This window comes from Megalops cyprinoides, chromosome 5, assembly GCF_013368585.1.
Source record: "Megalops cyprinoides isolate fMegCyp1 chromosome 5, fMegCyp1.pri, whole genome shotgun sequence".
NCBI lineage: Eukaryota > Metazoa > Chordata > Actinopteri > Elopiformes > Megalopidae > Megalops > Megalops cyprinoides.
The window spans coordinates 16013174-16127177 of record NC_050587.1 but is presented as its reverse complement, the minus strand read 5'-3'; the positions used below and the strand labels follow the sequence as shown (position 1 = coordinate 16127177).

The 114004-nt window shown below is 41.0% G+C and overlaps 6 protein-coding genes across 8 annotated transcripts; 4 read left to right on the top strand and 2 right to left on the bottom strand.

Annotated features, from left to right (window-relative positions):
* Window positions 1–30620: 30620 nt before the first annotated feature.
* dhx29 (DEAH (Asp-Glu-Ala-His) box polypeptide 29) lies at window positions 30621–45039 on the top strand. The gene is made up of 27 exons (XM_036529834.1): window positions 30621–31137; window positions 31533–31612; window positions 32174–32287; window positions 32495–32624; window positions 32785–32924; window positions 33617–33757; window positions 34005–34131; window positions 34546–34701; window positions 34832–35000; window positions 35292–35412; window positions 35783–36394; window positions 36521–36664; window positions 37149–37325; window positions 37928–38068; window positions 38180–38324; window positions 38863–38983; window positions 39186–39270; window positions 39408–39496; window positions 39604–39732; window positions 40018–40093; window positions 40599–40823; window positions 41461–41597; window positions 41739–41829; window positions 42403–42705; window positions 43022–43153; window positions 44421–44517; window positions 44826–45039. The coding sequence occupies exons 1-27, from the start codon at window positions 30966–30968 to the stop codon at window positions 44879–44881; spliced, it is 4110 nt and encodes a 1369-aa protein (XP_036385727.1). The 5' UTR covers window positions 30621–30965; the 3' UTR covers window positions 44882–45039.
* A 7525-nt stretch (window positions 45040–52564) lies between these two features.
* pstpip2 (proline-serine-threonine phosphatase interacting protein 2) lies at window positions 52565–64766 on the bottom strand. Its single transcript, XM_036528189.1, has 15 exons — window positions 64661–64766; window positions 63080–63180; window positions 60933–61007; window positions 59974–60008; window positions 59587–59693; window positions 59333–59395; window positions 58144–58242; window positions 57921–57966; window positions 57703–57782; window positions 57005–57103; window positions 54860–54956; window positions 54249–54327; window positions 54093–54127; window positions 53557–53619; window positions 52565–53265 (listed from the first exon to the last, which is right to left on the bottom strand). The coding sequence occupies exons 1-14, from the start codon at window positions 64691–64693 to the stop codon at window positions 53564–53566; spliced, it is 1005 nt and encodes a 334-aa protein (XP_036384082.1). The 5' UTR covers window positions 64694–64766; the 3' UTR covers window positions 52565–53265; window positions 53557–53563.
* A 3492-nt stretch (window positions 64767–68258) lies between these two features.
* LOC118777726 (ATP synthase subunit alpha, mitochondrial) lies at window positions 68259–73026 on the bottom strand. Its single transcript, XM_036528846.1, has 11 exons — window positions 72897–73026; window positions 71825–71900; window positions 71403–71572; window positions 70908–71081; window positions 70547–70713; window positions 70111–70411; window positions 69754–69978; window positions 69539–69646; window positions 69305–69449; window positions 69062–69212; window positions 68259–68480 (listed from the first exon to the last, which is right to left on the bottom strand). The coding sequence occupies exons 1-11, from the start codon at window positions 72954–72956 to the stop codon at window positions 68399–68401; spliced, it is 1659 nt and encodes a 552-aa protein (XP_036384739.1). The 5' UTR covers window positions 72957–73026; the 3' UTR covers window positions 68259–68398.
* Window positions 73027–80698: 7672 nt separating this feature from the next.
* On the top strand, window positions 80699–84157 carry tpk2 (thiamin pyrophosphokinase 2). Its single transcript, XM_036529659.1, has 8 exons — window positions 80699–80892; window positions 81133–81374; window positions 81465–81528; window positions 81702–81832; window positions 82993–83111; window positions 83324–83456; window positions 83544–83640; window positions 83810–84157. Exons 1-8 carry the CDS (start codon window positions 80817–80819, stop codon window positions 83854–83856), a joined length of 909 nt encoding a protein of 302 aa, XP_036385552.1. The 5' UTR covers window positions 80699–80816; the 3' UTR covers window positions 83857–84157.
* Window positions 84158–84706: 549 nt separating this feature from the next.
* Window positions 84707–88159, top strand: haus1 (HAUS augmin-like complex, subunit 1). Its single transcript, XM_036530032.1, has 9 exons — window positions 84707–84985; window positions 85187–85361; window positions 85538–85673; window positions 85861–85995; window positions 86601–86724; window positions 87185–87250; window positions 87400–87471; window positions 87911–87958; window positions 88064–88159. The coding sequence occupies exons 1-9, from the start codon at window positions 84794–84796 to the stop codon at window positions 88145–88147; spliced, it is 1032 nt and encodes a 343-aa protein (XP_036385925.1). The 5' UTR covers window positions 84707–84793; the 3' UTR covers window positions 88148–88159.
* A 654-nt stretch (window positions 88160–88813) lies between these two features.
* c5h18orf25 (chromosome 5 C18orf25 homolog) lies at window positions 88814–111710 on the top strand. 3 transcript variants are annotated; one of them, XM_036530037.1, is made up of 5 exons: window positions 88814–88983; window positions 95663–96537; window positions 108339–108515; window positions 110521–110647; window positions 111480–111710. In XM_036530037.1, exons 2-5 carry the CDS (start codon window positions 95754–95756, stop codon window positions 111667–111669), a joined length of 1278 nt encoding a protein of 425 aa, XP_036385930.1. In that variant the 5' UTR covers window positions 88814–88983; window positions 95663–95753; the 3' UTR covers window positions 111670–111710. The 3 variants fall into 3 exon arrangements, with proteins under 3 accessions (XP_036385930.1, XP_036385932.1, XP_036385931.1); XM_036530039.1 differs by lacking the exon at window positions 108339–108515; XM_036530038.1 differs by lacking the exons at window positions 108339–108515; window positions 110521–110647; window positions 111480–111710 and adding an exon at window positions 99506–100386.
* Window positions 111711–114004: the final 2294 nt, after the last annotated feature.

Sequence of the window (114004 nt, the reverse complement as noted above, 5' to 3'; positions counted from 1 at the left end):
CTGTCCAAGGCATTTTTAAACAAATTAAATTTAAGACAAATTAAATTGTCTAACAGGATGAAATAAAACTAATGTTTGCCAGTAATGAGAAGTGACCTTTTTAATTGCCATTATGTACCATTTGCATCTGTATATACTGTAGCACTACGAGAGCTGTACAAGGACAATATTAGGAAGGCTGATCTCTCCACCCACAGAAGTAGGACGGTCGGTCTGCTTTTATGTCTGAAAATCAATTTCGTTGATAGACACAGCAGGGCCTAATTGAATCTGCTCGGTGACATCATGGGGCCTATTCCTGGAAGTTGGTTCAGCGGTCTGTAATGCGATAGCTTCAATGTATCTGCCTCTTCCATGCCAGCTTCTCATTGAAAACACTTCTACCTTTTAGCAGCAGGAATCGGGTGACACCCCCCCCCCACAGGGCAGCCATTAATTAGATGCCCTTTCTGTGCGGTAGTTTGCTGTTTACCAGTTATAGTTTTCAGAGCACTTTTCCATATAGTGCAGGGACATTTTTAGTTTAGTTAAGTTCACAGTATTGGCTAATGCTCGGACAAAGCTGTTGGATAATTTACTGCCCTGTTTATTGGAAGGGTGCAAGGGCCCCCGGTTTTCTTCGATTTCATTCATGTTTCTTGGAAACCAGAGTGGTGAGAATAAATGCACATTGGTTCACATTTTCTGAGATTAACAGTCTGATTTTTCCCCCTGTGCGTTTAAATTTAGACACATGGTTCAGTGCACAGTATACTCATCATCATGGGAATACAGGCATCAAGGGATCAGCTGAACTTTGCATGCGCGATCTTAAAAACACAACACTCAGTGGTATTTTACAAAAGCGGAGCCAGCGCCATTAGTAATGAGCTCATCAATCTTTATGATGTGCCTGCAAGGAACACACAGGCCCCCCTGATTAGATTAAAGTTCAAGTCACCTGCCAGCAGAGAATTACTAACTCGGGCCCCTGATAGAGGCCTTGAAGCCCTGCCAGGGATTACATGAGTGGTGCTGTTGGAAATCTCAGACCGGAGAGGTCTGTGGAGTGATATTTCAGTGTGGTCCCAAGCCAGCGGGAATGAACTGAGAAAGTGCAAAATGACAAGAAAACAAGGATTACAACACCAACGAAGTAGACATATTAATAGCCAGCAGCCATGCCACCTTGTGGTCTTCTCTTGGCTGTTAGCTAATTGGGCTTAGGCAGTCCTTGGACAGAAGACTTTCTGGAAAAATCAAGTTGCCTCTGAATGTGATGTGGGTGGCCAGTGGGGAGCAGTTGTCTGTCTGGACCAATTGGTCTCAATTTGGCCACCTAGTCATCGCCCCTATAGTCGACTATCTATCCAATGCTATGCATCACCTAGCTTCATTTCCCTAGGTCATCACTGTAAAACAGTGTTCTCACTTGTCCTTTCTGCTTAAATAAAGGTTAATAAAAAAGTATAACTTAATGTCAGGTTTGAACAGGCCAGGGCATGAATGATTTATTTCTTTGAGAACGTGCTGTCATGAGTAACCAGTTTCTTATGGTATAATAATCTCAATGTCTGCAGGAAACAGTTGTTCATCAAAAAATAAGATTGCTTTGTTTCTGTTGCTGAAAGCTTTATGAGGGGAAATGAGACAGGAAGTAAATCAGGAGCCCCACTTCCATTCAGCATTTAAGCTACATAATTGTTGAGGGAAATAATATCTCAAACCACCAACTACCAACTGGAAAACTGCTCTACTTGCCTGTCAAAAATGCTGTGTGGCATGTTATTCAGCTAGTCCTTCCAAAGAACACAACATATTTGGAAATTAAAAGGTTAGTTTTGATACACATACTGTATTTACTGAGCAAAGTCACTAAAATGTAACAGGTATTATAAAATTCAAGCAGAGAACATACACTTCTTGCTCAACATTTTGAAAAAACTTCAAATTACATAATATATTCGAATGTGTGCAGTGTGTCCCAGGCAGTCTGGCTTTGAACAAGTTTGACTAAATAAACTAGGAATAAAAGCCTATTCTGATACTGTAATATCTGGATAAGCAGCAAACAAACTGAAGTCAAATGGAACAAAACACATTTTGTGCCTTGGAATTTTCAGGATTAAAATCAATGTTTTCATTGCATTCTTAAAATCTTTCACTTCAATAAATTTCCAACCCAAGACATTTTTCTATTTAAGGTAATTATTCAATATCCAATTCCATATTTTTCATTGTCTGACTCAATATTCCAAAGGGACGTCTCTCCCTGCCGAAATGCACAATAGATAGACTCAGTTTACATGCTCGAGACGTCCTGGTCACATTTATAAACGTAGGTCAATTTGCACATGTAAGGAGCATGAACTCAGTAGGAGAAGCTTGGATCACTTGGGGGCACTGAGAAGGGGGCCTTCAAATTAAATGAGGTAAGTCTTCTCCTCCACCTCCAACTTGGCCTCCACTGACACCTTGGCAATTCATCCCATGCATTCTTGAAACCAGGCGCCTCACCAAATATTAATTGGAAAAACACTTCCAAATTCCAGAAAACATGACTGGAAGCATGAAAAATGCTGCATGAAAAGATGTTATGCCAGTTGACCATCTATACACACAATTGTATTTAAAAAGGCAGCCAATTTCAACACTTAATGAGCAGAGCGCTAAGATATACTTAAACATGAGGGTGTGACCTACGGTGCATGGAGTACAAAATTAACTTAGTGATGGGAAGTGCCATTTGCCTGTATACACAGGCTGAGAATAGCATTGCACAGCAGATCACTGCTAAACACAGACATCTCCCTGACAAGTTGAGATTATCTGCATCTGCCACAGTGGTCCACCCAGCTGTTGTATCAGCTTGGCATCTCATTGGACTGAGTGAGAGCACAGTAAATCACATTACTGCTCTTTAAGTGTATGCCTGGAGCCAAGTACTATAAAAAACTAACTAGACTTAAAAGCCAGACATAACTCTGCTCCCAAAACAGGATTGCATGGAATATATACATTTAAACTGTGCCCAAAAAGGCCTCTCAAACATGGCTTTGCAGGACCAGTTATTAGGCAAACCCAGCTTGTGGCAAAACAAAAAATAAATCAAAGGATTTGGTTAATATGGTGAAATTGTTATGTTTTGTTACAACATTAGCATGGACAACCAATTCAAACTGTTTTTGTCTCAAACAAATACACAGCTAGCTGGTTGATTTCTTATGGGGTAAAGGCAGCATTGTTTGCGGGTGGAGGGCCGCAAATATATGGGATGAACTGGTATCTTAATGGAATCCAATGTCAAGTGGCTCTTATCGAGGAACAAGCTGGACGAGGACACAAAAAGCCATTGAGGAGCAGGGAGAGAAAATACAGCTGTTTCAACGCATGTCATGCAGCAGGAGAGACGAGGAGACAAAACAGCTCAGTGCCAAAGGCGAGGGAGGGACTGACTCGGGCAGAGCACTGGGCCTTTGTTTGCCTGCAGCTGTTGTTCCTCTTCAACAGCCCGACTGCCAACCGTCACCATCACGCTAATCCCCCGCTCAGCTCTCCCAGAGACCCGGCCGTTTGTGTGAAGTCAATATTTGAGCCTCCTCCCCAAGTGCTTTGGCAGGGAGGCATGGGGAAGAAGCTGACTATGCACAGGGTGTCTTCTCTGAGACTCCGCTCATCCATCATCTGCAGCCATTCCCTGGCCCTGGCCAGCATAAACAGCATTTCCTGCCATTAGCATCACGGCAATCAGCCGACACCGCTCGCGGCCGGTAAACATTCCCGCGTTGTGTTCCTGTCAGTCTCTGTGACCGGGGTCTTCTGCTTTACATGGCAGGTACATTCTGGCATGCAGAGAAATTTGGATTGTGAAGCTCTGGGAGACAGAGTAATGGTGGGGCCCTTTTTAAGAGGCTCAAAAGGTGAGTTAAAGATATGTTTGGCAGATTTCCCAAAAAGTTGATCAAGATAGTTTGAACTTCCAGACACACATCTTACATATTCCTTTTGATTGATACTAAATTATACTCTGCTTTGTTAGCCGTTGTGAAAAAATGACAGATTTCCAAATATTGCAGCCTATATTTCCTGAGACATTACCCTTGTGTCTTCAATTGAAAAGCCATATAAATGCTGTTATGGGTATTCAGGAGCATCAGACTCACTCGGCAGCAGGGACACAGTTCCCCCCTCTGGTCAGCATCCACTGAGCTGGTTCCGACAGCAGCTCAAGGTGGCCCTTGGTTCTACCACGGAGGCACACCCATCAGCTATGCCTTAATGAGCTGTGATTTAATCTGACCCATGCTCGGCTTCCAGGGCCGGGCTCCAACGGAAGCAGGTGTGCCAGCTCCACGCTGACAGCTGAGCGATGAAACAGCTGCACGTGCTAAAGCCGCAGCGCCCTTCGCAAGGACGGGCCACTGACGAGCTGCAGCATATGTCGACAGCGTATCTCAAAGTCCACCACAGTTCCCCATTGGGTGTTTCCCCTAGGAAACGGTCTTGTAGAAGCAGAATTTTATTCATTTTTAGAGAAGGGAGAGTCAGATTGCAGCCCTTCAGAACTAGGGCTAAGTATTCCTGCCCCACACAGAACTTGTGCAGTAACTTAGCTTGTACCTTGTCTGGCCAGCTATTGAAACTTGGTCATGTAGCACTTCTAATATTGTTGACTCCTTATATGGCTTTTTCCTTGCGTTGTACTCTGCCTCACTTGTAAGTCTCTTTCCATAAAAGAGTGAATAAATGTAAAGGTAAACGCCTGAACACACACTAAAGAACTGCATATGGTACCACCCACCTACACTAAAGCCTGACTAAAGTATAACTCTATATCACTGCACACTGCTGTTGCCCATGACCAGCTCTGGCTGATCTGTACCCATCCAGCTGCGCAAACATGCTCTCTGCAGGGATTCACATTGCTAGGGCTCATGTAGTGTCAGCTAGCTCCTCTCTGATTTCTGGTCAGCCAGGGCAAGCCACTTTCCCAATGTGCCAACTGTTCCCGAGTCATCAGGGAAACACTCCACCACACCTCTCCTGTCACAATCTGCCTGAACTTGCCATGTTTATCTTGGGCTGGGAAAGTCCAGGGTCTCAAAGAATCCGACGGGGGGTTTGCCACTTCTATTTTGAAATAGTAAAGGGAGTATATTGTCTTGACACTGCCATACAAGAATAAAATGCATTACATAACATGACCTGTATTATTAGGAAATTATTCAATATACCAGGACTGTGTGCCTTTGCATGAAAATATGCCTGAATTTGTAACTTCATATTGACAAAAAACTGGACCTCTTCACGTGTCCAGAACATTATAAAGCAAACAGCAATTGGAAACCCAAAATTTAAGAATATAACCTAACCTGAGCTCTGTCTGGGCCTAACTCTAACTCCACAAGTATAATTACAGTGAAAAGGAATGTACAAAGCACTGTCTTTAAGGGGAACAACCAAAGTTGAAACATTCAGAAGTAATTAGCAGAAGTGTGAGATGTTAGAATTAAGCAAAACAAGTTTCAGAAAGAAATATTCTTCAGGATCGAAGGTGGAATCACAGGGAAAAGAAGTATGATGACTTCATAGACAGTGAGGGCATAATTCCTACCTTGCCGTGTTTTAGTTGGTATGCAAAATCGTGTGAAGTGTGAATGAATAAAAATATATTGAATAAAAATATTCCCAGCTCCTTTCAACTCCACCCTTCCCATGGGGACAGCACTGTCCTGATGAGAGAGAAACACAACTGCACAAACACTGAAAGCAGAATCTGTTTACGGGTTTGTGCAGTAAAGATTGTGGAAGATTGTACAGGGGACAATCTGTACAGCTAAAAATAAAACAGAGGAAGATGCACAGTGTACTAAAATGCCCACAAACTAGATAGCTACTCTAGTGAATCAGTCAAAACATCCAGAGGATAAAACTGGAATAAACAAATCCCTGAATCATATGTTTGACCTATTTTTGTCTCATTACGTGTTTGTGTGGCTGGTGTGCAGAAACAAGAAAACAAGGAAAAAAACAAGGAAAAGATGTACTTTTTCCTGGAACACGAAGCTGCATTACAGAGCTGTCCCTAATTCAGGAGTCGGGTCATTGAAAAGACCACTCAATGCTACAACTGTTTACAGCAGTGCTTCCCCACTCAAAATAACAGTCAACCATGCAGGTAATGTCTCTTCAGACCTAGAGGGAATAAAACATCTATGTGAATGAAAAGGTAACCAGAATGTTACTGTACTTAATGCGTCACTTGGTTGAAACAAACTTTAGTTTACTTCAAGTTAAATACCACACATCTGAAAAAAATGGAATAAGCAGCAATCAATGACTGTACGATAAACATGAATCTCCAGTATAGTGCTGATGCATACTGAAAATATCTCACTGTTTTTCATTAAGTCATGTATTTCTTCAAGGTTATCACTGGATAGAAATTGCAAATATTCATTTTATGTGAAATGATATAAGCTATGACATAAACTATTTCACTTTAAAAGGAATGTCCAAACAATTAGTTACATTTAAAATTGACATTTAATAAGCTAGCTACATATTCATTCACAAGGAAATCATCAATCACATGAAAGATTCACAGACAGTTACAAAACTATTCGACAAGATTTAGCTGGTACATGTTAATTTATTACATGTTGAGAATTTATTACAAGATATTCTCTTTGATCAGTCTGTGCTCCCTTTGATCTTTACTGCCTGCAGAGAGTTTGTTCTCTTTAATACTAAACTACTTGTAAGTGCTCCAATTTTCTAACCAATGAATGTTTCAGCTGCTGCCCTGCACTACAGGCCAAAGAAGCTGCCTGTTAGCATGCTGGAGAACTGAACGCAAGCTGGAACAACCAGAGATTTGTGAGAATTTCATTTCACCAATAAAAACATTTTAGAACACAAAATGCACAACCACAGATCGCTGTTCCTTATTGTTGTTCCTTAACACAAGAAAAGCCAGCCTTTCACTTCCAGCTGTAATAGCTATGGTTGTAGATTTGGCATGATGCATGAAGAGAAAGATAAGAAACTATCCAATACAAATCAAATGGTTATTATCAGGGAAAATCAGACATCAGTGCAGATGTTTTTTTTTTTTTTGTTTTTGTTTTTATGAACCACATCTTAGAATCTTCAGCATAACAGTTCTGCTATGAATAAGGATATCAACATATACCAACCACAGACTGAACAAATTAAGCAATTAGTAATCAGAATAATTTAGTGACACAACACAACTACTACTTTGAAATATCTTATCAGAACTATTTCTAAAATATAGATGATACATAATTTTTATTATTATTATTAATTGCCAGGAGTTTTTGTCAATCCACTTTCTTCACTAATTCAGATGAATGTTATTGGAAAAATAGTTATTAGATTCCTAGTCAGACTTTCAGGGAGTCTCCATATTTCTTCTGCCTGATATACTGTGAGATGAGAAAGACAGAGACTTGCCTGGATGTTCTAGTGCTGCAAGGTATTTTGATTTACCAAAAAAATGCAGTGCCTTCATACTTGTAAGTAAACTACAAATTTGCATCAGTGTCTGTTTCAGTTTTTTTTAATTTATTGTATTTATTAGACTTTATTGCTTTGTGTAATTAAAACTTATTTCATTCAAAAGACTGAAATATTTAGTTTTTGATTTATAGAGATCCTCTTCGAAAAACCTCATGCTCAAACCCTGTGACTCAGAACAGCCAAAAGCGTGCAGGACAGGATGTAATCAACTGCAGAACTGTCAAAAAACATGCAAATTAACTCGTCAAGTACACAAGGGAAAGTGCGTGACTGCAGTATCATTTGTGTGGGTTTGAACTTTTGCATGGGAGGAACGCACTCTCTGTGTGGCTTGGTTCCTGTCCCTCTCTGCCTCTATCACTGTGTATCTCCGTGATGTCAGAGGAAGTGGCTAAATGGTACGCCATGACACCCATCTCCCACTTACAGAGCAGTCCAACCCTCTCAGCTCTCACTTTGACATCCCCCATCATGTGAGACTGACATTCACATCTGGAAAAACCTGCCACTAACAACACAAACCTGACCTTTGCAGAGTCCATTAAGTGACATTTACCAAATGAGTCTGTGAACATAAAAAGTGTATTGAACGTGACTGAATTCATTCATCATACTTGAGCTGCATTGGGTTTCTTCACACAACATGTACTCATGCACCACTGGGCAGATTGCTGATGACTCAAACTTTATCCAACAGAAAAATATATAGTGCTTAGTGGAGAAATGAAATATCTGTGTAAGGATCTGGTTACTACATGTACTTAGACATTAGTGGCGTCATAAAATTTACCAGTTACGTGTATTGTCAATTTCTAGTAAGTAACACACGTGTACTAATGTAATTTAGCCAGTCATCTTAGGTAGTGTACTTTTCTAGCTAACTCACCTAGCCTAGGATACATGTTAGCCATTGTAATATGTGAATGTTCTTTACTCCTGTGTATTAATGAATCAAGACTGTTTACTTTGTTTTAGCTAAAAAGTTACCTAAATTGGGGGGGACCTGTTCACTCAGGGTCCACGGGGTGACCATGGAGCTGGCCCTTGTTGCATTGCCTGGGTACAAGGGAGAATAACTAAGAAATTGTGATGAAATGGCAGATATATTCAATGTTAAATTTCACCAGTTTGTATTGAAAGCTGGTTCAAAAGGTAATACACCAACAGTCTTAGTTGTAGCACTTGGTTGTTTTTAGTCCCAATGTTTAAAGAATAAGAAGGTTTTTGTTTAATATGCCACCCAAGGAAATGGTCACTTATGCATCCAGATTACAATTAAATGAAAATCAAAGAAAAATCAAATATTCAGCAAATGGCTGGTGGAAAATTAAAATCATGCTATATCACCCACACTGTGGTAATGAACTATACAACAGGTAACCAGCAATTATTTTCCACAGACTACTGTACATTGAGATCACAAATGCACCCACAAGGTAACAGCAGAGATGAAAGGGTATCTTAAAGATTAAAACATGGGAACTGACATGCATGTTTAAAAAAAATCACTGTAACCACAATGTTTCTTTTTCTTAGTGAGTAAGTATCACCTTTTTCCATAAGTGCAAAGCATTATGTGTTTGGCATTGTGTGCTGCAGACATTAAAAATGAATGAATGAATTTATGAATTGTGTGTGAGAACAAGAAAAATCTGTGTAATTCAAAGTTAAGCGCAATATACTCTGCAGTTAGATTAGGCCAAACAGTAATATTTATTCATATCAGAGGAAGTGAGTAATTTTGTCAAACCTAAAGCCTGCTTGGGCATAGTCATGCCATTTATAGATGCTGATTTATTATGTTGTGATTTTAACTGGCAAAATTCATGTTACAAATTGGTGATACTGAATGACTCAGATTTAGCTGGTTTGCTAATTTAGCACAGCAAGGCATAGATTAAGGCATAGTGACTCTAATCCACAATGAGCTTTCCAGTTTGGTCAACTTTTAATCAAATTTCAATTCCTCATTTTCCTTGTCAGCTACCACTATTTGACTGCATGTGTCTGTGTGAGTCATGGCTCCCTTTGGATTTTTTTCAATGCCATGAAAATTATTTTTGGAAAAACAATTGTTTAACACAAAACAGAGGTTCTAAACACACAAACCCTTTCCCTTGCTGGAGCTCAGTTATGTACCTTGAAATTTAAAATCTCTCCTACAAAATACATTCTCTGCATTTTTACATGGGAATAAAAAAACTCGGGAAACTTTTAATGTATATATTTTTTTCCATGATTGCTTCAATTTTTTCCAGAGTTTAATTGAAATCCATGACATTTCCAGGCCCAGGAAAATATTATTTTCCATACATAGACCTTCCTGCGGAATCATTGGTTAAAAATTCCAGAGGGATCTTACAGGCCTCCACTGTGCTTTCCTCTCACACAGCTAACAGAGAGACTCCACGCTGTGGTCGGGACAAGATGCCATCTGACCTTATTCAGCCCCTGCTCTCTGATGTCCTTGTCCTCAGCATGGACCAGGACTGATTTGCACCCTTGTGCAGACTGACTCTGGATTTACCTGTATTTACCCAGAATGTTTAAAAGAGCACTTGGGACATAGCTAACAGCAGGAGCTGCAGTCCTGCAAAATTATTTTAACTTATAAGCAGCTTGCCAAAATTCCCTGAAAATCTGGGGCATGTAAGCATAACCATTCCTACTACAAAATGAAACATAAAAAAGTAAAGTATGTTCACCATGTACCGTATGCATTATCTGTAGTAAGATTATCACAGGGGTCTCTTAGCTGCTCAGAGATGTCAGGTTATGGCTGTCAGGTTATGAATTACAGGAGCAGTTCTGATCATGCAAAATGTCAATAGTTCACAATAACTCACTAGCTAAACCATAGGCAAAAACACGGTTGCTGTGGGAAGTTACACATTGATCTGCCCCACCAGTTCAAAAACACACAAGTGTTGTGCTAGAAAAGAACAATAGCACACTGCCTCATTGTGATCATTCAAGAACATCAAAAGCGGTATCTATGTTTGGCTGAAAGAGCAGAGCAGTCTTGTAAAGGAGGGTTGATGCGTAATTAATTGTGCCCAAACAAACACATTTCTAAACGCTCGCCTCTACACACATCAAGGATCCACTAGACACAAGCTGAAAGGTTACTAAACATAGAAGATTCGTATTGATCTTATGGAATAAGCGCTGGTGTCCTTCAACTCGTCTACAGACTTCTTGTTGCCATGTTTACTAATCACAGGAGGCAGTGGGCTCCACTGAACTTTCTGCTGCTTTGGAGTAGGGACACTGGGAATTGATTGAAGGATTGCTTTCAGAGCTGCTTACCCCCCGCAGCCCGCCGCAGGCCGAGGGAGGCAACCGCCTGCCAAATGGCAAAAAACCTACTGACTTGGAAGATGTCATCTGCTCTGGGGCTGGAAGAGGGATTCATACAAATGTTTTTACCAGGAAGAAACCCACTGAGATTAGAGCTCTAGTTTTCAAAAGAGTCCCGGGGAGGTATTGAGAAAGCTCTCGCAGTTTCTCGCATTTCAGTTTTCTGAGGAGAGCGCTGAGGAAGAAGGAGGCAGGGGGTGAATTCAGTAAACAGCTCTGTGTGTATCTGAGAGCGAGAGCTGTGAGGTAGGACAAATTCTCACAGCATTTGCACACCGGCTGCTTTTATGGCTGGTTCTCAGTTCAGCACAGAAGATGTGCAGAAAAATGAGGCTCTGGATTGTAAAACATATTTTACAATTCTGGCTGCATTATGGGATACAAATTATAAGTTAGTCCTTATACCTAATTCATATAAGTGTGTAGCAATGATTTTTAATCCAGATATATGTGAAAAATAACTGATGTTCTGCATCATATGTCTGACATCAGTGTCACAATATCTAAACTTTGCCAAATTAAGGAAATTTGAGTTTATGAAAGCTGCTTTAAACGATGAAGGAATGTTGCCTTCTAATGAGAATGTTAAATGGCAGCACTTAAATAAAACACAGTCCTAGTCATACCAAACATCTTTGCTTTATTGCCTTGCCTAAGGCCTTTATTGGAAACCTGCAGAATCTGAGGCCTATAGCACTACCAGGGTGGACAGTGTGGGTGGGATGGTCTGTTTCCATGCGACTCAGCTCGATTGCAGATATTTAACATTTATTAGGACTTTTTTAGCCCTTGTGAAATGAGAGAGGACTCGAGACATTGCGTAAGTAGTCTTTACTGCTCACTCCGACATGCTCGGTTGTCAGCCGTAAATCTCAATGTAATTGTGCGGTAGTCTCAAAATGTTCTGTGAACAAAAATTGAATACAGAAATATGCTAACAAGAAAAGGATTGATTGATTGTAATGATTAAGGTCCTTGGAACAAAACAAAGGCATATAAAAATGCTCAGCGTACAAGAATCAATTGCTCATCTGAGTCCAATCACCCTGTATAAATGTGGGAGTTGCATGGGAAGTACACTGCAGTAAACTTTTAAAAACCTTGACGTTTGATTTAATTTAAACAGGTTTGTGCAGTGTCTGACATGGAGCCGTTGCATACACGTTAGTGGTTAAAAGGGGGAAGAAAGGAGAATTGTATTTTGCTTCTGATGGTAATATGACAAGATGGCTGTTCAAAGGCAGGCCAGTCACCGGCCTTTTCCCACGGCTTAAGTAGCCAGGACGAGCTGCACAGAAAGAAGCTCAATGTTGTTAAAAGTCTCCATAAGCCAGTGTAAATAGTATGATGTTCTCCCAAGGGCAGCGCAGTTGAACATCACAGGAATAGTCTGTGTTTGTACTGGATGGCATAGAGAGGAAGTAAGACCATCCTGCTTCCAGTCATTATGATACAGTATTGATATTCTTTTATAAGAACTTTAAATTACACAATGATATCGTTTAATCTTGAATACAAAAATCCAGTTTGTTGGGCTTTCGTAAAACTTTTGTTTCATTTTATTTCTTGTGTTATATGCAGCCTCCACAATTCACAGTGACTTGGCTGGGGATAGACGACCGTAGACAAAGCCGTGCCTTGATGCTGACATTTATCCAAATGCCAAGGAAAAGCATTCCGTGGCCGGCGAGTAAGTGACAGCAATCGGTAAACAAGTTTTCTCAAAAGGCATACAAGGGTTGAGAGGTTAACTGGATTTCCTCTTCCAATTTCCCCTCGTTTGAGTTAACGAGACCTGAGCTTTTATCTTAATGAGACTTAGCTTTTATCATACTTGTTGCTTGGAGCCAGGAGTGAAATTAAAACAGTAAATACAGACCTGATTTTCCCTGTAGGCTCAGCCAGCCTGGTGCTTCAGTAGCAATGGATTACACAGATCCTTTACTATGGCAGCAAAAAACGTCCTCTGCATACAGTACAGTGGGCCCAGTTCTCCGAGTTCACCCGCAAGAGAGACTGAATGCTGAATACATAATATACACATGCTACAAAGTAGAAAAGCTATGTGACATTTGACACAAATCTTATCAAGAAAATTGTATTTCCAAAAAAAACATTGAGTGTTCAGGTTTTATCTGCCAAGAGCTGGTTTGTTCCATTTCACGCTTTTGCATTTATAAATGCGTAAAAGGTAATGGCTCGTTAGACTGTCCTGACGTAATTGTATGTGTGTGCGGGTATTTCGCTTCATCAGCGCTCAAACCCGCTGTCCTAAAAAGACCCACAATTAGTACGCCATAATTTCCAGGAAAACTGGCCAGCCGAAATGTGGAAACACTTGCTGGATAAGAAAATAACACTAGAAGTACTGATTGATTTGTTCTACATATTATGCTGACCCGAGAGGAGATCCCTGGAGGCAAACAGGCCATCATTGCATCAGCAAACCAAGAAAATCCGTCTAAACCATTACTTTTAAATTTGAGCTCATGGCAAAGTGAGCAACCAAAAGTGTCCTCTTCATTCTACAGCTATCAAAATTATCAGTTGTACTGTTAGTTACCAGTCTACAAATGTTATGTCAATGAGGAAGCTGATAATACCTCCCCTTTGAAACAAATCAGATGAAAAGAATCAATGAGAATAAGTCATGCAATTAATGATTTTCACATGAGAGATTTGTTATGAGAGATTTGTGTTCGATTCAGTTAAATACATACAAAAATATGGAGCTGCACATGCAAAATGTAAAATATGATTTATTCCAAAACCCACATATTTTGAAAACTCCAGAGGTTTTTGTCATGTAGGCATACACTCTAGACTAGAGACAAAACAACCTGCACCAGAGATAACAAGACTTATGTGAAACTTAAGGAGTATGATTCATTGAAAATAACAACCTACAAAATGCACCCATATGTTTAAAATGTTTGAAACTTAACCCCTCATAATGTCAAAGCCAGCAAATACGAGAAAAGCAAATAAATGTCCTCATAACCTGTAATATGTACATAAATATAATATAAAAATCACGTTTCTGCATCCGTTAATCTACACAGTTAAAGGTATAAAATAGTATTCTCCCCACTAATGCACATAATTATGGCTGGGTGATGTGGTTTGCCAAGGGGGTGAATGAGATGTGTCTCAAAGAAGAGGGAATTATGGGTACGTGCAGTATTAAGTGGGGGTATGTTGTGTGAATGTCTCCTGCTAATCACATTATCAGGGAATTATACAGGAGATCAAGATGGATGTGGATTTCAAATGCTGCTTTCAAGTCTTGCCTGGTCTTTGAAGTTTTTCTGAGTAGACTGATTATTTCAAGCACTGATGAAATTAGAAGTGGAGAGGAATAAAAACACCAGAACCACTTTTTGGAGCCAGATGCCTGCAGATACCAGCAGCCTAAAAATAATACTCAATATTACTCCTTCACTGAGCAGGAGGAACCTTCCCATGTGAGCCTGATTTAATGTAGGAAACGGAACTGCATTAATATTCATAACTGTCACAAACATGTGCTGAAAATAAATCAGTCTTTACATCTTCCCTCTTTGAAAACATTTCGCAGAGTATAACCTTCATTTATTTTATAAATGTACTCATTTCAAAAAATAGAGAATAACTGAGGCGACATTTTAATGGCTGAGCATTGAAAGCCTCACGTCTCCTCTCCAAGTCTGGAAAGTTGTTGTTACATTTTGTGGCAGGTCACTGTGCCTTTGCAGGGATTTCTATGGTGCCATGCTTCCTGTTCTTTCATGCAATACTATTGAACAATAAAATCCAGTAATCCCCTGAATGTCTTACTGCCTAGGACTGGAGGTCAGGTTTACACACAAAAAAATAATAATTGAAAACGCATACTTTAGCCTCTCAAAGATAGGGTGTAACACAGCTCCTAGCCTATGGCAACATTAGACAAAAGTTTTTTACAGGACAAGACAAACAGAAGTCTTTCAAGTAGTGATAAATATCACAGTTAAGAGTGTGACACTTTTGTGGTTTTGACAGCTGCCTGGCACAGAGGCTGAGGAATTAGGCTCTCAAACTAAATGTTGCAGGTTCAAATCCACAGAGCGGCCCTGCATTACCCTTTAGCAAGCTGCCTGACCTGGATTACTTCAGTCCAGCTGTATAAATCATAATATGTAAATTGTAAGCTCAGTGAATTATTATAATGAATACCAAGTGATCTCAGAGTTTACTCCTTGAAATTGTATTTAAGTGTTTTTTAAGTGATTGACATTGTATTGTTTGCACATGTTGCAACATGTAAGTGTTGTAACTGTTTTGTATGAAATGTGTCCATAATCATTTCTGTGTCTGATTGACTGCTTAATAAATAAACTGAGGCATGTATGAACTTATTCTCTGTGACTGCAGGAATGGCCCTGTTCACAGTGAATGATAGGACTTCTACAGCATGTGCACTTGGTGAATCCTTCATACATGTGCTGCCAAGTGGCTTGGTCCATTAAGGTGCTTGTTTCTTAAACAAACCTGGCCCAACAGCCCAGACCCAGGTTCCAGTCTGAACTGTATCATTTGCCAACAATGCTAGTCAGTAGTGGGAGAAAACAATTGGCTTTGCTGTGCTGGTTTAGGATGGGTTTCAACAGCCAATGTATTGCCATTGTGTCCCTACCTCACCCCCTACCAGCATGTGAGACACCTGCAAATCACATGGGTGATGTTGGTGGAGACATGCCCTGTGAGAAGTAGCCATGGACTGTGCAAAAGTATCAGAGGTGCTTCTTCATGTTGTTGCACAGGTATAGATAGTGTTGCTGAAAGCTAAGTGGAGTGTAGTACAATTTGCAAATAAAGGTGAAAAGTGAAAAGGGAGACAGGATAAGCATTTAAAAATGAGCCTCAAAGCAGCAGGCTCAGAACCATACAGAGGGGCAGCTGGACAGTGAGGTTCAGGGGGTCAGCACCAGAAATAAAGAAAGCATGCAGATGAACTTCATATTTGGAAGGGCTTCTTTTCAGCCTAACAATTTGCTCAGAAGCACTTTTTATCATTCACAGAAACACACTTCTGGACATCTTGACATGGTTTATTTTCAAATGAAATAAGAAGTATTGTTCAGTTTCTACATGCAAAGATGTGGAAAGGAATTATTAATGCATACTATACAAGAGCAAAAATAAACAAATGATAAATGTCAACATGACAACTCAGATTCTGTATTTTTTTATATAAACTTTCTAATGACTGGCTGATGAAACACGACTACAGTACAGCTTACATAGCTTTAGTTTCGCTCCATGGAGCCATTTAGGAAATGCATAACCTGGCAGTAAAGCTAAACGAACTGTTCTTCTTGATGCAAAAACACAGACAGATGGTGCCAGTGGGACTTGATCAGGAACAGATGAGCCAGCTACTAGTACCAAGCTGTCTAAGTCCATCAGCCGTAAGTCCTCACGTCTAAGCGTTCAAACTCAACACGTTATTGCTATTTGGAGTCCCAAACTCCCGACAGCTGAGGCAGCCACGGCTAGTTTAAACAGGCTATCTGTGCCCAAAGAACATGAGGTAATGAGGAACGCAATACAGAGGAATGATTTGCTCAACAAAGAGCATAATTCAAATCCTACTCCACAGCAGTGTTCCTGATGAAGCTGTGAAACCCACAGATGCTTGGCAATCAAGGTATTACAAGGTAGAAGCTCCCAGTTTTAGCAGCTCACATTCACACAATCAATCAATTACACAATGTTTTGGTCCACAATGGCAATAAATGAACTCTGATAAAATGTGTATGAATGGTGAAAATGTAAAATATTTTCAGTTCATTGCAGGAACACAGGACATCTGCAAATTTTAAAGCAATTGGTGCAGTAATTTACACCGCAGTGATTCATTTCAAAAGCAGCATTTGACATGTGAAGGGCACTGTTATCTTACCTCTAAAACCTGGGAATGCACTACAAAAATAAGTTTTTAATTTGCTGTATATGCATGAATCTGAAAAACATGTAGGTTCTCAGATATCAGTACAATTTCTCTCTGGATACAAAATGGAACAAATAAAGTATTGAATCATCTATACCAATTGCATTTCAAGAGTTATTCTGTAATGAGAACAATTCCTGTGTCTTGATAGCAGCCATAACTTCAAAAGGATTCATTTTAATGGGGCATTGAGAAAAATGAAATGCCACAGACAGGTAATTAGTTTCAATGATGAATTTGTACGGTTATACTATTAATCTTAATGGTATTGAGCCAAGATTAACTTGATTCTTGTCCTTTCCAATAAACTGTATATTGTGTAAGACTTTATGAATCCAAACTGGAGTGCACTGACTCGGAAGGGCTGGATGAGGTCTCTAACCCCCAAATACCTTCTGAAGTTTGGAGTATTGACTTTTGGCACCAGCACTGCAGTTGTGTAGCAATAGACCACTTGTCTCTCCCCCTAGTAGGCCTGCAGGAACATTCCGGAACCATGACATCTAAAGAGGGAGGACTTTAAGCTGTTTTAAAGCACTTAAGGAGCCATTGGCATCGATCAGTTTTTTCGAGAATCCTCAGACAGTAGACAATAGACAGATATCAGGGTGATTTTGCAGCATTTTTTAGGAGTACATCACTTGGAAAAAGTTCTCAAGGGTGGAAGGTTACAAGTAGACAATGTTAATTAAATACAGCACTATGTAAACTTCTACTGCAGCTTTTCTGTGAAGGCCTAAAAGAGTGCAGTCATGGTAAACCAAATCATTCCCAAAACAAAGCGAAAAATGTTTTGCAATAAAACATATAATTAACATAATAAAACACCAACACCACAACTACAACAGCAAATAATACAAACAATGTAAATACTGCAATTACTACTAGTACCACTAGTAGCGCCGCCAATAATAATAGCAATGAGAATGACAATGATAACAATGGCTGAAGGGAAATGCCATTGATGTTATCTGTTAGGCCGCCTTTTGTAGTCCTGTTGTATCACTTCAATTCAGTCCTCTCCCTATTCAAAGTAGTGGATCTCCTGCTCAGGATACGAATTTAGGATACTGAATGTGTTATGTCATGCAGGAAAAAAGGTACAGAACAGACAAAACATGACAGAGATATAAAAGAGAGAGATGACATGACACATGTGTAACATAAAATATTTGATTCTTGAGTGTAAAGAAAAAAATGACCAAAAATCTATAAAATCCAAACTTAACAACAAAACGTTTAATCAAAGCTGCAATTAATAAAATTGAGCTATTAAAACCCTCTGATGAATTCAACATTTTTTCCTGTGTTCTGTTCGGCTAAAGTTGACATTCTCTAAACATGATTGAATAGATACTTTCACACCAGGAAACACAACACTTCCCCACATCTCCCCTCAGCTGAGCCTTTGACATGGAGTGGATCCAAACCTATCAGCGCCTGTCCAGGAACATAGCTTTGTCCCTGTCGAGTCAAGGGGTTCATGTTGTTTTAATGGCTCAAGATACAGAGATGCCTGCACATCATCAAACCATTTTAATCAGCCTGGTTGCTGAGAGGCAACGACGCTCAAATGAAACCCTCCTACTTTCCCTTTCCTCCCCTACTGGAAAACAAAACAGAGGCCCATAAACCAAGGCTAAGGTTATATTTCAAATAGGTAACCAGAGCAGATGGGTGACCCTTTTGGATTAATCCTGCAGCAGAGAATATTATAAGATATCATTACTGCATTGACACTACTGTAAAAAAAAAAAAAGTTAAATTTGTTTATTAGGAGGGCCTTTATCTCCAATGACCATCCTTTTCCACAGCTGTCATTGTTTCACAAAACCAAACCAGCACTCCCGTCTTTCATTTTATCTGCTGTCAAAATTGCGGTTTGAAAAGTTTTACAATTTGCACAATTCTGTATTCTGACTGGTCCTGATAAATGTTAGAACATCATGGGTTGCTTCTCCCTTCTCCAGACAAGTGAGGACACTTCAGATTTGGGGAGGGAAACTATTGTGTTTTTCCTGGTTTGGCTTTCATTTAGTTTTAACTTTTTTCGTTCTAGCTTTTCACTCCATTTGTAAACAATGGAGCGATGAATCATATAAATCACACATTTATGAAGCCTTAAAGTCATTGTTATACATCACTTTTGGTGTCGGAGGTGTGTGTAGGAAAAGCTTTTTCTACTGGGTGTTGTATTTCTCAGACACTAATGAAAGAACCTGGCTAGTACTAAGGGCCTGGTACAAACATTTAAATGCCTGATAAGTACTATACAACGTACCAAATTTGTATTTTTAAGTAGACTTCAACTTTAAGATAACTGCTCAGGCAATATTTATTTAAGCTTGTCTTATCATTTAAAATGAAAAGCTAACATGGTGGTTTGGTCTGTTCTCTTTGAAAGCAGGTACCACAGACTGCCAGAAATGTGTAGACTCAACAGTGTAAGTTGCCAGACTAAGATATGACAGTTTTGGGAAAGCCTTAATATGCTTGGCTATCGAAGAATAACCATACGCCGCCTGTGGGGGTTCAATCTGCAACATTAGTGTTTAATAAAGCTTGAATTGAATGGAGAGATGTGTTGCGCAGCTGTTCACTATCACCTGCGTTTCCTTTTTAAATGCAGGTAGGTGAAGAACTGTGGGATGTGCAGAGCAGAAAGGAAATTCTATCCACACTTCGTTTGCGCATAACTGCTGGTGCCAAAACTGACAGATAAAAAAATAAGCTCATTGACACAAATTTAATAAATCGAAAGCATTGTAGGAACTGCAGGGTGCAGCAGGACTAAAAAGGTGGTCACATTGTCATTTAAAAGCATCTTTTGAAGTTGCCCTTACACTGCTGGGTGCATTTCATCCACTCCATCTACCAGTCCACTCAGACATACTGACCATATTGATCTGAGATGAAAATGTACGGAGACTCAAAACACAAAATACTGAAAAAGATCCTGATGATCAAACTCTTCATCAGGCACAAATGCATATACTTGCACCACTGTATGCAACAACAACATTCTGCTCTATGTATGAGTCATGGCAAGGTAAACACAATATCCAGTTTAACAAAGTATTACCTAACACACTGTTGTTTCAGTTTTAGATTTAGGTACCACGAAGGCACTGGATCCTCCAGAACTCGTGACTGTTTCAGCTACCCAAGAGGAACAGTCCCACATTGGAACAAAGCCCACACTTTTATTCCTTTGTTACAAACTCTAAGTCCTTCAATGCATGTTCTTTTGGCACATTTATGATCAGCAGATGTTGAAAACAGCTACTTTGGACACCAGTTTCCTTTTCCCAAACTTCAGCGAATGCCAGAAGAAAAAGGTTCAAAATAAGCCTTTATTCATAACAGCTTGACTTACGGCTCGTCTCTCACGTAAACAATACGTGGCTGTTTGTTTAATGTACGATCCTGATTTTGAGAAATGACGCACGCTATGCGGGGTACATGAAGTGTCTGATTTTACGGACGTCACTGTGGTGTTATGAAATGAAATGCAAAAATGATGTCCATCATTACATTACTTGTTTTCTCAGCACATGTCCTCACCTAGGACATCTTACATTTCACCAGTCCACATATTTATATGAATAGTTACTGAGGCAATACAGGTACCTTGTATGACACTTGAGGGTGCAACAGCAACACATCAAACAATATTGAAGCCTACAACTTTCTGCTCTGGACCCCCATAAACCATTTGTTATCAGTGGTGAATAATAATAAGGCCAACATTGTACACACTAAATATACAGATTTTTTATAATGGAATTAAACACAAAGCCAGAGCTTAGATGCTTCTTATTGATGTGGGTTATTTTCACTTACAAGGCAATCTGAGATCATTGGGCAAGGGGAGCTACATGTATGCAAGTCATCATTCTTATAATTACAGTGTACCTAGTTCATAAGAATCAATCAAATATAGCAATCAAAAACACTGGCAAAGAATCATTCCTATAATTATGCTGTTAAATACTCCACCTGTAATAATCAAGCAACCTGCTTATTAGAAACATTTTTGCCTCACGTATAACATGTGGTGCTATATCCAATGGAGTGCCATGGTCCACAGTAATTGAAAAGGCTGTTTAGAATGTGAGTACCGTGATTTCACTATTTAAGCACAATAAAGCACATAGGATATTGTCTAAAATATTTAGATGGAAGAGCTGTGCGGTTTAACTAAATGCCTGGATAGCAATCAACATGGCATTTTTCTGAAAGTCTTAAGACCAACCAAAGAGATGCAGCTGACAAACTGGATATTCCATAGTCTATGCTGTCTTAGACTTTAAAAGGCTGAAAATGAATTGGTTATCCCTTGGTGAAGGAATCCATGGCAAACAAAGCCTAGCGTCAGGAAGGAAAATGTACCAAGACTTCCGTAGACTCTTCGCACAGTGTTTGAGTCAGCAAAGACAGGCATTAAGCAGTACACAACTACAATTTAATATTAGAAATATGTAATGCTAGGAATATGTGCAGAGATAAAAAACCAAGTACACATTTTTGATATATTAATGAGAGGCATAGCACCATTACATAGTCACTGTTTCTCCTCACCTCAGGTGCCTCCAAACATTCTTAAGATCTACCATGAGAAACTCAGGAACGTGAGTCTTAGAAGGGCTGTGACTGTGTTATTCTTTTGTGGTGCAACTGCCTAACCCCAAGGGCAAATTATAGTCCTGCCCTTAACCTGTATAGTTCCATCAAACAGTCAGCAGCCAGCTCATTTAGTAGTCTGAGAAACGCTTTGATTTTCAAAAGGGGTCTCCAGAAGGAAAGGGATTGGAAGCCTTGCTGCAGGTGAGATGTTTAAGAAAAAAGCAAGTTGCCACTTCATGTTCGTCATGATTCATGTGTAAAGATGGGGATGAGTACTTTGATGTGGCAGGATCCTCAGATTATAAAGATAAAAAAAGCCCTCAGTTAGCCTAAACCAAAAGATTTGTGTTGATTTTTATCTGTGAACCCCTTGTGAAAAAAGCAGCATTAGACTCAACATTAACAGAGGCTTTTGGGAGGCATTGAGAGATTTCCTGCTGGGGTGGTTGGCAGGGTAGATGAAAGCACTGCCCGGCTTTGGGCGGGCCTTCGGGGAACAGGATCTCCATGGTTTCCTTCAGGATGAGGAGGAGACCTTCGTGGTGAATCCCGATACCCCTCATCGGTAGGGGCAGCACATGCTCCACCTTTCACAAACACACAGAATTCTAGGTCTTTGCAGACCCCCCCCCCCCCCCCCCCCCCGCCCACACACACACGCACACACACACACACACACACACACACACACACACACACATACACACACAGGATTTTCCGGTCCATTACAGAAACATGGATCCCTCATCATGTGACATGAGTAGGAAGCAGTGGCTGTGCTACCACCACCCCTGTGTGCAGGTGCTAACCTGTGTCCTCCTACCACTACATTATTCTCTAATGGTAAGACCACATACATTCACATATCACGGCATGTTACAAAATAAATACAGAAAATGGCAGCCACTGCACTGGCTTTCGGGAATGGCTGTGTGCAATGAGGGCATGCCAGTATTCATAAGAGAAAAAGGCAAGAGACAGATCACTACAGTATTAAGTTGTCAAAATACTTGAGAGGCTTTAGGCAAACACCTTGAAATACTCAAGTCTACTTTTTCCCAGCTAAATTTTCTGAGCATGCCCATGCAGTTTCTGGCCCATTTAAACAGGCTTTTAACATTGTAATGAAAGCTGCACCAAAGCATGTGAGCCTTTCATGTGGAGATCTCTCCTGCAGTTTTTACAAATCCAACCGCACAGCAGAGGCTACAACTGCACAATCAGAAACATACAGCAGTATATCAAAGGGAAGGTTGAGCAGCCTGTGCAAATTAATGAATGAAGAAAAGTTAATCAAAGCCACAAGGGTAAGCCACAAACACAGTGTGGAAAATATTACTACTCTCCTTCAAACAGGCATCCAGAGAGGCAAACCGGTTACTCCAAACTTTCACCATGTCAGCGCCCCAGCTCACAACAAGCAAATATTTTTACTCGCGGCTTTGTTGTGGCTTGTATGCTGTACTTATACGAGGCCTCGAACATACAGAAGTTCGATTTTAATAAAACCATTTACTGGAGACCAACACTTTTTAAGAGACGTTCACACTTGCAGTGACTTTGTGAAGCAGGTTTAAATTGTGCGTGTCATGATCTTTTGAGTCTTAACATAATGAGAGTTGACTTCATAAAAGGCTGTATGAGGAAACTGGGCAAGTTGTAAATAATTTACACGGCGCCAGTAGAGACAATCAAAACAAGAAAATCAAGACAAACAAAACAGTCTCGTGAGAAGAGCTGTACACCCATGTTCTGCAACTTTATGTCATTTAACAATGTCTTCTGCTGGAAGTGTCTTGGCCTCAGCCAAGAACCGTTGTTGAACATGTCTTTGTCAAGATCTTTCTCTTCATCTGCAAAAGGAATAATGGAAACTACTTAATGAACTGGCTAGAGCATTCACACTCTGAACAATAATATTCCTTAACGCACCATTGTTCCAAGCATGTGCACAAAAGATCTGGGGGGGGGGGGGGGCAGTTTCCTCCAAGATAGGCTTTGCACCACAATGTCTTGGATGCAGATCCATTTATTGTTAATAGGAGACACATGCCAACATACACTGAAATTTGTCAGGTGACATTTGATCCCTGCACAGAATACAGATAAACAATTCAATTAGAATGAAAACACAACAGGAAACCATTTGACCACATGTTTAGAGTTTGTTTTTTGGTTTGTTCTGTTTTCGACCAAGCAATCAAACATTTGCTATGGAAACTTTTGCAACAGTGACACAGTGCGTCACAGACTTACAGAAGAGTGAATGGTAGTTAGAAATTTGGGATATGCAGCATGAAAGGTTCACACCAGTGCAGCAAACTCCTTTTGTCTTCCTCCTTCCAGCACAATGTAATAGTCTATAAAACTAGCAAGGTTAGAGTACTTTCTATGGCCATATTAAAGTGACAGTTCCATCCCCTGATATGGCCCTCACAGCCTTAGGGAGGCAATGACATATTCATTTAAAATAAAGATAAATTCAATTGAGCCAATATTCCTTCTGGCCACTGCATTTACCAGTAAATTTAATTTCAGTTTCTGTTTTGCATCTATGGAAGCAAAATGGCAGGCATGATTCCCCTAGCTGAGTGGCTTTGATCGGCCCTTTGCAACTAGCTCTTGAGACAGGATCATTTACATCCCATAAACTCATGTCAGACACACTGCCAGGACTGCCATATAATTGGCTCACCCCGGAGGTCTTTGAAGTGGCTGTTCAAAGTATGCCATTTCAGAACGCATTCATCTATGACAACAGGAAGCAGCTCAGAGCACTCAAAGGTAGATTTCATAACCAGATCAATGTTAAGTGACTCCTTAAGGTAAAGCGCCCTGGTATTTCTAAAGTTATTCCTATGATACATGCACAGGAAATCCAAGGAAGTGAAGGCAGGGCAGGACAATGGAATGCTAGACTGTTTCCATCAGAACACTTCTGATATGATCGCCTGAGCTAAACAAAGGCAGCATCACGTGTCAATGGGCCTGAGGAAGTCCTGGCGTCTGTACCCTCCTGTCGCTGCCTGACAACAAGCTGTGATTTCTGCAAAGCGTAATGCCAGTCATTTCCACTCGCAGCCTTCAGCGATTTCACATGAAATTTAGAAGCTGTAGCACTTCTCATGCCACTTAACAAGTGGGTATTGTGTAAGTGTCAGGTCAAGAGTGGCCTCTCACTCCCTTGAATAACAATCTTGTAATCTAGGTCTGTTCCTTTCAATACATTTATGTCACTTTGGTAAGCATTGTGAATTCATCCCAAAAATAAAGTTAAACTCTTAACTGTTTCCTTCAGCTACATAAACAATGGTTACGAGGATTTCCTTCAATTGTGTTTTGTAAACAAACAATGACTCAATGTTTCCGTTTTGTTGGCACTGAGGCAAAATTTAAATTTCCATGATGAAGTGATGTCTAAAAACTGTTGTAAACTCTACTCTGATGCTTCATTCAGGAATATCTCTATATATTACCCCCAAAAAAGAAACACCATGGGCCGTTTTGCGATTCAAAAAGAGTGACAAAGCCAATAGCACAAGCGGTGTGCTCTCTCCTCTCTTCACTTTTTGAAAATGCACACATATGAACTTGCTTAAGGAATGATGGGACACAGAGGCCCATTTCTTCTGAGAGGCCCTGTGTTTTTGCACATTTCACGAACCTACAAAAGCCCTGTCCGTTTAGACGCTGCTTCCTTTCCCAGCCCTGGCGCTCTGTACACTTTGCTGCTTTTCCAGCAAATCCTTGGGACCCTGCTCCGCTGGCTGTACCTCAGCATGTGACGGACACAGCCCCCAGGTCCTCTCCCTCACCGAGCAGTGTTACACTTCAAACCCCCCCCCCCACCCCCCACCCTCCCCGGTTGTTAAATGGAGCTGCACTCACGGCAGATGTCGGCAAGCGCTGGCATTGCAGCCTTGCGCCGAACGATCGTTGGAACAAGGACCTGTGACGTGATCGCCGACGGAGCTTCTGCAGGATCCGGCGGGAACCGCTGGGACCAATTAGCATGGGGTATGTGCAGATCCTGGACGGCCTCCACGATCAAAAGTATTTCAGCGATCGGATGAGGGATAGGAATATGAATGTGGCCACGTGTGGCCATGTGTTTCAGCTCCAGAGGCATATATCAAAGTTGCTAAACTTAGCTATCATGGGTACCCGGGGTTTAGCAGCAGTAGGGCGAACACCCTGGGCCCCCAACCCAGTTCTTACACGGTCAGTTGGACCTCACAGCTCTCCTCCTCATTAGTTCAGCTGGAGAAAATCGCAACAGCCCAGTAAAAAAGGCAGCCTGACAATGGAGCAGACGCACTCGGAGGCTCTGGCGCAGTTACATCATTCCATCTGGCTAGAACCTGACACCTTCCCTCCAAAGCAGCACTAATGCGCTGGGACTGAGACTCCCGCGCGCACGCTGAACGCCAGACCCCCACCACCACCACTACCACCGCGGCCGCCACAACCGCGGAAGAAGGTCCGCGGGATCAAAAGGAGAACGGGGGGGGGGGAGAAAGAGAGAGAGAGAGAAAGGCCGTCCCCAATGCTGCGGGTCACGTGGGACCCTCAAGCGACTGTTTCAACAAACACCGGGGACAGGATGTCAAACACAGCGAGGCTGTTCAGCGCAGCGAGGCCAGTCTTAGTCAAACTGCTAAGGCCAGGTTTTATTGCTCCAGAAACAGTGCCTAGAAACAATGTGTCATAAGGGAATTTTTTTTTTTCAAAAGGGCTAACAGCAGTTCATTAGAGAAAGGCTGCACGTGGCATTGAAGTTCACTCTCTCTGGCTGCACCGGAAGAAAAAGGAGAGCAGAGCATTAGATTTTTCTCTTGTAGTGGACAGAAAAAAACAAACTTGCATTCCACAATTTCTAAAAGTACAAATATAATCTTTTTAATCACAGTATGGCACTAATTGGTAAAAGTAATTGCAAAACAACAAAAAAAGATCCTCGTAACATTGCAAAATGTATAAAACAATGTTTGTAGCATGCATGAGAGACAATGAGCTATGCTTTGTTTCTCTAATCATTTTCGTATTTTTCAAAGCCCTGAAACAGTTCCACATCAGACTCATTTCCTTGACAACTTGCATCTATTCACAGGGTATGTTACAGAGGATGGCAAGAGGGTAAAACGATGACCTCCAGTTCACTTTCTTTCATCATTCAAAAGGTTGGTGTTTCTGCTTGTACTTCTCGGTAATAAGTACTGGGACCAGTGTCAGGCAACTGGCCCTTACCCACAACTGAGAGACACTGATTGGTTACTGGAGGGGTGGGGAGTTGCACAAAAGCCCGAAATGGCAGACCCCCTTTGCTCCTGTTTACCCACGACCAACTATGCATTGATACTGCTGTGAAAGTAAATAGCTCAAAATATGACACAGAACATGTTGTCCATATGAAAACCAAGTATTTTGCTTTTGCTTGTTTCTTTTTATTATCTGCTCTGTAATTACTGTATGCACTGTAGTTTTGAAGAAATGACGGGGGAGGTCACAATTTGTCAATTCTAGACGTTGTAACTTACTGCCCTTCCCCTTCTAAGGCATACTACACAGCATCAGCACAACATAACACAACAGAAAAGGCCATTTTGCATGTAAGATTATTTTGTAAAAATGAATAAAAAACACTGTTAGATGATGTAGCTAGAGAATCTCTGTTTGTTGTGACAGCGCTTGTTACCATAAGGATGTAGCAATTAGGTAATTTTGTTGAACACAGTCTGCAAGTAAGAAAAAAAGACAGTTGTTTGCATTACTACGAATCTTTTGTTAGGAGATCATTTGCAGTAAATCTGTTCTCAGGCCATACACAATGGTTTTCCTGTTGGACTGGATGGCATTACCATGATGGATTATACTGTGGCAAAAACTGCATGATGCATGTGTTTATCTGTCTGATGGGATGGAGATGTCAGATTGTGGTGCAGACGGGATTATGAAAAAAAAAACATCACTGGAAGTTCAGAGTGTACAGAAGCAGTCTTTATGCTCATTTAAGCTTATCTTAGTTGGAAAGTAAAATGCACTGTGTGGATGTGGGGCTGCCTTTTCTTCTAAGACTCATAATTTACACCATAAACTACCATTTGTTTCACAGCCCGTATTTAGCTCAGTGAGCAAAAAAAAAAAAAACAAGCTAAAAAATGCAAAACCAGACCAACCTATGCGTTTCTCAACACACAATTACTGTCTGATTTTTTCCAGATCCTTCCCATTCTTTGTGAAATACAATAAAATAACTAAAGGAAAAGTCCCTCGAGTGTGTATTTATTTAAACATCCCCATTGTTTCTTTAAACTGCTCGTTTTAGCCAAATATGCCACTTTAATCTGAAACTGACATGTCCTGTCAATCCTAGACTGGCCTGTGAATCAGACATTAGGAAATGGGGCCACTTGGTTTTTTCCTGCGTGGTTAACCATTTGGATGGCTTCGTGTTTGTGTGAGACCACAATTTTTCATGAGCAATCCCCAAAATATTGGGCCTGGCCCTGTGGGCTTTCCATATCTACACTTTTGTTACTCTTAAGCCTGGTTTTGTTTCACCCTATTTCATGCCAACAAAACAACAGATAGGTATTTCTATCCAGCTGTCTCAATGTTAACGCTTGATTCTGGCCTATCATTTATTAATGTGAAACCAACTGCACAAGTGCACCAAATTTAGCTGGAGTGCAGACGATGAATTGAAACAGGGTAATTTATGGTGGTTGTGCGGATAGCTTTAAGGACTAATTGGATTCACTGCATTGTCCAGCTTTTGCCTTTAACAAAGGATAGACCTCACATTCTCATCCTGAGGCGTAAGTTTATTATGTGATAGAAGCTCCTTTCTACAATCTGAGAAATCTTAATGGCATTAAGATCATTATGATCATAATCGTAATGATCTTAATACAGATAAATTCCATATATCTTTGTATTTTTGGTGTAGCTTTGGTTGTTATACAATGACATAAATAAAAAGGCCTTTCCATGCATTCTTTAGTTTAATTATTTAATTCATTTAGGGGAATTGTACTGGAATACAAGCGGACCCATGTCAACTAAAACATAGTGACTTCACAGTGCCCACCTAATACCTCACTGTGCCCAAGCTGAGAAAAAGCTGGCAAAATCCATGATTAACAGGGTTAAATCTTTAAAAGGACGGAATCTTAATTGGATAAACTGGAATTAAGGATCCTTTAGGATCCACCTTGCCACTGCCACCCCCTGTGTCACCAGTGTGCATCAGCACCTGTGTTGCTGTGATGAATTTGTCAGTCTTGAAATCTCCTTCACAGAGCAAATGAAGAACAAACTACGCATGTATTGAGCATGACCCTAAAAAGCTAGACCAAAAGAAATAAATCTCTGCATAAATAAAATAAATCTATGTGCCTTGGAAATATATTAAGTGATGATGTGGTGAACGTTTTAGTCCATTGTTGAGCTGGCCCGATCTCTGCAAGCCAATGAGTCACATTGTAAAAATTCTAGCCTAAAGACACATTGATTTATTATGGAGATAAAAGGCAGATGTAGCTTGTTGTTCAATGAGGAGCGTAAGAGCTTTAGCTCACTTGCTGAGAGCGTGGGGGACGGAGCATGGATGGCCAGGGAGTCCCTTTACAGGTTTCCATCACTGACTCGCACTGGAAAATATCCCCTGCACGAGAATTAGTTATGTACTGTCCCTCCAGGTGTCACTCACGAGCTTAAATTCAATAACAGACTCTCAGACTGCAGACATTAGTTAGCGCATAGGGAATGTGTGCATAATCTGTACATGTTTGCAGATGACATCTTGTAAAACAATCAAAATGATTTCAATATTGCCAGTTAACAGTGAGCTGATGAGATCTCACACTCTCAATACGCTGAATGTAACAGGATATGTAATCTGCCTGAGTGACACAGCACTTGTGAATGGAACTCCAGCTTTCAAAGACACTGAAATTCAAGAATTCCCCTTGAATTATGGAAGGGAAGAGAAGCTACCAGTCTATCAGCAGAGTAATGTATATGGTCGTCTGAATGCTTGTCTAGAAAGTAAAAGATATGCCTGGTGCACTCTTGCAGGTGGTGATTATGGCTTATATACTATATGCTGCCACTTCCCACAAAATTTTTTAGTGACAGAATGAAATGATTAAATGAAGAGCTAAATGAGCTGATATAAGATTCTGCGGAATGGCCATTGGTGGTCGTACTGTGATAACATTTTATTGTAATTGTTAATTTAATATTATTTATCTACTATTTAGTGGATTTTTGTTAATGCAAATTTGTCAATTTAATGCATTAGTTGATTATTTATTAATTGAATTAATAATATTATACTATACTTAAATGTTAAATTGACAATAAATCGACAGAAGTTGAAGTCCATCGCCACCTGCTGGAAAAATGTAGTGTTGCAGTGGAAAGGAACCGCAGTCCATCGAAATCAAGACACGGTGGAAATGTGACTAGCTGTTGCAAGGGGCGATTCCGATTGATCAAGCTTATTCAGAAACAACGTAACGTTATCCGATATCCAAACGACTGCCGGGCACGATTAAAATATTGATGCATTCGTTGTATTGACTGCAACTGAAGCAAGCAAGCTAACAAATCCACTATTCTATATTATTATATTCTATTCTATATTAATCCATAATTCTATATTATATCCAATATTCTTCGCTAATGTGCTGGAGCAAAAAAAATCCTTGAAAATACCAGAGACTGAGACAAGAAAAAAGAGGAAATGCTGAATGACTATTGATGGTACATACATAAATATATGTATGAACCAGCAACAAATGTAGCAAGTCGAGTATAAGTGTCCAAAGAGTTCAATAGGTTTTGAGTGCTAAAAACAAACACAGCTCATTTTAAAATACAAAGGACAATGAATTCACTACAACAGCCGCACTGTGTTTTGAGGGGGTACTGTTTTTTCAAGATTTGCTTATTCCTCCACAAAATTTGTTATCCATTTTCCTCCATTTGTTATCGTTACCACGCACATGCAACCGCACTTTGGCATGAATAATTGTACACAACTCCCATAATGCCCCTTTCAACAACAAAGAATATTTCCGCTACGGCAACCGCTAGGGGACAATATTTGCCTAGTGAAAGTATTCAAAGCGTAGCCAGCTAGCTGGCTAGTTATCATGGACGAGATGTAGCTGGCAAGGTAACGTTGGCAAATAGAACATGGGCGGACATATGAAGTGTAATTTTTTGGAGGAGTGCTATAACGTCATCTAGTGTACATATGGGAAAACCATCTGTATCCCACTTGAACGTGAAAGGCTGCTAGCTGGCTAGCTAGCATTAAGTACTAGATACTAGGCCGTCGATGGTATCGGCGGTTGCCCGACACCTAGCTAGATAGGTAGTCTAGCTTCTCTAGGGATCTACACAGCGACCGACTGATCCTTAATTATTATAGCCAATTACACTGATTATACTGTGAAATAATCACCTGATCGCAATGGGTGGGAAGAAGAAAAAGTCTGTGTCCACGCCATCAGTACCACCGGCAGCGACATGCAACGCTAACTCTCCTTCTGGAAATGGCATGCCGGACTCCAGTGCAGCTGCTGGAAAGAAGCAGCAGAAACCGAACTCTGTTAAAACAGCCGCTAAGGACAACAAATCGAAAGGTGTGCTACGCTGGAATAATTTATTATGATTAGCTTGTTTGCCCCAAGATGCCATCGGCGTCAACACAAATGTTTTCTGGTGGCGATAAAATAATTTGGCTATACCAACCGAGCTATATTCTAGTGCTGTCCCCGTAGAACCAGCCGACGAGCAAGCTGACTATGCCCAGTGCATATTCAAACTTTGCTAGCCAGAAAATCTGGAAACGTTGTTGAATTGTAATTTGGAGTGTTATAGTGCAGCAAGGAGATCTATACACTTCTTTGGGTAGACTTTGTATTTTGAAATGGAGAAATGTCAATTTGCAGGTATCATGAAAGTTTGTGCACTGTTACAGCCAGGTATTGCCATAATTAACTAACACGTGCTAACACATTGATTTCACTTACGAAAGCACCGAAGACCTACAGCTTCAACAACACTCCGCAAGCGGACACAGGAGGAGTTTCTACTCATGACAAGTCTATTCTCAAAGTAAGGAACATTCCTTTCAACCGCATCTCTGTTCTGCGTGCTCACAGTGCAGTAGTTACAGAAGTATAGTTGTACATAACCATAGCCTGCACTCTGGTACACTATATCTCATGCTCATTGTGCAAGAGCTGTGTATAACACAGTGCAGTAGTTGTCTATAATTGTACAGATCCACAGTCTGCACTCATGTACACTATAACTTTTTGTACAGTAGCTGCTAACTTATTGTACAGTAGTTGTTCATATTTTTTTTTATATACCCTACTCATTCCATCCTTACGCCATTCCATGTATGTGTCCTGCACTACTGTTGCTGTTTGTTGTACCTCTGTTGTTGGATGGTATTTGATGTTGTCACCTTGACATTGTATAAAAGCGGTACGAGAGACTTTGGAACTGGAGTCAATTTCCTTGTATGTGAAAAAGCGTACTTGGCCAATAAAGTCTGATTCTGATCCTGACTGGCTTGGTCATCATTAAGTTCAACTAGAATTCTGAGTTGTAGCAACAAGCGCAGAGCATGAACATGCTCGTGTTAATTCCCTCTTCTCTCTTGTAAAGGTTGTCATTCAGGCAGACTTGGAGAAAAGAATAATTAAGCTTATCAATGACTACAGACAAGAAAATGGGGATAAAGGACCAATATCAGGAAGACTTACAACCAAAAAGCTACTGGTGGGTAGAATAACATTATGTCATTGTGTCATGTTAACCCTTTGAAATAAGAAACCTGCCTCTGTATGTCAATACACTTAAACTTAATTTTTCAAGCAGTGTTTTGACTTTGTTGATGCCAGTGGTTTTCTCAACTTGATCTCACAGTACAGTGTGGTGTAAAACAAGTGTGGATGGATTGCTGATGAGCATATTTTTTCACTCCAGGATCTGTATACCGCTCTGCAAAGACTGCACTTTAAGACGGAGCACATCGAGGAAGCCATGAAAAGCAGCGTGTTGTACGGAGGGGATCTGCACTCTGCCCTTGACTGGCTTTGCCTAAACCTCCGAGATGGTAAACGCTGAGTAACACACCGCAGTGTTAGCAGTGCTTTCATTCTGTTGAACGTGTGGCGAATTGAATATGTAGGCAGTTGCTGTGAGGGATCTGTGGAAAACATCCAAAGCGCTCTGGCATGTTTGCTGAAGATGTTGAATGTGTGTTGTTCTGACAGAAGAGCTACCAGAGGGCTTCAGTCAGAAGATGCAGGAGGAGAACCATAAGACCAAGCCAAAATTTCAGAATCCTACAGAAAAGAAACTGCAGCAGCCTAGAAGTGAGGCTCCCAAAGAGCTGATGAAAGAAGAGGCAAAGGTATGCTCAGTTTACTGTCTACCTAACCCCAATCAACTGTGCAGTCATGTCCAGTTCATTTTACTGGGGGCAGAGTGTTGTATCCTAGGAGTTCAACCATTTGTTATTGAGGCCTGTCTAGGTTTAGTCCAGTAATGCTTGATCTATGATTCACTATACCAATACGCTCTCTCTTTTTGTAGAACCCTTGAGGCCTTTAGCACACATTTGTTTTCCTTGTGTTCCAGGTAGCGGACATATTCATGAGTTATCAAACTTTTTTCAGTTTAGAAAAGATTCTTTGTTGCCTTAGCCTTGACAAAGGAGTGTTTTTCTTGGTCTAGAAAAACATGGAAAAACATCATGTGTCAGTAACGAATTGAGACAACAAAGGTGTTTGAAGTCACAGCATGGGCAAGTCATGTGACTTAATTAGATTTGAAGGTTTGTGCACCCAGCTTCAAGTGACGTAAGTGTTATAGTTTACGTTTATATTATTTCTGTACTTTAGTGTTAGCATGACTAGGGGCACTTATAAATTGTACATAGTGGAGATCAGTGAAAATGCAATTTGTGTTCAGAAGTATTCGATACTTGGTGTTCTCCATCAGGTAATTCAGACTGAAATGAATGAAAATCAGAACCTCCTCCAATAATCAGTTCTTGAAGCAGGTGTTCAGTCCAGCTTTGTGTTTTTCGTTTGTTCGTGGTAGCGAGCTCCTGTGAAAGACGAGTCTGCAAGCGTGAAGGACTGGATCCTGAGATACGCTGAGCAGTCCAGCGAAGATGACACCGAGGAAGAGGAGGAGAAAGGGAAACCACGGAACCCAGAGCTGGAGGAGAAGTTTGATCCTGTATGTTAGCCACTACGGCCCACCTGCCTTCCTCTGCAGTGACCGAACACACAGCTCGATGGTCTTTCAAAACATTTCCTTCCCATTCCTCATTAGTACAGAAGTTGTATTGGTGTCCGAAAGCCTCTGTCATGACTTGTTTGTGGTCATGTTCTTGCAGCTCCAAGCCATCATGCTGTTTGTTTGACACTGCCTTCATTGCACTTTGGGTGAAATGAGGTTCTCTCTTTTTTTCCATCCTGTGTAGAATGACAGGTACTTGGTGCTCACAGCTCAGCTGTATGACGCTAAAGAGATGGCTGCTTCAGCCAAGGCAAAGAAGGACAAAACTGGCCAAAGGGCTGCACAGGACAGGATCCGAGTCATCCAGCAAGGTCTGCCACAGAAACAGAAGTACACTGACTTACTGCCTATCTACCAGTATACTCTAGCTTCTCTTCTGTTGCACATCTACCAACTCCCTAGCTCCTAGTTGCAACACACTGTGTGGTGATTATTGGGCTTTTGTACTCTGAACAGCAGCACAACAGTTGGCATGTTTTATTAGGTATAGTTCATTTAAAAAGTTTTACATCTGAGTTTACATTTAAGTTTGTAACGCAGCCTGACATTGTGTATGTCAGCAAACGCATGCTTGAGGTGGGAACTATCTTCAGGCATTTTCACAGCAGAAGGAGACTGGATTGATTTGTCCCTGTTCAGTTCGCCATCATTGCCTGAAAGTGGAACCGTGTTGACCGCATGGTGACTGAATGGTTAATAGGAATGCTGTTTTATTCACGTTCCAGAGATGAAGCCTTTGGAATCACATCCCATGTTCAATCCAGCGATTAAAGTAGCCGACGCTCCCAAAGAGGAGAAGAAACCCGTCTCTGTCCTAGAGACCAAGGAGGAACTGAACTTTAACCTGTTTGAAAAGGCAGAAACCCCTCCTGCAGAAAAGAGTAGGCCAATTGAACACTAAATTGAACACTAAAACACAAGCTGACTTTTTTACCATTGCTTTAAACTGCACATTTCTGTACATACTGATCGATGACATTAATGTTGCACTCTTCAATGCTGTTTATCCAGCGGTGAAGAAGAATGAACCCAAGGACATCCGTAACTTCGACTACACAGCCCGCAGCTGGACCGGCAAGTCTCCCAAACAGTTTCTTATTGACTGGTGCCGGAAAAACCTCCCCAAAAGCCCCCCTCCATCCTTCCAGAAAGTTCCTGCAGGGCAGTACTGGAAATGCAGGTTTGTGTTTCAGTCCCCTCTGTTTCACTGAGTAAATCTCTAAATCTGCTCTTCAAACATGGGAGATAAATATATACTATAAGTATATAGTGGGCTAACTTATTCAAATACCTATTAGATGTTAAACTTGTAAATGGCTACCAGTGTGTGGTTTTACCAGATAAATGCTATACTAAGCTGTATTGTAAGCTATTCTAACTTGATTGCAGCTTACTTGTTTATTCATATATTTGAATTGAGCTTGATAATTGAATAGATTTATAATTGATTTAATGCTTTTCTCCTCCCCAGAGTTCGTATTCAGAAAGCAGACAGTGTATTGGAGGTCTGTCCCACAATCCTCACAGAGGACAGCATGCAGGCACAGCATCTTGGAGCCACCCTGGCTCTCTACAACCTTGTCAAGGGACAGGTATGACAAATGCACTCTCTGACATAATAATGAGGACATCATGCAATCTGCACCGTACAATGGTGTTAACTTTCTCCCTCTTCATCTCTAACTTGCTGGGTGTTTCTTTGTCTTTTACAACCTCTCTCCCTGTCTCTCAAACAATCTCTCTTCTGTCTGTCTCTCTCTTCTTTCTCCCTCTTGTCTCCCTCTGTGTCTTTCTTTCTGTCTCACTTTTTCTGTGTCTCTCCCTCTTTCTCTGCCTTTCTCCCTTTCCTTCTCTCTTTCTCTCTCCTTGTCTCCCTCTCTCTGCCTCTCTTCCTCTCTCTGTCTTTCTGTCTTCCTCTTGCCTATTTCCCTCTCTCCTACCTGTCTCTCCTCTCTCTCATAGTCAGTGCACCAGCTTCTGCCCCCCACCTATCGGGACGTGTGGCTGGAGTGGCGCGACAGCGAGCAGCGGGAGGAGGAGCAGACTCGCACGGAGACCAATAAGCCCCGGGACCAGTTCATCGCCCGGCTGCTGAGCCGCCTCAAGCAGCAGCAGCCGCAGAAGCAGCAGCACCAGGCCCAGGCAGCCCCGCAGCCCGGGGATGAGCCCGAGGAGTCCTGGGAGGACCTGCTTTCCGCCGAGGACGAGGGCCCACGGAGTGAGGGCCCTCCAGCGGCAGGGGGCTCGGATGCGGACCGCGCCCTCCTGCTGAAGCTGCACGGCTCGGCCCTGGCCCAGAGGCTGCTGCAGGAGCGGCAGCAGCTGCCCGTGTTTCAGCACCGCGAGCGGGTCCTGGAGGCAGTGAGGAGGCACCGGGTCGTGGTAGTAGCCGGGGAGACGGGCAGCGGCAAGAGCACGCAGATCCCTCAGTTCATCCTGGACGACCTGCTCGGCGGTGGCCCCAAGGCCGGGCCCTGCAACATCGTGGTCACCCAGCCCCGCAGGATTTCCGCCATGAGCCTGGCGGGGAGAGTGTCCCAGGAGCTGGGCTGCGAGGACGGGCCGGGGGCTAAGGTACAGGGGCCTGGACACCTCCACCTCCTTACAGTCTGCACTGCTGATATGATACAGGTCCATGATCGTTGTTGTAATCAAATGATGCATGTTTGCGAGTGATCTGACCAACTGTCTCGTCTGCAGACGTCACTGTGTGGTTATCAAATCCGGATGGAAACGCGGGCGGGGGATTGGACCCGTCTTCTGTACTGCACCACCGGAGTCCTGCTCCGCAAACTGCAGCAGGACCCTCTGCTAAGCAGTCTGACCCACATCATCGTCGATGAGGTCAGCAGTGATTGACATCTCATAAAAAATTCACTGACAGTATCACTCTTTCCTCCATTTCTATATTTTACACTGAAAGACAGTTTAACTCAGATGAAGGTTTGCTGCCCAACCCTCTCCAGATATTGATGCCCCGAAAGTATCCCTCAAGTTTTAAAAGCAAGAAAAGCCCCTTTAAAATTCTCTGTGGCTGTATAGCCATGTTTGAGCGTGTTTTGTGTATTTTTTGTAATACCGCATTTAAAGTCTTAATATTTTAAGTTTGAATCATTTCTGATATGATAGTCTAATCAGCGAGTTTAATAAACAATAATCTCAGTGAGTAAGTTGCTTGTGCACAAATGAAATGTTTGTGTGTTTTGTATCAACAGCTTGTTTTGAATTTTCAGGGTCTCTTGGCCCTCTTGTTCTATTCTAATGGTCTGTGATTTCAGTGGCATACTGTACTCCCGGCTGAGCTGCACTGTGGTTTCATGTGGTTCAGGTTCACGAGCGCAGCGTGCAGTCGGACTTCCTCCTGACCATCCTCAGGGACATCGTGCAGAAGCGCTCTGACCTGCACCTGGTGCTGATGAGCGCCACGGTCGACTGCGACAAGTTCGCCAGCTACTTCAACCGCTGTCCGGTAGTGACCATCCCAGGCAGGACGTTCCCTGTGGAGGTGAGCACCCGGAGTTACGTTGCGGTCGGGAAGAAGGCGACCGTATCTGCGGGGAATGATGATCAGCACAGCGTGTACACTGATCCAGTCAGAGAGCATGGGACTCAGGGGAAGACAAATTCAGAACCTTGTAATCCCAAAAGTGATCTATACTGTTGATGTAATGCACAGGAAAGTGCAGAAGTGGTAACAGCATTGCATGGACCACATCTGTCTTTGGAAATTGTCATTAATGAGACCTAACCGCCACATACTTGTTAACTGAGATTTGGAAATGATATTCTACTCATTTAATGTTCACATTTACCATGTTATGGTTAATAATAGCATAAACTATAATGATTGTATATATTCTGAAGAACCTTATGACCAGCTTAGAGTTATTTAAAAGATACGGGGTTGTTTAGCCATCTCCCTGTGTGCATGTTGGCATATATTAGGGTTAATTGAATTTTGTGAAACACACATATGGGAGTAATCCTGACAGTCAGCTACCTGCAGATATCACTGTCCGCAGCAGTTTTCAGTCTATAAATACAAGCCTTGGACAACATCCAGCTAACAATGTGGCCCTAACCTCATGACCTGTGTTGTGTTGTTAGGTTTTCCATCTGGAGGATATAATAGAGGAGACGGGCTATGTGCTGGAGCAGGATTCCGACTACAGTCAAAAATTCCTAGAGGAAGAGGAGGAAGTCAGTGTCGATGTAACAGTCAAAGGCGGGAAGACTCTAGTGCACCAGGTAAGATGCTTGAGGGTTTGAAATGGGAAGACATGGTTCATAGCTACTGAGTCTGTGATGAGAACCAGTTAGAAGTTCCCTCTACGTGTCTGAAACCTCTGCTTGGATTAGGAGTTTGTCGTGAGAGACTCTGGTGCTGGCTGGGAAGGGGGACCGGATCTGGGCCACTACAGTAACCGTACACGACATGCCGTTCAGTACATGAACCCCAACAAGATCAACATGGACCTCATCCTGGACCTGCTGGCTTATCTGGGTAAATCTTCCCCCAGAAATGTGATACACCAAGGTTGTCAGGGTCCATACAATGGTCAACATCCACCTAACCATATCTGTCAATAACATTCTTGACATTTCAGAACGTTAACGTGACACATACAGTCAGCTCCGTAGCTGTTTCATAACCGGTTATCCACAAGTGGATTGCCTGGCAGAGCACAAGGAAGCAGATATTGAAATTACACCAAACAAATATAACATCGAAGAACCGTGTAGAAAAACTTCATGTCTGACATGCTAAAGTAAAGTTGTCAGCTACAGCAGCCTATGCCTTGTATGGTTGTTAAGTTTGTGTCTGTTCAAATATATTCAGTGGTTATTAACTGTTATGGCTGTATTTAAGTCGCATTCTATGCTTTGCAACTGTGGTTTGCAATGTTGCATGACAATGTTATAGTCACATAATTTACATATTTTCAAACACACGAGGGAAAACGTAAATATATTGCTGTGATGTGAGTCTGTCTGATTAAATGCAGACAGTTCCTGTTACCCATTGCTGTGTGTTGTCTTAGATAAGTCCCCACAGTTTGCAGATGTCCATGGTGCTGTCCTGGTCTTTCTGCCTGGGCTTGCCCACATCCAGCAGCTCTATGATCTGCTGTCCACCGACAAGAGGTTCCGCGTCAAAGAGAGGTGATTTGGAATTTGTATACAAGTGTAGTGCGGATAGCAGCAGACGGTGGACTTTTAGTCCTTTTTGCTGAAGTAGTTTAGTCAGTTGTAAGTGTTCTTCACAGCACAGCAGGATTGTTTGTTGAACATTTGTCTGAATATTAAAAATGTATTCAAAATGTAGCTTCAGAGGTATACTGATGGTGATTTGTACATCCTGCAGGCACATGTTGGTTGCACTGCACTCCACACTATCCTCTCAGGACCAGTCTGCAGCATTTACAGTGCCACCCACTGGCGTAAGGAAGGTACTGCTGTTGGGCCTGTTTGTGTATTGTCAAATGCAATATTTGAATGTTTTATAGTTTTTACTCTACAGAGCTGCACAATGCATTAGGATCAGATGCAAGCCTTACAAAGTGGAATGTTTCTACATTTCTTTCAGATTGTGTTATCTACAAACATTGCAGAAACAGGAGTCACGATACCAGATGTTGTTTTTGTCATCGACACAGGAAGAACAAAAGAGAACAGGTAAAATGATGGAAATATTAAGGCTAGTTTATGCCCACAGGAACACGGTGAGCTAGGCCATTCTTTTCTTCCTAACATTGTTACATTGTGCTGCCCTCTAACCTCAGGTATCACGAAAGCAGTCAGATGAGTTCCCTGGTGGAGACGTTTGTGAGCAAAGCCAGCGCCCTCCAGCGACAGGGCCGAGCAGGGCGAGTCCAAAACGGTTTTTGTTTTCGTCTCTTCACCAAATACAGGTGAGCACTGCAAGGATATTGCCTCAGAGACACGTGCCAAGCAGCTTTGGCGCACTCCACTCCTGGCCTTGGTATGTTGCAAGTACGCAATTGCAAAACAACTACTGACAAATTGCCTGAAATATCTGTATTCTGAGAAGAGGAGAAAATTTTTATTTATTTATCCTTTATTTAACTAGCAACGTCCCATTGAGATACAATATCTCTTCTGCCAGGGAGTCCTGGTCAAGATGGGCGGCAAAAGATGTTGTATTGTGCCCCATAGTGGTCTCTTGATCATTGCAGATTTGAAAGCTTTATGGACTACTCTGTGCCAGAGATACTGCGAGTGCCTTTGGAGGAACTTTGTCTCCATATCATGGTAAACCTGCATGTGTCATTCTACACCCATTTTTTGACACTATCTAATGCCATCTAATTTCACACTAAATTTTTGTGAACCTGATAATTTTTTTTCTTTTTGACAGATATCTCCCTTGAAATGATAACTTTATTGTGTCTAACTGGAGCAACAAATGAACATTACATTTTCAGTGAAAAGTAAACTTTTTAAAATGAAAATTAACTGTATAGGGAGTGTTCAGATGAATGTACCAGACACCAAGTCAGTGGTGCTTTCAAGGGTTATTTGTAAAAGCCGTCTATATATAAGCAGATGCACTCCCCGGAAATATGTCACATATTTTCATACCATCCTTGGCGTCTTTTGAAAGCCACCTACAGTCTTAGTTGTTTTATTTTTAGCAGGCCCAGGTGCACGCTGGATGGGGTGTAGCGTGGGTTACTATCAAGAGTAGCACTGCCGGTAAACCACTAGCTGCAGAGGCGGAATGTTAGCACTGATGTCATTTCCTGTGGCATTGCAGAAGTGCGAATATGGCTCTCCGGAGGACTTCCTGTCCCGGGCGCTGGATGCACCCCAGCCCCAGTCTGTGAGCAACGCAGTGAGCCTGCTGCGAAAGATCGGGGCCTGCCAGCAGGATGGGCACACTCTCACCCCCCTGGGGCACCACCTCGCCACCCTGCCCGTCAACGTCAAGATTGGCAAGATGCTCGTCTTTGCTGCCATCTTTGGCTGCCTGGACCCCATTGTGAGTTCAGCCCTGAAGGGAAGGGGTTACATTACATTATGTCTTGTATAGTTTGCTAAGCAGACCCCCTCATCCAGAGCCATTTTACATCTCTTTGTTGTGCTTTTTATACAGCTGGATATTTTATGGAGCAATTTGGGCACCTTGCTCAATAACAGTTCCCCAACCTTGTGATTGAATCAACGGCATTTGGGTTCCTAGCTCTGTTCCTTACTACTGCCACACTAATGCTACTACCACACTGCTGGCATTGATGCTCCTCATCTCTATAAAACTTGTCAGCTTTATAGACATGGACATTATAGATTTTTAATTACTGCACATACATATGAGCAAATAAAATCTGCGTGTAAGTTAGCTCTCACCCAAATCCTGGTTAAACTGATGATTATCGGCTCCTAAAAACTACTCGAAAATACTATGAATGTACCATGGAATCAGTGTTATTTTTCTGCAGTTGCCTGAAATGCATTTAAATCCTACATTAAAATGAAAAGAGGATTTTGTTTTTGACTTAAGATTTTAGGATTTAACAATTATAATCGCAATAAAGGCTTTAAAATTAGATTCTCACTACTGTGTATACTGATGTGCCAACATGTGAATAATGTGGGTGTGGATTGGTTTTGTGCAACAGGCAACTATAGCTGCAGCAATTTCTGAGAAGTCCCCATTTGCAACCCCAATGAACAGAAAAGATGAAGCGAATTTAGCCAAAGCAGCTCTGGCAGTGGCCAACTCGGACCACCTCACCATTTACAATGCATACCTGGGGTAGGTGCAACGCTTCTCTTGCGTTTGTAACTAATTCTGGTGCAAATGATCAAAAATTAGCCTTTTAATAAGGGTATTTATCCAGAGGTGCACTGTCGGCGTTTATGAATTGTAATAATTGTGTTTTTCCCTCATTTGCAGGTGGAAGAACGTTCGCAGTGAGGGCATGCGTGCTGAGATGGCCTACTGCAGGAAGCATTTCCTTAATCGCACCGCCCTGTTAACCATTGAGGTATTTTCCTTCAAACATCAATTTAATATTGAAGAAATGAATTGTGGCTCTGAAAGTTTTAAAATGTGTTTAGGCATGACTTAGGGGCTCTTGAGTGGTCCAGTCAGTTAGGCGCTCATCTCGACGGTAAGCTGAGCCGCCTAGCCTGGGTTTAAGGTAGCCGTGCCATCTGCCAAAGTGCCAGAAGCTAATGACAAGATAGCTTTGTTCCACATGGGATCAATGTGGATAGGACAGCCATGTCTGCCTCGTAACACTGCTCTCTTGGCACCTTCAACTCCTGGGGCATCTGCAAGTTGCTTGGGTGACAACGGTGAGGTAGCACCTGTCCTCCCACTTCCCAGTAGTGTACTGTGAGACTTACAATGTAAAAAGCAGCATCTTTGGTGTGTATTTATGAGAAGATTGCACTGGCCACCCCCTGCTCTCCCACACAAGAGAGACTGTCACAGAGAGACCAGCCTAAGTAGTGCGGTTGTTGATGGCAAAGTTGGGTGAAAAATGGGGGAGGAGGGTGCTGGAGGAAAAGACCTGACTGTCCGAGCGGTGCGTGAGTGTTACTGTCACCGTCAGGGGGTGAAACAGGAGCTGATGCGGATGATGGAGCAGGCGGGATTCACCGCCCCGAGTTCCAGGCGGGACCGGGGGGACCCGAGGCCAGCGGGGCCTCTGTCGACCCAGCAGACCTCCGTCCTCAACACGGTGCTGACGGCGGGGCTGTACGACAGCGTGGGCCGCATCCTGTACGCCCCCTCGGTGGACGTGCTGGAGAAGGCCGCCTGCACCGTGGAGACGGCCCAGGGCAAGGCCCAGGTGCACCCCTCCTCTGTCAACCGCAACCTGCAGACCTACGGCTGGCTGCTCTTCCAGGAAAAGGTGAGACCTCTGCCCAGTCATGCAGTGTATTCATACCTATATTTTGTACTGTATGTGTGTGGGCCATTCGTCAAAAAGATTCACCAGTTCATCATAGTAAGTGCGGTGTGGTAAGGAGCAGAACTCGTAACCGAAAGGTTGCTGGTTCAGTTCCCCGCTGGGGCACTGCTGCTATACCCTTGGGCAAGGTACTTAACCCACAGTTTATATCCAGCTGTATAAATGGTTAGCATGTAAAAATTGTAACCTCTGTAAGTCTCTCTGGATAACAGCTGCCAACTGCTAAATGACAATAATGTAATGTAACGGATTGCAGGTGAAGTATGGGAAGGTCTATCTGCGGGACACCACCCTGATCTCACCTTTCCCCATGCTGCTGTTTGGTGGAGACATCGATGTGCTGCACCGTGAGAGACTCATCTCCCTGGATGGCTGGATTCACTTCCAGGTTAGAATGATATGCAGGGCCCTGTTATATTACGTTATGTTAGGGAGGGCCGTTTCCTCAGGTTGTTTCTATGAGAGGCCCTGTCATAGTGAGATTTTTCCTTTGGCATCTAGTTAATTTGTTGTCTAAAATTGTTTACAGCTTATCCGCTGTAACGTGTATCCAAATGTGTACTGCCTGAGAGAGGACATTTGTACGGACATTACACTGGAAAATACATCATTTGTATTAGGGAGAAAATGAGATTGTGGTACATGGGTTTTAATGATCAAAGGAATACAGTATCACAGGTGTATACATTTTGTAAAGAACTCTAATGATAACATGTACAGTACAAAGGGGCACAGGTTCAATCGAACTGGTGACAAAGTGCAAATTCATTGCCTTTTTTATCCTTGTATATTTTTTTGGAAGTAAAACTGCACACATAGTACTTCACTCAAATAGCAAGCTCAAAAATGTGCATATTTGCGTTGCATTTGTGGCATTGGCTGTTTCAGAGCAGTCCAGGAAATGGCAACGCCCTCGCTTACTGAGAGACCTACTGAGAGAGGGGCTGCATTAAAGCTGTGATACCTTTGTTTGCTCATTAGGTGATAAAAAAGGTGCTAATAAGAAGGTCCACCAGAGTAGTCGCAACCCCTGAACATTGCTAGTTCCTGCTCTTGTTTTCATATCAGGTGTAGCCTGCCGTTAATCTCTTCGGAGTGTATTCCCTCACGTATGAGTTAATAATTTTCTTTGTCAGCTGCAGTCTGATTAGATTTGGCTGAGAACACCATAGGAAGAGGCTCAGCAGGGAGTTGTAATTACTTCCGTTATCTGTAACAGTTAGCAGCTTTTATCTGCATCTCATGTTGACTGAAGGCTTGGTAAGGAGGCTTAGTAGGAGGGCACTCAAGATTTTGTACTCTGTCCGATATTTAGAGATTTGAAAAGGGTAACCATCACATCTCTGTGGTGAACGGGCCATGCAGTGGGAGTAAAACTGAAGTATGAAGTATGATTTCAGAAGTTTTGATTAGGATTTCAAAATCATGCCAATCATGGCCCCTGCCATTTGAACATGGCATTTTATAGTTAAAAGTATTTGTGGCTTTTTTATTGTTAAATTTCTTTAGTTACAGTACAACAAACCAATTCAAATGATTATCTCAAACTGTATTTTGGTGACCTCTTTCACAGTATTGTTGCCATTTGTCATACTGACAGCATTACTGCCCTTTTGGCAGCCTTTTCCTGACATGTGCTCCATTGCCCTCTTCAGGCTCCGGTGAGGATAGGGGTGATCTTTAAACACCTCCGAAAACTAATCGACTCTCTTCTGGAAAAGAAGCTGGAGAACCCGAAGATGAAGTTAGAAGGTAATCCACCCAAATTCTCACTGCTTTTTTAAAAGGAAAGAAGGACAGCCACATAAGTCCACATTGTGACAAAGCTCTGCTAAGAGACAACCATGTTAGCGGATTCTAACTGCACTCCACTGTCTAAGTCCTTAGGTTGCATTTAACAAAAGGTCTTGAATCCCTAAAGATGTCATTTCTAGGATTTGCCTTAAGATTACTGTTGGTAATCCACTGTTTTTCATATTTTTTTCATGTCAACTTTGTGGAAACCTTGTCATACCATATGAAGTGGTTCATAACATTGTATTTCTCCTTTTTTATTTCAGATGAGACAACGATACAGATAATTATGGAGCTGATTAAAACAGAGAATGCCATTTGACCGTGGTGTTTGTCCTGGAGATAAGAGTGTTGCAACAGCTGTATGAAAAATCTTGGAGAGTTATGAGGGAATGAAGAAATTCTAGTTAATTTCTTATTTGCATTATTACATTTTTTGTCATTTAGCAGACAGTCTTATCCAGAGTGACTCACAAAGGTGACGGTTTTATCCATTTACAGATGGATATTTACTAAAGTAATTCCAGCAGAGAATCAAACCACCAACCTTTCAGTTATGTTACATTTAAATACATTGCTGCCAAAACCTTAATAAATCTGTTTTAGAATGACCTGCTTCTTTTTCTGTGCTGTCTTCTTAACTGTCATATTTCACGTGTGTGTTTACTTTGTAGAGAACTACCTCTGAATTGAAACAAACATCTTGTTATTTTACATTTACATTTACATTTATTTATTTAGCAGACGCTTTTATCCAAAGCGACTTACAAAAGTGCATACAGCAAGTATAGCGACAGTACAGGGACAGGATGTGTACAGTTCCACAATGAGACAGTTCTCAGCTGAGAGCAAGGTCTGTTTGAGGACACAGTACTATTAGATTTGTACAATTACAGCCTATAGGGCAACTAATACGATACACTTTCAAACGGCGGACTTCAACAACTTCAAACGGCGCAATGAGCGTCAGGGTAAAGGCGGCAACAAGAAACATTTTGTTTTCAAAAGAGTGGCAAGAGTTCTCTCTATTTGAAGTATTTAACTTTGACCCAAAGCCTGAAACAAAGACCTGACATAATCCAAATAAGTAATGCAATTTTCAATATTCACAGCCAAAATGAAAACCGGTTGTTAAATAAGGTTTTCAGAATGGGTTGGCTTCCATGACTTTCTTACCACCTAAAATGTTTCTCTTTCTTAAATCACCCTGATACCCCAGTACACTGCTTACTTCGCAGAGCACTGTAGATATCATATGTAATTGAAGACAGCTGCGTTTCATTAGGTAGCCATTTCATATCTACTCTTTTTCATATAAACTCTGCAAATCCTAATCTAACTAGATCATATTCTTTTGACTTTTTATGAAAGTTGATTGGAGAATACATGAAGATGATCATTAATGGAAAAAAATACCAGTAACTGGTAGTATGAAATACTACCAGTAACCATAGTAAAGCTACAAAATGGTTTTACCTTTTCTTTTAATGATTTGGTTAAAGTTCTAATTGTGTTTCAGTATTTTTAGTGGTTAGAGCACCACTTATAATATTAATTAGAGTTTTCTGACAAAAAAGACAAATTCTTTTGGTATTAAAGCTGTTGGCATTTGAAAAACAAGTCAAATTTAGATTTATTATCCACCTCCCTTTTTATGGTAGTAAAATTTCTAAGATTAATTTTTGCTGTCAATATTAGTTAATCAGTCACAGTTAAGTATAAAAAACAAATTAAGCTGTGTTTAAGTACATATATGCTCAATAGTCTGTCTTTCCTTATAGAAGTGAAAATACAATAAATGCATTTTGTGGTTTATTACCCTTTACCATTCATTTATTGCATATAGTTTTTCTTTTATCTATTGCACTGCAAGTGGGGACAGGGGTAGTATCCACAGCATTGTTAATTACTTTAACAGGAATGTTTCTGAATATCAGTCTAGCTTTAGCCACTTTAGTGTATTTGAAATCAAGCAATGAAACCATCTTAAGATGATAATGGCAACTGATATGGTGGAGTAGGAAAAGCAGTTGCAAAGGTTATCAGTTAATGTCTTTTGACACTTTTGAAGAACAATGCTAGCTTTCTAAAGATGAGCACGCAGCAGCTGACAATCATTGACAAGAACCATGTCATTACTCGCACACTGGCGGGAATGCAGCTCTAGGAGAAGAGATGTCTGCATTGCATTGTAGACTTTATCATGCCGTCTATCTAAAGACGAGTTAGGCCACTTTTGCCTGAGTGACAGCAGTGATCTGGAATCCCTGATGTCTTAATGTGATTGCACGTTTGAGTTTTGCTGAACAGGGATGCTTTGGGGTTGCCTCCAAGTTACCACTTTGGCATTAGGTGAACTATACCGAAATGCTCATTACCCACTAGCATTAAAGGTTAGATCCTGAAATCCTGCAGTTTGTGTTCTGCATTTAATTGTGTAGTGGGAGGTATTTTTCACATTTTCATCACAATGTTTGGAAATAACTCACATACATAAGATACACATAATACATGGTGAATTAATCGCAAAGAAATAGCTGAATAGAAAATACCCCACATATACCCAGGTAAACCAATATACCTTTGTGTGGCATTTTGTGTCCACTGTCCTGTGATAGATTACACTTGCATGTGTGTGTTCAGAAACAGTGAAGTGGTTTACGTTCCCGCCTGGAGTTCCTGAATGGTTTGAAAGCATTCAGGCCTGCAAACAACAAAACAAAGGTCAAATCCCTCCAGCTCGCTTGCTAATCCTCCATCGACCTCTTGGTGACAAACACACTTTTCTTGAGGTTAGAAAATGCTAAACACAGATGTAGGTGTCCTTAACACCCTAGGTGACTGGTCTGAGACCTACTATAGCCTTTTTTTAGTGAAAGTTCAATGTAACACCCATGGAGCACAGATTAGAAATATGCCAACGAATAATGTACAGGAAATGTTTGTGCCATAAATAATGTACAGGAAATCGAAATTACTCACATTCCATAGTCTTAGAATTGCAAATGAAGTGACAAAAGTAAATATCTGAAGTATCCTTCTGAAGGTAAGATTGGAGAAAAGGTCAATGACCCAGTGTGAAGAGAACACTTACGGCACTTGATGTTCTTGGACTGAAAGTGTTTGCTGCAAAAGCAGTGAAAAATAAAACAACCTTTTTCTGTTTTTGCAGTTTGTGTTCATGGTCTCTCTGAAGTGTGCAGTTTAAACTGATATAGGCCACCTGATTTCTTACATGACAGTCACAGGTGTTCGCCCCAGGCGATGGACCTCTCACTCAGTACATGTCTACACACACTTTGCACCTGAGGTTACGGACCAGGATGCACTAGCCAAACAAACACACAGGCCAGGTGGAGGAACCCGTGAGGTCGTAACCTCACCTGACGTGTGACCAAGGAGCGTACCACGTACGCTGCTGGGACAATGGGTCCCGAGCACGCACAAGCAAGGTGTGACAAGAGATGACAAGCGCACTTGTTGTTCCTGAGGTTGTGCAGCCCCTGGGGTTTCATTTTAGAAGAAGGCTGTTTGGAGTGAAATTAGACTTGTATGTAACCCTTGAGGATTACCACTACTAAAAATTCTCGGTCTTGTTCCACTTGAGTGTACTTACAAACAGTGTATGAAATATCTGGTGGCAGTTGGGGGGTCCCCCTACCCATACCTGCCAACATTTAGGTTTCAAAATATGTGACGTTCCCGGACCCCCTGAGACCCCCCGTATTTCACACCCTGCTTGCAAGTATAAAATCATAAGTGCATCTGATATTTTCTTTGGCAGATTTATTTAGGAAAAAAAGGAAGAAGTTTTGCTTTCACCTTGGCAAAAAGTTAAGTGTTTTGCATTCAATGACAGATCGCAGCTGATGAGATCTTTTTTTTTCAGACATTCTCATGGATTTGTTGTATTTATTGAAGTTCCAAACAAATATTCATGAGAATTTTTTGACAATTCCTACACAATAAACAAACCTGTCCCAACCTTCAAGTAAAAAACCCACTCAATACTTTCTTTTTGTGTCAGCTGTTCTCGGCATCCCTCCGCCACCCCATCTCCTCTTTTATCTATTCTTATGCAGGATGTGGGTCAACAACCTGAGCCTACGGCAAGGTGGGCCAGCTTTAACCATATGCCCCCAAGAGCAATGCCTCTTACTGTTTTAAGTTCACAACTACTGAATTTTCTACTGTTTTATTTAGCCTATTGTTTTATTTACATTACATTTGTCATTTAACATGGTTTTTATCCATAGCTATTTACAAAGTAAGTATACAAAGTGCAACAAGTAATGTAGCACATTGTAAGTGTGATGTATTGTTTCTTGATGAAACTGCATCATGTTTTTTCAAGAGTGAATATTGCTTCACCAAGATGGAATACCTGTTATAAATTCTATCTAGGATTTAATGTAAAAGTGGAGGCCCATTTGAAACAATTCGCGCTCCAACACATGTAAACCGGGCGTTTTGCGGCCAGGAAAATAGGTTAATTATTAAGTTAAAGAAAACAAAACTGATGCTATTTAAAATATTTTCTTAATATGCATTAAACTGGTTTGGATCTTCAAGATTAAGAAGAGTACGGCTGTGGCTTCATTAGAGCGTGGCCGCAGCGACCTTCACCTCGGAAGGTGTTCAGGTGTATCAGTCACTGTTTACATTTGCTGCGCTGGAATGTAGCGGGGGAGGAGGCGGGTACCTGGTCCGGCTCGTGCTGCGAGCCTATGGGACGCCGGAATGGCGCACATGTATTGCGGGTGTACGGCGAGGTCACTTGCAGTCCGCAGCACACGCGACACCTGCACGGTCGGTGCGCCAGTGGTACCACTGATTGACTTAACAGCGCACGCCTCCAGGCTCCACCGTCTTCAAGCTTAAGCGCGACAACTTCAGGAATCGGTTTTTTTAAAAAAAAAATACTCCCAGCGCGGCAATGCAGGCATGCAATTACCTGCCGTTTACGTCTCATGATTATGGCTTGAAGGTAGGCTCTAAATAATCTGTCCTATCAGTTGCGATGTTTTGACAATAGGTTGCTATATAACATTATTTGCATTCGTAATTGTCTTTTATTAATCCAGAATCCAGGGGCGATTCCTCCATCTTTTGAATTTCAAGATTCGAACGCTGGTGTGGACGGGTTTCCAGGTGAGTGATGTTAACCATCCTCAGAAGTTTAGCTATTAATTAGGTGTCAAACACAATTACACATTTCGATTACCTTTTGCAATATTAAATACTGTTGCGTTAAATTTTTTAAAAGTACCTGGAGAGCAAATTACTTCATTCAAAGACATGATCTCTTTGAACCAGTTATACATTAATATAATCTTTACTCGTCCATTAATACTTATATTATTATTTAAATATTTGTTTTTGTTATTACATTGATCAAATAGAAATTACTTTTCCAAACAACACTAATCAGTCAAATATCTATAACACATTGAGTAATTGTTCAAAGAAGTGTTAGGATTATGTTATACATGAAATGACTCTCAGAATGTGACTACATTAAATTATTCATATTTTTATCCTCTAAGTATACTCTACATATATTCATCCAAGTAATTTTTATTTCTCCAGACCTCACAATATCATCTGAGCTCCCTCTGGATATCATTGGCCTGGACTGGCTGCCACTGTGCCCAAGCCTGTCCAGTGTGGTGTCACCTGTTTCTACGTTAGAGGAACACAATCCTTATCTGACCCACACCTCTCAGACCCCCAAACCCAGCAGCCCACTGTCACCTCCTGCAGATGACTTCTGGAGGGACCAGGCCGACAACAACCAAAGGGCTCTTGGAGAAGCACTGAAGGCCAATGACCAGGTGAGGGCAGCAGAGGTGAAAGCCCACTGTGTAGGTCGGTGGTGCAGTGATGGGCATTGACACATGAAAAGTGCTAAAATGAACAATGCTGGGTCTTGTTTCTGCACTTGATCAAAATCAGCAAGTTTCTAAATCCATTATACACTTAATTCAATAATTTATTACTCAGTTTAAGCAAATACAGCTGCTCTCCTTAGTTCAGATATTCGTGGTCAACTGGGAAACCTGCAAAACCAGGGTTGACCACCCCTGTCTTGAAGTATGCTTTTTATGTGAAAATGCTGTATGTGGTGTTCTCTGTGCAACAATGAATATGTGGTAAATTCATTGTTTTTGGTACCAGGTGTAATCTTAAGCAATGTTGTAATTGTTACAATGACAGTAAGCACAGTTTGTTACATATATTTCCATGGACAGTGTGATGCTTTACACAAACAACCAGCACAAAAAACACAGAACTGTTAGTGGGTTTGCCTAACTGCAAAAACATATCTGGACATGCAATAATGCTTTCATGTGCTTTGTACATGTGAAATGTAAATAAAAGCAACTCTTTGGGTTACAAACAATGGTTCAATTTATGTTATTGGTTGTACTATTAGTGATTTTAATGTCCTTCACCAAAGGTTCAAAAACATGTAACATTTGATGAAAAACAAACAGCTGTAGGCTACTATACTGTCTAATGTGGTGATTTATTGTCTTATACTAATTATTCTGCTCTGTCCTTATGCACAGCTCCACATAACTCTAAACAAGCAGCACGAAGAGATTGTGGCCTTACAAGAAAAAAATAACCAGCTGAGGGAGATCGCCAGCCAAGCCAAACATTTGGCCTCCATACTTGATGTGAGTCCACGTCCACAACATTCTGAACATGTGTTAATGCACCTTAATAAGTTGTTAAAATTTGATGCTGGTTTCATTTTGAAGTGTATGGTGTCATGGATGTTTCTGGAGTTAAGCTCATTTGCCAAATTTTCATTTCTTAATCTCAAACATAATTACGTTTTGAATGAAGAATCCTACATTCCTCAAAGTGTGAACCATGGACACCTCCTGGGACCTGTGTTATATCAGATAGTCCCAGCATACCTTTAAAAGTGATGTTTGTTCTTCTTGTTCAGCTTCTGACACAGTCCACAAATGCAAACGCAGAGAACCCCGCTATTAAAGCAGCCAGTAAGAAGACTGGAGTGAAGAGACAAAGGCAGGACAAACTGGACACAGTCATTTCCGGCTCTCACAATTTGGACGTCATCCTGAGAGACACTTTAGATGAGAGCGTTTTAGAGGCCCACAGAGACTCAAAGCAGCCAAAATGGCACCAGGACGAGGAACCTGCTGGCCAGAGCCAGAGACAGGAGGGAATAAACATGTACGGCGCCTTCAGTGGACTGCAGGTGAATGTTTCCTGCAATGCTGTCTCTGCAGACAGCAGCTGTTCAGAGCAGGGGATGTGCTTCAGGACCTCCATTAGAGACCACTGCACCATCAGGACTCGTGTGTTTCCGCTGGGAAGGACCTTCACCTCAAAGATGCCCAGCGGGGGCTTCAGGTTTCGCTGGGTGCCAAGCTAGAGCGAACAGTTTTTTGGATAGGAACTTACCTTGTTAGGTTGTCTAGGTGTTAATCCAATATTGGTTACTGTCAAACCAGCAGGACTCCTACCCTCCAATCCTGGAATTGCAAATCAATGAGCTAACTATACTGACACCTGTGATGCGGCTTTTGTAACATGTTGTCTGCACTCCTTTAATGCAACAGTGACATATGTTATTTCATTTTCACGGTAAACTAACACCTCTGCACACAAGTTCACAATACACTATGTATGTATATATGTACACATTTACACATTTTAAAGTAATGTATGATGAGCATTTTCATCTCCTCATGATAACTGTCAGAAGTATTTGCTTTAATAGACTGTAAATCTCTATTTTTACATTAAAAATAATTTTAAGATAAGTACAGAACTCATAAACCATAGCTGCCTTGTCTGTTCTTTACATGTTTGTTTTCGGCCGACTCCAGAGGAAAAAAGGGGTAAATAATAAATTAAACTAATAAATTAATAAAGATAATGATTGTTAATGACTACTATGTGCACTCAAGAAAAAAACAGCACTGACAAACTGCAAAGCAGCATTCATTTATTGCACTGACAGTATCAAGAGCAGGCCTTTATTTATTCATGACAATAACACATAAAAGTGACAATAAATAAATAACTACACTTTCGCAAAGCTGCACGTTGCTTATTTCCACAATATTATGAATATTATGTCTCTGCATTACAAATATACAGTAACACCAAGTACTGTGAGCCAAATGTTCAGATCCAAAACATAAAGAAAAAACATAAAAAATATTCTACTGTTTGCACATGATGAGACAGCAGTAACACTTTCTATGCTGACCCACAGCCTTGTGATCTAAACACATTTTGATAAATATCTCAAATGTCAGGCTGAATGAAGTGAAAAATAATTAACATGTGTGAAAAAAACACAACATTCTGGGTGTGGCCTTGGACCTACTGTAAGGCATTGAAGAGCATCTTACACACATCTATTGACCAAACATTCAAGAGAAACAAGGAGAAAAAAAAGAAAGAGACAAGAAACTGGACCAAAACAAGAGCCCAAATATGCATCAAACACATTATCAAAATAAAAATAAATTTTGTATGGTACTAAAGAAAATTCACAACATGCTTTATTTTCACACATTTATATATTTTTCATGTCTGCATTAGCTGACAGACATTTTTTTCATCGAGCCAGTTTCTCATTTATGCCATTTTTGGGAAATACATGCACCCCCTTCCTGCTTATAGGTCCATCTGATCTTAAATCCCAACGAAGAACTGCAAACAAAGGAATATAATTGACTCATCTTGTATTTTTAATATCATACCATTCATATCCCATACAGTGCAGAGTGACTTGATAATGGATATGGATCCATGTTATCAACATGTGAATATGGCACTCTGCTGTTTTACCACATGAAATGGCTTTCATGGGTTTATTGACAGGAATTGGGTATTTCATAAATGTAATACAACAGAAAACTAGGCAAGACACTGGTGGTAAAATATTGTACTCTAGTTGTCATGGTTTACACAATTTATAAAAACAGAATATACAGTACTTACATGTTTGCTAATATCGTATTAGACTGTAAGCAGGGTCTTGGATAGTTGAATAAACCACATCACCTTCATAAAAAAGAGCAAATAAGCAACTTTATATTAAAATCCTACAGCTGCAACAAGCATCTGCTGGTTATTTTTTCAGCCATACTGTTACACAGATTTCCAATATATTACCAATTATTATACAAATAAACTGTAGACAACAAACTATGTATATCTGCTATATTAATGTCATTTCATAGACCTTACATGAAAGGTTTTACCATGCCTCGTGCAAGCTGTTATGTCATTCGGAAAGATATAATCAATGGCTTGGGACAGCACAATCTGATTCTGCTTAAATCCCAATGTGAGACCTGCCAGAACAAACACATCTTTTCTTTCCTTTCTTGTACTTTGTCCTGTTTTAGCTGGAGGTCAGTCTGCATGAGGACATTTCTGTACATACTTTAGTCTATTTTAGTCTTCATCTTTTAAAGGCAAACAGCGGCATTAGTAAGTCTTTAAGTTACCTGTAACATGTAAAACATACATACCTTCTGCATTCCCCGGAACAGGCAGCGGCCCTCTCCTGAAGCACATGAATATGGTTAGAGGGCCAAGCAATTCATTATCACACAAAGCCCTGTTTATGGTGCAGCTGCTATTTAAAGCAATATGACACACAGTCACCCAGTGTGGGCCGTTCTCACCTGCCACCTTGTGGCGGCTGACGTGCTGGTGCAGCGGGAACCCTCTGATTGCTGTAGAAGTTCTCATAGGGGATCAGGGCTGTGGCAAACAGAAACAGAGAGGGTTAAGCGATCGAAAAAACTTCCGCATATGCAACCTGTGATAAGATTAAACGTGCAGGCACAACACTAAACACCAAGACTGTGATAGAGTTTGGGCAGCATGCATAGTGTGGGCAAGGACATTTAACCTCAAAAAAAGGGAACGAGGGTTTAGGTCATAAACAATGTTCCTCTGCATTAGCTTTTAGATAACAGTACTTTGCAAAAGAGTGACAGAATATGGCGTCTGTGTTGGTTGGTGTTGGTTTCTCTGGAAAATGGCGTCTCCAAAGCAAATAACATAAGAAATAGTGCGTAAGAATAATAAAAAGAGGCCACTGAAAATAATATGATGCTAACAAACTCTGCAGCACTGATCGCGATGACTTATTTGAAGGCGTAGCTCAGAACGCTTCCTGTTTAATTGAAATGATGGGACGCCAGTGGACTGAGGGCACTGGGTAAGAAACCATGTGTAGTTTCTCGGTTTTGTCACGTCGATGGCCCTCAACACCAGCTGCGAGCAGCACCTGGTGGCTTGTCCCCTGTCCTCCTGAGGTTGATGAAGTGCTCGATGTCCTCTTGCACATTGCACTGCTCCAGGGACTTTCTCACCTCCTCATACAGCTGGGGTCACAGACACACAGGGCACAGTTGAAAGTGTAAGAGCTTCCAAGAACTTGCAACTATCACAAACAGTAACTTATGCCGGTGAAGACTTTTTTTTCATTTAACAAGAAGTCAAATAAATTTGACTGACTAAATGAAACCTGCAATGCAGAAATACAAATGTATATACAAACAAAAATGCAGTTAGTAAGGCAGGTATCCTGCAAGCAAATATCATAACAGGATGTTGGTTGGTTCTGTTCCAAGTACCTCCCTTCCTTGGCCCATAAATGTTTCAAAGAAAGGTCTCTTTTCATTATTTTTCTTCTTTAGTACATCACAAAAAAGTGGAAAGGAATGTTTCTAACATCTGCTCCTTTTATTATTCTAAAGCTGTACTGTAATGAACGGCACAGTCTAGACTGTGTGATAATGTACAGCACTCCTTAACTAGCTTTGTTAGCATAGGTAGTGCCCATTTAGGTACCAGTGATGTGTTTGTTTCGGAGGCAGCTAATGAAAAACCAGTGGTGGGCCGTCAGGGCCAGCAGGGCCAGCAGGGCCTTCTCTGCTGGCCCTATAAAAAATAAAATCAAGTGTGTGTAAAATGTCTTTCTTGAGTATTTAGTTATCAGTTTCATTAGTGTAATGTCCACAAAATTGTTTATGGTTAGTTTTGTTGAGGTTGAACTGGAATATCCTACATCAAAACAGTCACTTAAACACCTCACAGTGATTTCAGCTCGCTGTGGCCAGCACTACAGATACTGCTAGCCTTTTGTTGAAAGACCACACATCTGATTTATAACAAGCATTAGTGACAGAATCATCAGCCAATCAAATTTTGATGTTCAATGACAGGACGCCCTCTGGGCCCAGCAATGTGCCCAGTGCTACCCCAAATTTTCGTTTGGATCGACAATTTGATCAACCAATCATATTTGGATTTGTACGCAATGGGCGTATTCTTTCAGATTTTCCCACGGCTCCAGGGTATTCTAGAAGACCCGCTCATTCGCTCAGACAAGAGACCTAGCTCAGTGCTAACTAGCGATTGATAGCCGACGTTGTAAATGGCAACAGCTGGAGATGGTATTGTCACGGATTTTTTATCAGTACCCTTTTCAAGACGACTTTTCAATGAAAAGATGGACATTGTTTAAAAAGGCCGCCCAACCTGCAAAAGCAGGCTATGTCCGTCATTTTCAGGCTAGCAACTGGGAACGATACATTTGGCTTACAAGCTGAGTTTGACACAAGAGGCTCTACTGCTGGGAGTGCTTGTTATTTGGGACCAGCAAGGTTGCGTGGAATTGGAAAGGCTACGAGAATCTTAGCTGTTTAACTGCTGCACAAAAACACCAAGAGCCAGAGCAGGTCAGCTTAACCCTTTCGCATGTAACTTATTTTATGCTATATAGCGCGTGTTAGTCTACGTTACATGGTTCGTTATGTTTTCTTTAGCATTATTAAGCTTCTTGTAGTTTTCACCGCCCCATTTGCTATATTTTTTAATGTTAAATCACTGTTTCCTCAAAGCTAAAATTAGCTAGAATTTTTTCCAATCTCGTGTTCTAATCGCAAATTATATTTTGCCTAAAGTGCAAAAATGGGCAGGGATGCCCCGTATTATTTCGTGAGTGTTTTTTTTTTTTTTTTTTGCTTTTTTGGGAGGTACAGAAGGCCCAGTTCTGATAGGCATGGTTTGCCGCTGTGAAAAACTGACCTGGAAGCATACCCTGCAGTCCAACATTGAGCAGATTCCCCTAAGCTCAGGAATATATTATTCATTACAGCAATGTAAATCATTATCTCACATTAATCCCTTCGTTGACCAATCCCATTAAAACACATCTCAGATTAACTTATTACTGTCCAGCTATACTCAGAATCTGTTCAGTCAGTAGAGCAAAACAGCCACCAAACACATTGACAAAATGAAGCAGTTTGAAATGCTGAACTTTTCATGTGATTCTGAGACAGTGTGATGCCTGTTTTCCTCTCACTGTAGTGTAAACTAGAGGAGCAAGCTGTTTGTGACCACAGCTCCCATATATAGATTTTACCTCATCGCTGGTGACACACTGCTGGGAGAGATGGTTTAGGTGAGTCCACACAATGTTCCGCAGAGTGCTGATCCTCTCTGCTTCCTGTTTCTCAAAGGCCTGCACAGAGACCACCACAAACATTACTGGGTTTCACAAATTATTTCATAACTAAAATAATATTGATTCTTAAATCTGTAAGTTTATTTTTACTTCGATATGTTGATATCCCTGGCGAAACAATGGTTCTTAACAGTCTCACTAGGGGGCAGGATTCCATGTTTTCACTCTTGCCAACAATATTCATTTTATGGATATCTAATTACTATTCTACTGCACACATGGATTTATCAAGTCTCCCATTTGTGTGTGTGTGTGTGTGTGTGTGTGTGTGTGTGTGTGTGTGCACTCTTATGTCATGCAGTTAATTTCCCTACGCACATTCATACCTAATATTGTCTGTAGCAAATCAAAACATCATCACACTTCATCAGCATTATGAACACCATCATCAATTTATCAGCCTCTGGCTTTGAAACCACCTGCCAGCATCATCCCTAATAACCATCACATGTGATAAATAAATTGGACGAATGGTAAGCATTTAGCAAATGCTGATGTGTGGCCACCGAGGCTGGATCAAAGAGCAGGTCAAAGCTCCTGGCTGTTAATGTTCAACTCACAGTGGAGGAAATCACTCAGGGAATGGGAAATCTTACCTCACATGATTTGACATGTTCTTTCTGCCAGTCTTCCTGGATTTTGGCCAGTACATTAACATTCTGGTTGTACATTCGGTCTGTAATTAATCAGAAAAGCATTACTAAAGCTAATACTCCATTTTTAAATCTACATTCTTTCTTACTGGTCATCATAGTATTCTAGCCCATTATAAGGTGTATGTGGTACCAGAGAAAGAATATGTAACTTCAATTACCTGCTTCTTCGGCAGACAGTTTTGCTTGCTGTGCTTTTGCAAATAGCTAGAATATGGAAGGGCAGCATTATAGCTTTTGTGAACGATGAATTGCATTGCCATTCATGCTCTGGCTAGTACCCCATTTAGAGCCCAACACACTTGCAGCACAACTGCCAACAGCTTCCTTTGCCAATTATACATGTGTATCAAAGTCATACAGCCAATGATTCGGGCGGCTTACCTTCTCCTGTTGCTTGGTGTTGCTGGTGCTGGCATTCCGATTCATGGTCTGTTCTGCTTCCTCCTTGTCGCGACACTTCTGCTCATACGTTTTCTTGGACTGCCATTGAAATTCAGACACAAACAACTAAACAAAGGCTGCTATGTCTTCCTGCGTGCATCCTCAGGTTAGACCTACCCTTCTTAATGTGCTCGCCAATGTTTTTCAGATATTATTACTTATAATCGTTCAGTCATTTCATGACAATGGTTCTTCAGCACAGAGCATGCTCCTAAACCCTGGTTTCTATCAACTGGAAAACAAGGATAGGTGCACCCACTGTGGACATTATGTGTATGTGTATGTAGTCAAGATTCATTTTGTCTCACCCCTGACTAACAATGTAGTTTTCTTGGAATAGTCTGAAATGTAGGCCTACTTTTATTCACATTAACAAACTGAACAAGTTAAGATTTTTTTGACCTAATTTGAACACCCAGGATGTAATAATGTTTAAAATAGTTACAATAATTTATATCCAGAAAAGTGTAGGTGCAACAGAAAAGATGGCAAGATTTCTTTCATACCTCTCTACCCTATGCAACCTGGAAATCTCTCTTATCTTTCAAAAATTTGGTACCCATGATTTATAAGAAATGGACGACAACAACAGGGAAAAGGTAAGTGCATGGCAGATTTTTTTTTTCAATTTAGAGTGCCTATTTAACAATAGCACTGCACTACTGTAAAGACCTTTAAATATTTCCTATCATTTTTCATGCCTCAGATCACATGATAGTGTTACACCATTTGAACCATTTCTACTTCATCTTTTCTTTTCAAAACAAAACTCATTTTCTCTATTATTTAACCTGATACAAAAAGACAAGGAAACCAAACACAAAGAATCTTTCACAACTTCATGTTTTTTAATCCGTGTCACCGCACTTAAATATAACAAAACTACTGTACAAGTAGTTCCACCTTTGGAAATACCAGAAGTATAAAACTGACCAAATAGAGGTTACTTTTCTGCTCACTGCGTTCCATTTCTATACCATTTTTGCCTTTTTAACTTCACTAAATAGCATAAAACAAGCATAGCAGTAGGCTACATTTATTTTTTAAACACAAAGCTAAAAGGAATTAAGTATCATTTACCATTACACGTATAGGAATTCACATGGTCAAAATGGCTTCTTATGCTCACCTCCATGGTTTTCTTGTACTGTGCTGCTTTCTGCTTATGTAAAGCATCCATTTGCTGTTCTACCTGCATCCGAAAATAAGCCATTGAACCAATGAGAATTTCTCAGGCCATCTCATCAACCAATTGTGATAACAAATGCAGCAATTGTCAAACAGCCGACACAGACAAAAATCCATGATGATTAATTTTAATAAAGGCTACAGTTGCCTTGCAACAACAGCAGCTGCTGCATTATGTCCCTCAGAAGGCCTTGCCTTTTTCCGTACTTCCTTCTGCTTCTCCCTGAACTCCTCCAGCTTCTTGGCCTCCTCTCGCATGGTCTGTGCCAGCTGAAGGTGTGACAAGCTCACGTTTTCAGTTTCTGTGACAAGATAGCGACCAGGACGACTTTTTTTTCAGCGTGCGGAAATACACACAAAAACGTACCAGAGTGGAACCTCACAGCATTATCTACAGGGCCCTAAAAGGCCTGGTTGGTTTCAAGAGGACAGAGGGCTGCTGGCTCTGCCTCAGTGAGAATCTGTCACCAACACTTGCTGCGTGTGCAGAGCATGTGGGACTTCAGTCTGTAATGGAAACCCAAACTCCATGTGTGACACCACAAAGACACAACAGCGTGCACTAAACACTGATTTACTTACGCAGTTTGAATACGTCCAGAGAACGTTTCAGTGTGCTGAAAGACAAACATTGGGATTAGACTGTCTGGGTCAGTACACGCCCATCACATTCACTGTAACCAGTGGGAAAATTAGATGCTCCACACCTTAGCATTTCAACATAACTTAAAGTGACTCAAAAACTGCTGAAACTGTGTGAAGTTTTTCTGAAAACGATTACACGTTTTGACACTTGTGTCAATATAAAAACTGTAATCACACCAAGATAGCATCTTTATGCTTTGCCTAAAATAAATATGCAGGGAGACCAATACAATGAAGAATGGTTTTGTTATTGTTTAGACATTTCTTTTCTGTTTCTCCTTTTTTTTAAATTCCGAACAGGAAATGGCACGCATGTTAACCACTTCTCAACACATGACTGATACTGAAACCACAAAGGCAACTGGAACACTACCATTCTAAACTTCTGGTAACTATCACTTTCAAAAAGCTAATTCAATCTGATTCATTGCCCCCAACATGAAATGAGTTATTGTCCTTGACCCTGAGACACATAAATTGCCACAACTCTAAGGAACCAGTCAAAAATAACTCAACACAAACTTTTTTGAGTGGGAAATAAAAAAAACAAACATCATGACCATGGATTTAAGAGCCATAGATTCAAAACCAAAAAAAAAAAGTGCAAAACCACAGAAACACAAGTTAATAACAACCTGCCCACCACACTTGCATTAATGTCCCTAAGATACAGACATAGCTTTACACACCCACACTTAGAGGAACCAGGCTTATAATTGTTTATGTCTGCATTTCCTCTGTCTCTCATGTGCACTGTAATAGATTTTCCCCCGACAATCATTCTGGACAGAAGTATTCAGCATGATCATAATGACAATTGCCACAAGTAGCAGTAAACACAGCTGGTCCGGAGACATTCAGGACAACTGCTGCACCGCAACAACAACATTACTTACTTCATTTCGTTATGACCACAGACCTTCTTAGACAAACTCAGCAAATCCTTGGCATATTTTTCTTCTATTGAGGCCCTGCAAGCATACCAAAATGCAACTTATGGAGATAACACACAAGGAAGTACAATGCAAGGTCACAACACTGGCTTTCAAGTGCTACAACTGTGAGCTAATAAAAAGAGGCCCACAGTCTGAAGTCTCAAGATATTTCACCTTAAAGACAAAACATCTGATCCAAAAGACGGAAATGCACAGGAATATCTAAGTATGGCCACAGCATTTAAAACAGTTAGAGTTGCTTCATGTTACTGTGGAAGAGTCAGCCTTCAATAGGACTGGTTTTACTTTCACTGCTGTAATGGGAACTACCACCCTCAACAAACCTAATCACTCACTATCAGACTTTGCACATTAAACAAAGCCTGGTTTGCTTGTCATAAGATCACAAAGACGTGTCGCTCTGTTTTTTTTTTTTTTTTCAATGGGATAAAGTACAGCATGGTTTTGGAGGAAATGAGGGCTGGAAACATTCATATTTGAAACCCTTCCCCCCCCTCCCCTTCCACCTTGTGTTACTGCTGTGAGAATACCAGGATATTGGACTGAATTTCACTTCATGAAAAGATAAGGACTGGGAGCTGACCAAAAGCTGCCATGGTTTCCTTGTGCATTAACAATTTCAGTGGTGACTAACTGAGAAGGTGAGAAACTGAGAAAGTGTGGAGTGCTATTGTACACTATAGAGGAGGAGGCCTTATGAGGGTCAGTGCTTGTATCCCTAAATCATCGATTCAGACCCAAGCAGATGCACTGCTCTTGTACCCTTTCACAAAGAATCTGATCGTTTTCAGAAAAGGACCACCTGTACAAGTGGGATTACATACTGTATATACACAGACAGTTAGAAATGTAATAAATAACCAAATTAGAGCACTGAATCATAATTAAGATTTAAGTTTGTTATCATGTGGCCATAAATTTAGTTTAAATCTATCACACATACTTCATACATTTATTTGAAAAGTCAGACAGCACTTCACACAGTGAGGTCCTGTGAAGCGGCTGCTGTGACTTAAGATTCTCTTAGAGCTGACTCCTAGGAATCTCGCCAACACAAAAACACACTCCCCAGACAAAATACAATAGCAGCCTAGCTTTTCGCAGAGCAAACATGTGTGATGGATGGATGAATAAAAAATGCTCTTCATTTCCTTCCTAATAGAGAGTGAGATTTGGTCTGCTCCTTGAATGGCCTTCTTTATATAAATAAAAAAAAACACATGGAGTACAACACCTTACTTTGTACAGGGATAAATAATTGCACACACTGTGAACAAAAAACAATGTCTACTTGATCAAATAAAGTGCTGATAAACAAGCACCACTGTGGCAGTTTCATGCAAAATGAGTTAAGTTCTTTGGCAATATCACAAATGAAGGAGAAACTGACAGAACAGCAATAATTCCATCTTGTAAGCTTCATTAGAAGATGTGTGCAACCCAGAAAATTATAAGCAAAGATATTCAGAGGACGATAACCTCGGATTCACTGAAGGCAGGCCTCCCAAAATGAAAACAGGAAACATAATTGCAATCATGAAGTTGCTAGTTCTTAGCTTTGCAATTCTAACAAAGTGACATTTCCTAGTGGGGGGAAAAAGAGGAATTTAGTGTATGTCCCAATTCAAATAGGTTCCCCATTACAACTATTAAAACGCATATATTCCCTCCTTACTACAGCATAATTCTAGGCTTCACTGAGGGAAATAACTATAATCAGATGATTGCATCCCAGCTGACAGACCTGCAGTGGCAAGTATGAAACCTGGATATAACCTTGTCTTTCTGTAAGTCAGGTGTGCAATGATACAAGGTCATAACCCTGATGAGTTCACTAAATGTGAGTCACTACTGGGCGAATAAAGACTTATTCAGGGATCACAAGCAGGCCATATGAAATATCATGCAATATATTGGATACATACTTTCAAATGAATCTGTGACCCAGCACCAAATTAATCAGCATTTCCTTTTTTCAACTGAAACAACTGAAAGAAAGGTGTAGATGAAGTACAAACAAGGAAAAATGCTATAGTATTTTCCATACCAGTACCTTTGGTGTTTTTTGTGATGTGAAAGAGGTTTACCTGGCTTTCATGAAGTCCTCAATTTCCTTGCAGGTCCTCTTCCCATCATTCAGGTGCTGAATTATGCTGTCATACCCTGCAGTGCTAGTGATGTCATTGTTCTGTCAACACATAGCAGCAATGACCCTTAACACAGAACACTCTATACCACACAGCACACCAAAGGAAGTACCATTCCATCCAACTTTACATAGACACACAGATATCAGCACATGGGCCATCAGAATACTTGAATACTGACACGGACCATGTCTGAAAGACATACAATAACTTGAGAGTATTACAACACTTTCATCCTACAGATTTTCGTAATTTTCCAGAGTACATCACTGAATAATGAATATGCTCATCTTTGTCTCTTTTGAAAGTACTTCTTATATGAATAATGCTACCGGCGTTTCAAAAGTAGACTGCAGTCGATGAGATGTTTAAGACGCCACACCCACAATGTCACCTTCAGGGCTTCATTCTAAGTGTTTCCTTATCAAAAGTCACAGTTCACCCATAACAACTTAATATCACGAGCATGAGTGACAAAAAAGTATTAAAATGTATGTTTACACAAACAAAACCATTTCTATCCACAGTACACAGACACAAATCCAGGACCCTATGTACTGTGTGTTACGGAGAAAAAATGTCAACGGACAGACCGTTCTGATTGAAGATATGTGTTTGAAACTGTTTTTGAATTCTAATTTAACGATTGTGCTGCCCGACTATGCCAAATTACTGTAATTCATGTCTGCTGACAGAACAGACATATAGTCATCACCCCAGACCACATCAGTTTTCCTTTCAGTGCAAAATGAGTGTTTAAGTGCTCAAGTGAGTTACGTGGGAATAAATGGAGCATTGAGAGCCTTCGCGAAACAATGTCTGCTTGGAGGCTGTTACCGAAAACAGTATGTACCCAAACAGCTCATGCAAAATCAACCTACCTCAAGTACAAAAATTGCCACATAGCTCTAGTCAACAGTTAACATGCTGTCATATGCCAAGAACCTAAAATTACTTCACTCATAACCCAGAAGTAACAGCTGTAGTCGCTGGGTTTCTGAATCAAATCTGGGGTCCTTAATCAATACAACTCACAGAAACGGAATTGCACATTTTTTTGACAGGGGATATAACCATTGCACTTGACTTTGACACTTTTGTCGCACATTTATCAACATGCAAATGTCCCACACGTAGTTGAAATACTGTGACTCATTAGCCTACCAAGTCCCACAAAACTGCAATGTGTTCGTGGGGCTGTTGTGTTTTTCACAAAACAGCAATGGGATCAATCATTTTAAAATACTTCTACGTAATTATTAGTTTCCATGTATTAGTCTTATCTGTCAGTTTGACCAGTAACAGTTTGATTGCCGGATGCGCAGTCTGGACTCTTCAAAAATGTAACTTGTCAAAAACTGCAAACTCAACACATGTCTGCTCAGCTTTTGAGTAGTTTTCACCTAGCCTACATTACCTGACACAATAGATAGGTACGCTGCATACAATATAAATTACGAAAGTGATTTAGATAAAGTTCACATGCTTCATAGAACAGATGTGAAGAGTTTGTCAACTTACCCAAAAATTGTCCTTAAAATGAAGTTCTCTCATTCTTAAAAAGTGTGCCTTATATTCATACAACAGGTCAGAGTCAAAGCTAACTCCGAAATGAGCGGATCACACCGATGACTCGTGTATGAGCGTGACAAGCCTCAAGCGGCAATTTCTCAAATTTTAGTGGGCAATCAATGCGCAAGGTCCTAAAGTCCGTCATATGACGATTGTGGGTGGATGTTCCTCATTTCAAAGGAAGGAAACCAAGTTCACACATAATCTACGGTCTGTAACATGAAATGCAGCCAAGTCTATTACAGCTATTCATCCGAACAATCACAGCACAATAATAATAAATTAAATAGACTAAATTAGATAACAATAAATTGAAAACAGAGGCCAGCGCAACAACTTGAACACTTCACAATGTTCCTCAAACCATTCCCGAACAATGTGTGCAGTGTGGCAGGGCGCATTATCCTGCTGAAAGAGGCCACTGCCATCAGGGAATACCATTACCATGAAGGGTTGTACCCGGTCTGCAACAATGTTTAGGTAAGTGGCACATGTCAAACTGACGTCCGCGTGAATGGCCAGACCCAGGGTTTCCCAGCAGAACATTGCCCAGAGCATCACACTCCCTCCACGGGCTTGTTGTTTTCCCACAGTGCATCCTGATGACATCAGTTCTCCAGGTGAAAATTGCACACATACACGTCCATCCACATCATCTAAATGAAATGGACCAGGCGACCTTCTTCCACTGCTCCAAGGTCCAGTTCCGACACCCGCGTGCCCATTGTAGGCACTTTCGACGGTGGACGGGGGTCATCATGGGCACTCTGACTGATCTGTGGCTACGCAGCCCCATACACAGCAGGGTGCGATGTACTGTGTGCTGTGACACATTCCTCCTGTAACCATCATTAAAATTTTCTATGACTTGTGCCACAGTAGACCTTCTGTCATTTTGATGAGCCTTGGGCACCCAACATCCTGTTGCCGGTTTGTGGTTTGTCCCTCCTTGGACCGCTGTTGGTAGGTGCTCACCACTGCTGACCAGGAGCACCCCCAAGCCTTCCCATTTCAGAGATGTTCTGGCCCAGTCGTCTGGCCATAACAATTTGGCCCTTGTCAAAGTCGCTCAGGTGTTTACTCCTTGGACTGAAGTCCTGATATTTGGACCCAGTGGTGCCTGTGATGCCCCTCATATGGACCTATGCTCCCTGGAACTTAATGTGTAAAACCCACTGTAAAAAATCTGGGTGCGATAATGGACAGTGATTTCAAATTGGACAAACAGATAAACTCAGTGATTAAATCTAGTTTTTTCCAACTGAGGCTCTTATCTAATGTCAAGCCCTTTTTATCATGTAATGATTTCGAAGGTGTTATACATGCTTTTATCTTGTCCCGGCTTGACTACTAGAATGCTCTGTATGTTGGTGTTAGCCAGGCCTCCCTCTTGCACTTACAGTTGGTCTAAAATGCTGCAGCTTATCTAACAGGAACACGCAAACGAGAGCTCATCACCCCTGTACTCGCCTCCCTTCATTGGCTGCCTGTACGTTTTAGGATTAATTTTAAGATTTTATTGTCTATAAGTCGTTAAATGGGCTTGCTCCAATGTGTCTTTCTGACCTATTACAACCACACGTCCCATCAAGGTCACTCAGGTCCGCTTACCAGTTCCTTTTAGTTGTCCCAAAATCAAGGTTGAAGCATAGGGGAGATCATGCCTTTGCAGTTATAGCCCCTAAACTCTGGAACAAGTCGCCTCTGCATGTAAGGCTGGCCCCTACACTGCCTGCTTTTAAATCCCGTCTTAAAACACATTTTTTTGTTTGGCTTTTAACTCATTATGAGAATTGCTTTTGCTTTTTCTTTCGTTTTATTGTTACAGTCTCATTGCTTTTATTTGTGGTCACTCTCTTTTATAGTGTTGTCTTATGGTTTTTTTCTATTCCGATTGTACGGCACTTTGGTCAACTGCTGTTGTTTTTAAATGTGCTTTATAAATAAAATTTGAATGAATTGAATTGAGTAAAATGAATTGACCCCTGCATCCAACACCTTGGCTATGAGAACTGATTGTTCGCTTACCATCCATCTAATCTACCCAGACCTTGACATGTGCCCTTGTTTGGAGATGATCAACATTATTTGGTTCACCTGTGAGTGGTCAAAAGGTTTTGGCTCATCAGTGTGGTGTATGTATGCACACACGCATACACTGTATATATTTATAGCTGCATAATTTTACCCTGCCACACCCTCTAGTGGATGTATTTAGTACTCCTGTGGGTACTAAAGTATATTCAAAGTGTGACTTCAGTCATATTATATAGGCCCACCTTGCGTAGGCGAATTGTGGAGGAACAAAGTTTGAAATGATAGAACAATTTTAAAAAGCTACCGATACCATCTGATGGAACTTAAACTGTGTGGTATTGTTATATCCACTGCTGCCATTTTTTTCTCACAGCAAATAGGCCTGAGATGAAACCTCAAAGGCTAAATTCAGAGTGCAATGCAATTTACACAACTTTGTCCAAATTCATCACTACAGAAGGAAGCAAGACATTCAGACCATCCACACTTCATCAAGCGTCTAGTGTTTTTACCGTCTGAGAGACAGCACCCTCTCCTTCCCCTTTAATCCTCTCAGATTAAAACTAGACATGTCTCACTGAGGGGATCCCTGTATAGCACATAGGCATATACAAATAGTATTAGCTGGCTAGGGCTTCCTTGTCTTGCTGCTCTCAGGCACCCTATAATTTGGCAGGTGCCTGGGTTTCTTGGATGACATCACTGGAATAGTGCCTATATACGATGAGCACACATTCCACTGTAGAGCACTGTGACATCAAATGCAAAAATGCAGCCACTGGCTGTGTGCAAGCATATCACAGGATGGAACCTCAGTGCTCTGCACAACTGCAGATGTCATCATGACAAGATGATCCTAAATATTCATTAACTGGCGATTCAAAAACAGTTGCATAATGGAGAAAAACCATTAAAACTCAAATCACTGATTATTCAGAAGAAAAATCTCCCCTCCATAAAATTACACATTACTAATGATCCTTTGCATTCCATATCAACTCATCCAAAAAGGAAAGAAAAATGAAGCAATGAAGAAGTCATAATGTCTGGACATGAGATTGTGCTCAAACAGAAGACATTTGTAAACTGTTCAAACTGTAAAGATTAAACAAATTTACAAGTAAGGCCACTGTCACTTCTAAAATTGTGTAGAAATATAGGTTTCTCATTTGTTGGTGAAAGGATAGTATGTCTCATGTCTCAGAGTAACTGTACCCAATCACCACAAATTTCTGATCTTCTACCCCAAACTTTGGAAAAATGTGCAAATAGCGCAACATAGTCACAGGTGATAGTACTTTAGGCTTAGCCAAGTATGTCCATGTGTAGGTATATTTACATCCATCTAAAAATACAACATGGTAATCTAGTTCAACAAGCTGCTGTATGGAAATGCCACTACAGACTACGAGACCATCAGTCAATCAGTAAAGATGACCCACGTGCTCATTAAAAACATGCAGATGAGTTCAATTGACACTGATAAGAGTAAAAAGCAATCCAAGCACCCTGGAGTTAGAACACTTTATTCTCTTTTGGAGATATCTGTACATTATGGATGAAGTGCTGTTTTCATTTTTTAAGTTCATATAAAGTTAGACCGGAGCACTATGCAAACATTGACAAAACAGCCAACCAAACCAACACATTTTATGCATCGAAGCTCGACAGGAAGTTCAACACGATCTCCTTCAGCTTGGCGTCTGCAACCTCTGAGATCTTACCATCAGCTCTGCAATAAAGGGAAATTATTTTGTATTTATTGTCTTACTGTTTTATGTATATTTTATGTTTTGTACCTCTGTTCCACACATGCTTGACTGTTGGCAAGGCAATCCGTTTTTTGGATCAATAAAGTACGATCCAACTTATGTTGAGCATAAGAACAGCTAAGAAATTCATCGTTACAGGATAACTATGACGTCAACTAAGTAAGCAATGCCAAAAAGTAACAACTTCACATGATGCATTTCTCTACAATTACTTAAAAATATGAGCAACACTTCTTATAAGTATACTGCAGCACACTGCTCCTCAAACACATATATCCTTTTTCCTTTTCATCATTTCTATCATTAGCAGTCCATTTCTTAGCAAGTGCAGTCTTCACTGGGCTAGAGGTGACATAGTTTGAGCTTACTTGAATCAACTAAAACTAAAGGCACCTCTACATGCCACAAAAGAGCAGCACAAGGAAGAACATGCCTCAGGTTCACATTAAGTGAACTGTTCTATAATAAAATGGGAGTGAAGACTATACAAGGGCCAGAGCCACCTGCGATGTGACTTCTTCAAACACTAGTACCCCGTTACCTGATTGTGGCCAGCAGGTCCTGGTGCTGGCTGAGGATGTGCTGCAGGAAGGCCTTCTCAAACTTGGTGATCTTGCTGGGCTCCAATTTGTCCAAGTGGCCTCTGACACCAGCATAAATGACCGTTACCTGTTCCTCGATAGCCATGGGAGCTGCGGCAGAGAGGAAGGAGGAAGAAACCGATTAGACCGTGCAGGCATGCTTATGAGAGGCGATTCAATCGACATGGTCAGGAGGCACTCACAGTACTGTCCCTGCTTCAGCAGCTCGGTCAGACGCACACCGCGGTTCAGCAGCTGCTGGGTGGCAGCGTCCAAGTCGGAACCGAACTGGGCGAAAGCGGCCACCTCACGGTACTGAGCCAGCTCCAGCTTCATGGTGCCGGCAACCTGAAGGTGGGAGAGATGCTCATGTAAGCACTGTTCTCAACACATTGTCGCAGCTATGTAGCGTACTACTTTCTTGGGCGAGGACCTACCTGCTTCATGGCCCTGGTCTGGGCAGCCGATCCTACTCGGGACACAGACAGACCCACATTGATGGCGGGGCGGATACCCTTGTAAAACAACTCTGTCTCCAAGAAGATCTAGGGAGAAAGGATATGACATCTTGTTACGAATGGTAATCTCCATTACTGAAATACAGCTTTGCACTCCATTCTGTCTGAGGGGGTGCTGCCTGCTTCTCACGTACCTGGCCGTCTGTGATTGAAATGACGTTGGTTGGAATGTAGGCGGACACATCGCCAGCCTGAGTCTCAATGACGGGCAGGGCAGTGAGGGAGCCTCCGCCGAAGTTGTCGTTCATCTTGGCTGCCCTCTCCAGCAGACGGGAGTGGAGGTAGAACACATCGCCAGGGTAGGCCTCACGGCCAGGAGGACGACGCAGCAGCAGGGACATCTGACGGTAGGCAACAGCCTGAAGGAAGGCAAGTGATCGGGGTCAAAGGTTTGTGTTTTTTTGGCACCTGGACCGCACGGAAAGCGCGTGCAATGCCTCCCGCTTTAATCACAAATGCAGAGAAATGCAAGTGGACGGAATGTGACAGACCTGCTTGGACAAGTCATCGTAGATGATCAGGGCATGCTTGCCATTGTCCCTGAAGTATTCCCCCATGGAGCAGCCGGAGTAGGGGGCCAGGTACTGCAGGGGGGCGGCGTCGGAGGCGGTGGCGGACACCACAATGGTGTACTTCATGGCATCGGCGTCAGTCAGCCTCTTGACCAGCTGGGCCACGGTGGATCTCTTCTGACCGATGGCGACATAGATGCAGTACAGCTTCTTCTTCTCATCAGTTCCGTCATTGAACCTCTTCTGGTTGATGATTGTGTCAATGGCAATGGCAGTTTTGCTGCAAAGATTCAGACAGTAAGCTACCCTGGCACAGACCTGCAATCTTTAATTCCCTCACGACCGAAACTACAGGATCAGACGTCACTGAGCTTCAGCTGTTGTGCAAAGTGGTGGAGGAGTGCCTAACACTTACCCTGTCTGCCTGTCCCCGATGATCAGCTCACGCTGGCCACGCCCAATGGGCACCAGGCTGTCGACAGCCTTGATGCCAGTCTGCATGGGCTCTCGCACAGAGATCCTGGGAATGATGCCAGGGGCCTTCAGACCCACCCTCCTACGGGTCTTCGACCCAAGGGGTCCCTGGAGTAGAACAAAGCCAAGGATACGCATGAGAAACAGGAAGGCACTTTATGCATGCAACACAATGAACCAGCTAATAATAAACTTTAAAACAATCATATTCAAATAAATGCATTATGGTGATTCAAGCATTCTTCACTGTAATAAATGTCCTGGAGTGCTTAGCTTAAGTGATAAAAAAGCACACTCCTTACTTTCCCATCAATGGCATTGCCCAGAGCGTCCACTACACGGCCCAGCAGCTCGTCACCAACAGGGACGTCTACGATGGCACCAGTTCTCTTCACAATGTCACCCTCCTTGATCAGCTTGTCATTACCGAACACCACTACACCAACGTTGTCAGGCTCCAAGTTCAGAGACATACCCTGTGAGGAGGAGAATGTTAATTCACGCTGAACTTGAAAAAACATAAGGACACTGATTATTTTTCAATGCAAGAAAACTCTGAACTGCAGAATATCAGAGCACCACAAAAGTCCATGTTCAAAGAACCTTCCACCCACATAAAACTTGAGAAATATAAGGTTTTTATACAAGGTGGGCCAACATGTTCTGAAAAACGAAAAAAAAAGAAAAAAAAAAAAAGACTAAAGCTTAACCTGCTCGCCCTTTATAGTGAACATACTGCCATTTAATAATACCAACGGACTAAAATGTAACTGGACAGGGATCCATCAGAAGCTTACCTTCAAGCCAGAGGAGAACTCCACCATCTCCTCAGCCTGCACGTTCCTGAGCCCATACACTCTGGCGATACCGTCACCGATGGAGAGCACACGGCCGGTCTCCTCCAGGTCTGCTGTGGTGTCTGCCCCCATGATCTTCTCCTCCAGGATAGAGGACACCTCAGCAGTGCCTAAAAGCATGCAATACCTCATTCACAACCATACAGCTATGGGGAAACAATGTCTTAAAATATGAAACCCAGCAACAACATACTTTGCATTACATTAGTTTTGATGACAGAGGACTACAGAAAGCGCAATAAAATTCAAGTCCATTCTTCCAAACAATAAAATTAAACCAAATTCAGTGGAACCGTACAGTCAATGCCTGATTGGGACTATAAATTAAGAGTGTTTTTAACCTCAATATTATTCATGCAAACCTGTTTTCTGCAGCCATGGTCTGTTGGTGTGGAGGTTCTTGGCTCCAACACAGGCAGCAGCAACATTTTTGGATACCTGTAACAAAATGTGTCCAGCGAAGACAGTCACTCTACAATGACACCCTAACACAGGCGCTATGCAGCCCCTCCCACACGAAATACAGCACCACAGACAAACTGTATCATTTAACATTTAGTAATGCCATGCTTCGTAATTTTCCTATGCATTACATATCAGCTTCTGTCGCACAATGTACAATCAAACCTACTTTACGTTCTTACAACGCAAGACAGGTGACCTTCACCCACCGACAATCCTCAAGGACTTGGAGTTAGCTATTCATTTAGAAAGACTTTAGCCACGGTGGCATGTACTGACAATACTGCGTGCAGTGTGGGTAAAATGCAAACTACCTTCGAAAACCCGCAATGCAATTCTGAGTTCTAGCATCTAAAATGTCAGCTCTTCGTTTTAACGCACGGAACAGTAGGTGTTATATAAAATGTTAACTACGCTACTTTCAAAAGCACACACGCACATTAGCTAGCCATTTTATTTTATCCTGCGAAGACACTGCTGTGGGCATGAGGGATACATGCAAAGCATCAGAATTCAATCATACTTAGCAAACTACAACCAGCCAAGTCCGAAAACAATGTGCACGAACCTCACTGGTGAAGCATGCTCAGTCAGCTAACTGTCTAGCTGAGTACAGCTAGGTAATAGAAACCTGACCTTCATACTTGTTAAAATGACATTCAGTGCAAGGCCAACGTGTGTATGTTTATCTGACATTGTGAAAATGCTTGCAATAAAAATGATATGCTCGCTACTATAATAAATTGAAATGCATAAAACTGAGAGATGACCGTCCTTTAATCCAACTCGGGTGCGCTTATATCGTATACACTATTAGCTATAGCAAAGCAATTCCAAGCAGGCCCTTCAAGTGCAAGATGGCGTCCTGCATGTTCACGTCCTCGCCATTCACTGACATTCACAGCATTTGTTTTGCAGTTAAACGTTTTCCTGGCATTGCAAAAATCTTTAGTAATACAACAGAATGCTTACAAATCCAGCCCGTCTTGGCAGAGTGCGGGCAAGAGCCGCAGCAACGCGAACAGACAGCATTTTGAGGGAAGTACGCAGGTCCACACTCCTCCACCGGCTGGCTGTATCGCGGAGTGAAGAAGATGGAGGGCTCAGCGCTCATTCGATTTAGAAAGGTCACTTTTGACCCGGAAACAGTCATATACATGTATATTCCTGTCTTATTTTATGTATAATTCTCTTCATAACTGATTGCTTGAAATTATAAAGTTGTGGCTGTATTAGCAAATCAAATAAGTTAGCCTCTGTGTCAGTATATTATTCTGAAACCAGATTTTGACGGCTCCTTCGCTTTACTACTTCCGTTTTGGAACGCATTAGCGGTTTTGTTAGCATCATGCTATTTGTAGTACTGTCACCTTGCTTTCTGCACAGACAGGTCATTGAATGTTAACGAACTACAGAGCAAGCACGCACAAAATGCAATAGGAGAAAACTTGGTGACTGGTCTCCAATATTATTGGATGCACATTGGTTATGGATTTACCATTTTCAACAATCATATAGCCTTAGTAAGCTTGTAAAGCTAGCTGTGTAAATTGACTTCAAATCTGACCCGTCTCTCGCACATAAATCCACACTGCATGTGCTTTCTTGACGAAGTGGGGTCGATATAAGTTTCTATTCACGCGCTTTATTGCAGTGAGTACACTTTTGAATGGTGGGGAAATGGTGAGAGGTTAGCAGCTTAGACTTAGAGGGATTTCACCCCTCGCTCTACTTCCTGTACATTTGAGTATGTGTATATTCCTATGTGTGTCACTTAAACACCCAGAGCCGCTCTGTAAACACCTGCACATGTGCTCCACCCGGTGGCCACACTGGGAACCGAGGGCCTCTCCCCTGCAGCCGTTTTGTGCTGCAGTTCCTCATGCAGCCGTCGGTGGGGGACATAACGGCCTGTAGGACCGCTCGCCTCGGAATGTCGCGATATAAAGTAAAACGAAATAGTTAACGCACACAACATGTTAAGTCTATTCCTTGTTGTGTTTATTGTCCTTATTCTTCGAAACTGTAACAACAGCAAACCACGTATATATGTTTTAATAATACTTCAGAAATCAATGGATACTCGTTTTAAATAAATAGATGGTTAAATAAATAAGAATAAGTAACATGAATTGAATAATTTATGCAAGGGGGTGACAATACCAGTGTCTTGCCGGTTTCCTACACTGAGGCTATGGTAAAGAGTTTCTGTGCTGGGACCTTTTTGCAACTGCCTCTCTGTCCCAGAAGAATCTGTAGTTTTTGAAGAGATCAAACATGAGAGACATGCTAAACATGAGCTATGAAACAAAACCCAAAGTTTTATTTCAAACAGAAAAAGAAATATGAGGTAAGTACTAACTAGAAATATATTATGTTTGATGAAAAAAACTGTAAAAAATAACAACCTGTAAGAAAATTTGGACATACAAAGACAGTGGAAAGACTAAAGACAAACAGTTGTTAATGAGCTCAGGGTATTAAAAACAAACAAAATAATTCAGTGCAATTTCAACAGATATGTAGAACACACTGGGAAAAGGGAAGCTGGAAATGTGACTCCAGAAATCCTCACCAAAAGCTTACCACAGAGGGCCAACCACCTCTAGAGGACAGAGACAGCCCAGGGTTAGACCATGACAACCTGCCACAGGGCCCAAAGCACTACAGTGCATAAGCATTATACAGGAGAGGCTCTCCCCTCAGGCAGTGGAGCTGGTAAAGAGCTAAAGAACCATGCTGACTAATTTAACAACAGCACATTAAAAACGTAGCTACCCAGATAAAGAATGATTTCAAAACCTCACTTGAAGAAAAAGCGAGGATACTGTGGGCAGACAGAGATGCTGTGAAAGCTCACTGCAGTGAGTGAAAGGGGAGCTGCAGCAAAAGGTCACAATTGTGCAGACCCTAAGAGCAGAGCCAAGCACTCATTGCCTCTAACATCTCCCTGACTGTTAAGGTCAAAGCACCCAGGGCTCACACCAGCTTACCTACACGCCCTCACAGGCAACATATCACAGACAGGAAGCCTGGACAATATGGACTAGTTGGAGCATGTACAGCATGCTGAACTCATAATCAGCAGCCACAATACAGGAAGACATTGGCCAGGAACTCCACAATCACTGCTGTGAACTGTGAAATCAACCTGGAATCCCTATGCAACCAGGACAAAAACGCCTCCAAACAGTAATGAGAGGAACAAAAATGGACAGGGAATTTGTGATCTTAACAGACACTAATGGTAAATTTCTAAGAGAGGAACAGCTTTGTCTTGGCAAAAAAGTAAAAAACATTTGTTGCCCACAAACAGGCACAGCTTTCCCACACATCACAGAATTTTAACTCGCTATGCAACATTCACACAGGCACTTGTGACACAAATTCTCAACAGGAGAGAGTGGCTACATCGGCTACATCAGAGGCTACATCAGAGAGCCACTGTCAGCTCCCTGTCTGATTCAGGTAAGCAGAGTTCTCATAGTCCGGCTCACTATCACTGCTGCACACCTCACACAGCTCCAACGTCTCTGTGTTGACATAATCCCCTTCGTCACACCCACTCTCCTCCTCCAAAACTGCCATCTCCACGTTGATGTAGCTGGCCTCCTCACACCCGCTCCCCTCCTCCGAAACTTGCATCTCCACGTTGATGTAGCTGCCATTGCTGCTTTGTGATGGTGTGCTCATGTAATCAGGTTCTGAGTCCTCTTCATCATTGTCCTCTTCATATTCTGCAAGCTGACTCCTGCATGCCCTGAGGGTCACTGTGAGGGTATGAATATGAATATCAGTGCTTTTATTCACTAGCAAAATACATCAACGATAAGCTCAGTGCTTTTCATCTGGGTTACTGATGATCAGTCTTAGAAGCACAGTTCCAGTGTTAGAGATTCATGAATTGGAAAAACGTGAAGCAAAAGACAAACCATTTAATTTACTGTAGATTACAGGTGAAATGATGAGCATAGTTGGGCTAAATGGAAGGACATTGCTCTGGGCTTTGTTGGGCCTCTGCTTTGACTTTTACTAGGGTCTATTTCCTGATTTTGGTGATTTTGATTTTGCATGTGTGTGGTGTGTTCATTCTAGTATGATGGGTATTCTCTCCAACGGCTTCTCCTGCAGTTTTCCCCCTTTATGCAGCCCTTCATTTTGGAATTGGCAATCAGATATGTTATGCTCATCTTACTACAACAACCACTATACTCATGCAGGGGTACTAGGGTGTAGTGAATGCAATTCTTCAATACCCTCAAACACCAACCATGACTATTTTTCACATCATCAGTTGATGACAGGGCTGAGATCAAGCCCAGGCCATAGAGTTCAGTATGTACTCAAAATGAACATATTAACTGCTGAGCCACTTGGACAACCCTCTCCTATGCAGTTTGTTTTCAGCTCCAGTTTGACAACACCTGTTGAGATCTGCAAGGGCATGTTTTGCTTCTCCTCTTTACTGTTTGTTAAAATTGTTTAAAATGTAGCTCACAAAGTGATGGTATACAGCATTAAAAGTAATCCCTTGTTTCAAGCTCATAAGATTCCACTGATGTTGACCCTTCCATTTGCTCAAGTGGACAGGTGAGGAATTGTGGGTAATACCTAAGAAGGGGAACCTAGGCCAGTGTCAGCTCAAAGAAGTATTTCTGGAAAGGCTGGGGGAAGCGTTTGATAAAACACCCTCAATAGAGACTTATACACCATTGACTTTGCCTTTCCTTCAGCCTTTACCTATCATTACCTTGTTCGGTCTGCTTCGTGGACTTGCAGGCCAGACAGATGCAGAGAATAAGGAGAAATAGCAGGAACGCAGCACCCCCTGCTGACCCAGCCACAATGACCACCAGGTGGGACTCTGCAAATGGGGACATGCTGTCATCACTCACTCCTCACAGCTGACTGTGCACTTAAACCATGTATATTTACACCAGAGCAAACACAAGCATAGGACCACTCACTCCAGTCAATGTTAGTATTGTTGCTGTACAGCCCGTCACCCCCAGCATACTGAGTGGAGCAGTTGTTGGTGAAATTTTGGCCCAGGGTCACCTTGTCTGTGACGTTGCCATGGATTTCATTGCCCAAATGAGTCTTTAAGGAGATACAGGGCATCCCTGTATCTTAGGAGAGGAAAAGACAATTACATGAAAATATGAAAATGAAGCATGAAAAATATTCTAGCAAAATATGTGGGGATTTCAGTGGACTACATATAGCAGTCAATCAGCTGTAGTGGTTGAGGATGAAAAAAAAATTCAGTTTAAGGGGAACTGAAGAGTGAAGCAGTTCCCCTTCATTGTGTGTTTGATTCAGTTCCATATTTCATATTTTGCAGTTATGGAACAACAGAAATATCATTTTCAATCTTAAATCTCTCTTGCAATACAATTTTCCTGCCAGGCTGCTTCATTCCACTGCCTTGGGACGTCCAGTAGTCCTTTCCTGGAAGGCTCATCATGTTAACATGTTGAGTGACCCTTCTCTACCTTTGCCCCCAAGTGGTGCAGTTCCCTGCTGTTGTCATAACTGCAGGTTTGCTGACTGTCACAGACTAAAACCCCACCTATTCAGAATCTGGTCTCTCTGTATACTGATATATCCACCTCCTAAAACTAATACGATCTGATGGTGACCTAAAAGATAAAAGTCTGGTGGCACCTCAACCTTCTGCAGTGGCATACGCTCAGTTGGAAATGTTTTTTGATCATTAAAACCTGGCATTTAAGGTTGCACGGTCTAAGCGTAATGTTGAACAGTAACAGTTTAAACTTGTATGTCCTTTGACAGCACTTAATCCCATTGTATTGTAGCAATATTTCCCACACTGGCAGTACATTTTAGGAACGGCACAAATGTTTTAGTATCTGTACAGCTACCTGCCCTATTGATTGCACTTCTGTAAGTCAATCTGGACAGCAGCATTTAGAAAATGACTAAATATAAACATTATATATACCCAATTTTCTTAATGTAATTTTATTAAGCAAAAGATGTAAGTAAAATAGAGGGATTATAATGAGATATTAAAGAATATTAATCATAGGATTAACTATTTTATGAAAAAAAATTATAGCCTGTTTTTTGTTCATAAGCACCATGTTCATCTCTATCTTCATATAAGACAAACACAATGGGTTTCAATTATGTACATTATTTTACATGGCAAGATGATAACACCTGCGAGCTGCATAGTAAGAAACCTCCCCACCCTCAGCTTGTGTTGCAGAAGCCATCCGCATCAGACAGAGGTGTCCTGCAGGAGAACACAGATGCAAAAATAGTAAAATGTGATAACATATTTAACATTTTCAATATCAACAACAAACGACACAATAACAGACTCCTTCCCAACTGCACTGTCCCTCTCACCCGCTGCTCCCACAGAGGAGATTGTGGACATACTGCTCTGTTCCTCCCCTTTTTACAGGAGCACTGACGATGAGCTCCACGTGTCTAATAAAGTGTCCAAACGTCGTTTTTCAGATAATCTGCAGCAATGATTTTCAACCTCCTTTTTTTGGAAACCATCGCAGCTCAAAGTAGTCATCCCTTTTACTGGCCCTAAAAGGCTTCTCAAGTCTCTCAAGTTCTCAAGTCATGCTTCGCCCTTTGGTCTGTGCACATGTCTTGCATAAATTTTCAATTTTCACCACATCTATTGTGTGAAACCACTGACTAGGCAAACATGGCACATGATGGTAAGATCAAACTATTTTAAAATATAACTCCCATCATGTCTGCAAAACTTTGCAGTCCATAATATCCATCTGAACACATGGATAATAAACTTAAAAATATATAATCCTGTGCTTTCCTGTAATGCGAAAAAGCTGTGGGGTTGCACTTAAAAATAGGCACATCTTTGCAAATCAGTTGTCTCTTTGCAGTATAACACTAAAATTTACAGTACACTACTGTATGTTGTACTGACTACTTCAACAATAACAGAAATACAAATGCACTTATACAGAATAGATTATATTCCATTTTATGGTCAGTTAGGCTTAGTACAGTTAGGCTCAACACTTTTTTTGCTGCCTTTGTAAAGAGGAACTGCCTGACTACAGTATAGATACAGTCGAAACTGCATCGCTTGCAAGAAGCGTAACACTTTTTTTGTTGTTATTGTAAGTTTGCTGCAATATAGTTCAGTCCACCTTTCATTACTTTTATTTGGCTCCTGTTTCAAAGTCCTGACTACTATGTAAATTACAGATTACATGAATATTGTTACAAAAAGCAGACTACCTCTTGACACTACCTCACGATTATATTTGAGTAGGGTTGCTAGCACAGATCTAGACTCTAATCGTTCAGATTATGGAAAAGCGAAGAAGCTTGAGGGCTAATCAAAAGCAGAAACAAGAAATAAACAAGAAATATTGGTAGAAACATACACATATGGAAAGAAAGTAAAATAAAGCCACTTACCACTTATGAGAAGCAACATGGAAATACAAGACATGGTGGGGAGTAGTGAACTCAGTGACAAGGACAGTGAGATACATTCATAGAGAGCGCGAGAGAGAGAGAGAGAGAGAGAGAGAGAGAGAGAACAATATTTTTTCTACTGTTAACATGCAGAATCAACACACCCAAACACATGGTCAAAATTTTTAGAAGAGGATGTACAAGAATAAAACCGTTTTTTATTATTATTATTATTATTTGTTTCCCCTGTTAGTGAAACACCGCACCCTACTTTTCTCTTCTGTGATCTCAGTCTACAGGTCGGTCATTTAAAAACTAAGAATTACCACACATTACAATCAACAGCAGTGAGATACTTCTGCAAAGCTCGTGCATAATATATTTTCACTCATCGACATCAAATAATATGTGGGCTACTGCCATTTAGTAGGTTATGAAACAGAATGTTCTTTCGCATTTGCACACGTTGCAATCCTTATATAAATACGTTTATACAATTATGGTATTTTTAAAGAACATTCGTATTTTAGGTTAGAGTAGAACTGATAAAGCTTCTAAAACGAATTCATCGTCGTGACTGTCAGCCTTGGTGCTGAAAAACAGCTCTGTGGCCTTGTAAAGTAGGTGAGGACCACGGATCACCTTTGACAGTATGCATTTAAGTAAGCTCCAATACTGAAAATTACTTTCCTCCCCTGAGTCTGAGCGGTCGTCTCTGAAAATGCTTCCTATTGCTACACCTAGCTCGATAGCTATAACTTGGGAATTATTAGCATAATAATATTAGCATTACTCATTAACGTTAGCCTTAGGTGCCGCTAGACAGCTCAATTTGATTGCTACTAATGCAAAGGGTACAATTTTGGACCTGTACGACCATACAGTAAAATGCCAGTTGCCTTACAGCTACCACTCAACTACAAGCCTCCTTAACCTCCATACACAGAATCCTTACGGACGTTGTTCACTGACGTCATTGATTTTGATTGAACGAGTGGAACACAGTGGGCGGGCGTTTCGGGAAAGGAAGCCCGCTAGCGCAGTATTACCCTACGTCAAAGCAAATGTTAAGGTCGTACAACTTGAAAAACTCTAAACAACTGAATAAAAATGGTCTAATATCAGTTTGTATTAACAGCGTGTGACTGATAAATCCAACTACGTAAAAGGGATCATTTCAACACGATCCGTTCTAAGACTGGTGCAGGTGCACACGTTACACAATAGTAACTTCGGTGGATTTTCTAGTCTAGCTAAAGATATAGCTACGTCTCATTTAAGATGTGGCGGGGAACAGTCGAGAGCAAATGAAGCATGCGCAGACCCCGGCCTACTTTAACTGGGAAGCACAAGGAATACACTACTCCAACCTCGGTGTACTTTCCCTTCGCAATTTAGTCAGCTAAAGCAACTACCTCATGAGTCGGTATTGCCGGATCTCGGTAATCCGACATGGCTGGCCCCTTGCTCTCCTGGTCGGACAAAGCGCTCCGACTCCTCCAACGAATGGATAATTTTTATCTTCCAGGTTTGATGCATTAATATAGTTCAAATTTGACGACTCGAAGTTATATTTCTGGTAACAGTAATATCAACAGAGACTACTGTTGCATATGGTATGGGAGTAGTTATACGACTCTTTTCAAATGCAAAAATAAAGTAACGTAGTGTAACACGCTGGCTAGTATATATGAAGACCATTTACGTTTAGTAATGCACATATCCCATTGTTGTTCTTTTCGCAAACATGTTTTCTGGTTTCTCTCAGGCTCCAGTCTTGTTCACTGCTTGAGGTTTGAGGTGGAGGGGGTGCAGGTGGGATGGGTGCCTCCGAAGGTGGCATCTATGTTGAGCAGCTTTCCTAAGGTTTTTACTCCACCTCATGGGGGCGCAATAGCACTGTGCCCCAGTCTAGACTCCTACCGGAAGAGGTCGGAGGCTGTACACTCTGTACTGCAGACCCTGCGGGATATGGACAGCTTCACTTGCCTAAGGGGATGGAGAGAGGAGGTGAAAGAAATGACAACTAAGAAGAGAATTTAAAAAAGACAAGACAAAGAAAATCTTTATGTTAACTGTACATTTGTGATTTTCCAACAGAAGTATGAAGTAATGCCCAGATTCTGTGACACTCCACTAATGTCTATGGAGAGAGCAGCAACCAGTAAGCATAAACAAGCATCTACTCCTCTCAACTACATGTTGAGTTATCTTGGCAGGCTGATGCTGTCACAGATTTAACATGAAGCATGAGTGTGTGTGTGTGTGTGTGAGAGAGAGAGAGAGAGAGAAAGAAAGAGAGTTCCTACCTTCATATGTGTCTGTGTGTGCTTGCAGGCCTGTTTGGAGTGAAGCGGTACGGGGTCCATTTAAATGGTTACAGGCGGGGTGAAGATGGGACACTCAGCATGTGGTTGGCACGACGATCCCTCAGCAAACAGACCTACCCTGGGAGACTGGACAACCTGGTACAACTGTTCACCCAATACCCCACTTTTAACATTTCATATATGTCTGTTACTCAGCTGGTGTTGCAGCTGTATTAGTCATTAGATATTGTGGAAAACATATAGATGTGCCTTAGACTTTCATATAAAATCTGTAAAACATTTAGCTATTTAGTTACTTAGCCAAAAGCCTTATGCAGAGTGAATTATATATATTATAATATTTTATACTATATAATATTATAATTATATGTATGGCTTACTCATGCTCATTCATATTCCACTTGAACCTAAAACTCTCTGATTACAAGCTCCTTTCCCGAGCCATTACACTACACTGCCACCCCACCAGCACTTAATAACATGTGAGCAAGCACAGATTTGCAATAAAATAAATCCCTCAAAATGTTACAACTGATGTCAATTGGAATGCTTTTCCTTCCCCCATTATGCTTGATTGATACTTGAGCAGTATGGAGTGGATCTAACAAGTGGTCAGTTGTTACTTGGCTAAAATACTCAAAAATAAAAATGTTAATAAAGCATAAATTTGATAATATGTTAATAAAGCTTAATTTGATAAGTGGGAGACAGTAGAGGGAAGCGTGTGAAAGAAGGAGACAGTGTGGAGGCAGCAACATGGAGGTGTACATGCAGAAAGTCTGGCCAGCTCAACAAGAGGTACCACCTATAGGTGTTGTCTGTAAGCCTGCTTGGGTAAATCAAATACTTGCAAGATAAGCTACTTGCAGTTAGCTAGTTGTTAAATCACATTGAATGTATTTTTGTACACTTCACCCAGTCACCTTGTAGAATTCACCAAGTTGCTACCACAGCTTTTACAACAAGAACGCTTTGCTTGGTCATTGCTGAAATTCTTGTTATTTCTTACAAAATTTGCCTAATGCATGCTTTGAAGCAAGCTAGCAAGCTGCCTGACTATGTCCTAAGGCAAAGACACGGTGAGTATTGACAAACAGTGAGAGTAACAAGCAATACAAGCTATTGAGAGCGCCTGTTTTCTTAGGGTCCAACATATAGCCCATCAGTAAGCTGAGGGTGTATTGTTCAATTATGTCCTATTTTCTATGGAAACTCATCATCTATGCCTATGGTCTGCGACAGTGTGCATCAAGGGTGATACACCCTTATAACTGCTGATAGGTGTCCTCTCCTGACAGGCAGCTGGCGGGCTCGCAACTGGGAGCAGTGTGAAACAAACCCTGATTAAAGAGTGCCAGGAAGAAGCATGTATCCCTGCATGCATTGCTGAGGCTGCACATCCTGTTGGCACAGTCAGGTGACTCTTACACCACGCAGTTTAACAATCCAGCTTTGTGAATAAAGGGGATAAAATGGTTTCATGTCAGCTGTAGTTTAGTAGTAATACTGTCCCTTCAGTGGTGTCGCTCTGTAGTTCGTTGACAAGAAAAACATACACACACACGCCTCTCTGAGGAGTTTGGTGCGTTTGCCCAATGCCAAGACCTTAACCCATCCTCTGTGTCTCAGTTACACCTATGAGGATGAGGAAGGGGTGTTTCCAGAGAGCCAGTTTGTGTTTGATCTGGAACTGCCCCATGACTTCCAGCCTCAAATTGGTGATGGAGAGGTGCAGGACTTCTACCTCTGGCCCATAGACCAGGTCAGGCTCATATCCTCAGGGTTCACCTTGGGTACCATTAAATACAGTGCAGTACTCTGTAACGCAAAGGCAATGTGTCTCATTCAGGTGAAGGATGTCATAGTGACTGATGACTTCAAGCCCAATAGCGCCATGGTGGTTCTTGATTTCCTGGTCAGACACTCCTTCATACAGCCAGACACAGGTTAGTGGATGCAGCACCGACAAGCATGTCCACCCACATTGGCACACCAGGTCACCCAGACATTCTAATGAAATTAAAGGCATAAAATGCCCTTAATTCCACGTGCATAACAGTGTACAGATTAGCAGTCATGACTTTTTTGTGTTCCATACCCCGCTGTGTGTTTCAGAGCGGTTTTATCAGGAGTTTGTGACTGGACTGCACAGACGTTTATGAAGACAAACAAGAGGAATGAATATACACCCAAAAGCAAAGAAACGACTCTAGTTGTCTGGGCCCACAGAGTCTGTGTGAACTTTAAAACGATGAGCATTTGTTTTAATTTCAGGCCATGTATATCTACCACCAGTGTTGTTAATATTTATGTATAAATATGTATCAAACAGAATCAAGGTCTTTGGATTTACAAGTGGGGAAAAATATGCTTTGCAGAAAAAAGTGTTACAATAAACTGGTAATGTCAGCCTCTCCTGTATGCTGTACATAATTTTTTAATGAAAAAATAAAACATGAAATGACTGGCTGATTAGTTTGCTGCTAACAGTGACATTGCCCTCTTTACCAAAATTGGTATATGTTATATTGAGCTTGGTGTTCCTCACTACATGCATGCAGCCCTGCACCTAATGACATATTTTCACAAGCATATGCCTCATGCCCCTGGAAGAGCTTGTCATATAATTAGTAGATGGCGACAACCCTCTCTCAAAAATAACGTATATAATGATAACATTGACTTGGCAAATATCTAGATTCATCCCTCATTTCAATTGCAAGAGACAAATGAACACACACACATGTAAATTAATTCATTAAAATGATTCAAAAACTTAAATGTCAGAACTAAAATTTCCTGTAGCATGGACCTGTAGCAAAAGTAAAGTACAGGACATATAGAGCAGAGCAGTCTGCAGAAGCACAGTCTCATTGGTCTCCTAGCTCCTGATTGTAGATCATACTTGAACATACCAGCACTAATGCTCTCTTTCTGGGTCGGCAGTGTAGCATAGTGGCTAAGGAGCAGGACTCATAATGCCGTTGTGATTGCCCGCTGGGACACCACAAATTCGAAAAGTAACTTCTTGTTTACTCTTACTCCTAGCCGTATTACGCTGTAAACCAATAAAGACACCGAGGTCGATATCCGTGACCAATGAAAAGAAGTTTACCCACATTTTTTTTCTACCTCAAGAGGCAATACTCATTGGCGGGACAGATTCCATATGACCAATGTAATTCGCTCTCATTTCCCCGCAAGAAGGGCGGCCAGGAAGAAAACAGAGGCGGGAGTTGCAGGGAGCATAACAAGCTCACCGCTGTGAACATGTGTGAGAAGATAACGAAGGTATCTGGTAATTTAAAACCTGTATATCTAGCGAAACTTACACTTTATTTACTATACAGTATGTTTAACAGTCGTGTTTGCAGTGCTGCAACGTTACCGGCTAGCATATAATACGTATGTTAGCTAGCTAGCACAAGTAGCCTACCTAACCAATGTCACATTATTCAGAGAGACTTTGCTAAATTGCTTTCACTATTTCAGGTTAGCCAATGGCTCACTAAGATATTCGGCGACCAAATTACTCCAGAGTATGAAGTTAACACTCGGACTGTTGAGATACTGTACCAACTGGCAGAGAACAGTGAAGTCAGATGCAGTGAGGTGTCTCTGCTCATAGAGGATCACAAACAAAAAGCCATTGAGTATCAGTCAGATGGTGAGTGGTTCTAAATACTATTTGTACACTTGTAAACGTTGCTCACACGGATGAAGTGGTCATCAGAAAGTGAAAACCGACTTTTTAAGTAGCCTCTGCTGGATTGAGTTAAGATTAATCCGTTATGTATGCAGTTTGCATTGAGTCCTGCTTTCATTTCACTGGAATATTTTAAGGTTGCCATCTACAGGAAGTTCTATTACAAGGTGTCGGCTTGTCCTCCGGCAGTCTGTCGAAACCAGCCTCGGATTACATGGCTGCACTTGAAGCCATGGCCATGGTCCTTAAAGTGAGGGACACATCGCTGACGAGGTAACCAGGACCTGATCATCAGCCGTGCAGATAATGTGCAAATTATCGAAATATACATATATCCATTAAACTTTATGAATTTCGTTTTTTTCCCGAGTATTATGATTTTTGTATTGGAATGGCACTTAGTTTGAAATGTGTATAGTCTTTATGGAGTTAACGTTTGGGAGGTTCCCTGTGTGTCTAGTTTTGTGCCTGCAATAAATGGCCTGACCAATGAGCTTGTGGAAGCTGAGAAAAGAGGCAGAAGAATGGAAAGGGATCTTACCATCATCAGGAAGAAACTGGGGTCTGCCCTTGTACTACGGAAGACCTTACAGGAGTAAGGTCAATTTGCTCTTTCACCATAATAAAATGACAACAGTTGTTAAAGATTGCATCAGCATGGTAAATCTGTGATTGCTCAGTGAGAAATAGATGGTAATTGATGATAAAGCTGAACTATGAGTTCACATACTTGGGTTTTAATGGAAGAAATTTTACAATTATGTCAAGTTAGGTCAGAACTAGGTCTTGGGCAGTCTAGCCTATATCTGAACATAATGAAGGTAAAATTGTATGGCACAACATGCAGAAAGAATTCTCAGTTGTCCTGGAATAATTCCATTCCAGCTATATCCTTAACAGATTTGATTAACTGCTGTATAACATTTACAGTCAAAGTTCCATTGAAGGAACTGCATCTCAGTAGAGGAAAGGGTTGGGCTGGAGATGTCACTAATCCCTTGTGTAACAATCAGACAAAGCCCCCCTGCCCCCCCCAAAAAATATTACTTTCTGGATTCCCTAGGGAAAGTCTAGTCTAACATAGGGTGGAAGGACTCAAACTTGTACTTTTGGGTGTAAATTTACCCATATTGTATATTATATGCTGTTGAAACACACGCTTGTGCTGATATTCAGGTTGACTTGTTTAATTTTCAACAGGGACCTCAAAAAAACAATGAAAAACCAAGAGGTAGAGAATGCTAAGGCTGAAGAAAGACTCCTCAACATGGACTTTGTCAAAGCAAAATCCAAGGACTTGTCGTTCAGAATAAAGATGGCAGAGGTCAGTGATCACCCACTTTTTCAGAATGTATCCATGTTAGTGTCTGGGCCCTGCAGGAAGTTATTGTTGACCTTACTCTGTTGGGATTAAGGGCAGTAGTTGTAAATTAATTTGATGGATTAATCCAAACCCTATTCAGATTGAAGTATTGATCCATGCTGATGTAGTGGATCTGTCAGTATGCAACAGTGGAAAAAAAATGCTATAATGTGGATGTATGATTCTTTGTGAATAAGCATCTTAGTTTTTGTTTTTGTCCACAGGTTATTAAACCACTGCTCATTATCTAGGAAATAATGTGGAGGTGTTTCTAATGCACTTTTCATCTACAGGCTTTGAGTCTGTGGTTAAGTCCACAATTTGCTGGTGAAATTAATTTCTGTGCCAAATTCAGACTAATAAGTCTGTTTATAAACATTTCAAATGTACTATGCATGTTAACATGTCCTGAATCCCTCAGGAGAAGCTGGCCTCCAGGAAAATGGAGGAACCCTTAACCCATGAAGCAATACTAGAAGTCTCAGAGGTAAACCTTTTAATTGCTCTTTCACTTGACTAGTACATCTTGCATTATTATAGATAGCTATGCATGCATTTAAATGTTTCACTGATTTTCAGATGTTTTATATTTTAGAAAATCTTTTCCAGTTCCTAAAACTGTTTTCTTTTCCTTAGAAAATGGCAAAGTTGAAGCAAGAGATCTTACCCCTGACGAAGAAACTGGAATCTTACAAAGACTTGACCCCTGTAAGAATCTGAAATATTTTGTTAACACTTTATATTTAAGAATGTTAATTTATAAATGAAATGTCCATTTTTATCATGGCTCAAAGTCACAGATGAGGTCCTGTTATTGTACACTCAGTTCTTTTACATACAATTGTGCACCTTACACCTTATTTTGGGGACAAAGGTAAAATATTCTTCATATAGAAAGCAGTAGTTTATTATGAAATAATTGAGTCTTCAGGAGCTTCTTTTAAGTATAAGAATGCACATTCAAGTGACTCATGTAGCTTTTTTGGACTCACAACTATATTGGAAAGGTAAAGGTTGGTGACCTAGGGATAGAAATGGAACATTGGTGGTTGAAAAGGATCACTATTTTAGTTATGTAGAAACTGCCTAGTATGTGTATCAAATCACTGATCGCCCATGTTTGTTCAAATGCATATCTTCTCATCAGAGCCCGTCTCTTGCACGAGTGAAAATTGAAGAAGCAAAGCGAGAACTGGTTAGTCATTTTAATCTATCGCACTGAATTTGATTTTTAGAAAATCATTATGGGGCACTGTCACAACCCTTATTGTTTATCTGGATTTTTATCTTTATTTTCAAGGGTTCAATTGATGCTGAGCTGGAAATGAAAGTGGACATCATGAACATCATGGTGCCCAAACAACATGGAAGATCTCTGAAATGAAGATTTTGGGGGTGGGGCTCTAATTCAATAAAATATGACATTGATAAAAGATAACCAGGCTGATTCTTAATGTTTACACATGTGATGCCTTTTTCCAAATTATTTTCACACAAATGAACTGGTGAAAAAAATGAAGCTCACTGTATGTTTTTACAATGGATTTATTTTGGATATAGGCCTACATCATCATTGTAAATTTTAAAATGAGTCACTTACAGCAGTGTTGCCTTTTTGAGGTAACCTACCTATTTTTACTTCAAATGCATGATGATAGAAGTTCTTGCATAATGGACATTCCTTTTAGGAATAAACCAGATCAGCAGTATCACAAAGAGCACAGTCTAATCCCACATTTGCTTTTGCACCAAAGATGGAATATATGTTTGCAGCTAAAAAGAATTATAGAACCTTGGCTGTACAGAAGCAAGACAAACGCCTCTCACTCTTTGGGTGACCATGAACTATGAGTACACTACGTTACAGTAACGTTACTCCCCCGCTGGGTGCAGACGGAGAAGCTGGTGGATCAAATGCTATTTTATAATCCGCCGCACTGAACGGCAGCGCTATACTTTCTAAGATACACATGGATACATTTACCGGAAGTGACGCACGCATTCTCATTCGCACAACGGCTGCTGGTGACATTTTAAAATAGCTGTCTGGCCAAGTAGTACAAGGTACAGGAAGGTGCTAGCTAAGGTAGCTAGCAGGCGGTTTAAAATAAAATAGGTTGTAATCAGGAAATTATTAATATGTACCCTCTCAGAGCAGTAGGCAATTTAAGATGTTAAAGAAGACAGGCACGTAGCCGAAGACAAACATTTTATATCCAGGTAAGTAGCAAGTTGCTAATGGGTTCTGGGCTAGCTGTTAGCGGATAGCCGCCGAAGCTAGCTTAGCTGTGTCCTTCCATTTTGTAGCTAACTATGTTAGCTAATATTAGCTAGGTTACGAGTTGTATCGTTTTCGAAGCTAGCTGACTACTAGCTTTGTGAATTGCCAGCTATTTCTACAGTTTTTGCATCAAAATGGGACTTTACGTTAGCCAATTTGCTTATTTATCTGAATAGTGTAACTAACTAAACCGTAAGCTACTGAAAACGGCGTGATGTTAGCTTTCTAGTTTCTGTACGGAGTTTGGGTTTGTCGTTGGCTAGCTAGCGATGACTGTGACGCTATTCGCTAAAGGCTATCTTGCTAGAATTAAGTTATTTCAGAAATAAACTTTTTTTTCTTGCGATCATCTAGCAAGGTGTCGGTGCACCTAGTTGTTGGGTAATGCCAATTAGCTAGCTGATAGTTAGCTACATTGTTTGCCAACTGTTGGCATTTTTGTCTTTATTTTAAATCTGCCAAGTAACTTGTCTGGTTGATTAGCTGTTCATCTTTTCAGTATGAAGATTAAGCCGTCTAGTTAGCCAGTAGTAGCCTGTGGTTTTGTTTTTCATGCATCATAAATGAAAAGGTGTCTAGTCTTGATCTTGGCCTGTGACTGCATCTTGCTGCACGGTGTAGCGCATTCAACGGGACAGCCCGGCTAATGTTGCAAAGTGACGGTCTTTAAACGCTCCGCTAAAGAGTGGAATATGATACCATTTCTAATCTTACAACATTTACCAGGTTACGCGATCAGTCGATGGGTTGAACTAATCCAGCTACCTGACCAGTGGCCTGTGTTGGTAGAAATAGTTGTTATTTTAGTTGCGTCGATTAACGAAGTCTGTTGCTGCAGCAAGCTTTCTGTGGCTACCGCGCCTTATTGTAACAATACATAGCGCTGCCTTGCTGGTTAGCCAAGGCAGCGTTACGTACGGTGATTCTTTGCGTTTTATTTCAGCTACTGTTAGCTGCAGTCCCGTGAGTGGTTCCTGAATTATGTTGAGATCGCAAACTTGGCACAAATGTTGCCTGGAATAGCGAGCTGGCCAGCTAAGTCGTCTATTACTGCTAACGTTAGCTGGTGAGATTTAAAGGGAAAATGTTGGCTCGAAAACTGAACTAACGTTAGCAATGTTCTGTGCACATCAAAATCCGTAAGCTAACGTTAACGTGTGTAGGTGGTGACAGGTGTCGGCTTCGTATTGTGGAGTGCTTGATTAGCTAGCTGTAAAATATAAACGCTATCTAGTTAACTACATGCCTGTAAGTAGCTAACTTAGCCAGCGATGTTTATGTTAACAGCTGGCTACTGGTAGCGCAAACGAATCATGCGGATTTCTGTAGCAATGCGTCATGATTCACCAAAGGCTGTCTGGCTAAGTGTTAGGTAGTTAGCCAGCCTTTTTCTAGGGACAAAGGGTTGTTTTTTATTGCGGGGTTAACCCCCAGCGCTGTAGGACTTTATATACTGGAAATCAGTATGTTAAGGCCATGCCCTGCATCCGCCAGACTACTAAAGAGTAGCTAGTTATTGTTGGAGATTAATTTGTGAATGTGTTTCAATTTGCGCCAGGTCGTACCTATATCCGCAGTGGTCTCTAAAGTGAGAAGCATCAGGCATGTTGGAACAGTGCAGGCTGAGAGACGTTGGCATGCTATGTCTTTAAGTTGGGGAGAAAGTTTCACATATTACAGTTTGTAGGGGGGGAAATCTTCAAGACCTCCATCGCTTTAAAAATCGATGTAATAATCTGTTTGAAGTAATGATTGCAGGGTTTGAAAAGTCTGGCCAAATTAGCTTTTTTATACCCATTTAGTATAATGGGCAGCATTATGAGTAGTTTGTAAGGAACATTGTATCCATAAGGTTGCGGGTTCAAATCCCAGGCGTGTGTAGCTGCAAAAAAAACAGTGTCCCTCCAACTGTTCTAAAGTGTGTTGTCTGCAAAATGACTGTAAGCCAGAGTGACAAAATAATATTAATCCACAGCAGTATTGGCTGTAAGTAACTGTTTCACGTTCATAGGTGCTTCTCTTCACTTTTGTTTGTCCTGTTAAGCTAACTGAATTCAAAATGTAGTGATTCATGGAGGTAAAGAGCTTGTGTGACATACAAGCACAGTAAAATGGGTTTTAGCAAAAAAAAAAACTATTACATAGAAAGCTAATAGAAAAACAAAACCAACTTAAGCAATGCAACAAAAGGAGGACACAAGCCAGATCAGAGTAAACACAGCACTAAGCACTGAGCAGAAGCTGTTTGCTCGCTGTAGAGCTAGTCTAGAGTGAAAAGTTGAGTTTTAAGACTATTTTAAAGCAATGAGTGAGTTCCACCAACTGTGTGTACAGTAGAGAATAAGGGTTTGCATTTGGAATAATTTATTTAACTATTCTGTGGCCTCCAAGATGTGAGGTATTGAATATCAGACCCTCAAGCCATGTATGAACTCCTACTTCTCTTTATATAAATAATGACTTCCTGCAAAGAGTTCTTCATTCACTTATGTTTAGGCAGGACATTTTGTTCATTGAACCTTTTTATGCACAGTTGTTAGAGTCCATTATCATTGATGAGAGAGACAAGGCTTACAACTTTGAATACTTATTAACACAAATTGAAATGCAAATGCTGGTCTGATGAATAATCAAGCAGCCTCCCTTGTGGAGAATGCCTGGTCATCTACAGAGTGCAGTCTAGGATTCGGTTGGTTAGAAATTCAGCATTCAGAGGAGTGGACAGAAAAGAAGTCAAGATTCTGTACATATTTGAGCACGCATTGGTTGTCAGGGCAGGGGCTTTAAGATGTATCCTAAAGTGAATCCTGAATTTGTCTGGTGCAGTGAGGACATGAGTGCCATCATTGTAGATGTGGCAACATAGAATGATCTATGTTGCTGCCTTTTTCATGGACTTCTAATTTGTGCATGGATTTACACAGAGAGCCTGTATTTAGTATTCCAGTAGTCTGTGTTGAAATGAAAGAGCAAACTAGTTTTGTGTGTGAATAGGGAAGGCAGTGTCTAATGTTGGTAGTGACGTAGCTGGCACAATATCAGTCTTCTGATGCCATTAATAACTAGCGTGGGTATGTGAGATCTGAAGTGTGTGTCAGCCTTTTGGTTTCTGAAATAAATGACAGAACTTCATTACAAGGAATCACATCCCCAACACGATAAAGGGTGGGGCAGAAGTTGGCCTTTGTCTGGCAAATGCCACAATGTTAATTAGGGCTTTTGGGAAAGCCCTTGTCATTGAGAGAAATGAGAGTATCATCTTAATTGTAGCCTTTATTCTGGTCTTTGGGTGATTTCTCTTCAGGGTACATTTTCTTTTTGATTGCTCATTATTATCTAGCTAGGTAGGTCAGTGTAATTGACTGACAAAATTGTCTGCTTTTTGAGTTGTGGGTAGCGCCAGCTCATCTTTAATTTGAACCCCCCTCATGGTTCTTGCATGCCATTGCAAACCTATATTCTGTCATGTTGTGTTATGGTTCATTCTTGCTTATGTGTGAGAAAGTTCAGGACAAATCATGGTTAAACAGAAATAAACAAAAGTATTGCTCTTGCTTTACCTTGAGTACTTATGTCATAATTAGTATGACATAAAACATTTACCCATGCATGCATTTATAGCCTTAACAATTCAGTTGGGTATGGTAAAAGTTGCTGTATGCAAACATCTCTCTAGGCGTATCTCTGTTGAGCTAGCATAGCTTGAGTGACCATGTTTGGTCAGTGCAAACTGGCCATTCTACTGCAGTTGTAGGGCTATGTATTTGTCTTGCTTGTCTGTATTTTTGGTTCAGAATAATGATCTTTGTATTTGTAACATTTTCTGTTTCATTACTACCCTTCACTTTTGGAATTTGCATCATGGAGTTTATGAATGTAGTAATATTCTCTTGCCTATTATTAAGGCTGGGACAATAAGTCCTTTGACACACACATCATATAAAAAATGATTTTTTTTAATACACAAAATAAAGTTCAAGTGTAGAGGTTTTTTTGAGGCTGTTGTCACTTGATGTTGAAAATGTTCTATAAAATTTGATATGCCTGTATTTCATATTCACAATTAAGTAGTTTTTATCTCACTTTATGAGGACTTCTGCTGTTGGGCTTCTGTCCAATACACATCCAATCGAAAGTGAAATGGGAAATGTGTAATTTTTTTGTTAAAATTTCAGAGTTACTTCTATATGTTCATGTGATAAGAACCTTGTTGTCCAGTGTTCTATTTTTGTTGAGGAACTTTTGACAAGACAAGACCATGCTTTGTTGACTTGTTTGCTTTTGACTGATGTTGCCAGCATGCTTAAAACGTTTGTGCCAAGCAAGACAGCTGTGGAGAACACACTGTCCTGCAATTCCACCACATGTATAGATCCACCTGCTCACTTAAAAGTGCCTCTGTGGATTAAATAACGATTTCTGGTCGAATGCTATCAGCCTTTGAGCCGACATGTTGTCCCAATCAAGGGTTAATGGGCAGAACCCATTGAACAAATCTCCCCTGATTTTGTATGTATCCACAGGGCCCCAGTGTCCCAGCGAGCAGGAGCAGTTACTGGTATTTTCACAGGGCGCTCACGTGCTCTCACACGAACATCAGGAAGTCTTTTATCACGCAGAGTTAATGTGTGGAATTAATTGGCAGCAGAAGAAAAGACCAGGCCTGACGCAGTGCTCAGTGTACTCTGTAAGCAGAATGGTGTGCAGAGTAGGGGGTTAATGACCTGTTCCAAAGTTAAGCTTGTTCTGGTTTGGTCTGTTACAGTGTCAGGGTTACTGCAGAGCAAAGAAAGTTGCCATACAGTTGCATGTGTTGTGAATTCATAAGGAATGTGAGTGGCTCTTTACGAATAACCTATGAGATATAAACATGCGCCTAATATATTAACTTCTTTAATGTCACCTTTTCCCAGAGTCTTGATCGTTTGGTGGGTGTTTATGGCAGACAGGCTGGTGATTAGACTTCGTTAGTAGAAGCACTGCCTGCTCCACTTTTATTTTTGGAAGTTGTCGTCTTTAATGAGCATGAGGGACTGTGCTGGTTACTCACTGACAAAATAGAAACTGGTGAAATTACATCAAGAGAAATTTGAGGGTATGGAAAAACTTTGATTTGTTACAATTAACAATAAATGGTTACTATGAACAATAAGTGGCCTTGTGGATTTTTAGACTGCAGGGCAAAATATGAAAAATGATAAGGTAATAAGGTGATGATAAGGTGATTCCCCCCTTTTCAATAAGAATTTTTAAAAACGAGGAAAAAAGACACCTAAAGGCAAGAGTAATATGACATCTGAAGTTCATGGGGAGCAAAGTAGGCCTCACCCTTTTCTTACCCACCATAGAAGGTGTGAGAAATCTGGTAAAGGCGTGAAAAAGTATACTATTCCCTTGCTGAGTTATGTTGAGCTCCTCAATTTAAGGACCTTTCAGAGAATTACTGTTGGTATCCACTCATTTTGTTTCTGAATTATAAATTTTCTGACCATTTTGCCTGTCTCTTCAAACCACACACACATTCACGTTAGGGCACACAAAATAGAATTTGAATTAGAATTCAAAATTTGCATTTTTTTAAGCCATGACATCTGTTGGATGCTTCCATTTCATTAAATACCATGATCTTAAAACTGCCATCGTAATTCCTTCTCAATTTCTTGGATACCGGCCTAGGTTTTGGTCAGATTTTCCTACCACCATGCTAAACGCACACAATCCACAGGGTTACATTGGTCAGTGGTGCCATATATTGATGTTAGTAATTCTGACTTCAAAATGAGGAGAGTTGATTCTCTGGAACATATTTTTGTGACAGGTAGGGGGCTGACTCATTTTCATGCCAATACTGTTCTTATGAATCACTATAGGAAAAAGACTTCTAAGGGCCAGTATACTGTAGAGAAGCAATCATTGTCAATTGAAACTTGGGTACCAAATTCACTGTGAAAAGAGGGTGGTCTGGAATATTTTAGCACAAAATATTGCATAAATGAATTTGTGTAGACGGCTAAATAAAACAAACAAAATGCCTTCATCAGGCCCAATGTTTGTTGACCAGAGTGGCCCACACTCGGAATGAAACAAAATGTAGGTAATGTTCAAATAGCTTGGATTCAAAATTTGTGTAGGTGGACATTGTTTGCACTGAAATGGCAACTTTTGAAAACATTTGGTGTTTTCACTGTAGAATAGGATTGGAGTTGGTTGTGTGGCTGTGTGCTGAGGGTTTGAGAATACATCAGAGATGAGCATGAGCATCCTACATCCAGCTAGCCCAGCTTACTCATTGTCCAGTTCAAGATTTGATGATCTTGTGGCATGGGGGGACCAAATGCAGACTGTCTTTTAACATCAATGTGGAGAACTGTATCTCAAAGATGTACAGATAGGTAAAAAATGATGAAAATATGAGTGCGTCATGCCAAAATCAGCCTGATTTCACGTGGAATGACCTGTCATCACCAAGCTTTATTTGAAAGTGCACGTAACGCACTCATAGCGAAGTGGAAGAGCAGGCTTAGGGCCTGCGTCACAAAGCGCCATGTTATAGCCTGTAGCATGTTTTTCTCATGCTGTGTGGAGGATAATTAACCGTCTCTCTGTTCTGTGTTGCAGGTGCATTCCTGCTCAGACCCTGTTCAGCTTGCGTGCCCCCACCGCTCTATGCTCTCATACTAGAGACAGAGAGCCTCTGCACTCACCTGACATGAAGATGGCGGACACAGAGAAGACAGAGGAATTTGTGGACTCCGAGACCCCGTCCGAACAGCCCACAGAGGGGTCAGCGGCGGCAGAAGCAGCCACCGTAGTTGGGGCAGGGCAGGACGAGCCCCTGAAGCCAGAAACGACTTCCCCTTCTGAAAAGGAGGGCGACAGCCCCCTGCAGACGGAGCCCGGCCTGCTCTCCATGCCCTGCCTGCTGATGGAGCTGCGGAGAGACTCCCCGGAGTCCCAGCAGGCCTCCACGGAGAGCGAGAAGCAGCCTTCCTCCGGACGTGCCTACGAGAGCGACTCCTCCAACCCCTGCATGCTCTCCCCGTCCTCCAGCGGCCACCTGGCCGACTCGGACACCCTCTCCTCCGGGGACGAGGGGGACGCCGCCGCGCGGACGGGGGCCGCCGAGGAGGGCGACCCCGGCCTGGCGGCCGGGGGCCAGGCGGTGACGGGCGGCAGGAAGTCCAGGCGGTTGCGGTCGGAGAGCGAGATGTCCACCGCCATGGCGGCCAAGAAGAACCGCTGCCAGCCCAGCGGGGCGGAGAAGCAGCCCAACGGCCGGCTGGCCAAGGTGAAAGGTCACCGGAGCCAGAAGCACAAGGAGCGCATGCGGCTGCTGCGGCAGAAGAGGGAGGCAGCGGCCAGGAAGAAGTACAACCTGCTGCAGGACAGCAGTACGAGCGACAGCGACCTTACCTGCGACTCCAGCACCAGCTCCTCAGAAGACGACGACGAGGTGTCGGGGAGCAGCAAGACAATCACCACTGACATCCCAGGTATTTCCCACGCAGAGCTGGGCTTTCCGAAATCAGGGCTTTCCCGGCAGAAGCTTTGCTCAGCTATAATCGCACACTAACTTTTCTGGAAGTGCAAGCAAAGTCTTTACACTGATTTGCAGTGTCAATTTATTGATTCCTGTCTGCAGGTATTCTGATTTAGCAAGAAGTGATCAGTTAAATTTATCGCTGGTACATGCCAGTATTTCCATGTAGGGTATTCAAATTAAAATTTCACAGTATCAGCATGTTGTGTGGTAGAATGTAAATGAGTCTCTAGAGCACCATTAATGATGTGAAAGTGGTCGCATCTTAAGGTAAGTATCTGTCAAACCATCACGTAATGACCCTGCTTAATTTGCAGGGCAATACATTTGAAATGATCTATAGTCAATTTCAATACAAAAGATTTGCAATTCTAAGAAATGCACTCAAACCTACATTACATTATGAAAATGCGACAAAGCATACAACAGATGCATTTCTGAGTAAAGAAGAACTGGTGTGCAGACAGTGGTTTAGACAAGCTTTGTGTCATCTGACTCATTTGGTATTTCAGGTGCGAAGTTATAGATTGTTTCGCATTAAAATGATTTACTTGGTAAAAGTTTAGAGCACTAAGGGGCACTAATCCTTTTTTATATATAATTTTGTGTTGTTCCGTCTTACACTTTACATGCAAATAGAGTGCACAGAACTGTCAGCAGATTATTCTGGTTCTTCAGTTCGTATTCATGAAGTGGTAGCATGCTTTATTTTCCTGACCCAGTAAAGTGATGTGAATTGTTACTCCCTGCAACACGTCGGTGTGTTTTACAATCTCAGGACGAGCATATTTTGGTGGCTGTCTTGGAACAGTTAAGACATTATTATTTTTACCATAAAGTTAATGGGTGGTGATTGTCAGTCATTATTAATGCAACATTTCATTTCTGTTGTGTCCATTGTCAACAGTGTAGTGATACTTTTGATGCGACTGCATCCTTGCTAGAGTTTAAGATGTTTGCTACATTTTGAATGTTGGGGTGGTACTACAGGTCACACTGTTGTGATCTGGAAAGCGCTTCTCTGAAAGAACCCCTCCATGTATTCATTTTGGTGAGTTGTGGTAAATGGTCAGTACAGTGGATGAACCTTACTGTAGTTAGTTACCCACTAAACGTCAGTATGGTGGTGCAGTGCTAGACAGTGCAAGTTTTGACTGTGTGCCTACTACCTTCATTTATATGATCAGGAGGTCATTTTGTTCCTTTTTCTGCCCATGGGTACAGTGGCTTGAGAAACTGTTGAGGCTAATGGACCTGTATATTAATGTGATGGAGGTGCAAATGAATGTTTGGGTGGTTTGTGTACCATTAATTCAGTAAAGTCTTATTTAAATTGCTTTACATTCTTCTCACATTATCTCCAGTTTAATTTGTGAGTATATGAGTAGGCTATTTGAATATTTGTTATTGAATAGGGCATTTTTGTCAAGTTGTTAGATTGATCATTTATATAAAACGTGTTCACGCATACAGTTGCACACACAGCTTAACTTCTAATTGTCAATGAAACATGGTGGTGAATTGAATGGTGTTTTTGACCAGTGTCACCTTGAGTGTAGATAAAGTAGATTTTTTTTTTTTATTTGGGATCTCTGTCAGTGATTTCCCATCAACTTGCATTCATTTTTGAAGTCACCGAGCTAAGAAGGTTGCAGAGTTGCCAGGCTGTGCATAACAGAAAAATTCTTGATTTAAACAAACAATGCATCAGCCGTCTTCACCACGGTGAGCCACCTTCTTTGTTATTAGTGATTTCTGGATTATTCTCCTCTTTGATGGGGAAAATGAACTGAGACCTTGTATGATATTTTTGCTGCTCTTTGCTTAAGTGGTGAGCACAGGTCTGAATCAAAGTAACATATGGTTCAAGTTGTGCCAGTACTACTTTTTGATGAATGCTGTTGTGTGAAACCAAACCTGTGTCATTTTATGTAATTGTTTTTGGAATATTTGTTAAATCTGGGTCTTATTTGGAAATGTTTACCTTTTACACACTATATCTGGTTCCATTCACTTAAAACAGTTTCTTGTGAATTAAGATTAATGGAAGCAATTTTAATGTCAGCTCCAGGCCTTACAGACAACCAAGACTGCCCTTCTATTCAAGCTTCATTTCATTTCAATATCATCAATACTATTTATATCTAAATAGAGCTTATTTCTGAGTCATGAATATGAGTTCCACAGAAGGTTTTGTCTGACATACCTGGTCTGTAAGTTGCAAGTTTAGAAAAACTTCATATGGCCAAACACACTCCATAGGTTTTTCTTAAACTTATGCCTTTTAACAGAGAGCTAGCAGTGTTTTTTTCCATAAACAAGGTGGTATATTGTCTACAGTACAGGCCTTACAAACTTGGAAACTATCAAAGGAATCAAACTGGATTTCTGTCATAAGTATTTAATGTGTGCCACTGTATAGGAGTTCCCCAGAAAAACACATTGTTAATTGTCATGGAATGCTGTTTTGGTTGTATTGGCAAAGAATATGGGGCATATCTGGGGTCTGGAGCAGCCGTTATATTTTGTTTTCTTTGGAAGTTACCTTTATATTGTCTTTTAAATCAGTTCATTTTCTTATGATTTCCGTGCTTTCAGGATAAATGTCATTCATCAACTTGCAAAACATCTGAGGCAACAAAAGCTATTCCTTTGTCCTGTCTCACATACAAAATGTTGGCAAGTTTTCATTCAGTCCTTATTCACTGAAGTGACTTGTTTATTTAATTGAAAGTTCAGTTGAAATCTGAAACTACCTCTCTTGTAATCGTCAGCCATTTGTCATATTCAACATGTGAGATTCTGAGCACTGCATGAGTTTTGCCCATCAGCATGCAAGAGTAAAACCACATGAGAACCTGCAACATGAACTGTCGTTTAAACCCAATAATTCTTATCGAATGGCCTCAATGTCTTTAAAGCTGGCTTCAGTCGTGCCGAGGGGTCTTCAGGAGTGACCAGTCAAATTCAGGGCCTGCTGGACAGCGGCGCGGCCTGGGACCGGAACAGCATCGGGAACGTTCTGGAAGAGGCCATGACGCGCTTCGCCGTGATGCAGCGCCAGACCGAGGAGCGCTTCCGCGTGTGGATGGAGAAGCTCACGCGGCTGGACTCGGACGAAGACTCGTCCAAGAACTCCAGCGACCCCAGAGAGCCCAAAAAACACTCGGGCCACCACAGGGCTCCTCGCCCCTCCCCGCCCAGCTCGTTCTTGCCGTCCTCCGAGTCGCAGGAAACCTTGGCGTCGTACGGAATAGGCAGGCAGAGTGTCGCCGTGGCCACACTCCCCCTTAACAACAACCCGCCAGAAATTATTTCCCAAAATGGAAATCCCTCTGCTGAAGACCCTAATCTTTTGAAAATTTAAGAATGGTCTCTACCTGACTGAAGGGTAGATACAATCCATATACATATACACACTATCTGTATATTTGTGTCACTATTTCCAGCAAATGCCCAGTACATTCTCCCAGAATTCTCAGTTGCTTTGGCATTTTATGTTTCTGTCACTTTGCAGCGTACAGATTTTGAATGGATGATGGAACAAACCTCGTTCCCCCTTATTTTTTTAGCAGGCCTCCAGAATGTGGCGCAAATGTATACCATGCTGAGGAATTTCTGTCTGTCTTCTGTCAAAGTGGTTGGTGGTTGTTGAAATGTTGAGTTTATTGTGGCCTTTTAGTCAAATGGAAAATCTGACAACTACTGTCATTCACACTACTGTTACTGTAAGACTGGTCAGTATAGTATGGTATCCTGAGAGGACAGGCATGTTTTGATGTCTTGTACCAAAAAAAGTCAAACCCACCATATCAGTAATTATTCCACTAGCTCAGGCTTTCAAAAAACTTGAACTACAGAACATGGTGGTGAAATCACTGTGAAATCTGATGAAAATTTTGATGAATCTAAAAACAAACTGAGACTACATTTAAGCCAGAATATGGCTTCTAGAACTTTCTCAAAATACTGTTACATGGTGACACTACAGGAGATGAATATATTTTGTCAAAATTGTTTTGGAAGCTGCTGCAGTTACATGGACTTGTAGGATTTTTTGATTCACGACAAACCCAAGGTACTAATGAAGAGTTTTCAGTCCTATCTTTCTTCAACTTGGATGGAAATTGAAAGTAGTATTTAAGGACATGAATTCACAATTCAATGCAAGACGGATAAAGAAGTTCAACTTGTGGAGTGGGAGAAGACTAATTGCACGTGCCTTTTTATTCTAAAATCCCAATGGTAATGTGTGAAAAATAAGTTTGCCATTAAGCAAGAACTGCTTTTGACCTTCCAGTGACTACTGACTTTGTGGAAGCAATCATGTGTTTGTTTTTAGAATAATGCTGTATAAGCCAAATAGTTACTTGCCATTTGATTCATTTACTTTATTTTTGGTGGATCTGTCATTTTATTAAAAGCTATAAGTTATAGATTGTACCTAGAAATTTGCAATATACTCTCTAACAAATCTTGAATTTGAAGTAGTGAAGAACTTTTCAGAACTCTGAGCTTTTTTGCCCCCTTTCAATCAAAATTCTAATATTAATACATGCCAGTAATCTTCTGCTCTTTATCGTAAACGCCATGTCCATTTTAATGCAAATCAAATTTGTGAAATTTCTGGCCCAGTCTGCCTTCCTTCCTTTTTGATTGGTATTTTTGCTACCTTTTTTGTTCCTTAATGTGTCTTTGACTGCCAGGTGAGCGTTAGTTCCGCCCTTGGCCCTACTGTGGAGAGTGTCAGTTTTTTTAATTAATGTAAACTTTGCATGCGTATATTGTCAGCCATTTGTGCAGAATTCACAGGGCAAGGCAACTTGCAGAGCATGAGAGAATAAGAGATATGAGGGTCACAAGGGAATGCTGTTCTGCCCTAGTGTGTTGGCACCTACTGGTGCATGTGAGCTTTCAATAAGAAAAGTTGACACCCCCCCAATATTATGATGTTTAATGATTAATGTAAAGCAGATATGGCATACGTAAAAAAGTGGAGGGATTGGTAAGGACTAATTGTACAAGCTATGAGAAGGGTTTCAGTATCACCTTAGCGGAACATTGAGATTGACAGTTGTCATATTTGTTGACAATTTGACATTTTGCTGCCATTTGATTATGCATGCTGACAGAAAGCCAAGTAGTCAGCCACTGCCATCTAAAATACTTTCAAATTTAAATTGCATTTCAAATACTTAACAGCTACTGCCATAGATTTGTTAGGGCCGGTGGGAGAAATGTTTTATCGATAAGTTTCAAATAGTGTAAGTACACTGCTCTACTACACATTAAACAATCCAATAAAATACAAAATTCCTGCATTTTATATTGACTTCCAGAGGAAGCTACTGATTGTTGGATGCATATCGGTTACACAGGCAGGTCTAGGGTTGGTTCTTTGAATGAAATATGCTGCTTGGTTATACAGATTTATTTTAAAATGCTCATGCATTTTTTTTCCCTCCCAGGGACTCTCATTGCTTCTTATTCCACATTTAATGTAATTGTAATGTAATAGCAGGTAATTTTGAGGCTTAGAATCTTCTGTAGTTTGAGACTGCCCTGTAAGTGTAATTGGCCTAAATGCAGCTAAATCTTCCTCTCTGTTGTCTGACCTGTCTCAGCTGCACATAGTGAGTAGCCTGAATAATGTCTGGTGGTGGTCTTCAACTTCCATGCTAACACATACATTAACAGATAACGAATGCATTATAACTAAATGTATATGTAAATGAGACTGGCATTTTTTATTTCAAGGAGAAGGAGGCATATTTGTATCAGAGCCTCAACTTATTTCTAGTGTGTGAATATGTGAAATCAGTGGTTACGTACATTACAAGACAAGATAATACGTTATTTTTAGTTGGCATTTAATTTTTTTTGTAGTCTGCATACGGTGGTGTCTGAAATCAGTTAGCCTACCTTATAATCATGAGTAAAATTATTTTTGGGGGGCTTTTACCAAATTTGGGATCTGGCATTGTCTTGTGCACTCGTACCCTGTTCCTTCGCATACTGTCCTGAGACAGATCAGCCAATTGGTGCTTACAGCACAAGTAGAAACCAACAGTTAATGAGAACATTTTACAATTACAGCCTTTATTCAGCAGTTGTACCCGTTCACACTGGTAGTGTTTACATGACTTCCAACATTTCTGCAGACACACACGTATGGCATATTGTCCAGTACTATATTGCATGGTGAGAAAACAAACAAACAGTTTTAACAAGAAAATAAAGGTTTGTGCTTCAATCCAGACTAGCAAATCCTCATGTATGCATTATTTTTGCCTTCTGATGCGGCATGTTATTTTGCTTATAAGCTTAAATTCAACATAAATGTAACTGTCTTAATATAAATTTAAAGTGGCATGATGCCAGCTGTACAGCCAGGAATATGTAATCGTATAATCTGTGCTCGGTATAATATTGCAATGCAGGAAGCTTTGGCATACTTGAATCTGATTAATATACAGGGCACAGGGGTTATGAAACCTTGTTCATTGGGTAAATCCATCAGTTCAGTTTCATAGACTACACCCCAAACTCCTGACCCTCATTGAAGAGTTGTGTTTATTTCTGTCCTGCTCTTCTTTACTTGATTTGTTGCCAAAGAAGAGCTGCCAAACTTGATTTTCACTCACTTTGCCATGCTTAATTTGTAATTAATTGTGTTTGGCCCTGACCTTAAGTTGTCAGTGCATTGGAACCATGGCAAGGTAGTTTTCTATAAAGCACTAAAACTTTATGGCATGTAGTCCACTTAAAAGAGATGGCTAATTTAGATTTCTAATCCAGGGGAGATTCCTGTTGCAGGGTATAATAAATTACTACATGCAAAGCATGCCTTGGATATTACATTAGTGCAAGTTTAACAGGGAAAAGCTGTTTAACTTTATTTTGCAGGTAACTACTTGCTTTCAGTACAGGCTTTTGTGAACTGTAAAGCTGTTAATGAATTGCATTTTCTATAACCTCCTTTATCACCCAAAGAGAATCTGCTGAGGGATCCCCCACAGTCTAAATTTGTCTCCTCGTGATCCATTACTAATTTCTATTTCTGTCTGGACAACACCTACAGTGTACCTGGAAATTGAATTTTACTTTTCATATACTGCGGAATGAAATGGGCGCCTTATTTTTCATGGTTGTGAATAATCATTTTAATGATAGAAAGGGCTACTGTAAGGGTTTCTTGAATTCATTGTTAGTAAAAATGGTGCTTCCTGCTGTATCCAGTCTGCACTCTGTTGTCATGGAAAACGGCGGAACCAATTAGTCACATGGGCAGAATCGCAGTCATAAAATTTGTTACCTCGTGATCATCTGTATTGATCAGGCTTAAGCTTTTATTGATTCTGTGAACCAAAAAAGGTGGTTCATTATTTTCTGGATTGGAAGCTAATTGTGGTTGAGATAAGAGACAGGTTTTATAACAGATTTTACATGATTAGGAGTGATATTTCCTGAAAACCCTTACAATATCCTTTTGTATCATAAGAAAAATGTCATTTCTTTAAAGCAAGTGCACAAGAGATGCCTTTGTTACCTGTCTTGTGAATGTTGCCATTGCTACAGTGCCATTTGATTCCTGTGTTTGGTTGGTTGTAACGGGCCCTAAGGCTCTAGTTTGGTTTTGCAAAGAACACTTCCAGGCTGTATGTACACAAGGACCTAGAGTGTACAGCTGCCTTTTAGATTTAGAAGTGGTGAATAGAAATGATTTTTTTCTTCTTTTTTACATTTTTGACATTTGTTTTCCTCATGCTGTATGTTTAAAAAAAATGTAAAATGACAGCAAATAAACTTCATTTTCAAATGTAATGTTGAATATTGTTTCTCATCCCATGAATCTGAAACAGACGGTGAGAAAACTGGAAAAAAATGTTATAATAGGATTGTAAAGTCAAATGCTTTTAATAACTCAGCCTCATGGTAAAATGGCCTGGGGTGGTAATTGTCACTGATTTAATTAGGACCAAGTATACTTTTGTTTGCTTAATCTATAAAGATGTTACTTTAAGAAACCGGGACAATAGAAATTTAGAAAGTAGGACAGATGGTTGCCATTTCCACTAACTATGGTCTTGGCCACAATGTTAAGATTCCGTGTGGAGTGTATTCAAAGTTATTGATGTACCAATTTCAGCTTCCTTTAAATTTTTAAATTTCAAAAGTGTACCAGTCATCCATATCAGCATTTTTTGGAAAGGGGGTGCTTTTCAAAGCCTGTATATATAAGGCTATGGAAATTGACATAATATGTTTAGTTGGGGCGTGTGATTATTGTATTTGGAAAGGGTTTTTTACTTTTCTATTGTTTTGATCGTTTGACCGGTTGTGAAGTGTTTTATTTGTAGCATCAACATTGCATTTATGTTTATTGAAATGATTGTTTTCAGGCAAGAAATGATGGCTGTATTGGGGTCTGGGGGGAAAAATGCTCATTGCATCCATTTCCTCTTTGGGTATGCCTGGCTGAGCCCCCTTCCCCAGACACAACCCCATTGTGTAACTTTAATCAGTATACAGCATTGTCCCATGAACGGTAGGGTTGGGTACCGAAACCCAGTGCCGATATGGCACTGGTTCCTATACGGCCTGTATCTACCAGTCCGAATTGCAACGCAGATTTCGGTCCCTCATCTCGGTGCCACTTAAATGCCTGCCCTGAGCTGTCGATTGAAATATTTGCCCTCTGGTGTTCCGAAACGGATGTTACAGTACTGTAACTTATTTAGCACTAAATTACTGTAGCTCGGTTAGGTTTTATTTATGTGAATTTATGTAAATTTGTTGTTTTGTATTTATATTTATATATTTAAGTATACTTTAAACTGTTAACAGTTAACCCTTTCGCGCGTACGGTCACACCGGTGTGATTAGCTGTTTAGCTCATATGTTAAAACCAGTGCGATTAGAACACTAGATTGGAAAAATTCTAGCTAATTTTAGCTTTGAGGAAACGGCGATTTAAGGTTTAAAAATATAGCAAATACTAACTGAAAACTATGAGAAGCTTAATAACGCTAATGAAAACATAATGAACCATTTAACGTAAGACACACGATACATGGCATAAAAATCAGTTATGTGCGAAAGGGTTAATATATTGTTCAATTTCAAGTTAAAATTTACCTTAGCAATAAAAAAGCCGTTCTTTAATGTCGTCGAACGTAGTTTTGTGCTTTTTTTAAAGTATCGGTTCAGGCACTGTTTAGGCACCGGTACCATTTTAAAAGTATTGCTTTAGCACCGGTATTGGAAAAAACCCAAATGATACCCAACCCTAATCAATGGTCATCTATAGGCCTTTGTTTTATCCTTGTTTTTAAGTGGTAGTTTTGCTTTGATATAACAAACAACATCATTGTTTCCAACTAAAACTGTTGTGACCTTTATGGTGTTCCTTCTTCCATTTTCCATTTCCAGAATGAAATGTATTACCTCCCCCACCCCACCCAGAAACCTTGTCGACCTTGTCAAGCTCATAATGTAGAGCAAAAAGTAGTACACGATCTTCCTTTCTGAGTTCATAAAGTGTGTTACTTGGATTGAACGCTCTCATCAAAGACTGTTTGTAGTGCAGCCTTTCAGAAAAGAAACCAGTAGTGCAGTGGGGTAAACTGCAGTTGGATGGTCCATATCAGAGAAGAGGAGTGCCTTTTTTTGTTTTGTTTTTGAGAAAGTCCTCTATAAGACTGAAATGTATGTCTTGTCTCTGTTTTGAGGATGGAATGGATTGGATTGGATTTGCCTTATCTTATCAGTTATTCCTTTTTTGTAAATGCTTCCCAGAACTGACGCCTGATGTTGGCACATATTTAAGTGTATAGTGAGTGTTCTGGTACACAACCTGATCATTTTTTTTTTTAAATAGCAAATCTAACACAAGCTTATTTATAGGTAGCATTCAGAACACTAATAAGCCTAATGTGACAGTTAAATTCATGGTAAATATAGTATGCTCAAAAATGTGTGAACCATCCATTAACAACAAACTGCTGTGCTCCTTGAAGCTTGTCAGAGGGTTTTGGCTCGCCATGAGATTCGTAACTTTAATTATACTTCCATTATGTAGTTAGCAGATGTTGCAGAATACTTGATACTGGATGTCTCATTTGAAGATGTCCCTGTGTTCACATCACTTTCCTCACCGTAATGGCACATCATTCTCTTTAAACTGTATAACTCTGTACTGGGAGGTGCTGCCATGTACTGCTTGCAGAGAGCTTGTTTTTACTGCTGATGAAGAGTTGAAGTTAAGTCCAAACACAGATGTAATCATGGGTAGGTGTCTGGTGTATTAATCTGCATGTCTGTTATTAATTGGAACTTGCATGACAACTATACCATACCTTCAGCAGAGTTAGTAATACGCTACTCCTGAATTTTCAAAACTTAAGTTTAAAACGAATGATCAAAAATCCATGGATTCTCCATCATATGTATGTGTGTGTACAGAAGAGAAATTGTGATTTTTTTTGCCTTTAAACTCGAAAGCATCTCTGAAAAGCATGTGTGTTGCTGTGTATGAACCTTTACCTGAAATGTATAAGTTTGGTGAATGCACTGAGGAAGAAAGAAAATGCAGCCATTGTAACATTTACATTGCAACATTGATACAGTAACATTTCAAGCATGGAACACCGTGATCACCTACCTGTGCGGTATTGTTGAATGCCTGATGGGGGGTTTTCTTGATGACGCGCACTGATTGCCACGTTGCTTGCCTTTCTGCATTCAGTATGTCCTGTAAATGAGTTTTGAATGCTGTTGCTCAGTCCATCTGAAAGCATATTTTGGGAGCAGTATCAGCATCCCATTGTTTTTGAGAGCATCAGATGAGAGCATGAAAATGTAAAATGTCTGCAACAGGGTTTTAATACATATGTTACTATTCATATGTTTTTGAAAAATTTTATGTGGGTAGCTTAAAGCATGCATGCTTGAATTTGATGATATGGCATGATTGGCATCTTGAAAGAAACAACTCTGTTTACCCCCATTGTGATTATTACTTCTGAAAGAACAATGGGTTGCTACACGCTAATGTAGTAGCATTACATTCAGATATAGTAAGAGAGTAAGTATGTTTTTGGGGATGTTCCAGTGTTTTTATTGTAAGGCAAGAAATGTAAGCTTTGTATGTCTTGGAAAAACTACTACAGGTGTGAATATAAGCAAGGAATATCATCCCATTTGGGAGGAGTACATATGTAGAATATTCTTGGTATGAAGGTGTTTTTGGCAAAAACAGTCCCCAGGAACTGGTACATTTTTGGCAAGGACTTTGTTTCAGACATAAATGCTTTTCTTTGGGTTAATTAGCATTTTTCACTTGCACACTACCCAGTTATCAGTTAAAAAAAATTTCACTCCTGTAACATCTGGCTAGCTGCATGTGGTCATTATATTTGATACAGAATAGTACAGCTCAAATTCAGCATTCAGCTAAACATGCTATGCGTGTTGGATATACCTCCTAAATGCTAAACTAATGTTTGTGCTGTATGGGTCTAATACAATAGGTATATTGTGTTTATAAGAATACACATGACATCAAGAAAGCCACACTGTTTTGACCTGACTTCACAAAGCTGACATTCTCTGAACTGTGAAATGGGGTGGGTATTCACAATAACACGGTCAGAAGCTGTCATAGTTTGCGAACTGTATTTTTTTCATAATGCTCTGAATTATATGAAGAACTGAGCCAGGTGAAGTAACGATAAGTATTTTCTGTTTCTACAGATGGGCCTCCAGTAATTGCACACTATGATATTTCAGACACTAATTCTGACCAGGAGGCGTTAAGTGTGGACAATCTGCTTGCTGCTGCTGTAGCTCAGGAACTAGAAACATTCAGAACCCAGGATATGGGAGCAAATTTGGCAAAAAGTGGGCATCTTGGTTCAAGATCCCCAACAGGTTAGTTACAAACATGGCACATCAAGCTGTCCTTTCTTCTTTGCATTGTGACTTATAATACCTTGTCTTGATAATTTAAAAAAGACCTCTGTCTCCCTTTGTAAATACTTTGTACTTATGTCCAGTAGATGAGGGCATACATGCTCAGTTCATTTGAATACCAGACTTGAGTTTCATTCACGTCTGGGGAGTGTAATAGAATCTTGTGAGTGTAAGATTTCGCCTATGTAATCCATCTGTAACCTTATAGGATTTCTGTGTGTAAAACAGTGCACACTACCACTGTCCTGTTTATTGTAAATTTTGTTTTTCAAAAAATGTAACGAAGTCTGGGGCAGATGTATTCATTTATTGGAAAATTGGTAAATGCTGTGGAAATGGTCATAACATGGATGTGTGGCAAAAGAAGACCTGTGTTTCTTTAATGCTGTAAGCAGTCACTCTAACCAATGTTCTATTGTCTCCACAATCCTCACACATTCTCTGACTTAATCCATGTTGTCTGGGCTCCACTGAATTGTATCTGATGTAAAGGACGACTCTCACCCATTTCACCCAATATCCAGTATTAACGCAAACCAAAAATGCCATCCACTTTGGTACACAAACCACATATTGTGCAACTTTGTTTTGCATTTTGCATTCTTAAGATGTAATTTAATCCATTTTAACTACCTCAAGATGACATTCTTCCAAATAATTTGTGTGAAAATAAAATATGTGACAGGGGGCCTTCTGCCAGCTACGGACACCTGCTGTCCCTTGCAAGCTTCTCAGCTTCTAGCCACATGCAAATAGATGAGCAGTAAATGATGCATCTGGTAGGCTAAACTTTCATGTGGATGATGACAGTGCTTATTCATGCTTCCATCTCCCAAAATGCATTTGCCAAATGACTGTAAAACAGGGGTGTACATCAGATGCACCGAGTTCATCGTTCTGCCATTTGCACGTAATGGGAAGCTGAGATGCTGAAAAACACAAACAGGTGTCGGGGATAGTCAGGGAACCTAATAAATTTAGAGGAGCAAGCACTTTTGGTAATGGGATCTAATGTAGAATATGATTCTTAGGTTTTTGTTTTCTGGTTCTGGCCTTCGCATATGATTGGTGGAAAAAGGGAGATTGACTATTTAGTAAAGTGGAAGGACGTGTATTAATATGAGATATTTGATGGGGCTTTGTGTTATCAACCTGTATTGTATGTAGAATTGTAATGTAGAATTATCTAATTTTTGTTTGTGTGCATTTTGAGTAGTTCAGTGAATTCAATTTGGCTTTGATCTTGGAAGATTTGAATTGATTGTAATGGCATTTTCTTTTTTTCCACTTCAGCTGTGGTTGTGATAGTTGATGTGCTAGCAAACATAAAGTCAGTGAATGCTGTAAAGCTCTACAGCAAGTTGGCTTCCTCTCATCCCACTTTTTATCAGTCACACAAGTATACATGTCACTCTCACCATCTCGTGCTTCTGAAGTAATCATGCAAAAACTTAGACCTCTCCAGCAGTGCCCCACTACAGAGAACTTCAGCTGAAACCAGCCTGGCTTCAGAACTCCAACAGGCAGTTAGAAATCCAGATACCCAAAAGCCCTGTGACTCATCCTTGTGTATTCCTGCCAGTCTGCAGGGGTCAGCTCACTTCTAAATGCCTAAATGCCTGCTTTCCTTGTGGTCTCTGATCATTTTAATTTCACACCTCAGTCCAATTACTATTTCTCTGGTTGTTGAAGGAAAGGGTGGTTTGGTTAATCTCTGTCAGTGTGCAAGTGCAGCACTTCCCTGGTGTTTAGCTGAGAACGGGGGAAAGAAAAGTTCTCAGCAAGTGAGACTTTCATGAAAGTCACGAAAACACTTTTCTGGTCACCTGTTGGACAGTGGGTTATATTCAAGTGGGAATAATGCACTGGGAGTGGATGGAAGACTTATTTCATTTCACTACTACTCATCCTAATGAAAGTGAGACTGTCCAGAGCACTGAGATGTCTGAACTTGTTGTTGCAGGTCACATAGAGGCAGAGTTTGCACAAGGGGAAGCGCCCACCTGCGGGCCTCTTCAGATCAAAGAGGAAATCAACATCCCCTCCTCAGACAGCGAGGTGGAAATTGTGGGGGTGCAAGAAAACACAAGGTGAGCGGAATGTCTCTCCACTGTAAAATATCATCATCTTTTTCTTTTTTTTTTTTTTTTTTTTAAGCTATACATGACTTTGTTTCTTTTTCCTGTCATCATAACCCCATGAGGTGAAGAAGGTTTGCAGGGTGACAGTCATTTGATCAAATGACATTCAGTGATATTGTCATGTGTGTTTAAAATGCAGTACAAAATGGTGGACATGTGATTACAATAAAAAAGCAAGGATGTATGTTTCAAGCACTGCGACCCTGAAAAGTTATGTCTAGTTCTACATATTTTGTTTTCCAATAAAAATGAAGGCTTTAAATAGTAGAAATTGAAAGGCTCTTTTGGGTAAAGTGAATTGAAAAATGAATCCATGTTAAATTGCTTACAGTTTATTAAAGAGTATGACACATGTAACAGCATGTCATCTCTTTTTTGCCTTTAAAATCTTGGAGCAGAATTCTGCAAAAATCAAATCCATGGGTTAGGTACTGGTTAGGACATTTGAGACCAAAGTATATGAATAGATACATAGCCCAAATGTATCCGCTGGTGCTTCTATAAAAAGCAGCATATTGTATTTAGATGTTAAAAATGTGGCCCATGTGCTGTTAAAACTTCATTAAAACGTAGCCTATTGTTTGTGATTTGTTTGGCTCACTGTAGGCAGGTCACAGGCATGCCCTGTGTACATTGTGAATAGAATTGTACAGCCACCGCAGGGAGACACCTGTTCCAGGACCAGCTCTCCCGGTTGGAAACTAGTAACCGAAAGAGAGCGGTTTATGCTGAGGTGGATACAGGGTTTCGCTGTCTCTCTCACACGTGCGGTTGTGTTCAGATGCGTCCACCCCCGAGGAGGCGTGATCCAGAGCATCTCGTCGTGGAAACATGGCCCCGTCACCCAGTACAACAGCACGAGGCAGTCGCACCTCTGGACAGCAGTGTCTCCCCAGCCCAACTGGGTGTCCCCGCCTGAAGTGGTGGACCTCACTTTGGACGAGGACGCCAGACGCAAATACCTACTGTGAGCAACCAATGCACTGATGAGCCCTCCCCCTCCATCCCCTCCCCGCCCCCCCCCCCCCCCCCCCCCCCCCCTTCAAGGTGCGCCGAAGAAATCCTTCCCCCCCTCCCCTCAGGAGGCCCCTTCCTGGTGTTACAGACAAACATGTAACTTGTGGACACTTCCTTTTTCTGAGTGCTGTCTATTTTTAACCTACCGTAAAATCTGGTGTACAGGTCTGTTTCTTGTGTTTGCCTGGATTCGTTTCAAAATGGGGGGGTGGGGGGATTGAGAGGCGTACTTATACACAGGATTTTATGGTAAATATAGCAATATTGTTTTATACCTCTCTGACCCAGAGGCATGTTTTTAAGTAGGCATTGTTTAAGCTAGCTATAAAGTAAATATAATGATTAAAAGCTGCTGCATTTTAAAGACTGCAAGGCTTCTAAAAAGTTGTAGATTTGTTCAGGGGCTGTAATTAAGACTTCCCAGATTTGTCTCATATTTAATATGATTCAGATCTGAGCTAACGTGTTGGGTTATTTATGTCATTGCTGCTTGCTTGCTGCTGATACTCATAGTCATTGTTGCATCACCAGTTATTTGCCTGCATTACTAATTAGCTGCTGAAACATTTCGTATAATCCCAAAATGTAGTTCAACATCTTTTTTTGGCTCTGTATTTGTACATAATATCGATGTTAGAGGCCATTCTCTGGTGGCTGAGCTACAATCACCGTTTCAGGTTCTCTTATGCCCAGTGGAATGGAGAAGTGATTACAATGGTTTGTTCTCCTTGCAATATGGATGCTTAGCTCTTGAAAAGTGCAGAATTTGCTTTCACAGATTTGGTCATACCCTTCTGACAGTAGTATTGTGTGCTATTGCTGTGTGTTGAGTTTCTACAGACAGGCTTATATAACAGGCATAAATCAAGACTTTAACATCGGCTGTAGCACTTACACGTGTGGTATATTTTGCAATACATAATCGCTCAAACAACATTGTTCAGTAGTCAGAATGGTTTGAATTAATCAGTGAAACAGTTTGCAAAGATGTTAGTGCTTCCTGAAGCCCCACTGAGTCTCTCGTAATGTTCTCTTCGTACACATTCAGTACTTAAGTGAGCACAAAGCACGGTTTCCTGCGTGTTACATTGGTAATGAAATACAGTTAAGTAAGAGACATGATTAAAGTCAGTCTTGGAATATGACTGTCTTCTCAAGTAGTAAATTGCCTTGATTGCAGGGATCAGCAGAAAGCACAAGAGCTTCATCGAAAAAAAAAAAACGGTGGCAAACGCTTACCGCAGTGCTGCCACATTAATAGATGTGTGCTCTGTTTACAGCCAGAGTGTGTTGCCATGGAAACTGATAATCACACTTTTCCTCTGCCACTGAGCGGCATTTGCTTCTGCAACCACTGGATGCAGTCAAGTAAAATGGCACAGCACTTATTTTGAATCACTGGATCTACGTGTCCCCCATGCATTTCAGACGCAGCACAACGCAGTACTAGTACAACAGGATCGAAGCCAAGCTGTCTTTAAAATGCCAGCACGTATGACAAGCCTTCCTTCTACCCCGATAACCCCATAGCTAACAGAATATTCTGCAACTTCCATCAGACATTTAATCACAAAGCATCATGGCCTGAAACGCCTCAGAATGTGCACTATTTTATCGTTTCAGAATCCTGTATATTCTTTTACCTTAAACATGGCATCTTTCGCCTAATATAATAAGAAGATATTTTAATAGATGCGAATTTGTTATATAAATATCAGGAAAAAAATACTGGTGTGTGAGGCTAATGTTTGAGGGGCACAGTGTGATGTTTTTTGACATGTACTGTTTGAGTTCAAGTATTTTCTTCTTCGTGATCTCTGTGGTCTATCTTTATACTCATTTAAACCAGCTCAAAGAAGCTGGTGCTTTTTTTTTTTTTTAAACCAATACTATTTCAATGGTCAACACTTCTGGTTTAATTTAAGTTTGGTATATCCTACAGATGGCATTCAACTACTCCTTTATGCCTGAGAAGGGATACATGAAACACATTTTGAAACCCCTGTTTGTTCTGATTAGTCTTACAAAGGGAATAAAGTCCTTTTCAGGAGTTTACCAAAGTCAAAACTAAACCTCTTTCAGTTCAACTCTAAAATCAGAGACGACGTGTCCTGAGAACCTTTGGCTGCGGTTGTTTATGCAAATCACGAAATCAAGTCATATGACATTCAAATTTGAGATCTGACTGAGGTTGCATTGCTCAGAAGTGGACTGGGACAAAGTCCTCGGCTGTGACATCCTTTGCCTGGGTCTGTGACAAATGGACTGAACACAATCAAAACTTGAATG

What these genes read in the sequence shown, in the direction of transcription:
- tpk2 (XM_036529659.1), top strand. Translation starts at nt 80,817, where the DNA reads ATGGCTGGCCCCTTGCTCTCCTGGTCGGACAAAGCGCTCCGACTCCTC. An exon ending in CTGGGAGACTGGACAACCTG is followed by an intron (nt 81,833 to 82,992) that starts GTACAACTGTTC and finishes CTCTCCTGACAG; the next exon opens with GCAGCTGGCGGGCTCGCAAC. An exon ending in CATCCTGTTGGCACAGTCAG is followed by an intron (nt 83,112 to 83,323) that starts GTGACTCTTACA and finishes TCTGTGTCTCAG; the next exon opens with TTACACCTATGAGGATGAGG.
- dhx29 (XM_036529834.1), top strand. Translation starts at nt 30,966, where the DNA reads ATGGGTGGGAAGAAGAAAAAGTCTGTGTCCACGCCATCAGTACCACCG. An exon ending in TAAGGACAACAAATCGAAAG is followed by an intron (nt 31,138 to 31,532) that starts GTGTGCTACGCT and finishes CACTTACGAAAG; the next exon opens with CACCGAAGACCTACAGCTTC. An exon ending in ACAACCTTGTCAAGGGACAG is followed by an intron (nt 35,413 to 35,782) that starts GTATGACAAATG and finishes TCTCTCTCATAG; the next exon opens with TCAGTGCACCAGCTTCTGCC.
- pstpip2 (XM_036528189.1), bottom strand. Translation starts at nt 64,693, where the DNA reads ATGAGAGAACTTCATTTTAAGGACAATTTTTGG. An exon ending in TCTGGACGTATTCAAACTGC is followed by an intron (nt 59,694 to 59,973) that starts GTAAGTAAATCA and finishes ATCTTGTCACAG; the next exon opens with AAACTGAAAACGTGAGCTTG. An exon ending in AACATGTCAAATCATGTGAG is followed by an intron (nt 57,104 to 57,702) that starts GTAAGATTTCCC and finishes GTCTCTGTGCAG; the next exon opens with GCCTTTGAGAAACAGGAAGC.
- haus1 (XM_036530032.1), top strand. Translation starts at nt 84,794, where the DNA reads ATGAAAAGAAGTTTACCCACATTTTTTTTCTACCTCAAGAGGCAATAC. An exon ending in CTACGGAAGACCTTACAGGA is followed by an intron (nt 85,996 to 86,600) that starts GTAAGGTCAATT and finishes AATTTTCAACAG; the next exon opens with GGACCTCAAAAAAACAATGA. An exon ending in CAATACTAGAAGTCTCAGAG is followed by an intron (nt 87,251 to 87,399) that starts GTAAACCTTTTA and finishes TCTTTTCCTTAG; the next exon opens with AAAATGGCAAAGTTGAAGCA.
- c5h18orf25 (XM_036530037.1), top strand. Translation starts at nt 95,754, where the DNA reads ATGAAGATGGCGGACACAGAGAAGACAGAGGAATTTGTGGACTCCGAG. An exon ending in AATCACCACTGACATCCCAG is followed by an intron (nt 96,538 to 108,338) that starts GTATTTCCCACG and finishes CTGTTTCTACAG; the next exon opens with ATGGGCCTCCAGTAATTGCA. An exon ending in TGGTTCAAGATCCCCAACAG is followed by an intron (nt 108,516 to 110,520) that starts GTTAGTTACAAA and finishes TTGTTGTTGCAG; the next exon opens with GTCACATAGAGGCAGAGTTT.
- LOC118777726 (XM_036528846.1), bottom strand. Translation starts at nt 72,956, where the DNA reads ATGCTGTCTGTTCGCGTTGCTGCGGCTCTTGCCCGCACTCTGCCAAGA. An exon ending in ATCGGGGACAGGCAGACAGG is followed by an intron (nt 70,412 to 70,546) that starts GTAAGTGTTAGG and finishes GAATCTTTGCAG; the next exon opens with CAAAACTGCCATTGCCATTG. An exon ending in AGACCAGGGCCATGAAGCAG is followed by an intron (nt 69,450 to 69,538) that starts GTAGGTCCTCGC and finishes TCCCACCTTCAG; the next exon opens with GTTGCCGGCACCATGAAGCT.